Source organism: Saccopteryx bilineata, chromosome 4 (assembly GCF_036850765.1).
Source record: "Saccopteryx bilineata isolate mSacBil1 chromosome 4, mSacBil1_pri_phased_curated, whole genome shotgun sequence".
NCBI lineage: Eukaryota > Metazoa > Chordata > Mammalia > Chiroptera > Emballonuridae > Saccopteryx > Saccopteryx bilineata.
Window position 1 is genome coordinate 201,386,763 of NC_089493.1, and position 144,179 is coordinate 201,530,941.

The window sequence follows — 144,179 nt, forward strand, 5'->3', positions numbered from 1 at the left end:
CCTCACCTAGCCATTCGAGCTAACAATCAAGCGTTGGGCAAGGGGCGCGTAGGCAGCCTGAAATACTCTCTGGAGCACAGCTGCGGATCCAATCACTGAAATTAGCTTAACCCACGAAATCTATGCACCCACGGGGCTCTAATTGATAAGATCTCTCCCAGTTCAGTGATCCAAGACAAGAGGCATAATATTTTTCAGTGCCTTTCGCTAAAGGGGCGGGGGCAATATCTGATTGACAGAGCCTCCATATTCAGGGATATACCTAACAAGAGGGACTTGGCAGATATTAAGATCTATATAGCAAGCAGCGAATAGTGCATCTTCTTTCCAGCCAAAACAGGCTACAAAGTGTGGAAAGCCTGGGTTGAGTGGTCCAACTGAATGGTAGGCGCTGAACAGTCACCTTGACAACAATTGACTCCCAGCCCCACCTGATTACGCTGGAGGCTCTGACTGCCAGAGCCTTACCCAGAGCCTTGGGCTGAGTGAGGATAGAGTGGGGATTTCCCAGCTCTTTGAGCCTCTTACTCCCCAGACAGAAGCAGTGGCAGCCTTATAGCTGGATCACCAGGCTGCTATTTCAGAAAGGGGAGACTAGGGGAGAAACTCCAGGAAAGCAAACTCTCTCTCATTGTTGGACTCTACAAACGCCAACAAGCCTTGACTACCAGCGAGACTAAAGCCAATTATATGACATTGCCATAGAATCCCATCAACTGCAAATCCCTACCTAAGCGTGACACAGGGGCAGAACCTGGGGTACAGAGTCATCGACCAGGAAGAGGGAGAGAAAAGAAAAAGGAAGAAGTTAACCTCTCAATATCAAGAAAAATCCACAGACTTTATAACTTGTTCCACTAATTTTTTGTTATTGTTGTTTCTCTCTTCTTTCTTATTGCCTTTATTTGTATTTCCTCCATCTCGGTCCTTTTATTCTCTGCCCATCTTATGCTACCCTTTTCTTGAACTACACTACCCATGAGTGTTACATTTTATTTCTTTTCTTCATCCTTACTCTCCCTTAGGGTTACACTCCAAAACCCTTAACTCTCACTCTCTCCCCTTTTGATTTCTTTTTGTTCTTTTTTGTTTTTTTCCCCTTTCCTTTTTTCCTTCCTTCGTTTCTCTCTTTTTCTTATTTTTTTCCTTTCTATTCGTTCCTTCTTTTCTCCTTTTACTTTTCCTCTCATTTAATCCTCAATCACGAACAAATTATTTAATTTGGGACTCAAGTTTTTTTTTGTTTTTCTTGCTTGTTCTTTTTTTTTTTATTTTCTGCTTTTGTTTTTGGTTTTCCATTGTTTGTTTGTTTTGTGGCATTTTGGGTACTTTTTACATTGCTTTTTAACTCACTAGCATTCCTCCCAACCCAAAGTCTCCATTGTATTTAGTCTTCACTCCACTTAATACAACAGATTTTTACTTATTATTTTTATTTTTTTTCTTCTTTAAATATTATTTTTTCTCTCCTTTTTTCAGTTTCCCTCTTATCCCTCTCACTATATCTCTTAGTCGACCATCACTTACAAGCAAATCATTTTATGCTTGTCTAAGATATCCTCCTTTTTTTTTTTTTTTTGCATTTAGTAGGTCCCTACTACCTTTTTTGCCCCTTGAACTCTTCACCCCAAATCAGGCCCTCTGTTATAGGCAGTTTTTGTTCCATTTAGCATAATATAATTCACAGGTCATCACAATATTTACCTAAAGAGGTGAGAGGAGGGGAGGAGAAGAAAGGAAAAAGGGGAAAATAATAAATCATTACTTTTTTTGAGTGTGGAGTGTTTTTCTTTTTTCCCCCCCCCTTTTTATTCTTTATTAATTCTAATTAACAATATCAACAAGACCACCTTCAGATGCCAATAAGAAAAAGGAAATCGAATATTATGGATACAAAAGATAGAGAGGTAACACAAATAGATGTGGAAAGATCTATGGAGAAAAGATTTAACATACTGGAAGCCTTGGAGCCAAATAACAGAGAATTTAAAATAGAAATCTTAAAAATACTCAGAGATATACAAGAAAACACAGAAAGGCAATTTAGGGAAATCAGAAAACAACTCAACGATCACAAAGAATATATTACCAAGGAAATTGAAACTATAAAAACAAATCAAACAGAAATGAAAAACTCAATTCACGAACTGAAAAACGAGATAACAAGCTTAGCTAATAGAACAGCCCAGATAGAAGATAGGATTAGTGAAATAGAAGACAAGCAACTTGAGGCACAACAGAGAGAAGAAGAAAGAGACTCAAAAATAATAAAAAACGAGAAAGCCCTACAGGAATTGTCTGACTCCATCAGAAAGAATAACATAGGAATAATAGGTATATCAGAGGGAGAAGAGAAAGAAAATGGAATGGAGAATATACTCAAACAAATAATAGATGAGAACTTCCCAAGCCTGTGGAAAGAACTAAAGCCTCAAATTCAAGAAGCAAACAGAACACCGAGTTTTCTTAACCCCAACAAACCCACTCCAAGGCACATCATAATGAAGATGACACAAAACAATGACAAAGAAAAAATTCTCAAGGCAGCCAGGGAAAAGAAGAATACAACATATAAAGGAAGACCTATTAGATTATCATCAGACTTCTCAGCAGAAACTCTACAAGCTAGAAGAGAGTGGACCCCAATATTCAAAGCCCTGAAAGAGAGAAACTTTCAGCCAAGAATACTATACCCATCAAAGCTATCCTTCAAGTACGAAGGAGATATAAAAATATTCACAAATACAGAAAAGATGAGAGAATTTAACATCAGAAAGCCCCCACTCCAGGAAATACTAAAGGGGGTTTTCCAACCAGATTCAAAGAACAAAAGAAAACAAAACCACAAGTAACAGCTCCACCAAGAAAACAATAAAACCAAACTTAAACTGTGACAACAAAAGAAAAAAAGGGGGAGAAAGGATGAAGATTAACAGTAGCAAAGGACGATGAAGCGCAGAAATACTCATAAGAAAGGGTACTACAATGAATATGGTAGGTACCCTTTTCATTACTTAATGGTAACCACCCTTGAAAAAACCACCACAAAAACACTTGACTTAAAAAAGGTAGCAACAGAAGAAAGAAGTATGGAATACAAACAAACAAAAACAAATGATAGAAAAACAAAAGAGAAGAATCAAACTAGGTACAAAACTAACAGAAAGCAATTTATAAAATGGCAACAGGGAACCCACAAGTGTCAATAATTACACTAAATGTAAATGGATTAAACTTACCAATAAAAAGACACAGAGTAGCAGAATGGATTAAAAAAGAAAATCCAACTGTATGCTGCCTACAAGAAACTCATCTAAGTAACAAGGATAAAAACAAATTCAAAGTGAAAGGCTGGAAAACAATACTCCAAGCAAACAACACCCAAAAAAAAGCAGGTGTAGCAATACTCATATCTGATAATGCTGACTATAAGACAAAAAAAGTACTCAGAGACAAAAATGGTCATTTCATAATGATTAAGGGGACACTGAATCAAGAAGACATAACAATCCTTAATATATATGCACCAAACCAAGGAGCACCAAAATATATAAGACAGCTACTTATTGACCTTAAAACAAAAACTGACAAAAATACAATCATACTTGGAGACCTCAATACACCGCTGACGGCTCTAGATCGGTCATCCAAACAGAGAATCAATAAAGATATAGTGGCCTTAAACGAAATACTACAACACCTGGATATGATAGACATCTACAGGACACTTCATCCCAAAGCAACAGAGTATACATTTTTCTCTAGTGTACATGGAACATTCTCAAGAATTGACCATATGTTGGGCCACAAAGACAATATCAGCAAATTTAGAAAAATTGAAATTGTACCAAGCATATTTTCTGATCATAAAGCCTTGAAACTAGAATTCAACTGTAAAAAAGAGGAGGAAAACCCCACAAAATTATGGAAACTAAACAACATACTTCTAAAAAATGAATGGGTCAAAGAAGAAATAAGTGCAGAGATCAAAAGATATATACAGACAAATGAAAATGAAAATACGACATATCAGAATTTCTGGGATGCCCCAAAAGCAGTAATAAGAGGAAAGTTCATATCACTTCAGGCCTATATGAACAAACAAGAGAGAGCCGAAGTAAACCACTTAACTTCATACCTTAAGGAGCTAGAAAAAGAAGAACAAAGACAACCCAAAACCAGCCGAAGAAAGGAGATAATAAAAATCAGAGCAGAAATAAACAAAATAGAGAACAGAAAGACTATAGAAAAAATCAATAAAACAAGGAGCTGGTTCTTTGAAAAGATCAACAAAATCGACAAACCCTTGGCAAGACTCACCAAGGAAAAAAGACACAGGACTCAAATAAATAAAATCCAAAATGAAAGAGGAGAAATCACCACAGACATCATAGATATACAAAGAATTATTGTAGAATACTATGAAAAACTATATGCCACCAAATACAACAATCTAGAAGAAATGGATAAATTCCTAGAAGAATACAACCTTCCTAAACTGAGTCATGAAGAAGCAGAAAACCTAAACAGACCAATCAGCAGGGAGGAAATAGAAAAAACTATTAAAAACCTCCCCAAAAATAAAAGTCCAGGCCCAGACGGTTATACTAGTGAATTCTATCAAACATTCAAAGAAGACTTGGTTCCTATTCTACTCAAAGTCTTCCAAAAAATTGAAGAAGAAGCAATACTTCCAAACACATTTTATGAGGCCAACATAACCCTCATACCAAGATCAGGCAAGGATGGCACAAAGAAAGAAAACTACAGACCAATATCTCTAATGAATACAGATGCTAAAATACTAAACAAAATACTGGCAAATCGAATACAACAACATATTAAAAAAATAATACATCATGATCAAGTGGGATTCATCCCAGAATCTCAAGGATGGTTCAACATACGCAAAACGGTTAACGTAATACACCATATCAACAAAACAAAGAACAAAAACCACATGATCTTATCAATAGACGCAGAAAAGGCTTTCGATAAAATACAACACAATTTTATGTTTAAGACTCTCAACAAAATGGGTATAGAAGGAAAATATCTCAACATGATAAAGGCCATATATGATAAACCATCAGCCAACATCATATTAAATGGCGTAAAACTGAGGACTTTCCACCTTAAATCAGGAACAAGACAAGGTTGTCCACTCTCTCCACTCTTATTTAACGTGGTGCTAGAAGTTCTGGCCAGAGCAATCAGACAAGACAAAGAAATAAAAGGCATCCATATCGGAAAAGAAGAAGTAAAGCTATCACTTTTTGCTGATGATATGATCCTATACATCGAAAACCCAAAGGACTCCACAAAAAAATTACTAGAAACAATAAACCAATACAGTAAGGTCGCAGGATACAAAATCAACATACAAAAGTCCATAGCCTTTCTATATGCCAACAATGAAATATTAGAAAACGAACTCAAAAAAATAATCCCCTTCACGATTGCAACAAAAAAAATAAAATACCTAGGAATAAACATAACAAAGAATGTAAAGGACCTATATAACGAAAACTACAAGACATTGCTAAGAGAAATAGAAAAAGACACAATGAGATGGAAAAATATTCCTTGTTCTTGGATAGGAAGAATAAATATAATTAAAATGGCCATATTCCTGACCTGTGGTGGCGCAGTGGATAAAGCGTCGACCTGGAAATGCTGAGGTCGCCGGTTCGAAACCCTGGGCTTGCCTGGTCAAGGCACATATGGGAGTTGATGCTTCCAGCTCCTCCCCCCTGTCTCTCTCCTCTCTCTCTCTCTCTCTCCCCCTCTCTCTCTCTCTCCTCTCTAAAATGAATAAATAAAATAAAAAAAAAAAAAAAAAAATTAAAATGGCCATATTACCCAAAGTAATATATAAATTTAATGCAATTCCCATCAAAATTCCTATGACATTTTTTAAAGAAATGAAACAAAAAATCATAAGATTTATATGGAACTATAAAAAACCCCGAATAGCTAAAGCAATCCTAAGGAAAAAGAATGAAGCTGGGGGCATTACAATACCTGACTTTAAACTATATTATAGGGCCACAATAATCAAAACTGTATGGTACTGGTGGAAAAATAGACACTCAGACCAATGGAACAGAATAGAAAGCCCAGAAATAAAACCACATATATATGGTCAAATAATCTTTGATAAGGGGGCCAACAACGCAAAATGGAGAAAAGAAAGCCTCTTCAACAAATGGTGTTGGGAAAACTGGAAAGCCACATGCAAAAGAATGAAACTCGACTACAGCCTGTCCCCGTGTACTAAAATTAATTCAAAATGGATCAAAGACCTAAATATAAGATCTGAAACAATAAAGTACATAGAAGAAGACATAGGTACTAAACTCATGGACCTGGGTTTTAAAGAACATTTTATGAACTTGACTCCAATGGCAAGAGAAGTGAAGGCAAAGATAAATGAATGGGACTACATCAGAATAAAAAGTTTTTGCTCAGCAAGAGAAACCGATACCAAAATAAACAGACAGCCAACTAAATGGGAACTGATATTTTCAAACAATAGCTCAGATAAGGGCCTAATATCCAAAATTTACAAAGAACTTATAAAACTCAACAACAAACAAACAAACAATCCAATAAAAAAATGGGAAGAGGACCTGAACAGACACTTCTCCCAGGAAGAAATACAAATGGCCAACAGATATATGAAAAGATGCTCAGCTTCATTAGTTATTAGAGAAATGCAAATCAAAACTACAATGAGATACCACCTCACTCCTGTTAGATTAGCTATTATCAACAAGACGGGTAATAGCAAATGTTGGAGAGGCTGCGGAGAAAAAGGAACCCTCATACACTGTTGGTGGGAATGTAAAGTAGTACAACCATTATGGAGGAAAGTATGGTGGTTCCTCAAAAAACTGCAAATAGAACTACCTTATGACCCAGCAATCCCTCTACTGGGTATATACCCCAAAACCTCAGAATCATTGATACGTAAAGACACATGTAGCCCTATGTTCATTGCAGCACTGTTCACAGTGGCCAAGACATGGAAACAACCAAAAAGCCCTTCAATAGAAGACTGGATAAAGAAGATGTGGCACATATACACTATGGAATACTACTCAGCCATAAGAAATGATGACATCAGGTCATTTACAGCAAAATGGTGGGATATTGATAACATCATACGGAGTGAAATAAGTAAATCAGAAAAAAACAAGAACTACCTGATTCCATACATTGGTGGAATATAAAAACGAGACTGAGAGACATGGACAAGAGAGTGGTGGTTACCAGGGGTGGGGGGAGGGAGGACGCAGGAGGGAGGGAGGGAGAGAGTTAGGGGGAGGCGGAGGGGCACAGAGAAAACTAGACAGAGGGTGACGGAGGACAATCTGACTCTGGGTGAGGGGTATGCAACATAATTTAATGACAAGATAACCTAGACATGTTTTCTTTGAATATATGTACCCTGAAATATTAATGTCATCCCATTAACATTAATAAAAATTTATTTAAAAAAAATAAAAAAAATAAAAAAAAATAAAAAATGGAACTGCCTTTTGACCCAGCCATCCCACTTTTAGGAATATATCCCAGAACACTACATCAATGATTCAAAAGGAGAAATGCACCACCATGTTTATGGCAGCATTGTTTACAATAGCCAATATCTGGAAACAGCCCAAGCGTCCATCAGTGGACGAGTGGATTAAAAAGTAATGGTACATATACACAATGGAATACTACGGGGCCATGAAAAAGAAGGAAATCTTACTTTTTGTGACAACATGGATGGACCTGTAAACTATTATGTTAAGTGAAATAAGCTAGGCAGAGAAAGAAAAATACCATATGAGTTCACCCATTTGAGGAATCCAATGAACATTGTGAACTGAGGAACGGAATAGATGGGATCAAAAGGTCCAGAGGGAAAGCGGACAGAGGGAAAGGGGAAGATAGGATGGAATGAAAGCAGAAAAGCAAAACCGGGTGAGGGCGTGTGAAGAGGGCAAGGGCGATGTGGTGGGGAACTTTGGGAGGGGGAAGGTTTGGGGGGACACTAGAATCTATGTACACCCAATAAATTAATATAAAATTTAAAAAAAGGAATTGATGCTTCTCATCTCTCTCCTTTTCTGTCTGTCTGTATCTGTGCCCCTCTCTTTTTCTCTCTGACACACACACACACACACACACACACACACACACACACACACACACACTCCAAAGCTCCAAACCTGGAGGGCCTTTCAGGGATGAATACCTCCCAGCTTCTATATAGAAGTAGCCAATGAGTTTTATGTAAACAAAGAGGCTAAATGCAGAAGGAAAGAGGATGCCGAAAAAAGGCTGACTTCATAGCTGCAACCCTCAACCAGGGAAGCCAAGAAATGCCCGGCCCCTTCCAACAAGGGCAAAGAAGCAGGCAAGGTTAATGAAAAGCAGTCAGACAAGTCCCCCTAGCGGTGGGACCAGTATGATATTTGTTGGAAACCAGCCATTAGAAGAATTAGGGTCTAAACCAGAAGAAGAGGGAGGCAGCCTTGCCAGCTACCCCCAAGGGGGAATGCACCCTGTTCAACATAGTGGGGGAGTCTCCGTTTGACTGAAGACAATTGAATTCAAAAGCCTCCAATAAGTCCATGGTCCGCATGAGAAGAGGGGGCCAGCAAATAGACTTCCCAATTAATATGGAGGCAGGGCACTCAGTGGTGACTTGTCCAGTGGCACTGCTCTCCCCCAGTAAGGCCGACCTCATAGGGGCTACTGGAGCACAGACCGGACAAGCGTTCTTCATGCCTCTCAAGTGCTCCATAGGAGGTCACAAAGTAATGCATCAGTTCCTGTATATGTCTCACTGCCCACTAGGCCATGACTTGCTCAGAAAATTAAGGGCTACTATCTTTTCCTGACAATGGCCAGCTAGACTTACGGGTGCCAGAGCCTAGGCTTGTTTTAACGCTAGCCATTCCCAGAGAGGAGGAATGGGGGATTTTTGACATTGAACTTGGGAAAATGCCTAGCCAAAAAATGACACAGAAGTGGCTCAGAGTCTGGTCTGAGGACAATCTACCTGGGTTGGAAATAAACCAAGCACCAGTGCGAATAAGAGTTAAAGCCTGGGGCCTTGCCTATTAGCCAGAAACAGTAACCAATTCCTTGAAAGGCGTTGGAAGGAATACAGGTACATTTGCAGAGACTCAAGGAGCATGGCATTATCATCCTGTGCCAGTCAAAATACCCCAGTCCCCACCACCAGGAGACAAGTCAGAGAGTTCCTGGGTGCAGCAGGATTCTACCATTTATGGATCCTCAACTTTGCAGTACTGGCAAAGCCCCTCCATGAGGCCACAGAGGGGGCAGAAAAGGAACCCATAAAATGGGGACCTGATCAGGACTCTGCTTTTCAGACTGAGGAGCCACTGAGCCATTTCACCCGCAGGTGTTGTAAAGTACCAAAGGCTACAGTATTAATATTAATATTTGAGGAGGCTTGGAGAACATTTTATTAATTTGGGTTAAGGTGTTCAGAGAAACTGTGAGAATAATCTCTGTACTGTGTGATTGGCATAACCAGGATGGCCCTTGGCATTGTATTGTAAATGCAAGGGGAGAAAAACATGGATTCCCAGACATTCCACCACACCTGTGGGGAAAGGGGTGAATGGCTAGCCAGGTGCAGGAAGAGAAAAGCCAAAATAAACCTTTTCTTATAGCAATGAGTCATTTGCGGGCATTTGTCCCCACAAAACTACCTCTCCTATGTAAATGCGTATGTGACTCTGAACAGAGAGATAGCAGATAAACACTAGATAATATAGGAAAGCCTTTAATATGTAAAGAGACATCTTTCTACCATTGTGTTGACTTGTAAATTTTGTTTTCTCCAAAATGATGTATGGTTTGCAAATTGAACGTGGTCCTATCATGTTAAAGGACATATGACTATAACCAATAGCGGTAAGGGGCTCCTAATTGCAATTTTTGCTTCTGTACTTCCCACTTACAAAACTATAAAAACTAAGTAGAACAAAAGGCCGGCGCACTCTCCGTCAGATTTCTGTCGGAGTTCCCGCCGCTGGGCCAAGCTAGACAATAAAGCTTTGATGTGTAAACGATGGACCTTATTCCTGTCTTCCATATTTCGGGTCCCTCCGAATTTGGATTAACAAGACTCTCAAAAAGAAATTGCAGGTTGCCCCAGCGCTGGGCCTTCCTAATCTAGCAAAATCTTTTGTCTGGCTGGACTTGCTAGACCAGCCTCTCAGGGACCCAGTCTGGGATCTATATGTAGATGGAAGCAGCTCTATCAACTCAAGGAGAGAAAGGCAGGCAGAATACACAGTGGTAACTCTACCAGAGACTATGAAGTTGCAGCCTCTACCCCAAGGCACCTCTGCTCAATGAGCAGAACGTATTGCCCTGACTCGAGCCTTGGAGCTCAGTGAAGGAAAAAGAGTAAATATCTTTACTAATTCCCATTTTGCCTTTCTCACTCTCCTAATACCTGGGGCAATATACAAGATGAGAGAATATAAGAGGAAACAATAAAAGCCCGGGGAAATGCCCCCTGGTATCCACTCCTAGAGGACAGCCCCCTTCAAGAGTGTACAGTTGGATTTCACCAAGATGCCTAAAAGCCAAGGCTACCACTACTTGCTAGTGCTGGTATGCACCTACTCAGGATGGGTAGAAGCCTACCCCCCCTGGACTGAAAAGAACAAAAAAGTAACAAATGCACTGCTCAGAGAAGTTATTCCAAGGTTTGAAATGCCTCTTCAAATAGGCTTTGACAATGACCCTGATTTTGTGGCTAAGGTAGTACAGAAGACGTCTCAAGCTTTAGGTATCATGTGGAAATTTCACATGGCATATAGACCACCACAAAGTTTGGGAAACTTGGAATGCATGAATAGGACTCTAAGGTCAGGGCTTAGCAAATTATGTCAGGAAACAGGTCTTAAATGGGTGCAAGCCTTATCTTTAATATGGTTTAAGATCTGATGCACCCCATCCAAAACCACCAGATATTCACTTTATGAGGGATTACACAACAGGCCTCATCCAGTATTACACAGTTTTCCAGCGACTCTCCAAGAGCTAGGAAAGACAGAACTGCACAGGCAATTAGAGACTCTAGGGAGGTTGGCTGCCACCATCTCAGGCTGGAGGTTAGAAAGGGCTCTGATCAGTTTATTTGCCCTTGTTCATTCTTTTTCCCCAGACCAGGTGTGGGTCGAGGTTTGGAATCCAGCCCTGCTCCAGCCCAAGTGAAAAGGACCCTACACTATGATCCTAACCACTCCTATGGCTGCCAAGACAGAAGGCATACTGGCCTGGATTCACCACAACCAGCTGAAGCCTGCGGCCCCTACAAAGACAACTCCATGGACAGCAGAGACAGACCCTGTCAACCCTTGTAAATTGACATTAGGAAAGACGACATGCCCTGCTCCAGCCACAAACCAGGAGCTGGCTGGTTGACACATGCCCAAAACCTGAGGATCCTTGCCATGGGGCTTTTTATAACTGGACTATAGGAAGGGAGAGAAACTGGGGCAGAGAACTATAAATTATGTGTCCATGTCACTAAAGGTCAAAAATGTCTACCACCCTGCTGTTTTACAGTTTCTATAAATATAAAAAAACTCAGAAAGGGACCTGTACATATAATCAGAATCCAGATGAGGAAAGAATCTCCAACATAAAGTAGATTACTTTCCTGGAGTCTCAAAGGAGGGAATGAGGAGGGACAAAGCTTGCAGGAATGACAGTCAACCAGCTTAATTACAGTTCCCTTATTGGCTTCTTGGAACAACTTGCAGCATAAAGCAAGAATAATGGGATTTGTAAATATTTTAGACAAATGGTCCAAAACTCCCCTCACATCCCCTCCCCTCCTGAGACACGAGAGTTACATATGCTTACAGACAAAGGAATCACGCACCCTGTGCATGAACACTGAAAAGGTCTGTAAGATGTAAGGTCTGACTTCAAACAGCTCATGTTTTGAAGTTTATTAGGCCACATTGTTTGGACAGCTAAATAAATCTATTTTCCTTCAGCACTTGTCTGAGCATCTTTTGTCCTCCAGGAGTCACTTCCTGCATTCCTGCAACACTAGTTCTATTAGTTTCTGTTTTTTAAGTTTCAGATGGGCTTCTGGAATGCTGATTACTCACTGAACATCTGTAATGGATGCCCTGTAGGTACTGCATACACAATATTATCAACAAAGTAAAAACTAAAGCATGTTTTCCTTCCCCATGTAACTCTCTTTCAATAGTTCCTACCTCTTTTGTCCAAGTTAGAAATGTATCCATTACTTGGACTTTTCTTTCTCTGTTAATTATACCTGAAAATATTACTTTATTCACAAGAGGACAATAGAGTGCCCAGGAAATAAACTTAGAAAGAATGCCCAAGGCATTTTTCAGAAAAAGTATTAGAACTCTATTGGTGTGGCTGTGACTTCATGATGACAAAGCAAAATGCTTCACCGTGATTGGCTGTTACTGGTTCTTTGTTCTGCTTTTACTGATTTCACCTTTTTAGCTTCTGTAAACTCACTTATGCATTCCGCATACCTTGTAGCCCCACCCAATTGTGTGACCTTAAAACCCCAAAGATCCTGTCATTTGGGGCTCAGACTTCTGGAGAATTAACCTCCTCTGAGCCTGCTGGCATAATAAACCGGTTCTCCTACTCTCCAAGTGTTGTTTGGCTTTTTGCATTCCATTCTGGCACAGCATGTTAAAGTACAAAAAAGAATGAATAAATGGAACAACAACAACAAAAAGAATATATGTGGATGGGATATCTTAACATAGTAAAGTTTTATGTTAATTCTTTCCAAGTAAATCAATAAAATTTTAATAAAAATTCCACTGGATTGTTTGAGGAACTCCACAATCTTATTCCAACATTTATATGGAAAAAGAGGTTCATGAATAAGTGAATTTTGAAAAATAACAGCAGAGTGGGAACTTGCCTTACCAGATATTAAGACATACTGCAAAATCAAAGTGATAAAAATAGAATGTTTCTACATAGGAACACACTAATATACAAACAAAACAGAATAGGGAACTCAGAAATCAACCCACACATATATGAGAACTTGATAGAGATAAAGGTGACACTACAAAGGAATGTAAAGAAAATGGTCTTCAGAAAACTAGGACATTATGTGGAAAAATACAATCAAATCCCTCCAGTTGGAGTGAAGAAGTAAATGTGAACATTAAAATTTTAAACTTATAGAAGAAAATAGGACCTGAGATGGGAAAAGATTTCATGAATACGATTCAAAGGTCCGTATCATAAAGAATGTAAAATAAAATGAAGTTAAATAAAATACTGATTTAATTACATAAAATTAAGATTTTTTGTTCAATAAAAATACCATAGACAAGATTCACAGATATGTGACAGACGGTGAGAAGATATCTGAAAATCCAGAACTGATAAAAGATTGCCAAATTCGGAGGGACCCAAATCATTGAAGAGAGAAACAAGGTCCGTCGTTTACACATTAAAGCTTTATTGTCCATCTTGGCCAAGCAGTGGCAGCTCCGACAGAAATCTGAGGGAGAGCGCGCCAGCCCTTTGTTCTACCTAGTTTTTATAGTTTTGTAAGTGGGAAGTACAGAAGCAAAAATTGTAATTAGGAGCCCTTTACCGCTATTGGTTATAGTCATATGTCCTTTAACATGATAGGACCATGTTCAATTTGCAAGCTATACATCATTTTGGAGAAAACAAAATTTACAAGTCAACACAATGGTAGAAAGATGTCTCTTTACATATTAAAGGCATTCCTATATTTTCTAATGTTTATCTGCCATCTCTCTGTCCAGAGTCACACGTGTTAACCACACGCATTTACATAGGAGAGGTACTTTTGGTGGGGGCAAATGCCTGCAAATGGCTCATTGCTATAAGAAAAGGTTTATTTTGGCTTTTCTCTCCCTGTACCTGGCTAGCCATTCACTCTTTTCTCCACAGGCGTGGTGGAATGTCTGGGAATCCATGTTTTTCCTCTCCTGCATTTACAATACAATGCCAAGGGCCATCCTGGTTATGCCAATCACACAGTACAGAGACTATTCTCACAATTTCTCTGCACACCTTAACCCAAATTAATAAAATGTTCTCCAAGCCTCTTAAAATATTAATATTAATTCTGTAGTTTTTGGTACCTTACAACTCCTGCTGGTGAAGTGGCTCAGTGGCTCCTCACAAACAAAAAATAAGTACTAGGCAAGAAGGTATGAATAGGCAGTTCATAGAAAAGAAAGTTCAAATAGCCATTTCAACAAATATATGAAATCCTCTGGTAATCAGAGAAGTGTAAATTTAACAACAATGAAATACCTCATTACATTCATAAAAATGGCAAAAAAAATACAGGAGTGACTAGCATTATGTATTAGAGAGGATGTAGAGGACCGAACTCCTGTGCACTGTTGGTGAGAGTGTAAGACAGTGGTTTTCAAAGTGTGCGCCAGGACGCACTGATGCGCCCTAGAAGATTTCCAGGTACACCCTATGGGATTCCAGAGAAATATGTGCCTATTGGGGACCAAAAAGCCAACAGGGTTTTTGGAGTTTAGATTTTTGGGGGACAGAGGTGTGGGAAATTGGCTGTAAGCTGACAGTCTGCCCAACCCCCCACCTCACTTGCCTGATTAGGTTGCAAAAGGCTGTTAAGCTGTGGTGCTGGATTGTTTACACTACCCTTCATGTTCCCCGGAAAGACTGGAGGCAAGTTTCTTTTATCCTTTGTTTGGTGTAAAGTTAAGATGATATGTATGGTGGGGGTTTTCTGCACTCAGCATAATTAAAAGAGAGGAACTCTTCAATGTATTGATGAGGAAATACATTGATGACAGTTTGTCTTTCAAATATACGCCCAAACATTAAAGAAATCGCTAGGACACGTCAGGCTCATGTTTATCATAAACACAAGAATAAAAAAACTTAACACATTCGAGCTGGGACCTGCTGAATTTACTAAATCTTACTAAGCATGTATCTCTCTCTATAAAAAGATAGCTTTTTTGTCTTTATTTATTTTTAACCTCTTTTTTATTAATTCTAAAAAGCATAACTCAGAAAATGTAACATAAAAAGGTTTTTTAATGTCAGAATAAATTTAATTTTCTCGTATTTATTTTGTTTAATTTCCATAAAAGCACGCTTGGACTTTGTATTTTTTTCTTTAATTTTTGACTTAATTATTATAACATATTTCTCAGAAATTTGTATATAGTGTGCCTACAATTATTTGTAGGATTTTAAATGTGCCCCAACTTCAAAAAGTTTGAGAACCACTGGGGTAAGGTTATGCAGCCATTCTGGAAAGCAATCTACTGGAACACAGTAAAATTAAATGTTTGACCTATGAATCAGAAATCACATTCCAAGCCCTGGCCGGTTGGCTCAGTGGTAGAGCGTCGGCCTGGCGTGCAGAAGTCCCGGGTTCGATTCCCGGCCAGGGCACACAGGAGAAGCGCCTATCTGCTTCTCCACCCCTCCCCCTATCCTTCCTCTCTGTCTCTCTCTTCCCCTCCCACAGCTGAGGCTCCATTGGAGCAAAGATGGCCCGGGCGCTGGGGATGGCTCCTTGGCCTCTGCCCCAGGCGCTAGAGTGGCTCTGGTCGCAACAGAGCGATGCCCCGGAGGGGCAGAGCATCGCCCCCTGGTGGGCAGAGCGTCGCCCCCTGGTGGGCGTGCCGGGTGGATCCCAGTCGGGCGCATGCGGGAGTCTGTCTGTCCCCATTTCTAGCTTCAGAAAAATACAAAAAAAAAAAAGAAAGAAATCACATTCCTCACTACATATCCTAAAGAAATAAGTGCACAAGTCAACAAAACTGCACGAACAAGGATTTTCATTGTGTTATTGATTGTATTAATAGAGAATTGGAGATAACTTAGATGTTGACAAGCAGTGGAATGGATAAATAAAATGTGGTATGCATATATCTTGGGATACTACCCAGCACTTAGATTTTTTTTTTTTGGTGTCAGGAGTGGGATTCAGTACTTAGATTTTTATATATTAAGATACATGCCTTTTAAAAATACCTTTTAACCAAATTCTATTTATGTAAAAGAAATACATATGAAACATTTTATAAGGACAGATGTGTATTTACAGATATAAATCTCACACATGAGAGTAGGAGCTTATATGGACAGAAAGGCGGTAATAGGACTGAGGAATGGGGATGTAAGGTCAGTGGCCACCCTCGTCATGGCCATTCACATGCAGGTTCTCAGTGAATTGAGACAGATGGTAAAGAAAACAGTAGAGCCAAAAAATGGTGGGCCATTTCTTTATTAAAGTCTTACACCAGCCCTGGCTGGTTGGCTCAGTGGTAGAGCGTCAGCTTGGTGTGCGGGGAACCCGGATTCGATTCCCGGCCAGGGCACACAGGAGAAGCGCCCATCTGCTTCTCCCCCCTCCCCCCTTCCTCTCTGTCTCTCTCTTCCCCTCCCGCAGCCAAGGCTCCATTGGAGCAAAGATGGCCCGGGCGCTGGGGATGGCTCCTTGGCCTTTGCCCCAGGTGCCAGAGTGGCTCTGGTCGCGGCAGAGTGACGCCCCGGAGGGGCAGAGCATCACCCCCTGGTGGGCAGAGCGTCGCCCCTGGTGGGCGTGCCGGGTGGATCCTGGTCAGGCACATGCGGGAGTCTGTCTGACTGTCTCTCCTCGTTTCCAGCTTCAGAAAAAAATAAAAAAAGTCTTACACCAACCGATGAGCAGGGAAAATACTTCTCTTTTACTCATTCAGCGCTCACAAAGCTCTGACACGACCAGGAGAATCTTCTTTGGTTTCTCCTAGAATCAAAGGCCTCACCAGTCTCAGTGGAGCTCACAAAGCCCCTCAGCTCTTGTTCCCCATCTGCACACCATCTCTCTGCAAAACTGGCTTCTTCAGTACTCTGTATTCTCTCTGCTCTCCCTGAAAACATGGCTTCTTTATGCCTCTTCTCCTTCTCTTTTCAAAACTTTCTGGCTTGAAAATCTCTCCTCCAGCAAACATTAGCAAAACAACAGCCTTTCCCAAGCAGGAAGGTAATTTGCAGTATCACAGACAACATATACCTGGCGCTACCCAGCGTCCAATGCAAACTATAAGTGTAAAGCCAGAAGCCACAGCTACCATCACAACTGCCTGGCCCAATGCAGGTTCGCATTTGATTCGGACAGTTGGTAATGAAGCAACGGACCAAAGAACTGGTGGGCCATTATCTTTAATCCTAGCGTGCATGTGACGGGCAAGTAAAATCACACACTGGGCTACAAAACCCACTCATTCAGTGCTCACAAAGCCACTGACTTATCCGAGTTTCCTAGAATCAAAGATTTCTAGCTCACTAACTTTATTCACCTCTGTTTCCCATCTCCTTCCTTCTCTCTGCACAAACTCTGCACAAACTGGCTCCTCCTTCAGCACTCTGTCATCTTGGCTGCTCTCTTCTCCTCCTAGAACATAATCCCTTTTCTCCCTGAACGTGATATCTCTTCCTTTTAAAACCTTTTGGCACGAAAGCCCTCCCCCAACACACATTAATATAATCATGCCCATCCCAAGCAAGAAGGACAATTAATATTATCACCTGAGCGATGGGCTTCCATGTGGACAGCGCCATCTTTAACAAAGTGAGCATAATATATTTTATCTGCCCAACAATCCACCCCTATGCTCACTTTACTACCCACAATCTATACCACCAGCATCCCTGTGCAAGGAAATTTGGCACATTACACAAATTACAACATGACAAATCATACAATTTCAACAATTACAAAGGTACATTTCACCAGTCTCTGAGCACTTTGCCAAAAGTGCAAAATGTCCTCGGCCTTCTTTCTAGGCACGAGAAAAACTTCCCGGGGCAGTGGATAGCCTCCAGCTAAGCCACCCCCCCACCCCCATCAGGGTATTTCACATTGTCCAAAATCCGTAAGTCCAGCCCACAAAGGAGCCAGTGCTCACTCCGGTCGTAGTCCAGGAATCTGTCCAAGTACATGGGGCCTCAGCCACCCGCCTCATCCCTGCCATCCTGGCAGGTCTTACACTGTCCCAAAGAGGAGCACGTGGTAATGGCAGTCAGCATTTCCATCTCGGCTCCGGAGAGGTTGATAGCATCTACCCCTATGTCTCAAAATTGCAGACCTACCAGAGGCGTAGTAGGTACTCCTTGCTGCTGGGTGCTCATCTTCTGGAGACTGCGGATTGCAACTCTAGACTGATTCTCCTCATCCTCCAAGGAGGAACTGGAAACACCAGCTCCTGCTGCTGGAATTGAGCCCTAGGCCACCGCTGCCTTCTGCTCAGCAGGTCTTGCAGCCCCAGCTCCGGTCTCAGCCCCGGCCTCCCACAGCTGCTGGCTCTCCACAATGTCCGGGGCATGCCGCAACTCACAAACCTGTGATTCCTTCTCCAGCGGCTGCTCTATTTCCAAGCGAATCTCACGAACCTGGTTGGACTCCCCCAGTGCTTGCTTCAGCTCCAGGGTCGGCATCTCTCCCGCGTTTTCTCCAGCTCCTTCCACTGCTCGGTTTGCAGGTCCCGGGCAGCCTCTTCCACAGAACTCTCGGTTTCCTCACACATGGCTGTAAAAGTCAGCCTGCCTACGGCCCCCAAAAGGACAGACATGGGGAACCATAACAGCAGCCAGTCCTCTCTATTCCACTGCTTAAAGGTGGTGGTGGCTCCTTGCTGATCTGTATCAAATCCTGCCACAGACTACGCCAAATGTAAGGCTAGTATAGTAGCCAAGGCCACCATCACAGCCACTTGGCCCATGCAGGTTCATACTTGATTTGGATAGTTGGTAATGAAACAACGGAGCCAAGAACTGGTGGGCCATTACCTTTAATTCTAGCTTGCACCTGGCGGGGAAGTGAAAACACACACTGGGCTCCAAAACCCACTTATTAAGTGCTCACAAAGCTACTGACTTATCTGAGTTTCCTAGAATCAAAGGTTCACAAGCCTTATTCACCTCTGTTCCCCATCTCCTTCTCTCTGCACAAACTCTGCAAAAACTGGCTTCAGCACTCTGCCATCTTGGCTGCTTCTCTTCTCCTCCACGGGGCCTTTCTCTACTCTCCTCTCAGCATGGGCTCCTCCTAGAACATAATCACTCCTCTCCTGGAACAACGTGATCTCTCTTCCTTTTAAAACCTTTTAACACAAAAGTCTTCCCCCAACACACATTAATATAATTACGCCCATCCCAAGCAAGAAGGACAACTAATATTATCACCTGGGCTACAGGCTTCCACCTGTAAAGGCAGTGCCTTTAGCAAAGTGAGCATACTATCAATATATTTTATCTGCCCAACAATGGGCCACTGTTGATGCTCTCCTATGAACTAAGGCACATGATTACAATCTGAGGTACAAAATAATAACAAAAAAAATTACAAAATGAAAAATATATCAACCAGTATGCTTCACAAAGACAAAAGGCTGAGACCTTCTCCGTCACTTCAGCCCTTCATCAGCCACTTCCCCAGACCTTTACAAACTGCCCCGCCCCCAGCAGCCCACGGGAAGTGCGCATGTGCGGTGTGGGGCCCTTCCAGCTTCCCGTCACTTCCCTTTCTGGATCGGCCCCGCCCACCACGGCGCCGTCGTTTCCGGTTTAGGTTAGGCACCGTTTGCGCGCTTTTGGCCCTTTTTATTCTGGCTCTCCCACTTCTCTAGCTCTCCTGGGGCTTTACCGGTCCCTGGCGAAGGTATTTACCAGTAAAGCTTTCCCGTTTCAGAGCCCGGTGGACTGGGTGGGTTCCGCCGCGCTCCCCTTGGTCGGTGCCCGCAGTTCCTCTCAGACACGGGCTGGGAGCGTTGGGCGTCATGGCCGGGGGCCGCCGCCGGGCGGGTGCGAGGCCGCTGTTCTCTGCTCGCGCGCCCGCGTGGCTTCCGGGGCCGCCGGCGTCCACTTCAGTCTGAGTGCCTCGCCTTCGTGCCCACGGCCGCCTCCCGTGGACCCCATGGCCTCCGAGGCGCTTTCTCCGTCACCACCCGTCTCTCCGGAGCCTGAGCTGGCCCAGCTGAGGCGGAAGGTGGAAAAGCTGGAGCGCGAGCTGCGGAGCTGCAGGCGGCAGGTGCGGGAGGTCGAGAAGCTGCTGCATCAGACCGAGCGGCTGTACCGGAGCGCCGAGAGCAACAACCAGGAGCTCCGCACGCAGGTGCGCGCCGCCCCCAACCCGAGACGGGGCCTCCGGGGCCGCTCAGTCCGAGGGGGCCTCCTGGGCGGGCCCACACTCCTTAAGAGAAACGGAAGTTCAGTGCGATTACGATCACAAGTGTGTTTGGAGCCAAAGAGTTCGGGTTACTCGATTTAGATAAGTGCGTGAGCAGAAGTTAGGCTAATGTGAACTGAACTTCTGTCCTTTCAGATTGTCTTCATTCTCACTTGTTGATACTGCCCATTGGCAATAGGCACATTTGTAATAGTTTATTTTAGATCACTTTTGGGTTTGTTAAGGCGCTAGACTTGAATCAGAATCCCATCTGTCACTAAATGTGTGAACCGATACAGACCTCGGTTCCCCATGAAATGAGAGTGGTAGTACCACACAGGTGAAGGTTAAATCAAATTAAACGTGAACAGATTATGTACAAACTGTTGGACACTGTAAGTTTGTCATTTGGGGCATTTTGTCATTTTGTGTTTTCTAGTGGACGGGAAGATAAACTTTCTTTGTTAGAGACTAAGTGGCTAACTTCCATTTTTATAAAATATAGTAAGGACAAATATTTAAACTCACACTTAAAAGGAAAACATCTAATCAGGAGCGTAATACCTTTCCCAACCTCATTTGTTTGGCAGTGGCACTATTCTGAGAAGTTATTTTCACATAATTATTCATTTCAATTACTCTTGTCTAGTCCTTTGTAACATACTGGTACTTTTCCTGAAACTACATATGTAGTTTGAACCCTAAAACGTCATCAAACTTTGTTATGCTTTATTCTCAAATGATCTGTGAAAATAACTGCAATGACTTGGTGTGCCCATTGCATAGAGTTATTGACATTACAGAGAAAGTTTAAATTTATTTACTCAACAGCTAGTTCTTGAACACCTGCAATGTATAAGGACTGTGCTAGGAAACTACAAATATTAAATATTTTGAGGGAAAAGGAGCAAATTATGACGCCTTTAAAAAGCCCTTTTATACTGTACTTCCCAGTTCAAGTTCTGATTGCTATAGAGATCCTAAAAGAAAACATTTTTGCTAATCTTTGGAAAACTCAAATGCATAGAAAGGCTTGACTGTACTAGTGATAGTAATAACTCCTTACTCTTCCTAGTGAGCCTCCCCTGGTGGTGGTGCTGGTTGGTTGTTAACTGTCACCTCTGATTACTAGGTATTTTCTCTAGAACAGTAAAAGGTGGGTTGAGAATTGAGGGTGAGCTGTTAGAAAACTATAGTATGTACAGACTTAGGAGGCACACACACAAAAAAACTTGTGAAAATTACTTTGTCTCTTCAGATTTCTTATATGTAAAATGAGGATTAGGGGAACTAATTTGTAAGGTGCTTGTCAGAATTAATAAAGATGTTATCTGGGCAGGCTAAACATTCACTATATTAAGACCATGCATGTGTCCCCAGACCTAGTCTTTTTCCTAGGTCTGGCTTTGTAAATGCTGGTGATAAACCAAGTCTGATTTATATGATGCATCTTAGGTGGGAAATGTCTGACTCTAGGTGACTTTGATCATCAACCTCAGGAAATATGAGAACTGTTAGTACAATAACTTGAAGATAACCACTGCTAATTTCATGGTTACCATTTGCCATTAAATGATTTGTAAAATTATTGTTTTATTTTTCAGAAAAAAAAAAAAGATGTTATCCAAAGTACCAAATATAGTATATATAGTGCCTAGCATGTACAAAATTACCTAGTTCACCATAATAGTGGTAGTGGCAGATCCAAGACTAGCGCAAAACAATCTGTAGTCAGGGGAAACATTGAAGGAGGCACTGTTCTCAGGTGTAGACCCTGTACTTGCAGGAAGCTGATACTGAGTCCTCCTTCCTTTGTTCTCTAGGTACCTTGCTTGCTTCACCCTAGTTCTAGTCCTGGTTGTACCAGCAGACCTGATAATTTGTGAAGTGCCTAGATCTGTATATAATCAGTTTTATCATTTTCCTTCTATTAAGCTTTATGTACCGTTAAAGAAGTATTTAGAAGCTTGGTTTTTAGTTTCATGTTTGTAATAGACATCTCATTCTTAGATCTTATCTGAAGAGTATTGTGGAGTCAGCACCTCATCTGCTTAGGGGTGTTTCTGCACTCTTGTTCTCTCTGGCTTTGGTAGTCAGTGAGGCACAGGGAGAACAGATGCCCCTTTGAGGCAGTCACTTCTGTTTTTTTCTGCTGTAGATTTTTTTTGGTCATAAGACTACTATTTAAAGAAGAAAAAAATACATTAAAGTTTTTTTTTAAAGATTTTATTTATTGATTTTAGAGCGAGGAGAGGGGAGAGGGGAGGAGCGGGAAGCATCACGTTATGGTTGCTTCTCATACGTGCCTTGACCAGGCAAGCCTGGGGTTTTGAGCTGGCAACCCCAGCATCCCAGGTCATCGCTTTATCCACTGCATCCACCACAGGTCAGGCATACATTAAAGTATTTTTAATCTGATCTTTAAAGGGGATACTTTGAGGTTTAAGAAGAGAGTATAAGTGTTAAAAACATCTGCAATTGTAAAAGATGAAAGAAAGTTAGTGATAGTATTTTTTGTTTTTCTGTTGGTACTTATCTAAAACTTTTACTAAGAAAAAATAATCACAATAATTTCAGGAGAAGGACATGTATATTATTAGATGGGTATATGATTTATATTTTCCTAAAGCCTTGTCTTCTTTCAGGTAGAAGAACTTAGTAAAATACTCTATTGCGGAAGAAATGAAGATAATAAGTCTGATGTAGAAGTACAAACAGAGAACCACCCTCCTTGGTCAAGCTCAGGTATTCAGTTGATAGTTGATATCCTAACACTATCACATTCAAAACATGCTAACCTGAAGTTTTCTTTAAATTTAAAATAGACAAATAATCTATTTGCTCTTCTGAAGCAAAAGTAAACCTATATTATTATTCCTATGAATACATAGTATTGGTGTGGTGTTTTCAGTGGCTGCTCTTCCATGTGACCAGGGACATGTTTCCTTTTTGATGTATTCCACTTAGCATTGTTTTCAGTGCCAGCCTCTTAGGCCTTTGGGCGAATGGTGAGCCCACAGCATGACCTCATCAGTGGCATTATGTTATGAGGCAAAATATCTGAGCGAACTGAGTTTTAATAAATAGGGATCACAAGCAGTGATTTTTCCTATTGTTTTGCCTTGTTTTATTCCATATATAATTTAGCAAAATGCTAAATACAGCAATAATATTAATATTACATGTCTGTATGGTAATTTTTTAATTTATTTTTTTGTATTTTTCCAAAGTTAGAAGTGGGGAACCAGACAGACTCCCACATGCGCCTGACCGGGATCCACCTGGCATGCCCACCAGGGGGCGATGCTCCATAGCAATTGGAGCCATTCTAGCACTTGAGGCGGAGGCCATGGAGAGGTTCTCAGCGCCTGGGCCAACTTTGCTCCAGTGGAGCCTTGGCTGCGGGAGGGGAAGAGAGAGACAGAGAGGAAGGAGAGGGGGAGGGGTGGAGAAGCAGATGGGTGCTTCTCCTGTGTGCCCTGACCAGGAATTGAACCCGGGACTTCCACATGCTGGGCCGATGCTCTACCACTGAGCCAACCAGCTAGGGTCAGTAATATATATTTTTTTAAGTCAGAATCTTGAGAGTAATTTGACAGAGAAATCAACCTTTGACATATTGTCTTTATTTCATTGTTATTTAATAAGCAATAATATTAAAGTATGTGGTTAAAGATTGCTTAGAGTTGCTGTTCTTTTTAGTGTGTGTGACAGAGAGAGGGACAGATAGGGACAGACAGGAAGGGAGAGAGATGATAAGCATCAATTCTTTGTTGCGGCACCTTAGTTCTTCATCGATTGCTTTCTCATATGTGCCGTGACTGGGGTGAGGGGGCTACAGCCGAGCAAGTGACCCCTTGCTCATGCCAACAACCTTGGGCTCAAGCCAGCAACCATGGGGTCCTGTCTATGATCCCACACTCAGGCTGGTGAGCCTGCACTCAAGCCAGCGACCTCAGGGTTGTGTTTTCTTTTTCTCATTGAAAGTGTTTTACTTCTGTTAGAAGTGAGCAAGGTCACTACAATATTGACCTTTTTTCTAGAATAGTGTAAATAACAATGTATACACAAATTTGGTAAGTCATTTTTTGATGCAACAGAAAAATAAATAAAAATTAAATACTTGAACCTAGGGGTCCCCAAACTTTTTACACAGGGGGCCAGTTCACTGTCCCTCAGACCGTTGGAGGGCCAGACTATAAAAAAAACTAAGAACAAATCCCTATGCACACTGCACATCTTATTTTAAAGTAAAAAAAAAACCAAAACGGGAACAAATACAATATTTAAAATAAAGAACAAGAAAAAAAGAGAAAGAAAAAATAAAATAAAGAACAAGTAAATTTAAATCAACAAACTGACCAGTATTTCAGTGGGAACTATGCTCCTCCAATGAAAGAGGTGCCCCTTCCAGGAGTGCGGCCAAGGGTGGATAAATGGCCTCAGGGGATCGCATGCAGCCCGCAGGCCATAGTTTGGGGACCCCTGCTTTAACCTAACATTTGGTATTGACAGATCAGTAGTATCAACTTCACATATTAAGGACAGCACACTTTTTTGTAAAAAAAATCCTTAGTGTCATGATATTTGGGCTAAAAAATATTTAGAATATTAAATGTTTGCTTTTTGCTTAACCAAATACAGTACAATCACCATCAAGTAGCTATCATAATGCATTTTCAGCTTTTGAACTTGGTCCTCTGCGTCCCAGTCCAACGCTCAATCTACTGTGCCACCACCTGGTCAGGCTAGAGTTGCTATTCTTTTTTTTTTTTTTTTTTTAATTCATTTTTTTAGAGAGGAGAGAAAGAGAGAGAAGGGGGAGGAACTGGAAGCATCAACTCCCATACGTGCCTTGACCAGGCAAGCCCAGGGTTTCAAACCGGCAACCTCAGCATTTCTAGGTCAACGCTTTATCCACTGTGCCACCACAGGTCAGGCTGCTATTCTTTTTGACACAATACAACTTATATACCTCTTTTTTTAGTCTTGCTATGGAAAATCCAAATCTGCTTAACATTTTTGTTTTTTTAGCTTGACAGCCAAGGTACTTAAAGTGATATTAGAATCAAAGATAGAAGCATCTGCAGATTTATCTGCATTATCAATTTTAATCCTTTAAGATGTGTACAGTTAAAAAATATGGTTTATTTGCAGTGTGTGCCATTTGTGTTCAGTGCCAATGTTTTAGAATTAAGTCCTTTTTATATACACTATTCTAATATGTATCACAATTTTTTTTGCTATAGATTATTATTATGAGACATACTATAAGGATATTAATCTTCCAAATAAAAAGACAGAACTATCAGTTCAGCAAGATCAGGATATAGAAGCTTCTGCTTATAACTCTAAAGACCAGTCACAAATAGAAAATGATGCTTATGCAGGTACTGATGTAACGGAAAACATTGAATGTGGACAACAGAAGAATTTTGCCTCAAATTCACAGGTAATAAAATGCTTAACTGTTGATACCCAAGAATTTATCCTTCATTATTATGCAAATTTGCTTCTTTGGTCAAAACAAACTCAAGGGTTGTAAATACTCTGTTTATAATTATGCAGAATATACTTTTAGATAAACAATAATTAGAATGACTGGTTTATATATGTTTCCTACTTTATGTTCTAAAAACTTGTGATATACATAAACTAAAACAAAAAAAATTTGTTAATATAATTTGACTCAATCAAAAATTTTTGTGTAATCGCCATAATAACCTGTTCATAGCAAAATTTTTTTCTTTTTAAAGATTTTATTAATTTTACAGAGAGAGGAGAGACATGGGAAGAGGAACAAAAAGTATCAACTCATAGTTGCTTCACTTTAGTTGTTCATTGATTACTTGTATGTGCCTTGACTGGGTAAGCCCAGGGTTTTAAACAGGCAACCTCAACGTTCCAGGTTGAGGCTGTATCCACTGTGCCACCACAAGCCAGGCCAAAATCTTTTTAAAGCTTCCTTTATGTCTTATATTCTGCCGCTGTTCAAATTTCTCTGAGTGTTATATAAAATTTTTCTATAGTGTGTTTGAATCAGGATCCCAGAATGTTTTATATTGGGTTGGGGAATAAATTCGTAGCATTTTAACTGAAGACTTTTATTTAAACAAAAAACAATAATTATATCAATAAGTTAATCAATTATATATTCGCCGTTGCTGTTTACAACCTCTTCCCACCTCTCGACCAATTTGTTGATGCCGTTCCGCCAAAAATCACCTGGTCTGGTGTCAAAGAAGTTGTTCAGCCAGTTTTTAAGGACCTCTTTGTTATCGAAGGTAACACCCTTCATATGGTTTGACAGGGAGTGGAAAAGATGGTAATCGGTCAGTGCAAGGTCCGGAGAATATGGCGGATGCTGAAGGACCTCCCATTCGAGCTCTTGGAGTGCGGCTTTGACGACTTGTGCAACATGGGGCCTGGCATTGTCATGAAGGAGTATGGTTTGACCATGTCGATCAGGTCTTTTCAGTCGAATAGCCTCATTCACGCGGTGTAGTTGGGCAATGTAAAGCTCCTTGTTGACTGAGGCATTCTTTTCGAGCATTCCCAATTCTTCATCGAATTCAGAAGGCCTTCCGCTGCGGCACGTGTCATCAACGTCAAAGTCGCCATTTTTGAACTTTGCAAACCATTTCCATGCTGTAGACTCGCCTATCACACCTTCTCCATACACGTCGCAAATGTCCCGGGCTGCTTCGGCAGCTTTTTGACCTCGATGAAAAGCAAAGAAGAGCAGGTGTCGAAAATGTTGATTTTTGCCTCCTGGGTATTCCATTTCTAAGCCTCAAAACTAATAAAAAATTAAATAACTCAAAAATACAATTAACATAGTTTTGTAAAGCAGAAAGAGTTTTTTCGAATGAATACTTACCCTTTGCCAAACAGCAAACAAATCGTTGTAAAATAAAAGAAAATATTAAAACACTACGAACTTATTCCCCAACCCAATACAAGTGCAACTGCTGAAGCTGTAATAAGTCTCACATAATCCATAGCTTTGTCCTCCATCTCTCTTCTGAACTTTTCTTTCCTTTGAACCTGTGATTATGGAAGAATCTAGATCCTTTGTCTTAAAGAATACTTTGGGCTCTGGCTGGTTGGCTCAGTGGATAGGACATTGGCCCAGCATATGGATGTCCTGGGTTTGATTCCTGGTCGGAGCTCACAAGAGAAGCAACCATCTGCTTCTCTTCCCTTCTCCCTCCCCCTTCTCTCCCTTTTCCCTTCCTGAAGCCAGTACCTTGATTGATTTGAGCATTGGCCCTGAGCATTGAGGGTAGCTTGACTGGTCCAGTTATCAGCCTCAGGTGCTAAAAATAGTTCGGTTGACTCTAGCATTGGCCCTGGGTGGATCCCACTTGGCATATGCAGGAGAGTCTGTCTCACTACACTATTACTCCTAAGAAAAAAGCAAAATTCAGAGTACATATTTGTTATTTTGTGGATTACTTCCCTGTGGTATCAGGAATTCATTTTTGAGTAATGCTTACTCACTCTCTTTCAGTGTCTTCACAACAGGTCAAAATTGAATTAACTGATATACTAGTAATGTGTGTGTTTCGTTTTTTTTGTATTTTTCTGAAGTGAGAAGCAGAGTTAAAGAGACTCCCGCATGTGCCTGACCGGGATCCACCCGGCATGTCTACCGGGAAGCAATGCTCTGCCCAGCTCATCTGGACCATTGCTCCCCTGCAACCAGAGCCATTCTAGTGCCTGAGGCGGAGGCCATGGAGTCATCCTCAGTGCCTGGGCCAACTTTGCTCTAATGGAGCCTTGGCTGGGGGAGGGGAAGAGAGAGACAGAGAGGAAGGAGAGGGGGAGGGGTAGAGAAGCAGATAGGCGCTTCTCCTGTGTGCCCTGGCTGGATATTGAGCCTGGGACATCTATACGTGGGCTGAAGCTCTACCGCTGAGCCAAGTAAATATTTTTTAAAGTGGATCAAATTGTAATTGATAGCCATCCTTTTTATTGTAGAAATTGGTCTTATTAAAATAGCTTTTAGTCTATTGTTTCAAATTTTGCTAACTTTTAAGTTGATATAAGGACATTTTTGTCTTGACATGAATATATCTTACCTAGGAGCCAGAATCCGCGTTAGCAACAGAAGATATATCCTTAGAAGGTTCATCATTAGCTGAAAGTTTGAGAGCTGCAGCAGAAGCTGCTGTATCACAGACTGGATTTAGTTATGATGAGAATACTGGACTTTATTTTGACCACAGCACTGGTTTCTATTATGATTCTGTAAGTGTCTCAGATCTTTTAATACTGCAATTGTATACTTAGATGCTTGATACAAAATATTAAACCCCAAGCTGAACTAAGAAAAGCAAGAAGCTGCATTTAAAAAGTATGCTTGATTCAGAGGTATTTGACAAGAGAAAAGAATTATAAAATAGCTTCTGATGCTATACTTCTAGGTTTATAATTAAATGAATTGTGATTATTATAAATTAATATTTTAGAGAAGTCTGATAACCTTTCATGTATAAAGGAATATACAGAAATGTTGGAGCATTTATAAATAAAAGCAGACAATTAACTACATTGTTGAAAAATTTTAAGAACCTAAACTAAAATTTTTAAATAGAATTTATAAGGAAGTGACATTGTTAATTCTAGGCTTGGGGTGAGATTTTTGTTTATTTCAAATATTAATACTTAGGAACTATTCGAGGCCACAGAGGGAGTCTTTATTATTTTTCCAAGGGTGTGTTTATTTTTAGTGTTCTATATTCTGTGACTTTTAAGCATTTTAATTTTTAAAGATCAACCTGTTAACAGAGCTAGAAAGTTAGTGTGGAATCAGAATATAATGGACCACTGACTAGGACAGAACCAGAAAATTAAGTTCTTGATTTATAATACAGTCTGATGGCTGTTGAAGTCTGGTACTTAATTGGATTTTTAATCAGGATTTGATGGTGATGATGGAACTTACGTACCCATGTACTTCAACCTTGATGGTCTAGGCATGTGATCTGATCCTCAGGAATTACAGAATGTAGTTTACTAATCTAGGGAGCATAATGATAATGCTGAATGTCTTAGTTAGATAGGGATGTCATTGGCTTGTCAGTTTGCATTTGGTCTATGTACTTTTTAAATTCTTTGTAAGGAGATGATTTTCTTTCTCAAGAATATGCTAATTGACAATGCTAGTTAATACCCAGAAAATTAATGTTTCAACTCTTATTGCTAAAGAGAGTAGCTATTATTTGGTTTCTAGGAAAATACAATTTCTAAGTAGTATATAACATTAGTCTTTGTCATTCTTCCTTTCTTTCTCTTTCCTTCAGACATCTAGTTTGTAAATGGTTAGTTGCATCTGCAGGTTATATGTCTCAGTAAATTAGGGACTTCATTGTTTCTCCATTTTTATTGTGCTAGTTTTCATTTAATTTCAATTAAATAAAAATTTCAAAATATTTTTGAAAATGTCAATATTTTGGACTGAAAGAAAACCGATTAGAACATTTGAGTTATAAACATTCTATTATTACTAGAAATAAAGGTTAGAATGCGTCCATTTGGCTTTTTAGTTAAGAAAAGTATAGAAATAAAAATATTTATGTAAGAGATTTGCAAAATGGATTAAAGACAATAAATTGCTATAGTATCAACAGTTAGAAAAATAAATTATGCTTTTTCAGGAAATTTTAGTTCTCAGTAGAAAAGAGGGGAAGAGAGAGATAGAGAGAAAGTAGAGGGGGAGGGGTGGAGAAGCAGATGGTGTGTGCCCTGGCGGGGAATCAAACCTGGGACTTCCACATGCTGAGCCAACGCTCTACCACTGAGCCAACTGGCCAGGGCTTTTTTAAGGACTTATAATCATGAATATTAAAAGGCAAATCTTTGTTTTATGACATTGAGAGAAGGGTTGGGGGTTTATATTACCAAACCATTATTGTGTAATCTTAAGGATAGTGAGTCTGGAATTGCTCTTGTGCTCAGCTTTTCTGATGCATACCTTAGTTTTCATAATTTCTAAAAGGATTCTTATTATAATTTTTTGTTGCTGGCTCTGTAACTTATGAAATGGTCAAATGTTGGCAATTTCATGACTTAATATTTGAATGTACTCATTGTTCACCATAAGAAAATTAGAGCAGATATTGAATGGTAAAGTATTTTGAAAAATTACAAGGATTTTTTATTCTGGTATTTTTATTTATTCAGAAAATACTATAGTTCTTTAACATTTATTATACTTGAATGTTTGACATTCTGTTTATTTGTACTTTATCTTACATAAATAGTACTTATTTTCTTGATTTTAAAAGGAAAATCAACTTTATTATGATCCTTCCACTGGAATTTATTACTATTGTGATGTGGAAAGTGGTCGGTATCAGTTTCATTCTCGAATAGATTTGCAACCTTATCAGACTTCTGGCACAAAACAAAATAAAGATAAAAAGTGGAAGAAGAAAAGAAAGGATCCAGATTTTTCTACAACAAATGAGGAAAAGGTATTTTCTTTCTAATTTTCAAAATTTACATAATGGTTATATAATTAAAGCAAAATTTTTGGTGAAACTGAAAATCATTCAGTAACTCTGTATTTCAGACATATCCATTAAGATAACAAGGTATCAGAATCTGTTAACCAAGGAGCTATCACATGGGTCTGTTTCACAAAATCTGTCACCAAAAATAGAAGGAAATTTTTAAAAGTTTGAAGGAGGGTGATTTAGAGCAGACCTTGTGTTACATGATTTGGAAGAACTTTCAGACCCTTAGTTGATAAGTTGATGTCAGTGCACAATTCACAATAAAACAAAAACATAATTTGTAAGTAGATGTACATAAAAGTTCAACTTTCTTACGTTGAGCAATTTCTTACCTGTTATTAACATTTGCTAACGTTTAAAGATTCCATTTCTGGCAAATAAGAGTAGGTACATATTTATTAGAAGTGTAGCTTTTTGGAAAATATGTAGATTGGCTGTATCAGCTGTAAAAATGTTGATACTTTTTGATTAGAAAATCTTGTTTGTGGCAATTAATATTTTTTAAATCCAAAGAGAAGAAAATGCCTTTGTATAATTATATAGCAATATTTATAAGAACAGAAAAAAATTAGAAGTTCAAATAGACCACAAGATATTGGTTAAGAAAATGATAGTACATTTAATTGAAAAAGCGTACCTTAAAATGGTAGTTATAATAAAGAGTGAGGGGAATTTTAAAAACAGTTATGATACTATGTTAAATTGAAAGTAAAGAAAATATTTAAAAAGTTAATGCTCTTATTTCTGCTCTCTCTACAGATAAGATTGATGGTTTGTAGGTAGGAAAGGAAGCCTGTTATATTGGCGTTTTGTGAATTGTGGCAACTATTTGATACTTTACTCTTGAAATTTTATCTCATCTTTTTTCTTTCTTAACTAAAGAAAAATATTTTTACATGCATAATACTAAAATATTTCATGCAAATATGAAATTGGGATTCTGTTGAATTTATTTTCTGTTCTCTATCTGATTTATTTCTGTTTCTCTACTTTTTTCACTGCCAATACCTAAGAATAGAAGAGTATGTGACTAAAATACTAAAAATGATTTTTTTCTTTGCTTTCAAGAACTGTGTTTTTATGACTCCCACCTGTTACTAGTGGTTGAACTGTTGGAGAGGATAGGTTGTAAAAGTACTCATCCCTAGCAATAAGAAGAACTTATAGGGTTTAGCAAAAGGCCTTTCTTGACAAACTAGAGAATGAAATTTGAAAACATTCAGTGAAATTTTGGTTCAGTTTAGCTGTCATAGCTGCTTATCCATATACTCCTTCAGAAGTATATGAACTCCAGGATAGGGACTTAAGGAAAAAGTCCTGATTATTTTGAAAATTCCTTGAGGACTCTAAAAGATAGTTGTGAAGCATGGGAGATCAATTAAGACATCCTCACCTTTATGTTTTAAGATACTCTTGAGCCTCATTTTTTATAGGTGTATTTATATGTGAAAATAATACAGTAGAGTGAGAAGATTGGAGTAAATAACTTGAAATATGCACGTATGCCTCAATGCCCACATGTAGGCCCCCTTTCTTACGTGTTTTGAATTATTTATCTAACATTCTGGCAAAGTTTTTAAAAAGTCACAACCTCTGGCAATTTCACTTTTTCCTTTGCACATATGCAGTAATAATAAAATAACGCAAGATTGGAACTTTTTTTAAAAGTATATGTAGATAGGGGAAATTTCTGCTATAATTTACAGTGGCTTTTAAAGTTCATAGTTGTTCAGCTTTTGGCTCTTGTTCTTGTCCTTGGTTAGTTTGTATTGCTGAAAGAGTATATAGTTTATCACATTGTGAGTGTTTAGCCAGTCTTCATACTGAATTTATGCTGCTGTTAAAAATATGTTTTTAACATGCTCTTATATTTTATAAAATAACAAAAGAATGTATGAATTCTTTATCATGTGGTTCAAGGTAGAAAGAAAATTCAGTATGTTACAAACCAAAGAAAAAACAGGAAAATAACTCCGCTTCTTCTGTGGTTAAAATTTGTTCATGTATCAAAAAACCTGCCCGATACAGTTGTATAATAAATAATAAAAGGCTTATGCTGGATAATTTGGAATTTTGGAATAAAAGATGAAACTGATTCATCTATACTTGAAACTCTTGTGTATTATCATACTATATAAACTGCTAAATTTTAGCAAAACTGTTTTGTTACGTTAAGTATATTTGGATCTTTAAATTTCTGCTGTAATAAAAGCCAGTTCTGTATTTTATGTTCTGACTTGATAACTGGTTAAAAGTTTAAAAGAAAATTTAGGGTAGATGTAGTCTCTAGGCCTTCACTGTCCAGTGCAGTAGCCACTAGCTACATGTGGCTACAGCACTGGAAATGTAGCTGGCCCCAATTAAGTATAAACTACACTCAACTTTGAGAATAGTACAAAAATCCATGTAGAATATTTCATTGGTAGTTTTTATATTGATTCAATATTAGTATATTTTTAAATGCTATGTTAGATTAAATAATAAATGAAGTTCACTTCGTTTTGTCTTTTTAGTGTGGGTACTGGACATTTTAAAATTCTAAATATGGCTTACATTATTTTTTTATTGGACAGCATTGGACTAGACTGTCTCCTAGTCCAAGCAGTGTATGATGAGGGCCTGGACTGAGACAATCAGCACATTGTAAATGGATAGGAGAGAGAATTAGGATAAATTGTAAACACAGTCTGTATTGCTTGGTAATTGATTTCATGTAGTGGTTAAGAAGATGTCAAAGATAATTTAGATTTTTGATGTGGATGCTAAGTGAATGGTAATGTCTTTAACCAAGAAAGGGAACATGAGCAGAAGAGGGGTTACAGATAATAGCTATTGTTATTTCACTGTGCATATATCTTCACTAATTCATTGTAGCATTTACCTCATTATAAGATGGTCATTTTTAAGATTATCCTCCCCCTCCACCTTTTTTTAGGATTTGAATTCAGAAGATCAAAAAGCGTTCATTGTTGAACATATAAACTGCAGTGAGGGAGAAGATTGTGCAAATGTGAAAAAGAAGGCCAAAATAGACATTTGTTACAAAAATAGTTCCCACAAATTCACTGCTCCAGTTAGCAGAAAGTCTATAGTATCTCCTCTTAATGAAAACATCTATAATTTGACTTCATTTAAAGATGAGAAAATCATAGAGACTGATAGTGAGCCAGAAGAAGGTGAAATTACAGACTCTCAGACTGAAGACAGTTACGATGACATTACCAGTGAAGACAATGTAACTGCAGAAGATACTGAGGATGAAGGTGAGTAAATGACCATTACTTAGTTTTACATAAGTAACCCAGTCCATTGTAAATAGAGCAACACAGTTAAAAATGTTAGTATAATCTGCCAAAAAAGAAACTGATTGTTTTAAATCGCTTATTTTAATGACATTGAAAGTTATTTGGGCTACCACTGATTATTCATATATTATATATATTAATTGGGGTATATAAGCTTATTTTGTTTGTACTGGAATTTCATATATATTTGAAAAGGTTAGACTCAGTTTTTCTAGCTTAATATAAAAATGCTTGTTTGCGATATTTTCAAAATCCAAGACTTTATAAAAGAGAGAGTTGATCATTTTATAATCGTGATATATGCTGACTTTGCTGAATACTGTTAGGTTGATCTCTTTAAATTGGTAACAGTAGTAAACCTTTAGCTTATGTCATATAGCAGGATTTAAGAAGTTTGTTTAAAACCAAATTAAGACTTTTGATCAATACGTTTTTATTTTATGGGTGCCTCCTACTATCTGTAGACATTTCTAATTTTTTTTTCTGTAGCATTTGAATTAATATTTACTCACTTGTCTCTTTGGCAGATGAAGAAAAAATTTGGCCCCCTTGTATTAGAATAATTGTTATTAGATCACCAGTGTTACAGACAGGATCACTTTTTATCATTACAGCTGTAAACTCTGCTACAATTGGAAGGTATAATATTTAATATTATTACATTTGTATATTTGTCTTATTCTAGTGGATTGTATGTCCCTTAAGCAGTTATCATGAAATGTGCATGGCAGTTGTTACTCAGGTACTACTTGTTTGATGTACTCAAGCAACTTGTTTGTTGCTTGCTTTTGTAAATCAGTCCCCAAAAGGGACTGTCTGTATAAAGAGATAAAATCTTTTTATTAAGTGAGAGGCGGGAGGCAGAGAGACAGACTCCCACATGTGCCCTGAATGGAATCCACCCAGCAAGCCCTCTGTGGAGCGATGCTCTGCCCATCTGCTCCTTTGCTCAGCAACTGAACTATTTTATATTTTAGCGCCTGAGGTGTGGCCATGGTGCCATCCTTGGTGCCTGGGACCAACTTGCTAGAATGAGCTGTGGCTTCAGGGAAAGGGAAGAGAGAGGCAGAAAGAGAAGGGGAAGGGTAGAGAAGCAGACGGTCACTTCTCCTGTGTGCCCTGACTGGGAATGGAACCCGGGACTTCCACACCCCAGGCCAATGCTCTACTGCTGAGCCAACCGGCCAGGGCCAAGAGATGAAATCTTGGTGATACCTTTCACAGATATTTTGTCATTTTCTTACCTTTTGTACTGCCTTTTTTTTTAGGTTTAAATTACTTACCTAAACCCAGTATTGGCCTCCTTCTCTGCTTCTTTTCCTTTACCTCTTTGTAGCTCACAACCAGCTTGCTAGAGAGGTAGGTTTTAATCATGACTAGGATAATTTCCTTTCTTCCTAACTGGAAAGATAATCTTTCCTTAATTCAGATTCTGTGCAATATCTTAATTTTAAATTCTTGGAGAATAGTGTGCTCCTTTTATATGTAGTAATTGAAATGGGAATATAGTCAACATATTTGGAGTAAATAATTGACATTAGTTCATAGGATATTTTGTTCCACAGGATGTTAATTAGCGTGGGATAGATGTACCAAAGAATAATTCTGGGACCTCCTTTTAAGTAAGAAAGAGTAAATTAAGGAAGCTGGATTTAATGTGATAGACTTGCATTTTAACATATATTTTTTTTAACATTATCTTTTAAAACAAAAATAATGTTAAAAAAATTGATTCGTGTCTCTTAAGTGCTGCATTTATAGATGCTTTAGAAATTATTGGCCTGACCTGTGATGGCGCAGTGGATAAAGCGTCGACATGGAAATGCTGAGGTCGCCGGTTCGAAACCCTGGGCTTGCCTGGTCAAGGCACATATGGGAGTCGATGCTTCCAGCTCCTCCCCCCTTCTCTTTCTCTGTCTCTCTCTCCTCTCTCTCTCCTCTTTAAAAATGAATAAATAAAATTTAAAAAAAAATTAAAAAAAAAAGAAATTATTAAAATAATTTTTCCTAACTGCAGAGAAAAAGATATGGAGCATACTGTTCGAATCCCTGAAGTTGGTGTCAGTAAGGTAAGCTCTTTGATTTAAAAAAAATACATCTTGATGGAATTTTATATATCACCATATGGCAGAAAGCTTAAGGTTTTTCCCATTTAATAGAAAGGTTAATAGTCAGTGTAGTAATGCTAATGAAATCAATGCAGACTTGAAAAAATAAAGATTCTTTATTACAATTTGAGTTATAATAGTCTGGAGCAGGAGTAGAAAATGTGTATTAATTTTGGTATTAAAGTAATACCTATTTAACATATACATGTATATAACATGTATTTATTGAGTGAAATAAATACGCTATTACAGCAGTTCAAAAATGAATCAGACCTGGATTCAGGCTACTTTTAGCTGATGGTTACTTTGAGTCCACAGTGTTTTACAGCCCAAGGACAAGCGCTTCTCTCCTACCCAAGGCTCTTCGTTCACAGTTGTTCCTTAGTTGAGTCTCTAATAGGTTTATTTGGGGAAAAAGAACAGTTAAGTTTTCAAAACAATAGAGACAGAGTTGCAACTTAAATCATAGGTTAAAAAAACCCAAAGGTTTAGCTACTGAGAATCTATACTTCATATTTATCTTTTTTTTACTCTATTTTTTGTAGTTTTCCCCCTCCCTTTTAAGATTATCTTTCCTTCTTTTTGTTCTTTCTTTTCTTTTTTTGACCTTTGATCATTCCCATTTTATTTCTATTTAATGGGACTATAATATGGATCTAAAGTATGTATTTTATATGATTTTTGTCTTTTTGGAATGAAATTTGTTTCTCATTATTAGTTTGAAGTTCTAGTTATTTTTACTGTGTTTGGACTCATTCAGAGAGGAGTAAATCCTCATAATTTTAACTTTCCTATGACCCTTTCTTCTTTTGCCCCCAAAGAAAGCCCAATGTATAACTTAAATAGCAAAGAAGACCTTCCCCTCTCCAATCTAAAAATATAGGTAGTTTTCTCATGGCATTTTTGCCTTTTCTTTCTCTCTTTTAAAATAACATGCATGTCCACTGGTGGGGTAAATAATTTATTAGCTATGTGGAGTCAGTTTAACAGTATATATTATATCACACATATTCAGGTAGATGAAAAAATTGAATTATCCCCCCCACATACATATTTTATATTAATAATGTTAGGGGAAAAAACAGAAACAAGTATTTTACCACTGGGTGGGAGAAGACTTTCCAAGTTAAAAAGAAAAAAAATCATAGAGGACAATTTTAAGTAATCTAAATTTAAAGTTCTTTAAATGTTAAATAAATTTAAAAGGCAGTAGGCTAGACAAATATGACAAAATATGTATTATATCCTTTACATTTTAAAAACTCATCCAGATTCACTTTTTCAAACCCACTGTGATACCAATAGGTAAATCAGTAAAGTACATAACCAGTTCACAGTAGAAGAAATAATCATGGTCAACATATGAAAGCCATTAAATCTTTTTAGTAATTTAAGAAATACAAAGAAGCCAAGATGTTAGTTTTCATTTACCACATTTATTAAATATCACTCCTGTTGGGAGCACTTTTTAGAATAACTCTTTGGAATAAAGTTTCAAGTCAAAAGACTTGAAAATATTTAAAGCCTTTAATACAGGGGTCCCCAAACTACGGCCCGGCCCGTGGGCCACATGCGGCCCCCTGAGGCCATTTATCCGGCCCCCGCCGCACTTCCGGAAGGGGCACCTCTTTCATTGGTGGTCAGTGAGAGGAGCATAGTTCCCATTGAAATACTGTCAGTTTGTTGATTTAAATGTACTTGTTCTTTATTTTAAATATTGTATTTGTTCCCATTTTGTTTTTTTCTTTAAAATAAGATATGTGCAGTGTGCATAGGGATTTGTTCATAGTTTTTTTTTATAGTCCGGCCCTCCAATGGTCTGAGGGACAGTGAACTGGCCCCCTGTGTAAAAAGTTTGGGGACCCCTGCTTTAATATATACTGCTCACAAAAATTAGGGGATATCTCAAAATGAATATGAAGTGATCAAATATTCCTTAAGTTTTGTGAGCAGCATAGTTATTATTATTCTAAACAACCCAATTGAATAAAATGTACCAAAGAACATGAAAAGAATATTTACAAAACAGGAAACCCAAATGGCTAATAAATGTAAGAAAAGGTGTCAGTCTTAGTAGTAATCAGGGAAATGCAAATTAAAATCACAATGGTGATATTTAATTTCATACCTATTATATTTGCAAAAACAAAATTCTGACAACACGAAGTGTTAGTTAAGGCTATATAGAGCAACACGATTTCTTTGCTGTTAAGAATATAAATTGGTATAACCACTTTGTAAAACTGGCAGTATTTAATAAAGTTTAAGATTTGCATACACTATAGGTTAGCAGTTTCATTCCTAAGTATATACCCCAGAGAAACCCTTGTATTGTTCACAAGAAAGTTGCATGTACAAGGACATAAATTTATAGAAACATTTTAAAACATGATAAAACCTTGGGAAAAACCTGGGTGTCCATTATTAGAAGAGTATAGATTATGGTACATCTATACATCAGATTACCATTCATCAAAATGGTACAACTGCACAACTTGTGGTCGGACATACTTGTGGTCGGCAAGACTCGCAAGCCACATGCGGCTCTTTGGCCCCTTGAGTGAGGCTCTTCCACAGAATACCATGTGGGGGTGCTACCTCGATAAATGTACCTACCTATTAGTTTAAGTTTTAAAATTTTGGCTCTCAAAAGAAATTTCAATTGTTGTACTGTTGATATTTGGCTCTGTTGACTAATGAGTTTGCTGACCACTGCTGTACAGTATTAAGCCAAAGATGCAAAATAAAAGAAACCTATACATTTGAGGCCTATGAATTTTCTATATATAAATTGTAACTCAATAAAAAATTCATACAGTCCAACTCATTTATATCAAGTTCCAAACCAGGCAAAATATTGTTTATGGCTACATACATATGTGGTAAAAGTATAAAGAGATGTATCATGATTAAACATCACACCTCTGGAAATGGCTAGGGATGGACAGAATGAGGTACACATCGATGGATAATTTATTTTAAATATGTGAGGCAAGTATGGCAAGATATATTAAAGCTGGGTCACGGTAGATAGGTTCATTTATTTTTTTGTGTATTTGAAACATAACATGTTTATGAAATTTTTAAAAAACAACCTTATTATATACTATATGTAGTTTGCCCCCCTCCCTTTTTTTTGTATTTTTCTGAAGCTGGAAACGGGGAGAGACAGTCAGAAAGACTCCCGCATGAACCCGACCGGGATCCACCCGGCACGCCCACCAGGGGCTACGCTCTGCCCACCAGGGGGCGATGCTCTGCCCCTCCAGGGCGTTGCTCTGTTGCGACCAGAGCCACTCTAGGACCTGAGGCAGAGGCCAAGGAGCCATCCCCAGTGCCCGGGCCATCTTTGCTCCAGTGGAGCCTCGCTGCGGGAGGGGAAGAGAGAGACAGAGAGGAAGGAGAGGGGGAGGGGTGGAGAAGCAGATGGGCGCTTCTCCTGTGTGCCCTGCCCGGGAATCGAACCTGGGATTTCTGCATGCCAGGCCAACACTCTACCACTGAGCCAACTGGCCAGGGCCACAGTTTGCCCTTTTTTAAGTGTATAATTCAAAGGTTTTTAGTGTATTTACAGAATTCTGTAAATATCACATCAATTTGAGAACATTTTCATCACCATAAAGAGAAACAGACTCAATAGTAGTCACTTCTCATTTTCTTCCAACTCCCATAGCCCTAGGCAACCACTAGTCTTTCTATCTATGGATTTGCCTGTTTTATACAGTTTATAGAAATGAAATTGTATAGCATGTAATTTTGTAACTATCTTTTTAACTTAACATGTTTTGAAGATTCCTCCATGTTGTAGCATGTCAGTACTTCATTTCTTTTTATTGCCGAATAATATTCCATTGTATGGATATATATTACATTTTGTTATTTATCCATTGATGCGCATTTGAATTGTTTCCACTCTGGCTATTAAGAATAATATTTCTATGAACATTCATGTACAAGTTTTTGTTTCAATATATGTTTTCATTTTTTTTTTTTAAATTTAGACAATTAATTTTAATGGGGTGACATTGATCAATTAGAGTACATAGACTCAGAGAAAACATATCCAGGTCATTTTGACATTCAGTTATGTTACATAACCATCACCCAAAGTCAAATTGTCCTCTGTCACCTTCTATTTGGTTTTCTTTGTTCCCCTCTCCTCCCTCCAACCCCTCCCTCTCCTCCCTTCCCCTTCCCCCCTGGTAACCACATCACTCTTGTCCATGTCCATGAGTCTCAATTTTGTGTTCCACCTATGTATGGAATCACACAGTTCTTAGTTCTTTCTGGCTTACTTGATATATACCTAGGAGTAGAGTTGTTGGGTTATATGGGAACTCCGTTTAACCTTTTGAGGAACTGCTAGACCCCTCCAAAGCAGCTGCATCATTTTACATTTTTACCCTATAGTATTGTATATGAAAATTTATTTTTATTTTTAAAAAATTTCCCATTGATTTGAGAGAGAGGAAAGGAGAGAGAGGCATGGGGAAGGTGGGAGTGAGAGAGAGAGAGAGAGAGAGAGAGAGAAGCATCAACTTGTTCCATTTAGTTATTCCATTTTGTTGTGCACTCATTGGTTGCTTCTCGTGTATGCCCTGACTACGGATTGAACCCCCAACCTCAGTGCACTGGGACCATGCTCTATCCAGTGAGTCACGGGCCAGAGCCTGAAATTTTAAATGTTTCTGCAGCTTTTTATTCAGTTAAAGAGATATGTATTGAGTACATGTCTAGTATATGTGAGGCACTGTGTTATGTACTGAGAGATAAGCAAAAATGTAAGCAATGATTGTAAGCAGTACAATGACATTCACATATGTGATAACTTCATATAATGTGTTATATAAACAAAGTACTATGGAGGAAGGAGAGAGTGACTAGTCCTGGGTATTGAAAACCTGGAAAACTCTGAAAAGTTGACTTTGAATAGACAAATGCTTATATTAGGTGAAAAAGTAATTTTAAATTGTTTATGTAGTAGTCTCAACTGAATTATAAAAGCAAGAAAGGTAGACACTAAATTGCCAGTGGTAGTCATAGGTGGAATTACAGGTGACTTTTTCTTGGTAGTCGCCACATTTCTATTAGAAGCTTTATAATACTTTTGTAATCAGAAGAAGTATTAAAACTAGTAAAAGTTAAATTATGGTTTAAAAAAAGAAGTATGCTAGCTTATACTTATCTGGTTTCTTTTTTAAGTTTCATGCAGAAATTTATTTTGACCGTGACTTACAAAGTTACGTTCTTGTGGATCAAGGCAGTCAGAATGGTACAGTTGTTAACGGTAAACAGATTCTTCAGGTGAGTGTACATGTATTAATTACTTGCACATTATGTTTTATTTTTATTTTTTTGTATTTTTCTGAAGTTGGAAATGGGGAGGCAGTCAGACAGACTCCCGCATGCGCCCGACCGGGATCCACCCGGCATGCCCACCAGGGGGCGATGCTCTGCCCATCTGGGGTGTCGCTCTGTTGCAACCAGAGCCATTCTAGCACCTGAGGCAGAGGCCATAGAGCCATCCTCAGTGCCCAGGCTAACTTTGTTCCAATGGAGCCTTGGCTGGGGGAGGGGAAGAGAGAGACAGAGGAAGGAGAGGGGGAGGGGTGGAGAAGCAGATGGGCGCTTCTCCTGTGTGCCCTGGCCGGGAATCGAACCCGGGACTCCTGCACGCCATGCTGACGCTCTACCACTGAGCCAACCAGCCAGGGCCTACTTGCACATTATTTTAAAAAATTGAACTGAAATTTTTTATTTCTGAAAGCCATGGTTATTATGCATATCATTTGGTTAGGTCATTATTGAATGCCAAATGTATTACATGAAAGGGAATTCCCAGAAAGGGTTGAAGAAGTATATAATAAGTGGATACTTTACTACTGAGTTTAGACTTCTAATTATATATCCATGCCTTCTTTTTAGGGATAAATACATTTTGAAGCTATTCAGAATAAATATTTTAACAGCGACGTTAGAGGCCCTTCTTTTTGGATTTTTTTTTTTTTTTTTTGACAGATTGAGAGTCAGAGAGAGGGACTGATAGGGACAGACAAGAAGAGAGGGATGAGAAGCATCAATTCTGCATTGTGGCACCTCAGGTGTTCATTGATTGCTTTCTCATATGTGCCTTGACTGGGAGTGGGGAGGCTACAGCAGAGCAAGTGACCCCTTGCTCAAGCTAGCGACCTTGGGCTTCAAGCCAGTGACCTTTGGGCTCAAGCTAGCAACCATGGGGTCATGTCTTTGATCCCGTGCTCAAACTGGCAACCCTGCACTCAAGCTGGTGAGACTATGCTCAAGCTGGATGAGCTCGCGCTCGAGCTGGTGACCTTGGAATTTCGAACCTGGGTCCTCCACGTCCCAGTCCAACACTATCCACTGAGCCACTTCCTGGTCAGGCTTTTTTGAGTTTTTAAAAAATTTGTTTTAATGTAAATGTTGCTAAACTATAATTAAACTCCCTGAAGGCAGGAGCTGTGTTTATCCAATTTACTCTTCTATCTTCAGCATATAGCAAAGTGCTTGGCACTGGAAGGAAGGCCATATTCTTAGTCTGTAAGAATCAAAAATGAAATAAAACTGATTTTTAAAGAGAAAAGAAGAGGAAAAAGAATAATGATGTACTTATCCTCCTTACCTTTTATCTTTTTTACTGTGATTATTCATTTTGGTAATAGATTGTTTGAAATTTGGGTTGGGCATTTCTCTGATAGGATTAGTAATGAAGATAGGAGATTGTGGTGTTTGATAATATAAAAATTAGAAGTTTGTCAGCTCAGTCATTTTCTCCACTAGTAGAACATATGGATCATCCTCAAGTTGTGAAAATGTGTGTGCCTATGTGTATCTATCTTATTGAGACTCATCTCAAAATTTTTGATATAATCAGACAGACATTACTTCTATTTAACATAAAATAATCATGTGCAACTCTTTTGGATTTGTTTTGTAATTTTCCCCTTCAGCCTAAAACTAAGTGTGACCCTTACATACTTGAGCACGGAGATGAAGTGAAAATTGGAGAGACTGTGCTGTCCTTTCACATTCACCCGGGCAGTGACACCTGTGACGGCTGTGAGCCAGGGCAGGTTAGAGCTCACCTGCGTCTTGATAAGAAAGATGAATCTTTTGGTATGTGAAACATATTGTTATATGTTGGCATGAAAACTTAATTCACTGGAGTGTTCTAAAAATGTATCACTTGGCTATAAGTTTCATATCGATATAATGCATTTTGATATAATACTGTATTGAGATAATTTATATTTCAGTGAATAGTATCAAAAGAGACTAAGAAATTACATGTATTTCAAATTTGAGACCTAGGCTAGTCAATTATGATTGTAGTTGATTTTTCTATGTAATAATTAGCTGTGCTTTTATAGCATTAGGTCACTTTCTGACCTAATCATTAGCTCTGTTTTTGCTAATCTAGTTTAATAGGCTTTTGAAGCGCAGCACTGCAATATTAGCTAAATCTTCTTCAAAAGAGTAATTGTGACATAACTATAATAAAGATTGTTTTATTTTAACATCTATTTACTGATATGAAAAAGTTATCCACAGTTAAACTCTGTCATATAATAATAATATAGAAAATATTAGCCAAGATATTAAGAGTTATTGATACATTTGCTTTCCTACTTGCAGTTTATGTTGATATATCATCTGTGTATATACTATTATTTTCTATAGTAAATAACATTGTAGAAAGTTGCCATCTTGCTTTAAATCCACTCATCTAAGCTTTTAAAATTTAAATACTTTGAACTAGTAAAAATTAATTTTTCACCTCAGCTTTCCCCCAAATAGATACTAATTTTACATGGTCATTGTATATTTTGTTTTCTGATTGTAGATTATGAAAATAAGGATGACACATTATAAAATAATGTGAATCTTGGGTTCTGTAATTTTTCTTTTGCACATGTCTACATTTCTTTGGAAGATTCACAGTATTTCTACATTTGGATGCTCTTATAATAATAACAAAAAATTGAAATGTGTGGTGTTTCTTTTGTTATCTATACTGTAACATTCCTATAATCTTTGAGTTTTGGTGTACTTTCCAAGTAGGTTTAATTACCCAAATGCTGAAAGGACATCATCACAACCCAAGATGCCTTTACATTAATGTTTATTTGCACTTTTGATTAATCTATAGATGGGATGCTAATATTATTAATTAGTTTTTGTTTTTTGTTTTGTGACAAAGAGAGGGACAGATAGGGACAGACAGACAGGAAGGGAAAGAGATGAGAAGCATCAATTCTTTGTTGTGGCACCTTAGTTATTCATTGATTGCTTTCTCATATGTGCCTTGACTGGGGGCTACAGCAGAGCGAGTAATCCCTTGTTCAAGCCAGTGACCTTGGGCTCAAGCCGGTGACCCTGCACTCAAGCTGGTGAGCCTGCACTCAAACTGGATGAGCCCATGCTCAAGCTGGTGACCTTGGGGTTTCAAACCTGAGTCCTCTGCATCCCAGTCCGTTACTCTTTCCACTGCGCCACCGTCTGATCAGGCTTAAATTAGTTTTTTTATTATTAAATAAGAGTATTAATTTATATAAAATCTATTAGATTTATTGAGATTTTCTTTTTAAACCAAACTCACTTTTTCCTTTTAGTTGGTCCAACACTAAGCAAGGAGGAAAAAGAGTTGGAAAGGAGAAAAGAATTAAAGAAAATACGAGTAAAATATGGTTTGCGGGTAAGGATGTTAAATATTGTTGTATGTGTTCAAAATTATATACCTGGTTTTGAGTAAAAATGCCTTTAGATATGCATAGTCCATTTTAAATATAAAAATGTTACCGGTATTTAAAATGATTTTCAGGTTGATGTAATTGTTTTGGTTGTTTACTGTTGCCCTAACAACTGTTAAGGTTGAAGTAGAAAAATGATAATAGTACTCTACATTTGAGTAGCTATTTCTGGGTTTTAAAAACTTGCATTAAAATGTTACCATTGAAGAACATAGTTGAAAGACTAACCCTGCCTGATTTCAAGACTTACTGTAAACTACAGAATTAAGATAGTATAGTATGGCATAAAAATAAACAAATAGGTTAGGGGAACAGAATAATGAATTTGGAAATAGATCCATATAAACAGATGTGTATGTGTGTGTGCACACGTGTGTATATGTGTGTGATTTCTACAAAGGTGTGAAGGCAATTTGGTGGAGAAAGGATGATCTTTTTCAACAAACATACTGGAACAATTGGATTGCCAAGTGCAAAAACAGCAACAAAAAGAACTTTGATTCACATTATATAATACACAAATTGATTATAGATAAGAATTTAAAACCAAAAACTATAAAACTTGTAGAAACAAACCTTAAAAAAATGGTTAGGTGGCCCTGGCTGAGTAGCTCAGTTGATTAGAGCATCGTCCTGATTACACGAACATGGGTTCAATCCCCAGTGAGCGCATTTATAGGAACAGATTGATGTTTCTGTTTCTCATTCTCTTAAAAGAAAAAAATCAGTAAATAAAAATTTTTTTAAAAAGGGCCGATTATTTTAGATATCTAACACTGAAAGCACAGTCCATAAAAGAACATATTAATAGGCCTGACCTGTGGTGGCGCAGTGGATAAAGTGTCGACCTGGAACACTGAGGTCGCCGGTTAGAAACCCTGGCCTTACCTGGTCAAGGCACATATAGGGGTTGATGCTTCCTGCTCCTCCCTTCTTCTCTCTCTCTCTCCCCCTCTTTTCCTTTCTCTCTCTCTCTCCCCTCTCTGAAAATTGAATAAAATCTTTAAAAAAAATAAAAAACATTAATAAATTGCACTTCCTCTAATACTTCTGTTTCTTCAGAGATACCGTTAAGAGAATGAAAAGGTAAACCACAGACTGGAAAAAATATTTGCAAATCATTAACTGATAAAAATCATATCTTTTTTTTTTTGTTTTTTAATGAGAGGAGGAGAGATAGACTCCTGCATGTGCCCCGACCTGGATCCACACCCGGCAGCCCCTGTTTGGGGCCAATGCCCAGATCAGCCAAGCTATCCTTAGCACCTGAGGCTGATGCTCATACCAACTGAGCTATTCTCAGTGCGTGGAGCTGACGCTCGAACCAGTCGAGCCACTGGCTACGAGAGGAGGAGAGAGAGAAGGGGTAGAGGAAGAGAAAGAGAAGCAGATGGTCAGTTCTCATGTGTGCCCTGATTGGGGATCAAACCCAGGATGTCTGCATGCTAGGTTGATGCTCTTATATGCTGAGCCAGCCGGCCAGGGCCCTTTTTTTTAAAGAGTATATTTGTTGCCTGACCAGTGGTGGTGCAGTGGATAGAATGTTGACCATGGATGCTGAGGTCCCAGACACTAAGGTCCCTGGCTAGAGCATGAGATCATTGGCATGATCCCATAGTCACTGGTTTGAGCCCAAAGGTCACTGGCTTGAAGCCCAAGGTTGCTGGCTTGAGAAAGGAGTCACTGGCTCAGCTAGAGCCCCCTGGTCAAGCCACATATAAAAAGCAATCAACAACTATTGGGCCGCACTACGATTTGATGCTTCTCATCTCTGTCCCTTCCTGTCAGTCTGCCTGTCTGTCGCTGTTTCTCTCTCTCTTGCTTTAAAAAAAAGATTTATTTCAGAGAGAGGAGAGAGAGAGAGAAAGGCAGGGAGAGAATTAGGAACTTGTAGTAGTTGCTTCTCATATGTATCTTGACCAGGCAAGCCTAGGGTTTTGAACTGTCTACCTCAGTCAGCATTTTAGGTCAACACTTAATGCTCAGGCTAAAAATCATATCTTATATCTAGAATATATAATGAACTCTTAAACTCAGTAAAAACAAGTCAATTAAAAAAAGAGCAAAAGATTTGAAAGGACACTTCAAGCTGATGTACAGATGGCAAATAAACACATGATAAGATGTTGAGGGAAATGCAAATTAAAATCAGTTAAAAAGACTAACTACCAAGTGTTGGTGGTTATTGGACGAACTGAAACACACACTGCTGGTGAGAACATAAAATGGTGTGATTACTTTGGAAAACAGTTTAGTGGTTTCTTTAAAAGTTAAATACATATATGATTCACCTATGATACAATTCTATTCTACTCCAAGAATAGTAATAAATATATATAAGAGAAATGATAGCATATGTTCATACAAAGACTAGTAAATAAATGTTCATAGCAGATTTTTTTCTAATAGCCAAAACTGGAAAAAACTTATATGTTTATCCCATGAATGGAAAATAAAGTTGTTATAGCTATATGGTCAAATAGTATTTAGCAAAGAAGAAGCGTGAACTATTGATACAGGCTGCAATATGGATGAATCTCAGTCATGCTGAGTGAAAGAAGCCAGGCAACAAGAGTACATAGTACATATTTCTACTTATATAACCGTCTAGGAAAGCAAGTATGTAAGCAACAGAAAGGTCTGGTTGCCTGAATGCAAGAGAAGGAGGATGCACAGGGAGGATCTGAGGGATAGAGTACAAAAAATGACATGGATACTTTTGTGGGAGATGGATATGTTTATTATCTTGATTGTGGTGATGGTTTCTTAGGTGTAAACACCTCAAATGTGTCTAATTGTACACTTTATGTGTAATTTATTATATGTTTATATACCTCAATCAGGCTGTAAGGAAATGTTGCCATTTAATCCCAAGAAGGTAATTAATATTTCTTAGTGTAGATTTGAGAAACTAAAGCTAAGGGTCAACCAACTACTATACTACTAAATGACAGAACTAGCTAGATATATAGAATGTAAGTCTTAAGTGTGTTTGTCTAGTACTTTTTTCACACATGAAGATGTGGGAAAAGATGCTGCCAAAATAATACATATTTTGCAAAATATGTATTTGTTGTTACTTTTGTACTGAGAGATAAATCATAACAGAAAAAAATGTCAAGGGGCTAATTTGGGAGGAAAATGGAAAATATTTAAGGAGAGAATAAACTATTTTCCTAAAAATTTTAACTCAGTTTCTCTGTCGTCTTTTGGAGGAAAAAGACTCATTAGGATCAGTTTTTCTTCTCTGATTAAAAGCAGAATTAAGTAAAAACTTCTGTGGTACTTTCCTTGAATTGCTCTAGCAGCCCCTAGCATTTCTGTGGGTGAATGTCAGACTTTATAGTTTCTATAAAGATCAGCAAGGAATAATGAATAGTGGAGGGAAACTTTCTTTGAAGCCCCAAGCTGAATTGACTTCCTCCTCCTTTGTGTATTGTGCATACCTTTATTGTTGAACCAATCATACTGTAGCTTGTTAGAGACTGTGTGTGTCTGTCTTCTGGAATTAGAAATTTCTTTCCATTCCATCATCTAGCATGGAGCACACACTCCTTACCAGTAAATATTTGTTGAGTGATAGATGAATTATATGTGTAGATAGAGCTGTATTGAAGCAAAAAGGTACAATTATAGTCAGGGTTAAAAAGTTTGCTTTTTTATCCAATTTTTAAACGACTGCCTACATTTTCCTTTCTAGGAAATAGTGATCAAATTCTTTTAGGTCCTTTGTTTTCAATTCCTAGAGGAAAGGAGGGATGGGTTTTTTTGTTTTTTTTTTAAGTACTACATATTTTTTTGAATACTAGTAGTTAATATGAGAATATGAGTATACAACATTAAGTCAAAATATACTTTGTTTCACTATATCTTATGATTACCTATTATAATTTACATATAATTTATACTCTCTATAATTTGTTTAAGTACTACTTCAGATAAACACTTTAAAGGGTGTAGAATAAAAACAGCATATTCAGTAACATAATTGTCTTCATTTACATCATGGTTTGTTTTAATACATTGTTTATTAGAGACCATATTGAACCATATTTGCTAAGTAAGGCAAATATACAGATGTTACATTTTCATCAGCTTATTTTAAATGAATATTCTGCATTTATAAAGAATACAGACTATGAAGATGAAAAGGCCTTGAAGAATCCAAAATATAAAGACAGAGCAGGAAAACGTAGGAAGCATATTGGAAGTGAAGGAACTTTCCAAAGAGATGATGCTCCTGCATCTGTTCATTTGTAAGTTTTAACTTTTCCAAAGTAGTTTTCTAAAGTAGTAGTGCCAACTGTTTTTAATTTATTCATTCATTATAAATGTGATCAAAATAGTCTTTTAGAAATCAACTATCTTAATTTTTTTAAAGTGAAATTACTGATAGCAACAAAGGTCGGAAGATGTTGGAGAAGATGGGTTGGAAAAAAGGAGAGGGCCTAGGGAAGGATGGTGGAGGAATGAAAACTCCGGTAAGACTTGTGTTTTCTTTAACTGTTTATTTTTATAGTGGATATATTTACTATGTATCTAATATGTGTCAGCCATTGCCTTAACTAGTAGTATAATAGCAAGAGAAAACAGACATGACTTCTGCCTTTGTGACATTATGATTACCAAATACATATGCATGCATTATTTTATTTTTAATGTTTTTCAGGAAGCCTCTTAGAGTTTTTTCCTTCAGAGGAGCTGGTAAATGTTATTTCCTGAGCTATATGTTTTTCTGTATTTTTTAGTTGTTTTTTATGATTTCCTGGTATTAAGCTTTGCAGGAGCAGCTACAGTGTTTCTTTACAAATAGGCAGATTCTGTATTTACTGGACAATTTGTTGGCTTCCGGAATCAGAGCATGTAACAAGCAATAGAATAGTGTTTGAAAAACAATACAGTGATTTAATCCTGCAGTCCCATGGTTCATCAGGGTTCGAATTCTCTTTCACAAAAACTTTACAAAGTAATATGACTAAAGAACTTTCTTTGTAATTAGTTAATACTTAAATAAATAATGAATGGGTCACTGTGAATGTAATGTAAGTTTTCTCACTTCCTTAAGTTACAATGGGAAAAACATGGGTTTTAGTCAGACCTGGTTAGAATATGTGCTCTATCACTTAACTATCTGTAGGACTCAGGGCAAATTTAGACTTCAGTTTTCATGTGTAAAAATGGAGATGATTAGAACTGTTTTTCAGTGCTGTCATGAAGATAAAGCCCCTAGCATGGTACCTGACATACATTAGGTACTCAGTAACTGGTAGCTTTAATCTCAGAATAATAACTATTTTCCTCCTTTACTGAAAATAAGCAGTCAAGTTCTTTTTATGACTTCATGTTTAACTTACTTGTTCACTTACTTAGGTGAGGCTAGGACAGTAGATTTAAATACCTCTATTGCCGCATGACCAGGCAGTGGCGCAGTGGGTAGAGCATTGGACTGGGATACGGAGGACCCAGGTTCGAGACCCTGAGGTCGCCAGCTTGAGCGCGGGCTCATCTGGTTTGAGCAAAGCTCACCAGCTTGGACCCAAGGTCGCTGGCTCGAGCAAGGGGTTACTTAGTCTGCTGAAGGCCCGCGGTCAAGGCACATATGAGAAAGCAATCAATGAACAACTGAGGTGCTGCAACAAAAAACTGATGATGCTTCTCATCTCTCCGTTCCTGTCTGTCTGTCCCTATCCCTCTCTCTGACTCTCTCTCTGTTGCTGTAAAAAAAAAAAAACCTCTATTGCCTTACTTTTGGTTACAGTGGGATGACAGATTCTGCAGTATTTCAGTGAAATTCAGTGCTATTTAAGGAGCATTTTATTTTTTTTGTAGAGCCAGCTGTCCTTATTGTTAGGCAAGGCAATGTAGAAAATGAGTTTACTTTCCATGTATAAGTTTCATGTATGTATTCCTGTAGTATCTGATGCTTTTGACAGGTTTTTTTTTTTAACATCAATCTTTTCTAAGTCAAAGCATTATAGTTAAGATACCATGTTGGACACAGCAGATTTCAATATGCTCTGACTGTACAGTAGTAAGTCCTCTGCTCCACTCTCGGTAACAGATCCAGCTTCAGCTTCGGCGAACACATGCAGGCTTGGGAACCAGCAAACCATCCTTAATTGAAGATGTTCACCTTCTCCAAAACAAGAACAAAAAGAACTGGGAGAAAGCACGAGAGAGGTTTGCAGAAAACTTCCCGGAAACTAAACCTCAGAAAAATGCACCAGGGACCGTGCCTTGGGTCAAAGGAACTGTAGAGTGAAGGTCAGTCATAGAACACAATTCAAGCTTTTTAAACTAAGAGTCTGGAAACTCTTATTTCATTGCTGAACTTTTTCGTCCAAAAGAGTGAGTGGCATGAGGGAGCTGTATCACAATTTACTCCCTCTTGATTCAGAAATGTATAATAAAGTATGGTGTGCAGCTTTAAAAAAATTTTAAAACTAACAAATAGTGACTGAATCAAGTTATTTGATGAGTGCATTAAAGTTCATAGGGCATGGATGAACTTATTGAACTTTGTTATTTTATCTTGTCATGTATAAGCCATAGAGGCAAAATTCACTAATGATTTAAATGTACATTTGTCCTTTTCTCCATATATTCATTAATATAAGATATGCAACAACAAAAAATCGAAAGTTTATAAAAACAATTCTGACTTATACTTCCTTGTTTATATCCCTTAGAACTTAGATAAATAATGTTGAGAAAACATGTAATGGTGCATAAATTTTATTATTTTTGAAATAATGTAATATTGAAGAACTAACGAACAGGTGACTTTTAGAGAATTAGTCTTTCATTGTTTTCTTCTGTGAAGAATCTTGATTTGTATTATATATTAAGCACTTACATTGGTTTGTTTCATAGCTGAAATATTTAGATATGAACAGTTGAGAACAGTATTGAAATATTCAGTGTGCTGACATTTGTAGTTTTGATGGAGTCCATTGCTGGCGATGGAGTTTTAGCCAGAGAAGTCTGATTTCTGCTACAAACAGATTACCTAGCCAAGGCCTCAAACTCAAGTATTTATTGAAAATGTTCTCAAATGAAATAAAAACATTATAACATCAAAAAGAGCGATTCATTGAACCAATGATTTAAACATACTGGATCTGCTTTGAACTCAGTACCAGCCAGAACTTTCCTTTCTAAATTGGCAGAACAGAAACAAAAGGATGAACTCAGACCTGGGGACTGCAGTACAGCCTTCTGAGTGCAGGTGTCACTGCTCTGCCACTTACCACTCTGCTGTTCTGTTCACACTTCTCTTAGCTCTTTGCTGGGAAATTAATGCTGGAATTGACCCTTTTCTGCCAGTGAATATAAGCTATAGCTCCCTCATCTACTGTAAAGAAATGCCTTTAAGATTTAGAATAGGAAAGGAAAATTCTGAAAATTGTTCTGTAGTAGAGAAGAAAATTCAGAAAGAAAAGCTACCTGTATGCCTGGCCTGTGGTGCACGCAGTGAATAGAGTGCCAACCTGGACGCCAAGGTTGCTGGTTTGAAACCCTGGGCTTACCCAGTCAAGGCACATATGACAAGCAACCAGTGAACAGCTAGAGTGAAGCAATTACTTCTTGTTCATACTGCCCCGTCTCTGTAAAATAAATAAAGTATATATTTAAAAAATTATTAAAAAGCTACTTGTTGGAATTTCTAGTCTAAGTGATACTTAGAAAAAAAAGGGAGTGGGGAAAGAAAAATAAATTTATTACTGAAGATGAGACATGTGACCAAATTGTCAGGTTCCTTTTGGCCTAAGCTGGGGTAATCAGAGGCCCTAGAACTCGAGATCTGGATAAAGTATTTTTCTGTATCCTTCCTCCTGGCTACCTATACACCCTAACACATATGTCTGTACATTATACTTGGAGGCAACAAGAGTTTCCTGCATTATTTTTTCGAAAATAAAAAAATTACTCATCTAAATGTGGTTTTGGTACTGGTGCTCTGTATATTAGATAACTATAGAATTCCCAAAGTAGACTTAGCTTCTGGTAGGCCTTACTCATTGGGTTAGTATACTGTCTATATATTTCACATTTTTATTATTGGATTGCAGAAAACTTTTTTATTTTCTTTTGTTAAGAAAATGGAAACTTTAAAATGGTGATAAAACTCCGAGATATATGTGATATTTGCATTATTAACACCTTTTGTAGATCACACTCTCAGAGCTACACTATAGTGATTAAAGCACTGAAAAATGTCTGGGTCAATTTCCAACTTTGAAATAAGAATATTTATCGTATGTGTCTGTCTTGAATAGAAAATAAGAAATATATATGAAAGCACTTTGTAAACTGTAAAAGTAGTACAAATGTGAGCTTCTGTTTGTTTAGACGCATAGATGTAAACTGTGTTTTAGATTACACATTTTTTTGTGTCTAATTTTTTTTTTATAAATAAATTTTTATTTTAATGGGGTGACATCAATAAATCAGGGTACATACATTCAAAGAAAACATTTTCAGGTTATCTTGTCATTTAGTTCTGTGGCATACCCATCACCGAAGATAGATCGTCCTCCGCCACCCTCCATCCAGTTCTCTCTGTACTGTGTCTAATATTTTTAATTATAATTTACTCATGATATAAATTTACTAATTTAATAGCCTTTGAGTTTATTTAAGTGGAGCTATATGTTGCTAAACTTCAGAAATCTAACATCTTACATTTTTTGCTAGAATATGAGAAGCTGGTAAAATTGAGAACAGAAGAAACCATCGACTTTAGAGTAAAATAATAGAAATTGTTTTCTAGAATTAAATAGCTAGGAAACACTTTTTTTCAAAAAGAATTTTTTTTTGCTTTTAGTTTTTTTGAGTTTCATTTTTATTCTAGTTATGAATTTAAGAAAAGTAATTATTTACCCAAATCAGATACCTTCCAGCTTTTGTGTAAAAGATTATTTCTTAATCTGATACATTTTCAAATTGCAGGCAAAAGAAGATAGAAATCTCAAACAAGGTAATTCAAGCGGTATGAGAGATTGTGCACGCAGGCTATCCTGTCAAGTTGCAGGACAGAGGATATGCTTGGCAGGGAACCAGAAAGGCATTTCTGGACCCAACATGTAAAGATGTTCTCAGTAACAGTTGAAAGTATTATCTCTAATACGTTGTTCTAAATGTGTTTCTTATTTTTGTAGAGCATCACTTAATGTCTCTGAATCTTTGATTCAAAACATTTTATTTTACTTTTTTAGACTTTTAAGCTGGAAATACATTTGGATTCTTTAAAATGAGTTGGTGCTCATGTGTGTGTATTTTTACCACCCCAGGCTTTCTCTCTGCCTTTCTGCTTATTCTTAGTGTTAGTTTATGGTTTTGTAGTTGCAAAGGGCTTTTTGGAACTTCTATGTACAAAACAGGAAGAAAAGGTAGAGAGAGTAGTATTTGTGTGAGTTCTTTATCAAGAAAGCAAAAGCTTACTCAGGAACTCTCATAGTGGACCTTTTAGAGTCATTAGCCAGAACCTGATAACATGGCTACCTGTAGCTGCAAGGGAAGTTGACAAGGTGGGCAACAGAATGGCCTCAGTTGACTTAACGCCAATCATGAACCATCACCTAAGTCTGACCACGTTACTGTTGGAACAGAATTACGGTTTGCTGAGCAAGGCAGAAGTGGGGTAGAAGTGGGATCAGGTAACTGTCTGCCAGGGGTTGGTTAAATTGTGATACAGTCCTACCATACAATACTTTGTAGCCCTCCAGGTGAGTAAAATAGATCTATACCTTGCTATAGAAGAATATTCTCACTATATTGCTGATTAAGAAATAAAATAGGTTATGGAAAACTGGGGTTTAGTAATCCCATCAAAATATATAAGGGTGCATATTGAGTTATTAATATTAATTACACAAGGAGTGAACAGATTTTACTTTTTATTTTATTATTTCTATATTTGAACTTTAAAGTAGGTAGGCTTGTGTAGTTAACTATGTGTAATCATACAGAAGTAGGAATATAACACCTGGAAATGGAGAGGTCTTTAAAAGGGCTTAACTCCAGACATTTTCCTCACTCTCGTATGCCCACTTTCATGTACCGTCTGCAAACCCCTGACACCAGATTCTTTTAGTCAGGATACATACCTAACTCAAAGTCACTGTAAATGTAACATCTAAGAACGAACCCACAGTCTTCTCCAAACCTGGCAGCACCATCCAACCAGTTTTGCAAGCCAGAGGTCATCAGCCTGTATTCAGTACCACTGCCTTCTCTTCCCCTACCCCTAATTTTTCATATATTAAAGCAAGTTCACTGTCACTGGATTATTCCCTAGGCTTGTAACTAGTCCCTGTAATCACTTCTTCCAGTCATAGTGTCTTTACAACTCCTATTGCATCATCACCTGTTTAAATCTTCCAGTGGCTTCCTGTTACTCCAAGGACAGAAAACAAAATCCTAGTCCTTAAGACCCTACCGGGGTCACTGCTCACTTTTCCAGATCTGTTTGGTATCTCTCTCCCACTTGGTTTTTGGGCTCCGGCATGCTTCCCTTTCTCATGGTGGCTTATATTCTGTTATGTCTGGAATGCTCCCCCCCCCCCCAATTACCTAGTTAACTGACATACTCTTTAGATCTCTGCTAATTGATTATTTAGAGATGCTTCCTTTGTCTCCCTAGACTAATTGCCTTTGATTAATGTTTTTGAAAACCCATATTTGTTTCACTTAGATTGCTTATTTTGGTTCACATTATATATTAAACCAAGTTCACTGTCACTGGATTATTCCCTAGGCTTGTAACTAGTCCCTGTAATCACTTATTATATTTGTATGACTAGTATTATATTTGTATGTCTAGATTCTTAAATGCCATGTGGACAAGACCTTAGTTTTTCTCACACTTACATTACTAATATAGCACCAGGCCTAGCTTACACACTTTGCAGGCATAGAAGTGAAAGAGCTAGATGAGTTTGGAGGACTGCAAGTGGCTTGATATGGAGGGAGTTTTATATGACCGGAAACATGGGAAGAATTAAGGCTACATAGATGATATAAAGCAATGGCTTTCAAATCATTTTGACCATAATCCACAATAAGAAATACAATTTAGCCTGACCAGGCGGTGGCGCAGTGGATAGAGCGTCAGACTGGGATGCGGGAGACCCAGGTTCGAGACCCCGAGGTTGCCAGTTTGAGCATGGGCTTATCTGGCTTGAGCAAAAAGCTTGCCAGCTTGGATCCAAGGTCGCTGGCTCGAGCAAGGGGTTATTCGGTCTGCTGAAGGCCTGCGGTCAAGGCACATATGAGAAAGCAATCAATGAACAACTAAGGTGTCGCAACATGCAACGAAAAACTAATGATTGATGCTTCTCATCTCTCCGTTCCTGTCTGTCTGTCTCTGTCTATCCCTCACTCTGACTCTCTCTGTCTCTGTAAAAAAAAAAAAAAAAAATTATATCACAGTTTAGCGTGTGTTTGTTTACGTATGTGACAGGTTTTATATACCAATACCTAGACATTAATTTATGTAGTGCACTCTTATTTGTGTTTTCCAAATCACTGATTCCAGCTACTAAATTGATTTCATAATCCATTAATGGGACTGTGCCCTGCAGTTAGAGCAGCAGTTCTCAACCTGTGGGTCGCGACCCACAGGTTGAGAACTGCTGAGTTAGAGGAACATTGATCTAATGCTTGGTTTTCACACAGTTTGACAACTCATGGCATTGCCTTAGAAGCTGCAGCAGTGTGTGTGTGCACACGCACTTGATGAGGGTGGAAAGGGCTTAGGATGCCAAACTGGTGACTCCAGTTCTTTTGCCTGTTACCAGAGTAGGTTTATATTTTGATCTGGTTTTTAATTCAGCCTTCCAAATAGATGATACATGAAGAAGGATTTTCACTGCTTAAAGAAAAGGGGGTAGAGTGGGGTGGGATGACGAGGGGAATTGAGCCACTTTAACCTACAGCCATTCTAGCATATTGTGTTAAGAAATTTGGATTTTGTCTTTTTGATGAAGGATTTTAAGCAGCAAAGATCCCTCATTAGATTGCTATATAGCAGGATAACTAGCAGATTGATGAAAGGCAAGTGGAGGCTGGCAGACTTCCTCGAAGGCTTGTTTTATCTATCAGATGTTGAGCACACACATCAGATGCTTGCAGACCTGTGAAGGCAGGACCTGGTTTGTTCACCCACTGCTGTTTTCAGTATCTACCACAGGTGAGTGCTTAGGAGGGGCTCAGTAAGTGCTTGTTGGTAGGATGGATGGAACACTCTTGTGGCATGTCAGGCACTTAGCTTATATCATCTTCTTTATTCCTATTTTATGAATTAGAAAACGGAGGCCTAGAGAGATTTTAAGTTTGCTCAAGGTCATAAAGCCCATGTGGCAGAGCTAGGGTTTAAATCTGATTCTTTTCATCCCAGTGGGATGGTTAAGAACAGACTAAATGGTCTGACTGACCTGGGTTCAAATTACAGATCCACTACTCCTGAGCTGAGTATTTAAAATTTTATTTCAACCTGTGTACCTCAATGTCTTCACAGGGTTGTTAAAAATTTAAATGAGATAATAAGGTCTTTGTGGCACCAAGCACAATGTCCAGTGCATAATAAACCCTTAAATGATAGAAATTATTAGTAGTATTATGCCATGCTACTGTTACCACAGGCACAGTTGTAGAAGAATCCTGGAGTGCAGATGGTGGTTATTGAAGCCAGGGATTGAGGTTAGTGGATGGTCCATCTTTATTCCTCGAGGTCATAATAGGAGAAAGGTGTGGACAAGAATGAGTCAGGAGCTGGATTTCTTAATAAATATTGGAGAATGAGCAGGAGATTGGTACTGAGAAAGAAAAGGTAGAAGCTATTGTGATAACCTTTATCCTCAAAGAAGGGACGGATTCTGCATGACTTTGGAAAAGGAGCTATCTGGACAATGATAGGGAGATCTAGCAGGCCCAGCCTTACTCAATACCATGGGGGAGCAGGGAGAACTCCAAGAACTAGATTTATATGACGATCTTTTGACAACATGCATTTGTTCAGCAGACACATCTATGAGGTGCTTTGCACAGGCTAGACACAGTTCTAGGTACTCCAGACACAGCAGTGTAAACAGACTGGTAAGACTTTCTGCATTCTTGGAACTTAAATCCTTCCTTTTCCTTTTCCCTTTTCCTTTCCTTTCCTCCCTTCCGAAATTAAATTTAATGGGGTGACATAAGAGTAGATATAGGTTTCAGGTAAACATCTCTATAGCATTTGAACTGTTGATTGTGTTGTGTACCTATCACCCAAAATCAAATGATTTTTCATCACTGTATATTTGTCCCTCTCAACTCCCCCTAGCCTTCCTCTGGTAACACTTCACTTTTGTCTGCATTTGGAAAATGTAAAGGCCCAAGTAGTCACACAAAGGTCTTCATAGATTCCCAAAGAGTATTAATCAAAATAGTTTTTGTTCATTTGAAAGTTTTTTCACAAGCCAAAACAAAGTTCTTAGGTTGGAAGAGGGAAGGGGACATTTGGCTTGTTTTTTCATTGTTTATTGTTTTCAGATCTGTCTCCAAATGAGACCTTTTTAGGGTAATCTTATAAATTCTGCCTTCAAGATTTTAGTCATGTTTTTGAGGGATTTGGATTATGTGCACAACAGTAAAAACTTACTGATGCTGCAGCCCCTCATTTAATTATGTATTTGTTCTAATCACCTGAGAATAATAGTATCTCTGCCTGCTCAGACATTTGGGTTTTGGGGCTCTAAAGCTAAACAATAAATTATTAAGTACAAAAAATGCAATATGGTTCAGGTCACTGGAACTGGAGTTGATGGAGAACATAAATCAAAAGGTCAGAGGATAAGGAGCAGACACACTTGGGGCAGCTAATGTGAATGGAGGCAAACAGTATCTTCTTCCTGCTGTGTAAGAATAACTTTCCAGAAATTCTTCCAGCAAAAAAGCTAGCTTTCCTCATCTATGTCAAAATGCCTTGGTATTTCATTGCCCAGAAAGCAAGACAGGGAGAAGTTGGTAGATTGTTATTAAATTATTTTAACATGTGACAATGTGTTACTTAGCTTCCAATTTCTAGTAGACTTCAGAGGCCAGGAAGGTTGCCAGCTCATTCATCTGATCATTACTTGTCTTGACCAAACGCCCAGGAGAATATATACTGAAATAATAGAGCTTTCATTAGTATTTAATGCTTTCCTTTAAAACCTTCCTTTTAGCACTATGAAATCAGATTTCAGAGAATGTCACAATTAATATTTTCATAAAAAGAAACATTCAATGCTCTTTAAATATGTAATGACTCCCAGTGCTGTCTGAATTCATTCACATCATAAAGTCACTAAAATGGGCTTTAATCTTGACTTATGACTATGCTGTCTTTACTTAACCTTAATATATAACACTATCAAGTTCAACTTATGAGCCACACAAAAATCATTATCATTGATTTGATATAATCACATTGTATTGTCCAGAAAAGATAATTTGGTTAATCATCTACCACATTCATCAGAATGGGCTCTGAATAATTGTCAGCTCTTATAAAAAAAAAAATCAAATCTTTCCTGGAAAGGTGAATATTTACCAACTTATGGATGTTTTTTAGAGTGTACCAGCAACTGCGAGAACTAACAGGAGTTTCAAAAATATTTAAAGCATGGAAACATTTTTGGAATAGCTATCTTCCCAGGTGACTACCTTGGAAGGGAAAGTACTTAGATGGGTAGGTTTAGATATATTTACTTGTAAGATTTGACTAATTAGCACATTTGGCAAATCAGGTTTGAAATTTATGTTTAGGTTGAAAAGTAGATCTATTGTGAAGGAAAATGACTTTGGCAAACCTTGGTGACTTGTATGCATATTCTCTCAGGAATCATCTCAGAGAACCTGTTCTTTCTGAGGTTCTTAGAATTGGTTTTGAGCTCCCATTAAGATTCTTGCAGGACATTGGGTTCCTACCAAAAGGTCCTTGATATTTGGTCCTATACCAGAACATCCATGAGACATTTGGTACTTACTTCCATGAGCTATGTCTGCCAGCTAGGCTACTGAGGCAAGAAGGGTTATTGGCAATATAGCCACCACAAAATTACTGAGCCAATAAAACATGGTACTGTATCCTTATGTATTCTGTAAACCAAAAGTATAAATAAACATTCATGAGATATTTGAACACAGGAACTTTTTCTAAACATGAATATATTTTACAGGACCAAGTTTTAAGGACCTTTTGGCATGAATCAATGTCTCCATGGGCATTTTGGACAGACCAAATGTCCACTAATCATTTAGGTGAGAGAGATAGAAGTCATAGTTACTAAGTTTAACTGTATGTCAGAATTTGCCAGAATAATAGGCTTAATCCTCATAATATCCCTGTTACTATTATCCTCAGCTACCTAATGAGAAAACTGGATTTCAGAGAGTTCAAGGTGGTTGTCAAGGTGACACTTCACATATGTAGTTGGAAGCTTGTATTTTAATTCACATCTGATTCCCAAGCACCTGGCCTTTCTGATCAATAGGATCCCTGTTAGTGTACATTTACAAATGTTCTCAGAACTGGGAGGCCTCTGATTTCCCCCAGAGGCATCCTTCACACCCACCTTCCAGGTATCTGTCTCAGAAACATAGGAGTATTCCCTGCACTGGGCAGATAGACAGATATAGGAGTTCAGAGTAGGAACCCCACTAAAGAATTGATTTCTGGGGAAGAGGGACTTGCAGGCAAATGGTGTATAAAACAAAGTAAAATGCCTTCCCTTAACTCCTACAACTGGCACTCAGTCAGCAGCCAGGCTAACTGTTCTCCCTGCCCTGAACTGCTATCCGGGCTCTCATTAGCAATCTTTCTTGAAGGAGTGGTTTGGATTCTAAAAGTTAATCTTTGCTTATTTTAATGGTTCTGATTGTGAAATAGAAGAGTCACACTTATAAAGGATTTTTTTCCTTCTAAAAAGTCCAAATTCATATCTTACAGCTTAATTTATAAATCCACATAAAGCAGTTAAATGTTGGTGCTTAAGAGAAATAACATACTATTATTAGAGTAATGTAAAAATTGCAAAAGAAGACAAAAATACATTAACACGTTACAAGCAATTTTAGTAAGGTGACTGGACTGTGTTGCATTGTTTTTCTGCAGTTCTTCCCAGATTGCAGCATTGCATTTGTATTACTTGTGTAATGAAAAAAGTTTTAAGAAAAACATTCCTAATAATAACATGCTAAAATAGTTTATTGGATTCAAACTGAACAGCCCAGTAACTGATACTTAACAAATTTTTATTGACTAGACAGCTTTAAAAAATCATTACTACAGTTTCACTTTAGGCTATTTTTTTTTGTTATGAATTCTACTTAGAATTAAGATAAATGAAAAGTTATGTTAATAATTTTGAGAAAACCTGTAAAATCTTAAACACATTGAGTGGATTTGATCCTCAAATATTTATTAAGCAGCTATTTTATGCAAGGCGTTTTGGCAGTAGAAGGATGCATTAACTCCAAGGGCTCAGGGTCTGGCAAGAGAAATAAGAACCCATATAGCCAAATGCTAGGTGGCCTCTTTTAAGGGCTGTGAGATACAAAATGTTATGAGTCCAGAGAAGTAAGGAATCATCTCTAAATGAGGAAGCCAGGAAAGCTTTATGCACGCAGTCAAATTTGGACTTGGGGTTAGAAAAATGGATTTTTTCATACTTGGAGATTAAAGGGGCTTTTTAAGTGGAGGGAAGGTGAACAGAGGCATAGAGGCCCCAAGACCAGGGTATGTCAGGAAGAACAAGGAATCCAGTTTGGCTGGAGAATATGGAGGTGAGGGGACAACTAAGACTTGGCCAGGGTGGGTGGATTTGGATGTCAGGCCACAAAGTTGAAGCTTGTAGAAAACAGGTGATCTTGTGGGCTTTTGAGGAGGGAAAGTGTTATCAGTGTTGGCTTAGTACAATTCTTTTGGCCAAGTTGAGTGTCAGGAGGAGACATTGGGGGAAGACAAGGATGGAAAGATGAACCCCAGATGAGGAATGGGGCCTGTGCTTGACAGGTGGCATCTTAAGGAAGACAGGCATGATACTTTGTAAAATAGACTCAGTCGATCAGGGGCCTAAGGAGTCAGTGAAATTGTGATTCAGGTCCCACTGTTTCTTAGTAGTTGTGTGACTGGAGACATTACTTACCTCCCTTGGATCTGTCTCTTCCTCTGCAAAATGGTTGTAAGAGCACTATGCCATGGGGTTACTGTGGTATAGGCCATTATTCTTGTAATGCATTTAGCATGGCCCTGGGGCATGGTTAATGCTTAGTGCACACTAATATCACTGATGGTGCTGGGATTGGAGTTAGGAAGGAAACGGGTGTCTGCCAGGTGACTGAATAACAAGGACAGTACAGCAGCTAGAAGCCTGGCATCTGGAGATATAGACTAGATTTGTATCTCAGCTCCACTATTTAACAGCTGTGTTCTTATACAAGCTACTTAACTCCTCTCTGTCAGTTTCCTTAGCTGTAAAGCACGCATAGTATGACTACCTCCCCATGGAACTGCTGTGAGAAGAGAATCAGAGAATACATGTACTGTATGTACCTGGTACATTTTGAGTCCAGTAAAGGTGAGGATTGGGAATGTGGAGTTGAGTAGATTTGCACTTTCCATGTAGTGGCAGTTATGCAAGTAGAAATGGGAACATGCAGGGCCAGGGGAGAACACTGAAGGCTGGAAGTGTTCAGGAGTCGTTGGCACAGTGGTGATTACTGCAGTTCTTACAGTTAGATGAGCTAAGAGTGAGTGCAGAAACAATTAGATAAATCCAGATACAGGACATTTTACAAGACAGTTGGCTAGGACTCTTCAAAAAGTGTCATGGGGAAAAAAATGTAAGGGGGATATTCTAGACTAAAAGAGACTATAAAAGGGTTATAATCAAAAGTACTATATTAACTTTGGACCCTGTTTTTTAAAAAAGATAAAAATACATTCTTGGGACAATTGGGAATTTTGATTAAGGACTCTATATAAGAGGCTATTAGGGAATTGTTTCTTAGGTATGGTAATTGCATTGTAATCATGTAGAACCATGTTTTTATTCTTAGGAGATACATACTGAAATACTTTAGGATGAAATGCCATGGATGTATGGAGCAAAGGGAAGAAAAAGTTAATATGGCAAAATATTAATTGTTCAGTCTAGATAGAGGGTATAGAGCGGTATTCATTGTACTAGCCTTGCAACCTTTTCTGGATGCTTGAAATTTTTTGGTCTATAAAAAATAAAAAAAATAGACCTAAGAAAATTTTGGGGGGAGCCAGTCTGTATCGGGAAAAGGAATTCTCTGGAGGAAAAGCAGTTTCCACCTATCAAAGGAGAAATTTCAAGAAGAGAGATTAAGCAAAATGAAGGATGAATAAGTAATCATCTTGAGTCACTGGGGAGATTGTGGTGGCTTTTTTTTTTTTTTTTTTTTGTACTTTTCTGAAGCTGGAAACGGGGAGAGACAGTCAGACAGACTCCCGCATGCGCCGGATCGGGATCCACCCGGCACGCCCACCAGGGGCGACGCTCTGCTGCGACCAGAGCCACTCTAGTGCCTGGGGCAGAGGCCAAGGAGCCATCCCCAGGGCCCGGGCCATCCTTGCTCCAATGGAGCCTCGGCTGCGGGAGGGGAAGAGAGAGACAGAGAGGAAGGAGAGGGGGAGGGGTGGAGAAGCAGATGGGCGCTTCTCCTGTGTGCCCTGGCCGGGAATCGAACCCGGGACTTCTGCACACCAGGCCGACGCTCTACCACTGAGCCAACTGGCCAGGGCCTGTGGTGGCTTTTTAAGAGTCCAGTGTCACATGGAAAATTGACCATGAAAATTGAGCAGGGGTCCCCAAACTTTTTACACAGGGGGTCAGTTCACTGTCCCTCAGACCTTTGGAGGGCCAGACTATAAAAAAAACTATGAACAAATCCCTATGCACACGGCACATATCTTATTTTAAAGTAAAAAACAAAACGGGAACATACAATATTTAAAATAAAGAATAAGTAAATTTAAATCAACAAACTGGCCGATATTTCAATGGGAACTATATTGCTCTCACTGACCACCAATGAAAGAGGTGCCCCTTCTGGAAGTGCGGCGGGGGCTGGATAAATGGCCTCAGGGGGCTGTAGTTGGCCCACGGCCATAGTTTGGGGACCCCTGAAGTAGAGGAATAAAGAATGGGGAAGTATAGGCAGCAAGGACTATTTCACCATCCTTGAATGGTGGTTCAGTTGAGAGCGTCCTGGCTGGGTAAGTCTTTCTTTTCAGTTGGAGGGAGACTGGGCAATTCTGAGGAAGAGGAAGTCTGGGGAATAGGAGCAAATAAGACAGAGGAAAAGAGGAACACTAATGGAGCAAAGAGCCAGTGAAAGTGGAGAAGGAATGGATGTAAACATGAGAAAAGGGTGCCTCAAGTGGCAACCTTTCTTTGACCTAGCAGTGAGCATTGTAAAAACAGCTGGGGAAAGAAGCGCCCTTACCAGCAATGAAAAGTGAGGTCATGTTTTGCTAGTAAGGAGGCAGCTGTGAAGCATGAAGTGAGGAGGGTGACCACAGCTGCCAGTGGGTCTGAAATGGGAAAGAAGGCAGCTGAGGAGAGAAAGACCAAAGTGCACCTGGTATTGTGGTGCAAACTGGGGAGGAGAGTAATCAGAGGGTTCTCAGGATTGTCCTGCTGGGGCCTAAGAGATGATGAGGGTAGAGAGCAGTCGTGGAAACTAAATGGCCCCTTTTTCAGAACGTGGAACTGCAGCAGACAGCTCATCAAAGTTTTACTCATTAAAAAAGGAGCAAACACTTTTTGTTTTTTGCATTTTTCTGAAGCTGGAAACAGGGACAGACTGTCAGACAGACTCCGCATGCGCCCCCCCGGCACGCCCACCATGGGGCGGAGCTCTGCCCACCAGGGGGCGATGCTCTGCCCATCCTGGGCGTCGCCATGTTGGGAGCAGAGCCACTCTAGCGCCTGAGGCAGAGGCCACAGAGCCACCCCCAGCGCCGGGGCCATCTTTGCTCCAATGGAGCCTTGGCTGCGGGAGGGGAAGAGAGAGACAGAGAGTAAGGCGTGGCAGAGGAGTGGAGAAGCAAATGGGCGCTTCTCCTGTGTGCCCTGGCCGGGAATAGAACACGGGTCCTCCGCACGCTAGGCCGACGCTCTACCTCTGAGCCAACCGGCCAGGGCGAGCAAACACCTTTTTGGGGGGGATAAAAAGCTCTAACCCAGTTTCCATGGAATCTCCAGCCTGGGTTGTCCTGGCTGGTATGTAGGAACTTTGGTTTGTAAGGAACTTCTGTCCTTGCAGTCATAAGGTATAAGATCTTGGGTGCTTTAGGTTCAAGGGGCTGCTGGAGCCATCATTTCCAAAGGCATTTGGAGGAAAACCGCCCCCTGCACATATGCCCACGAAATGCCACCAGCAAAAGACACTGGAGCTTGCGCTCCTCGACACCTCGACTGCTGAGTGGAAATGAATTTTGGATCTGCTCAGGCTTCTGCAGGGCTTTTCAAGGCCTTCGTTTGGAGGTTTCCATTCATCAGGAGGCAGTGGGTGCCTGCTGAGGCTGAAAACGCAGGTCCGCGGAGGTGGCAGGAGCGGCCAACCTACAGGAGAACTTTAGTGATGACGTAGCCATCCCTGTCCCCCTGGGGTTCCTCTTTGAGCGGGGTCTGCAGCGGGGCAGCGGCCCAGGCGCCTTCGCGCCGGCTCACTTCCCGCAGCCGCGCCTGCAGCGCCTCCCTCTCCGCCTGCAGCTCCCGCCGCGCCTGGGCCACCGCGCGCTCCTCTTCCTCCAGGGCTCTGCGCCGCCGCTCCAGGGCGCGTTCGCCCTGCTCCACAGCCGCCTCACGCCGCGCCAGCTCGCGCTCCCGCAGGCTCCCTCGCACGGCCAACGCGCCCATCTGCGCCAGCAGCTGTGCCCAGTCGCCCTCGGCAGTGGAGACAGGGGGCGGCGAGCGGCGGGCCGCGCTCTTCTCCAGCTCCCGCTTGTGAGCGCTCTTCAAGTGTCTCCACAGCGCCGGGGTGCCCGCGTGGAAACCTGGGCCTCGGCTCACCTGCTCCCCGCACAGCCGGCAGGTGGCCCAGTAGCCCGGCGGTTGTCCGGGGCGCGCCGGGGCCAAGTGAAAGTACCCCCAGGTCTCGGAATATGGCGCCCCCAGGCGGCCGGGAAGAGGGCCGCCCTGCGTCGCAGCATCGTCCTGCGCACTGCTCTCTTCCATGGTTACAGCCAGCTGGTCGCTCCTCATTCTCTCTGCAGTGTCCGCATAGGAGGGGAAAAGAGGTTAAGAACTACAGCAAAATTTCATATACATAAATATACATACACTCAAACAACTTCTACGATTACAGTTAACCTGTGAAGAAACCATGCCTTCCTATTATTACAGATAAAAATCCTATGGTTAGTTTTGGGTAGATACCTGGGTTTCTTTTTCAGTGTTATTATTTATTGCTCAGGAAAAGAATGTTAAAAATGTCCAGCCCTCTTTTTTTTTTTTTTTTTTTTAAACTAAGACTTCTCTTGGAAAGCAAGTGGGTCCCCAGCTTACAAGTACTTATACTAAGAATGGAAAGCCAAACTTCTTCTGTAAGTGCTGTATGTATACATTCGTTTTAAAATTTACTTTTTAATTACAGTTGACATGCGATGTTATATTAGTTTCAGGAGTGATTTCAACATAGTGATTAGACATTTTTATAACTTGGGAAGTGGTACCCTGTTAAGTCTAGTACCCATTTGACATCATACATAGTTATTACGATATTATTGACTATATTCCCCATGCGGTACCTTACATCCCATGACCGTTTTTTTAAACTGGCAATTTGCACATCTTAATCCCTTCCCTTTATTCGCCCACCCTTCCAACCCCACTTCCATCTGGCAACCGTCAAATTGTTCTCTGTGTCTATGAGTTTGTTTGTTCATTTATTTTGTTCTTTAGATTCCACATACAAGTGAAATCATATGGTATTTGTTTTTTGTTTGTCTGACATTTCACTTACCATAATACCCCCTAGGTCCATCCACATTGTCTCAAATATCAAAATTTCATTCTTTCTCCTGGCTGAGTAATATTCTATTGTAAATATATACCACTTTATTATCCATTCATCCATAGTGCTTAGGTTATGCTCCTATCTTGGTTATTGTAAATAATGCTGCAATCAACACAGGAATGTATATATATTTTCAAATCGGTGTTTTGGATTTCTTTTGATAAATACCCAGAAGTAGACTTGCTGGGTCATATATGGTAGTTCTATTTTTAACTTTTTGAGGAACCTCCGTATGTTTTCTGTATTGGCTGAACTAATTTACAATCCCACTAATAATGCAGTTTTCTTTTTCTCCACATCCTCACCAACACTTGTTTATTTATGATGATACCCATTTTGACAGATATGAGGATATCTCATTGTGCTTTGCATTTCCCTGATGATTAGTAATGTTGAGCATCTTTTCATATGTCTGTCACCTGTATGTTCTCTTTGGAGAAATGTCTGTTCAGGTCCTCTGTCCACTTTTCAGTTGGATTTTGTGTGTGTGTGTTAATTTGTATAAGTTTCTTATATATTTTAGGTATTAAGCCCTCATTAGATGTATCACTGGTGACTATTTTCTCCCATTCATTTTGTTGATGGCTTCTTTTGCTGTGCAAAAATTTTTTAGTTTAATGTAGTCCCATTTGTTAATTTTTCTTTCGTTTTCCTTGTCCAAGAAGATTATATATAAATAATTACTAAGAGTGAAAGAGTGATGTCAGAGAGTTTACTGCCTATGTTTTCTTCTAGGAGTTTAATGGTTTTGGGTCTTACATTTAAGTCTTTAATACAATTTGGTTTTATTCTTGTATATGGTATAAGAAAGTGATCCAGTTCCATTCTTTTTGCATGTATCTGTCCATTTTTCCCAACATTATTTATTGAATAGACTTTTTACCCCACTGTATATTCTTGCCTCCTTTGTCATATATTACTTGACCATATAGGTGTGGGTTTATTTCTGGGCTCTCTATTCTGTTCCATTGATCCATGTCTGTTTTTAAGCCAGTAACATGCTGTTTTGTTAATTATAGCCCTGAAGTGTAGCTTGATGTCTGGTCACATGATACCTCCAACTTTGTCCATTTTTTTCAAGATTGCTTTGGCTATTTGGGGTCTTTTGTGGTTCCGTGTAAAATTTAAAATTATTTGTTCTACCTCATACACTGTTGGTGGGAATGTAAAGTAGTACAACCATTATGGAAGAAAGTATGGTGGTTCCTCAAAAAACTGAAAATAGAACTACCTTATGACCCAGCAATCCCTCTACTGGGTATATATCCCCAAAACTCAGAAACATTGATACGTAAAGACACATGCAGCCCCATGTTTATTGCAGCATTGTTCACAGTGGCCAGGACATGGAAACAACCAAAAAGCCCATCAATAGATGACTGGATAAAGAAGATGTGGCACATATACACTATGGAATACTACTCAGCCATAAGAAAGGATGACATCGGAACATTTACAGCAAAATGGTGGGATCTTGATAACATGATACGAAGCGAAATAAGTAATTCAGAAAAAAACAGGAACTGTATTATTCCATACGTAGGTGGGACATAATAGTGAAACTAAGAGACATTGATAAGAGTGTGGTGGTTATGGGGGGGAGGGGGGAATGGGAGAGGGAAAGGGGGTGGGGAGGGGCACAAAGAAAACAAGATAGAAGGTGACAGAGGACAATCTGACTTTGGGTGGTGGGTATGCAACATAACTGAACGACAAGATAACCTGGACTTGTTATCTTTGAATATATGTATCCTGATTTATTGATGTCACCCCATTAAAAAAATAAAATTATTAAAAAAAAATTATTTGTTCTAGTTCTGTGAAAAATACCATTAGTATTTTGATAGAAATTGCATTGCATCTATAGATTGCTTTGGGCAGTATGGACATTTTAATGGTGTTAATCCATGAGCGCTGTGTATGCTTTCATTTATTTGTATCTTCTTCAGTTTCTTCAATGTTTTATAATTTTCCAATTACAGGTCTTTTACCGCTTGGTTAAATTTATTCCTAGATATTTTATAATTTTTGATGTAATTGTAAATGGGATTGCTTCCTTAATTTCTCTTTCTGATAATTTGTTATTGGTGTATAAAAATGCAATCAAATTTTGAATATTAATTTTGTATCCTGTTGCTTTATTGAATCCATTTATTTGTTTTAATATTCTTTTGGTAGAATCTTTAGGGTTCTTTGTATATAGTATCATGTCATCTACAAATAATGACAGTGTTACATGATCCTTTCCAATTTGGGTGCCTTTTATTTCTTTTTGTTTGATTGCTGTGGCTAGGAGTTCCAATACTACCTTGATTAAAAGTGGTGAAAGTGGACATTCTTGTCATGTTCCCAATCTTAAGGAAAACATTTTTAGCTTTTTACTGTTGAATATGATGTTAGCTGTAGGCTTGTCATATATGGCCTTTATTATGTTAGGGTATTTTCCCTCTATTCCCACTTTGCTGAGAATTTTGATCAGAGTGGATGTTGGATTTTATCAAATGCTTTTTCTGTATCTATTGATATGATCATATAACTTTTATCCTTCACTTTCTTTATGTGGTATATCACATTAATCGATTTGTAGATATCAAACCAACCTTGCACTCTGGGAATAAATCCCACTTGATGATAGTTGTAGGACATGGTTCTTCCTTCTCCCTAGTCCCTGGCCATGAGTTATGGTATAGGGGGTAATAAAACTTAACTGAGGTTTTACTAAGGACAAAGGAACTGAGTCACCAGATATCAAGAAGAAACAGCATAGAATGGCACTTATGTGTACCTCCTACCCCCTGCTTACCCACCTGTATACAAAGAGTTTCACTTGAGCAATTGCCCAGGGCTTAATTATGAAAACCACACTCCCCCCTAATGGGGTACAGAGCTTTCACTGATCTGCTTCCATCAGTGCTGCCCCTGTATGTAAGTGATAAAGGCTATGTTTGCTCCATCTGGTCTCCTTCATGGTTTCTTTGGGATCCTGCAACAATAACAGATCACTGTTGAGGGTTTTTGCATCTATGTTAATCAGGGATACTGGCTTATAATCTTTTTTATAGTGTCTTTGTCTGGTTTTGGTATCCGGGTTATGCTGGTCTCATAAAATGAAATTGGAATCCTTTCCTCTTCAATTTGATGGAATAGTTTGGTGCTAGGTATTAATTTTCTTTGTTTGATAAAATTCATCTGTGAAGCTACCTGATCAAAGGCTTTTGTGTGTTGGGAGTTTTCAATTATTGATTTGATTTCATTAGTAGTTATCAGTCTCTTCAGATTTTGTTTTTTTTCCTGATTCAGCTGTAGAGGTTGTATGTTACTAGGAATTTATCCATTTCTTCTACATTGTCCAATTTGTTGACATATAATTGTTTGCAGTATATCCTAACGTGGTCTAATCTGGAAGGAAAGTTTCATGTGCACTTGAAAAGAATGTATGTTGTGCTGTTTTGGAGTGAACTGTCCTAAAAATATCAATAAAGTCCATCTGTGTCATTTAAGGCCACTGTTTCCTTGTTGATTTTTTGTTTGGATGACTCACTCATTGATATCAATGGGTGTTGAGTCCCCTACTATTACCATATTACTGTTGATCTCTCCCTGTATGTCCATCAACATTTGCTTTATATATTAAGTTGCTCCTGCACTGGGTGCATAGATGTTTAGGAGAGTTATGTTTTCTTGTTGGATTGATCATTTTATCGTTATGAAATGCCCTTCTTTATCCCTTGTCACAGCCTTGTTTTAAATGTATTTTGTCTATAAGTATAAAAATTTTAAAAAATGTATTTGCATGAAGTATCTTTTTTCATCTCTTTACTTTCAGTCTGTATTGTTGTGTATCTAAAGTGGGTCTCTTGTAGTGAGTATATGTACAGGTCTTTCTTTCTATCCATTTAGTTACTCTATGTCTTTTAACTATGTCATTTAGTCCAGTTATATTTACACTTATTATTGATAGGCCTTTAGTTATTGCTATTTTATTGTTTTCTAATTGTTTTTGTAGTTCTATGTTCCTTTCTTATTTCTTGCATGTTGATGACTCTCTATAGTGTTGTCTTTGAATTCCTTTCTTTTTCTTATAGATTTTTGGTCTGTGGTTACCATTGTGTTTACCATACACACACACACACACACACACACACACGTTTCGCTCCATAAGACGCACCTAACCATAAGACACACCTAAGCTTTTTTTTTTTTTTTTTTTGTATTTTTCTGAAGCTGGAAACAGGGAGGCAGTCAGACAGACTCCTGCATGCGCCCGACCGGGATCCACCCAGCGGGCCCACCAGGGGGCGATGCTCTGCCCATCCCGGGCGTCGCTCTGTCGTGACCAGAGCCACTCTAGCGCCTGAGGCAGAGGCCAAGGAGCCATCCCCAGCGCTCGGGCCATCTTTTGCTCCAATGGAGCCTCAGCTGCAGGAGGGGAAGAGAGACAGAGAGGAAGGAGAGGGGGAGGGGTGGAGAAGCAGGTGGGCGCCTCTCCTGTGTGCCCTGGCCGGGAATCGAACTCGGGACTTCCGCACGCCAGGCCGACACTCTACCACCGAGCCAACCGGCCAGAGCCAACACACCTAAGCTTTTAAGGAGGAAAATAAGAAAAAAAATATTTTGAACCAAATGGTGTGTTAAAATATTTAATAAAATACCATCTTTTTCGTTCTATAAGATGCATGAGCATTTTGCCCTCCACTTTTGGGAGGAAAAAAGTGCATCTTATGGAGCGAAAAATAGTGTATGTCTGTGTGTGTGTGGCTATGTTTATAGCAGTCTATTTTAAGTTGACAATTGCTTAAATTCAAGTGCATTTTTAAATCACCACAGTTTTTACTTATCCCCTCTACGTTTTTGTCATTATTTTTTACTACTTTTGTGTGTACATTTGTGTTTATCCCTTAATTTATTGTTGTAAATACATCTTCTTCCTACTTTGTACTAGCTTTTTTTTTTTTTTTTTTTTTTTTTCACTTTTCTGAAGCTGGAAACAGGGAGAGACAGTCAGACAGACTCCCGCATACGCCCAACCGGGATCCACCCGGCACGCCCACCAGGGGTGAAGCTCTGCCCACCAGGGGGCGATGCTCTGCCCATCCTGGGCGTCGCCATGTTGCAACCAGAGCCACTCTAGCGCCTGAGGAAGAGGCCACAGAGCCATCCCCAGCGCCCGGGCCATCTTTGCTCCAATGGAGCCTTGGCTGCGGGAGGGGAAGAGAGAGACAGAGAGAAAAGCGCGGCGGAGGGGTGGAGAAGCAAATGGGCGCTTCTCCTGTGTGCCCTGGCCGGGAATCGAACCTGGGTCCTCCACACGCTAGGCCGACGCTCTACCGCTGAGCCAACCGGCCAGGGCTGTACTAGCTTTTAACCTTTGCACTAGTTGGTTGATCCACTGCTTTTACTGTTTGCCTTTGCCAGTGAAAATATTTTCCTTTTTTATATTTTCTTATTCACATTGTTTATCTTTCCTTTTCTACTTAAATAATTCCCTTCAACATTTCTTATAATATTGGTTTAGTAATGATAAACTCCTTAACCTTTTTCTTATCTGGGAAGCTTTTTCTCTCTCCTTCAATTCTAAATGATAGTCTTGCTGGTTGAATAATCTTAGTGGTAGGTTTTTATTTTTCATCATTTTGAAAGTTTTGTGCCGATTCCACTGGCCTGCAAAATTTATGTTGAGAAATCAGTTGACAGTCTTATAGGTATTCCTTTATATGTAACTAACTGCTTATCTCTGGCTACTTTTAAGATTGTCTCTAACATCTGGCATTTTAGTCCTGGTATGGGCCTCTTTGGGTTCATCTTGTCTGGAACTCTTTGCACTTCCTGGACTTATAGCTCTATTTCCTTTACCAGGTTAGGGAAGTTTTCAGTCATTTTTTCAAGTAGGTTTTCAATCCCTTGTCTCTTTTCCTTCTGGTACCCCTTTGATGCAGATGTTAGTATGCTTGATGTTGTCCCAGAGGTCCTTTAAATTATCCTTATTTTTTCAAATTCTTTTTCTCTTTGTTGTTCTGATTGGGTGTTTTCTGCTACCCTGTCTTCCAGATTGCTTATTCGATCCTCTGCTTCACCTAACCTGCTCTTGATTTATCTAGTGTATTTTTAAAAATTTCTTTTAAAAGTATTTATTCATTGATTTTGGAGGGAGGATAGAGAGAAAGAAAGTTGAGGAGAGGAGTGGGAAGCATCAACTTGTAGTACATAGTTGCTTCTTGTATGTGCCTTAACTGGGCAAACCTGGGGTTTGAACTGGTGACCTCAGAGTTCCAGGTCAATGCTTTATTGGTGGCACCATCACAGATCAGGCTAGTGCCCTGGTTGGGAAACTGTGGCTTGCGAGCCACATGTGGCTCTTTGGTCCCTTGAGTGTGGCTCTTCCACAAAATACCACGTGCAGGTGTGACCTTGATAAATGTACCTACCTATATAGTTTAAGTTTAAAAGATTTGGCTCTCAAAAGAAATTTCATTTGTTGTACTGTTGATATTTGGCTCTGTTGACTAATGATTTTGCCGACCACTGGGCCAGTGTATTCTTTATTTCAGATATTGTATTCTTCATTTCTTTTTCTTTTCCAAGTGAGAGGTGGGGAGATAGACAGACTCCCACATGCACCCTGATCAGGATCCATCTGGCAACTCCCCTAGGGCCATACTCACAACCGAGCTGTTTTTTTTTTCTTTAGTGAGAAGTGGGAGGCAAAGAGATAGACTCCCACATGCACCTCGACTGCGATTTACCCAGCAAGCTCCCTAACCAGGGATGCTCTGCCCATCTGAGGCCATTGCTCTGCTCCTTGGCAACTGAGCTATTTTAGCACCTGAGGCAAGGCTATGGAGCCATGCTCAGCAACCAGGGCCAATTTGCTCCAGCTGAACCATGGCTGCAGGAGGGGAAGAGAGAAATTAAGAGAAGAGAGAGGGCGAGGCGTAGAGAAGCAGATGGTCACTTCTCCTGTGTGCCCTGACCGGGAATCGAACCCAGGACTTCCCACATGCCAGGCTGATGCTCTACTGATGAGCCAACTGGCCAGGGCCGCAGCTGAGTTATTTTTAGTGCCTGAGGCAGAGGCTCCATGGAGCCATCCTAAGTGCTTGGGGCCAACACACTCAAACCAATCAAGCCATGGCTACAGGAAGGGAAGAGAGGGGGGAGGAGGTGGGGGAGGGGAGGAGTGGAGAAGCAGATAGGCACTTCTCCTGTGTACCCTGACTGGGAATCAAACCTGGGACATCCACATGCCGGGCCGATGCTATACCACTGAGCCAACCAGCCAGGGCCATATTCTTTATTTATGACTAGTTCTTTTTTTATGGTTTTCATATCTTTGTTGAAGTTCTCATTGAGTTCATCTATTCTTCCCCCAAGTTCACTGAGCATCCTTATAACCCATGTTTTGAATCTGTATGTGGTAGATTTCTTGTTTCCATTCTGTTTAGTTCTTCTTCTGAAGTTTTGCTCTGTGCTTTCTCATCTGGAACATGTTTATTTGTCTCTTCATTTTGGCTGACTATGTGTGTTTGTTCCTATATATTGGATAGATCTGCTACATCTCCCAGTCTTATCATAATGGCCTTATGTAGTAGGTGTTCTTTAGGGACCAGTGGTACAATCTCCTTGGTCACCTGAGCTAGCACTCCAGGAGTATCTCTTGTGTGGGTTGTGTGTGCCCTCCTGTTATAGTTGAGACTTGGTTACTGTTGGCATATCAGTGGGTGGAACTGACCCTTAGGTTGACTGGCTATGAGGGCTGGCATGACCACAGTAGACAATCTCTTGTGCAGTGGCTTACCCCACAGAATGGGAGTCACTTTAGAGTGGCTTTGGTACCAGCCAAGTCTGCCCTTTGGGTGTGTCATTTGTAGAGCTGTTTGGGTGTTTCTTTGGTGTGGTCTGAAGCTGGCCACTATGTGTATTGGTTCTGGAGCTTCTTGTGAGAGACTCTGGTGTAGGCCAAGATCAGCTGCCATTTATTCCAGGCTTGGGGTTGCCTGCTGGGAGCTACAAAGTGATCTGCGGTTGGTTGCTCCTTGGGCTTGGCTTGAACGTGCTTTGGAGAAGCTATGCTGTGAATTGAGTACAGCTGCCACTAGTGCTGGGCTTGGGACTATTTGGTGGGCACTACAATGTGTGCGAAGTCAGCCACCACTTGTCCCAGGCTTCTGGCCACGTAGCTGAAGCTACATTCCAAGCCAACACTCACCACAGCTTTTTCCAGGATTGGGATCACCTGATGGGAGTTACAATGCAAGCTGAGACTAGTCCCTGCTTATGCCAGGCTTGAGGCCACTTATCAAGAAGTACAGGGCATGCTAAGGCCACTTGCTGCTTGTTTGGGTTTGTAGCTTTTCAGGAAGTTTTAAGAAAGTCTGCAGCATAAGCCAAGGCAGTCCACTTGCACAGAAAAACAAGCTGATGTGGCTCCAGTGGCTTCGGTGGGGCAGTATCTCTGGGAGTCACTAGGACCAGGCAGTATTAGCCAGGTTAATGGAGAGTACAGATTTAGGGCTTCCCTATACTTGCAGGCTCTGTGGGAGGAGTGCTCAACAAAGGAACAGTGGTTCCTGCCAGCACTTCCATCCTGGAGAGAACTGCTCTGACCCCTGACACTCCAGCCCTTGTTCTAAATCTAGTCAATTTAGTTTCTCCCTCTGTCCCTGGTGCTTTTTGATATGCTGCCCCTGCACGACATCCCAGAACAAGTGAGTTTGTGAATGAGCAAATCTATGCACATGCCCTGGAGAGGATGCCTGAATCTCCTGCAGCTCTTCTCACCCCCCCATCCCTGGTTTCATTTGGATACAATCCCCACTGGTTTTAGCAGACAGATGTTATGAGGTTTCCCCTTCCTGGGACTGATACCCTTACCTGGGGAGCCTGATATGGCTTGGACTTCTCGCTCCTCAGAGGAGACCTCTGTAGCTGAGATATTCCTCCAGATTCTTAATTGTTGCATCATTTGTGTGGGACCTGCTCGTTCTATGTCTGTGCCAATCTCATTGTGGGTTCTTCTTTATATCTTTATGATAGGACTTCTGTTCAGCTGGTTTCCAGATGGTTTCCAGTGATGGTTTTTCTGTCATTTAGTTGTAATTCTGCTGTAGTCAGAAGAGCGAGCAAGCACAGCACTTACCTACACCATCTTCACAGGAAGTCTCTATATAAATGAGTTTGTCTCCTCTGCTTTCCTACACAAATAGTCATTGTCTTTTCACAATAAGGAAATAAGAGCAAAGTTCCCTTTTGTATTCTTCTCTCAGTATTGCAGAATAAACTTCAGAAACAAGCAGAAAATAAAGCTTTAGGAGTGAAAAGTTAATCTCTTAAACTTCAGGAGTAAAAGTACAGTAGTGAGCAGCCTTTTAAAATGGTTTCAATAGGGTACTTTCTTAAAGATAAAAGTATCTTCAGTCTGACCAGGTGGTGGCGCAGTGGATAGAGCATTGGACTGGGACATGGAAGACCCAGGTTCAAAACCACGAGATCCCCAGCCTGAGCGCGGGCTCACCAGCTTGAGCATGGGGTCGCTGGCTTGAGTGTGGGATCATAGACGTGACCACATGATCACTGGCTTGAGCAAGGGGTCACTCACTCTGCTGTCCTGCCCTCCCTCCCAAGGCTCTTAATGAGAAAGCAATCACTGAACAACTAAGGTGCTGCAACAAAGAATTGCTGCTTTTCATCTCTTTCCCTTCCTGTCTGTCCCTATCTGTCCCTCTCTCTGACTCTCTCTCTGTCTCGGTCAAGAAAGTGGGGAAAAAAGTATTTTCATTTTTGATTTTTAAAAAAGAACTTTAAATTTTATATTTAAATTACAGTTTACATTCAATATAATTTTGTATTGGTTTCAGTTGTATCACTGTGATTTTGAAAACAATGTTTATGAAAAAATTGACAGTACTAAAAACCATTAAAATATTTTTAAAATTTGCACACTTAGGAAACAGCAATATACAAAGCAGCTTTCTAAACCTTTACCTTTAAATTAGATGGCGGGTCATGTCCTGAGAATTTTGAGGTCCCTGTCATTGCCTCAGGGTTTCCAACCAACCCAAGTTCTCAGGTAGAACGACTGCAGCATTAGCCCTGAGTTGTGAGAGCCAACAGCAGTGCTAGGAGTAAATTCAGAGGACAAGCAGCTGGGTAGAAAAGAGTCAAACAGAATTAAAAACAGATAGAAATACTGGTTAACACCATGTCCTGGTGGTCATTTTTTCAGACTCTAATAGCTGCTTGAGTCATAAAACAAATAAAATTAATTTTCTATATAGCTCATCCCAACTAAATGGCCCCCTCTATATATTTGCATATATAGTTTGGTCAGTACTTTTAATTAAGGAAGCTTCTTGCTTTGTCCAACAAAATATGTGTTAAAGAGATCCAAACACAACACAGTGACTGTCATTGCAATATCTTTCCTATTAGGAAAACAATTTACCACTGCAGTAACCTATCACACAAGGGAGCTAGAAAAGGTGAAGTTCATTCTTTAGGAAATAACCTCACAAAGGACCAAACAGGTGAGTCTAGACTTGCTTTGAAAGTTTAAAGATAATAAGAGAACACACAAGAGACCCTTGAAACTCATCTGAGAACTCATTTCAGGGGGGAATACCAAGGCCAAGGTGGGATAATTATGCACAGTGAGATAATTAATGCCCACACATACTGTCAAGTTTTGAACCAGCAGCTGTGAGATGATAAAGTTCCAGAATCTTTCTTATTAAATGCAGCTAGGAATGACTGAAGACAAGGAAGAGAACAGGAAAAATAAGTTGCTATCTTAATAGAATTTAAGATTTTAATTCAATTGCTAATAGTCTTGTTACAGATGAATTACCACTTTCTAAACCTCATTATTCCTTTTCCCATCAAGCAAGTCCACTTTGGATCAGGCATGACATTTAATATATCTTGCATTTTGAAAAAAGATAATGAATTTACAAGAATCAGCAGAAAAGATAAGTACCAGGCCTCTTCTAACAAAGGAAATAGCCAGTTACATATCTTCTGATACATTAGGCACTGATTTGAATATGGTTATTCAAGATGACCAATTAGTATAAAAGCTCTTTAGAAATTAAGAGCCAGATTTTTCCCAAGAGATTTATTTAATTACTGAAGTTACCAAAGTGGGAATGGGGAATGGGAGGATGAGAGAGAGTTACAGATCATCTTTAAAGATATTTTTTTATGGTTAGTAAGCATTATGGTTAGTAAAAAGAAGCAGATTTTAGTCTTAAAAATGTTTATGTAAACCATCTGTACCTTAATTTTTTTTACACTTTTTTCTTTTTTTTAAACAATTTCCTTCTACATTTGAATTTTATCTTTATACACCTCCTTTAAAAAAAAGCTATTGGATATACACAAAAGTGGGCTAAATAGTAGAGTGAATTCCTATTTTTATTTTATGTATGAAAAGATTAAAATTTTTTCTATAATAACAAGACTATCACATTGCACTCTGATATGCTATCTTGAGCTGGGGGTTGAAAATTGTACATAACCTGCAGACTATCTTACCGATGCCAAAGTTTTAGGGTAATCATCCCTGATGTAACCCTAAAAGTGCCAGAGGTCACTAGTTACTGCCATGCTTTTACCTCCTTGCAAGATATCTCTGGGTTTCTTCCAAATCTGAGATGCCTAGAGGAGTGCCACTGACAAGAATGGCATCTGTTATCAGAGCTAAGGTGGAAAGAAGGGTGAGCAGCACTGCTTTTGATGTCTTAATCCTTTAGAATTTATGGAACACCTCACCTGAGCCACAGACAAGCAGTGCCACAAATGTCAGCCAGCTCAGTGCTGCCCCTCCAAGGGTGACAGAGGGACATCCTCTACCTTGGTAGGCCTTTGCTCTTGGAGGTCTTAACCAGTGGAAGGCAGCACGGTACAAAACTGCCTCACCTTCTCAGTCCTCCGCATACAGCTACATTCTGGCTCAATACAATCTGCTGTTCAGTAGTTAAAGAGTGACCAGCACTCTGTGACTGTCAGTCATTACAGCCTGCCCAGCTCTGCTGAGCAACCCCTGAGTTCATTTCAACTGCCCCTGTAAGCCAATTTGCCTTGGAAGTGAAGCCTTCAAGTCTTTAGCCACAACCCTAATACATAGAGAACTCATACAAACTTACAAGAGACAAACAACCCAATAAAAAATAGGCAAGAAATGTAAGTAAGCAAAGGGCCTAAGCACAAAAGCAAATGGCCAAAATACTTGTGAAAAGATGAATATCACTTATATTCAGGGAAGTGCTATTAAAGTAACAATAAGGTTTCATTTTAGATCCATCACAGTAACAAAAATGAAGAGGTCTGTCAGCTGAAGCTGGAAGGGAGGCAGCAAAAAGGGTACCCTCATGCATTACTAGTGGAGATGTGAAAGCTTTCAGGAAAGCAGTCTGGAAATTTTTACTAATAATAGATGTAATCAGGAATTCCACTCATGGGAATCAATTCTGCAGAACTAAAAGTACTAATATGTAAAGTCATATGTATTAGGATGTTTTTAGTACAGTATTCTTTAGTATGGCAAAAAGCTGTAAACAAGGAAATACCTATCAGAGGAGAGTGACCTGGTAAATACCGTATTTCCCCATGTATAAGATGTTCCCATGTATACGATGCACCTTAATTTGGGGGCCTGAAATTTGAAAAGAAATATATAAAGTTACTGAACTCAAGTTTTATTCATCATAAAATTCACGCAACTCCTCATCATTGTTAAAACTCCTATCCATAGCTTGTCCTCCTCTGTGTCTGATGACAAATCACTGTCTTCGTATATTGCCTCGTCCTCAGTTCCATCTATGGCATTTTTTTTTCTGAAGCTGGAAACGGGGAGAGACAGTCAGACAGACTCCCGCATGCGCCCGACCGGGATCCACCCGGCATGCCCACCAGGGGGCGATGCTCTGCCCACCAGGGGGCGATGCTCTGCCCATCCTGGGTGTTGCTCTGTTGCGACCAGAGCCACTCTAGCGCCTGGGGCAGAGGCCAAGGAGCCATCCCCAGTGCCCGGGCCATCTTTGCTCCAATGAAGCCTCAGCTGCGGGAGGGGAAGAGAGAGACAGAGAAGAAGGAGAGGGGGAGGGGTGGAGAAGCAGATGAGCGCTTCTCCTGTGTGCCCTGGCCGGGAATCGAACCCGGGACTTCTGCACAACAGGCCAACGCTCTACCACTGAGCCAACCGGCCAGGGCCCATCTATGGCATTTGAAATGCCACAACCACTGTATGAGATGCACCCAGGTTTTAGACCCTAAATTTTTCAGAAAAGAGTTCATCTTATACATGGGGAAATATGGTAATATATGGCCTCTTCAGGGAGTATCATGCAGCCCTTAAAAAGGATGGATTGAGCCCTGGCCTGTTGGCTCAGTGGTAGAACATCGGCCTGGCGTGTGGAAGTCCCGGGTTTGATTCTCGGTCAGGGCACACAGGAGAAGCACCCATCTGCTTCTCCACCCTTCCCACTTTCCTTTCTCTCTATCTCTCTCTTCTCCTCCCACAGCCAAGGCTCCATTGGAGCAAAGTTGGCCCGGGCACTGAGGATGGCTCCATGGCTTCCGCCTCAGATGGTAGAATGGCTCTGGTTGCAACAGAGCAACAACCTAGATAGGCAGAGCATTGCCCCCTGGTGGGCGTGCCAGGTGAATCCTGGCCAGGCACATGTGGGAGTCTGTCTCTGCTTCCCCGCTTCTCACTTCAGAAAAAAATATTAAAAATATTAAAAAAAATAAAACTATAAAGGACAGATGATCTAGAGGGATTTCTGGAGGAACTGTTTGGTTTCTTTGGAGAAAAGCAAATTTCAGAAAAGTGTGTATGATCTCATTATTATTTAAAAAAAAATTTATTCACTGATTTTAATGAGAGTAAGGGGGAAAGAGAGACAGGAACATCCATCTGCTCCTGTCTGTGCCCTGACCTGGAATCCAAGCAGCACCCTCTGTGCTGTGGAATGATGCTCTACCTAGTCAGGGCCTTGTTATTAAATAATATACAGATCTGTATAGGATATGTAGTTATAAAGAAAAATGAGGAAGGAACAAATTATGGGTTGAGGGGGTGACAGCTGATGTGAAAGGAGGGAAAAGGGAAAACACAAAAGGAAAGGGAAAAGTACTAAGCATGCACGTGAACATCTGTTTATATTTAAGTAGTGTATATATACAGCCGGACCCATACATAAAGTAAAAATATTTATAAAACATTACTCATGTATGTGAGTACAGGGTGAGGCAGCCTTACCTATGTAGGTGCGAGGAAACAGTCCTGTGGGTGGAGTGCTGTCTGGCCCTAGAGGGGACCCAGTGCGTGGGGTTGTTCCGTTTGCAGTGGTTTGCTGTGCCCTGCCCAAGCAGAAAGAGATTCTGTATCCACAGAACATGGAGGATGCCATGGGTGAGCAGCCTACCTCACTCATCTATCTCCTTGGCACAGGAAAGGCACTTAAGGCACACTGCAGTAAATGCAATGAACCCCACTCTTACGTTTCCTAGACCCAACTCATCAGAGCCTCCATATCCCCATCTGTCAAGAGACATGATAAGATGATCTGCTGCAAGCTGGTGGATGAAATCAGATAATGCAAATTACTCACTGTTGGACTCTCCAGTGCTATATAAATTCAAGAGATTAACAAAAAGAAATGATCAATATTTACTGCACAGACATGCCCACATTAAGATCTTAGTGGCTAAAAGGCAGTGTTTTTATTTTTGACATCCTATTATTCAATACAGGTAGTTTAAATTAGAAGAATTCTCATGAGGATTTTTAAATACAAAAGCAAATTAAAAAACCATCACAGATCCACTTACTCTCCCCAGCCAAATTTATTTTGTTTCCTAAATTGACTTTCATGCAAAATAGGTTACTCATCACTTAAGTAGGAAGATGGCAGGGAGGTCTGGTTAGCTGGAGCACTATAATATGCATTTCTTTCTTACCCAATACCCAACAAAAACGCACATACATGAACTAGATGGTTAGTTAATAAGAAGAAAATGAGAGAAAAATTCCTAGGGATAAACAAAAGTTGCTAGAGACTTCTAAACCATATTCTAAGATGGCAATGGAGTAGGCAAACATTCCAACTACCACCTCCCAGGACCAAATTGGATTACAACTTAAGAAAAATCATCTTGAAAAATCAACTTTGGACTAAACAAAGAGGAGTCTATAACCAAGGATCACAGAAGAAGCTACACCGAGACTAGCAGGAAGGGCAGAGATGTGGAGAGGGCTGCCCCACTCCCAGGAGCGAGGGGCGGATAAGGGACTGGAGGGACTCTCACTGTAGGGAGGGTCATGCTGAGAGGTGTGGATGCTCAGTCCCAGACCCGGAGCCCTAGCCTAGAACCCCAGCACCTAGAAGAGGCACCCACACAGCACTTGGAGGTGAAAAAAGCCAGGTTTCTGTCCGCGAGAAAGAGAAGAAGCTCTCAGAGATACAGGCTCAGTCTTAAAGGGCCTGCACAGAAAATCTTCTCCACAACCACTTACCTGGGGCTCCAGTGGAGGGAGAGCTGAGAGGAATAGAGTTGTGTGAGGCGAGTGTAAATCTGGAGGCCTAGGGAGAGACATGATGGGGGGCTGAGGCAGGAGGGGCAGGCCCCCTCTTCTCTGAGAAGGAAGAAATGAAAATAATACAAGGGCAGGGAGCCAGTGGGGGTAACCGAGTCAGCCAGTGATAAATTATCTGTATCCCATAGTTAAAATACAAAGCAAGAATAGCAGGGTCTGTATGTAAGTACGGCCAGTGATCTGGAAACTCCTTCCCCCTTGCTGACCCCATCAAAGTTTTCCCTCCCCTCTCCTTGAGTCCTGGGAACTTTAAAGAATTCACATGCCCGTTGCTTAGATCAGTGGTTCTCAAAGTGTGTGCTAGGGTGCACTGGTGCGCCCTAGAAAATTTCCAGGTGTATCCTATGATATTCCAGAGAAATATGTGCCTGTTGGGGACCAAAAAACCAATAGGGCTTTTGGAGTTTAGATTTTTGGGGGACAGAGGTGTGGGGAATTGGCTGTAAGCTGACAGTCTGCCCAACCCCCCACCTCACTTGCCTGATTAGGTTGCAAAAGGCTGTTAAGCTGTGGTGCTGGATTGTTTACACTACCCCCCATGTTCCCCGGAAAGACTGGAGGCAAGTTTCTTCTATCCTTTGTTTGGTGTAAAGTTAAGATGATATGTATGAGTGAAAAAACTGAACACATTCACACTGGGACCTGCCGAATTTACTAAATCTTACTAAGAATGTATCTATATACATAAAAAGACACCTTTTTTGTCGTTTTCTTTTAATGTTTTAATCCCTCTTCTTTACAAATTCTAAAAAGCATAAAAAAATTTTAACATAAAAATGTTTTTTAAAGTCAGAATAAATTTAATTTTGTCATATTTATTTCATTTAATTACCATAAAAGCACACTTGGACTTTATATTTTTTCTTTAATATTTGACTTAATTATTATAACATATGGCTCAGAATTTGTATATAGTGCGTCTACAATTATTTGTAGGATTTTAAATGCACTCCAACTTCAAAAAGTTTGAGAACCACTGGCTTAGATATTGTAAAGGTATATAGCCTGTAAGAAAGTCAACTTCGGGGACCCCGTGTTTTGGAGCTACAAACCCCAAGTGCTCTGCCAGCTTTAATAGATTCTACTTCCTTCATCAAGTTGGGCGATTTTGTCCTCCTTTGATTTCTGCAGTAGGACGGCCACCAGAACCCCTGTGTTGAGTTATTCTCCAATACTGCAGTCCTCATTTTTCCTGGGTGGATTAGTCCCCTCTGAGTGGAATCAGCCTGGTGAAAAGCAACTGCTCGGCCCTGGCTGGTTGGCTCAGTGGTAGAGCATCGGCCTGGCGTGCAGAAGTCCCGGGTTCGATTCCCGGTCAGGGCACACAGAAGAAGCGCCCATCTGCTTCTCCACCCCTCCCCCTCTCCTTCCTCTCTGTCTCTCTTCCCCTCCCGCAGCCAAGGCTCCATTGGAGCAAAGATGGCCTGGGCGCTGGGGATGGCTCCTTGGCCTCTGCCCCAGGCGCTAGAGTGGCTCTGGTTGCAACAGAGTGACACCCTGGAGGGGCAGAGCATCGCCCCCTGGTGGGTACAGCATCGCCCCTGGTGGGCGTGCCGGGTGGATCCTGGTCAGGTGCATGCGGGAGTCTGTCTGACTGTCTCTCCCCATTTCCAGCTTCAGAAAAATACAAAAAAAAAAAAAAAAAAAGGAAAAGCAACTGCTCCTCCCTTGGGAGACTCTCCTACCCCAGTCACAGAGACAGGGTTGTTCTGAGAGGCCAGAAAGCAGGGGGCACCTCAGTGACGCTGTCTTTTTATTTTGAGGCGGAAGCCACCCCGCCTCCCCTCCCCGCATGCTCCTCAATCTAAAACTGATGCTTCTGCCTCACAGGAGATTCAGTAAAAACTGTCCGCAGTGCAGGCAGACCACACCTCTGGGTCTCAGAGGCCACATCCTACTGAAGCTTGTGGGGGAGGGGGGGTGTCTGTACAGACTGATACCTGAAGCCAAGGGGCGGAGCCACACCCACCACTCTTCCTAATCCCTGAATTGCCACAGGCTCTAGACCAGCGGTTCTCAACCTGTGGGTCACGACCCTGGCCCCGAATGGTTGCCTAAAGCCATCGGAAAATACGTATTTTATTTTTGGCTTTAGGCGACCCCTGTGTTTTGGTCGTTCGACCCCTGCCGGGGTCGCGACCCACAGGTTGAGAACTGCTGCTCTAGACTCTAGCAGAGGTTTTTTTCAGTGGCTGCGCCCAACAAGCAGCCAGCAGACAAAGGCTGCAAGAGGCAGGACTCAGGGAACCTTAGCCTTTTAAGTGGAACTTTCCCCAAACCTAGTGTGGGTAAAAGCCAGCCTTGGTGTGCAGCTGGTAGTTCCATGTGCACCTGGGCCCAGCAGCGGCAACCACAAACTCTGGATTGCTTGTATCTCCAAAAAGGTTGCTGAGGGCAGTCACAGACAGTGTCTCTGTTGGGCAAATAAGTTTGTAAAATGTGTTTTTTAGGTTTGCTCACTTACATTTTGCTTATATTGGCCTTGGCAGCGCTATGTGTATGTAGTCTATGGAATGCTGTGTGGTGTTTGCCCTCAGGGTGGCAGATTGCAAATTGCAGATTACCTTCCTGCTTTGGAAGGGGCTGTTGTTTTGCTAATGTATGCTGGAGAAGGAATTTTTGTTGCCCCAGCATGTTTTCTGCAGGGAGAGAAGGAGTGCAGATGTGGAACTGGAGCTGAGGGGCTTTGGGAGCTCTGCTGAGGCTGGTGGGGGCCTTTGATTCCAGGAGGAACCAGAGAAGATTTTTCGGGTTGTGGAACTGGACAATGCATCAGGGCTTTTGGAGCTCTGAATGAAAGGTAAGTGGTCTTCCCTGCCTGTTTGCTCATCTGCTGGTATGAGACTTCAATAAACAAAATGGTCTACAATTTTTGGCTCCACTGTTTCTTTACTCTCTGCCCAAATTCAAAGAGAACTGCATGACCATGATGATGGTGACCACTGGCCATACAGTCGCCCACTGGTATGTGCCAGGTTCCTGCCAGGGACACCCAGGGCTGGCACATCCAGGGACCAGCAGTGGAGAGCATTGGTTCAGGACCTAACAAACCTTGCTACAGTAGTATTCTAAGGAAAGGCTCCTCAAACCTGGCCCAGCTGAGGCGAGTTCCACTCTCTGTGATCAGCGCCAGCACAGTGGCTCATGTGCATTGGATAGGGTAGAGCTTAACAGTTAGCCAGACTGCATGCTGGATATCCTGTCCTGCAGTGCTAGATTCCACTGGGGGAAGATAGAGAGGCTTGAAGCATTTAATGTGTGGGTCCCTGTGAGCTTATTGTTGGATCTGGTCAAAGGGCTTAGCCACTTTCTAGGGGGCACACAGTCAGCCCCAGGAGAGGACTCTCTCAGTCTTCCTCCCTGAGACCAGGGTCTCACCAGCTGTAAGAACTTCTGCAAAAGGAACTGTCGGCCACACTCGATCTGAACCTGCTGCTCACCTTGTTGGGGAGAAATAAAATTTAAGTATTCAGCAGTGGCTGAGGGAATAGACTCTGAAGTAGGGGCCATTTTCCCCATACTGAGCTCCTGACAGACCCCTGAAGTAGGGGGTTTCACTAACATTGTATTTCCAACCTCAGCTGCCCTAATCTACCAAGCTTGCAACCTGTAGAGGGGTTGGTTGAGTGAGGCCAGTCTAGGCCCACACTACAGTCTTTCTACAGAAGACTCTGTGGGAAGACTAGATAGCTGTAAGAGAAGGTGAAGCAGCAGAAAAGCAGAGACTAATCTTATGGAGCTTAGGACTTTTACAGAGATGCTCTCATCTCTAAGCAGGAGGAATGATCCTTATACAGAGGTTGGCCCCTCCCACACTGCCCAGGCACAGAAAACACAGACACAAACAGCAAAAAGAGCAGTATCTGCAGACAGGTAGACCACAGCAAATTACAAACAACAGCTAACAGCAACCCAAGAAAATCTAAAGACAACACAGCTGGTAGTGGGTGGCACACAGCACCAACCCTAGACTCAGCAAGCTACACAAACAGCATGCCCAAAGGAGGAGTCTAGCAGGCACCAGACACTATGCAGAATAAATAAGTCCAACAGGACTGATATTGCACAATGTATAATACACGTGAACAAGGCTGCCCCTTAGAGTCAGCCAGCTGGAAGGGATAACCATACCAACTGCATTCAATATTCACATACAAGAAGAGAGAAAATAGTACCCTCAAGAAACATTCCTAGAACAAGGAAAACAAGTAGCCTGAACGACAGTACCACCGAGCCCATCTTATTCATAAACACCCCACAAAAATTTCAAAGTCAGACAGCACTACCTAATACACAGACAAAATGGGCAGGTAGAGAAATGTGACCCAAATGAATCATCAAGAGAAATCCCTACAAAAAGAACTAAATTAAATGGAAGTAACCAAACTACCAGACACAGAGTATGAAACAATGATTTTTAGGATGCTCAAGGATCTTAGAGTAACAATGGATGGACATAATGAGCACCTAAATAAAGAGATAGCAAGCATCAAGAAGGACACTGAAATCATAAAGAACAACCAGACAGAAATGACAAACACAATATCAGAAATAAAGACTATACTAGAAGGAATTAAAAGCAGGCTGGAAGAAGCAAAGTATCAAATCAGCAACTTAAGAAGACAAGATAAGCGAAACCACAGAAGCAGAAAAGCAAAAAGAAAAGAGTCTCAAAAGACTGAGGAAACTCTAAGAGAGCTCTGTGACAACATGAAGAGAAACAACATCTGCATCATAGGGATTCCTGAAGAAGAAGAGAAAGAACAAGGGATAGAGAACCTGTTTGAAGAAATCATAGCTGGAAATTTCCCTAAATTGATGAAGGAAAAAGTCACACAAGTTCAAGAAATACAGAGAGTCCCACTAAAGAGGAACCCAAGGAGGCCTACACCAAAACACATCATAATTAAAGTGCCAAAGTTAAGAGACAAAGGAAGAATACTAAAAGCTGCAAGAAAAAAGCATTTGACTACCTACAGAGGAGCCCCCATTAGGATGACATCTGACTTCTCAACAAAAACACTTGAGGCCAGAAGGGAATGGCTAGAAATATCCAACGTGATGCAAAACAAGAACCTACAACCAAGACTTCCTTATCCAGCAAGTGTATACATTTAAAATTGTAGGAGAATTAAAAAGCTTCCCAGACAAAAAACAAAACAAAACAAAAAAACAAAACACTCAAGGAATTCATTAAAACCAAACCAGAACAGCAATAAATGTTAAGAGGCCTGCTGTAAAAAGATCAAAGGAAAAAAAAAAGAAACCAAGAAAATGAGGATTATAGATTTAAAGAATAAAATGTCAATAAATAAGTACATATCAATAATAGCCTTGAACACTGAAGAAGCCACACTGAGACTAGTAGGAAAAGCGGAAATGCAGAGGGAGCTGCCCAGCTCCCGAGTGCGAACGGCAGCCCAGAGGGACTCGCGTGGTGGGAAGTGAGTGTAGCAGAGAGGGGAAGAGTCCTGAGTCCCAGGAACAAAGCCCCAGCCTGCAGCCCGAGAGTCTAGAAGAAGCGTATGGACAGTATTTAGCTACAAAACAAGTCAGGATACTGTTTGTGAGAAAGAGAGAGATTTTTCAGATCTACGATTCTTCTTAAAGGAACCGCACAGAAAACCTCTTCTACAACCACTCACCCGGGACTCTGGAAGATTGGGAGAGTTGAGAGGACCGGAGTATAAGGAAGAGAGTGTAATCTAGGAGGCACAAGAGGAAACAAAGTTGACAGCCAACCTAACCCCTGGGCTGAGTCACCTCCCAAATCTAAAGTGAGTATTTCCCCTGAAAACAGCACTACCAGCAAAGGGAAGCAGGACACCAGTCAAACAAGCTCTCCCGTGGCACTCAGAGCAGAGTCGCTTAGAAGGAGGGAGCCTTCAGGAATACAGTATTGAGTGCTTAGGTCTGAGCTACAGCACCCCTACACACTCTGCTGAGGACTCGCCATAGGGCAGTCGGTGGCTGGAACCTGGAAGCGTGGTCCCGTGGGTGCAGGCGGAAGCCAGGCTGGGCAAGACTGAAGTCCAAAAACAACTCAGTCTCACGTTCCCCATAGGGTGGGGGCGGAAGGGGATTACGAAAGTGGTCCAACCAGGATGCGGGCCAGGTGAGAGAGAGTGATCCTGCCTGCAATCCCGCCCACAGGGGAAAGGCAAAAGCCAGGGAACTGCAGAGACACATGGCTGAGCATGGGCACACAGCCCCGTGGAGCAGGGACTTGTGGCTGGAGCATGAGTGCAGCTTTGCCCATGAGGGCAGGGCAAAAGCTGAGGAACAGGCAGATACCCGCAACTGATGATAGGTTCGCAGCCCCACCTGTGGTGCCGAGGCATGCGGCCCCATTGCGGTGTGCAGCACCACCCAAAGGGCAAGGCAAAAGCTGAGGCAGGCCGAGGCTTGTAAACCCAGGTACATGAAAACATCCCCGCCTGTGGAGGAGAGGCAGAAACCACAGTGACTGCAGAAGTGGGCCAGCACTGGCAACGCCCATACCTGAATGCCCGAGGCAGTGGCAGAGGGAGTGATGGGCCTGCACACAGACCACACCTAGGGAACACAGAGGCCATACCATTGGATTCCAGTGCCACACCCTTCTTATACACAGACAAAATGGGAAGGCAGAGAAATGCAACTCAAATGAATCAAGAGAAATCCCCAGAAAAGGACTTGAATGAGTCAGATATAATCAAATTACCAGATGCAGAGTTAAAAATAATGATTGTTAGGATGCTCAAAGATCTTAGAAAAACAATAGATGGACATAACAAACACCTAAATAAAGAGATAGCAGGCATAAAAAAAGACATTGAAATAATAAAGAAGAATCAGTCAGAAATGACAAATACAGTATCAGAAATGAAGACCACAATGGAAGAAATTAAAAGCAGGATGGATGAAGCTGAGGACCAAATCAGCAAGTTAGAGAACAAGATAAAGGAAGGCATGGAAGCAGAGCAGCAAAAAGAAAAGAGGCTCAAAAAGTCTGAGGAAACCCTTGAGAGCTCTGTGACAAGATGAAGAGAAATAACATCAGCATCATAGAGGTTCTTCAAGAAGAAGAGAAAGAACAAGGGATAGAAACTTTGTTCAATCAAATCATAGCTGAAAACTTCCCTAAATTGATGCACGTAAAGTCAAACAAATTCAAGAAGCACAGAGAATTCCATTAAAAAGAAATCCACACCAAAAATACCAAAGCTGAGAGATAAAGAGAAAATATTAAAGGCTGCTACAGAAAAATGGCTATAACCTACAAAGAGACCCCATAAGGATGACATCTGACTTCTCAACAGAAACACTTGGGGCCAGAAGGGAAAGGCAAGAAATATTCAAAGTAATGCAGAATAAGAGCCTATAACCAAGACTACTATATACAGCAAGGCTATCGTTTAAAATTGAAGGAGAAATAAAAAGTTTCCCAGACAAAAAAAACTCAAGAACTTCATTACAACCAAACCAATGCTACAAGAAATGTTGGAAGATGACATCAGAGTAATGGCGGGGTAGGAAGCGATACCGATAAATCTCCCCCAAAACTCAACAAGATCTTCAACCAGAAACAGAAAAACCTATACTTGGAGCCTCCAGATGCTTCGCAATACACCCAAAGGTATGGTTGAGTGAAAAATTGGCTAAATATATAACCAAACCCCGAAGGAAATAGGGAGTAAGAAATGCTCCACCTTCCTCACTAACCTAAACAGGGCGGCTTTCTCTGGTAACTGTGAATATAGAAACTGAGGTGGGCAAAGGGGGTGAATAAATCCAGGCCGCGGCACAAATGGCCGAACCAGGCTGTGGCACGGAGATCCAAGCCGAGGAAAAAACATCCTGTGGCAACCCGGGCAATATAAGCTAACACTCGCGCCAAACCCAAACAAAGAAAGACAAGCAAAGCGGCCATTTTACCCGGTCTCCTGGTCAGCGTGCGCACAGTTAGTGGGCGAGAGATTTCTTCCTAGGCCCCGGGAGTGGGTGCCCGTGTTGCCCCACGGAGAGGCAGGGTCAGAGGCCTTTCTGTGGGCCGAGGGCAGAGTCGCTGGGCAGCCCCAGCACCCTGGGAAAGCCGCACACGGGAGGGAGCGATAACTAATTCCAACGGTGGAAATTTTCCGTGCTGGAGGGCATTTCACTCAGAGGGAAACGCGGCCTCATATCCTGGTCTGTGCGCGCAGATAGTGAATGAGAGATTCCTCCGAGTGCCTCAGCAGTGCGCACCCGTGTTATCGCACAGAGGGGCAGAGTCAGGGGCCTTTGTGTGGGCCAAAGCGGAATCTTGGGCTGGCCCAGCGCCTTGCAAAAGCCACGCACGGGGACGGAGCGAGACTCAATTCCAACGCTGCAACTTTTCCCTGCGGTTGGGGGTTTCACTCAGAGCGTGAGACTGCTGGCCGGATATCCTGGTCGCAGTGAGTGAGAGTTTCCTTCAAGCGCCCCGGAAGTGGGCGCCCACCTGTGTTACTGGACAGAGTGGCAGAGCCAGAGGTCTTTGAGTGGGCGGAAAGCCCGCCTGATTATGCTAGCAGCTCTGACTGACTGAGCCTTACCCAGAGCCCTGTGTTGAGTGGAAATAGAGTGGGGAGTTGCCAGCTCTTTGAGCCTCTTACTATCCAGGCAGAGGCAGCAGCAACCCCATAGCTGGATTATCAGGCTACTAATTGAGGAAGGAAAGACTAGGAGAAAGGCTCCAGGAACACGGACTCTCTCACTGTCAGAGCCTATAAATGCTAATGAGCCTCGACTGCCAACGAGACTAAAGCACAATACATGACATTGCCATAGAGACTTATCAACTGCAAACCTCTACCTGAGCGTGCCAAAGGGGCAGAACCCGGGGTACAGAGTCACCGACCAGGAAGAGGGAGAGAAAAAAAAAAGCAAGAAGATAACCTCTCAAAATCAAGAATAATCTGCAGACTTTATAACCTATCCCATTTTATTATATTTGTTCATTTGTTTCTCTTATCTTCATTCTTGATACTTTTTTTCCTCCTCCAATTTGGCCGATTAACTCTCTGCCAGTCTTACTCTCTCCTCTCCTTGAACTACATTATCTGTAAGTGTTACATCTCCCATTATCTTTTCTCTTCTCTTCCTTTCTCTCTATGAGGGTTGCACTCCAAAACCCTTAACCTTCTATCTCTCTCTCTCCTTTCTTTTTTCTTCTTTTAGTGGTTCCCTCTTTTTTTCTCTCTCTCTCTTTCTTTTCTCCCTCTTTCTCCTTTACATCTCCTTTCATTCAAACCTCAATAACAAACAAATTATCTTATCTGGGACTCAAACTTATGTTTGTGGCATTTTGGGGGGGTTATACTACATCTTTTTAACTCACTAGCAGTGCTCCCATGCCTGGCTCTCCATATTATCTAGTTCTTGTTCCACTAAATACAATAGTAATTTTTTAATTTGTCCCCCTTTTTTCTGTTTTCCTCTTATTCCTCTCATCATAACTCTTAGACAACCAACACCTAAAAGCAAATCATCTTATTCTTGACCCAAATTTTTTCCTTATTTGCTTTTTGTGGGTCCATACGCTCTTTTTTTTCTTTTTTTTTCTTTTTTCTTTCTTTCTTTCTTTTTTTTTTTTTGCCCCTTTATTACTTTTCCCCGATTCAGGCCCTCCATCACAGGCATTGTTTGTTATAATTCACAGTTCACCACAAGATTTTCTCAAGAAAGAGGGGAGAGGAGAGGAGAGGAAACAAGGAGGGGGGGAATAATTTCCTTTTTTTTAATTTTTATTTTATTTTAATTTTCTTTATTTCATTATTAATTTTTTTAAAAAAACAACTCTTTTTTATTTTTTATTTTTTTATTTTTTTTAACTTTTTATTCTTTATTAAATCTCATTAATACTATCAACAAAACCACCCTCAGATTCCATTAAGGAAGAGAAAATCGAATATCATGGATACAAAAGAAAGAGAGGTAACACAGCTAGATGAGGAAAAATCTATGAGGAAAAAATTTAATATATTGGAAACCTTGGAGCTAAATGACAGAGAATTCAAGATACAAATCCTAAAAATCCTCCTAGATATACAAGAAAACACAGAAAGGCAATTTAGGGAGCTCAGAAAACAACTCAATGAACACAAAGAATATATGTCCAAGGAAATTGACACTATAAAAACAAATCAAACACAGATGAAATACTCAATTCATGAGCTGAAAAATGAGGTAATAAGCTTAGCTAATAGAACAGGTCAGATAGAAGAGAGGATTAGTGAAATAGAAGACAAGCAACTTGAGGCACAACAGAGAGAAGAAGAGAAAGACTCAAAAATTAAAATAAATGAGATACCCCTACAAGAATTATCTGACTCCATCAAAAAGAATAACATAAGAATAATAGGTATATCAGAGGGAGAAGAAAGAGAAAATGGAATGGAGAACATACTCAAACAAATAATAGATGAGAACTTCCCAAGCCTGTGGAAAGAACTAAAGCCTCAAGTTCAAGAAGCAAACAGAACTCCGAGTTTTCTTAACCCCAACAAACCTACTCCAAGGCATATCATAATGAAATTGACACAAACCAACAGCAAAGAAAAAATTCTCAAGGCAGCCAGGGAAAAGAACAATACAACATATTAAGGAAGGCCCAGTCAATTATCATCAGATTTCTCAGCAGAAACTCTACAAGCTAGAAGAGAGTGGACCCCAATATTTAAAGTCCTGAAAGAGAGGAACTTTCAGCCACGAATACTATACCCATCAAAGCTATCCTTCAAATATGAAGGAGAAATAAAAACATTCACAGATACAGAAAAGATGAGGGAATTTATCATCAGAAAACCCCCACTCCAGGAATTACTAAAGGGGGTTCTCCAATCAGATACAAAGAACAAAAAAAAAACAGAGCCACAAGTAAAAGCTCCAAGAAGAACACAATAAAACCAAATTTAAACTGTGACAACAAAAAAAAGAAAGAGGGGGAGAAGATGGAGATTAACAGTAGCAAAGGAAAATGGAGTGCAAAAGTACTCACAAAATAGTTCGCTAAAATGAACAGGGTAGGGACCCTTTTCATTACTCAAAGGTAATCACCATTGAAAAAACCACCACAGAAGCACATGAGATAAAAAAGATAGCAACAGAGGAAAGATGTATGGAATACAACCAAATAAAAACAAAAGATAGAAAAACGAAAGAGAAGGATCAAACAAGACACAAAACTAACAGAAAGCAAGATATAAAATGGCAATAGGGAACTCACAAGTATCAATAATTACACTAAGTGTAAACGGATTAAACTCACTAATAAAAAGGCACAGAGTAGCAGAATGGATTAAAAAAGAAAATCCAACTGTATGCTCCCTACAGAAAACTCATCTAAGTAACAAGGATAAAAACAAATTCAAAGTGAAAGGCTGGAAAACAATACTCCAAGCAAATAACATCCAAAAAAAAGCAGGTGTAGCAATACTCATATCGGATAATGCTGACTACAAGACAGGAAAAGTACTCAGAGACAAAAATGGCCATTTCATAATGGCTAAGGGGACACTGAATCAAGAAGACATAACAATTCTTAATATATATGCACCAAACCAAGGAGTACCAAAATATATAAGACAGCTACTTATTGATCTTAAAACAAAAACTGACAAAAACACAATCATACTTGGAGACCTCAATACACCGCTGATGGATCTAGATCGGTCATCCAAACAGAGAATCAATAAAGACATAGTGGCCTTAAACAAAACACTAGAGCACCTGGATATGATAGACATCTACAGGACATTTCATCCCAAAGTGACTGAGTATACATTTTTCTCCAGCGTACATGGATCATTCTCAAGAATTGACCATATGTTGGGCCACAAAAACATCAGCAAATTCAGAAAAATTAAAGTTGTACCAAGCATATTTTCTGATCATAAAGCCTTGAAACTAGAATTCAACTGCAAAAAAGAGGAAAAACATCCCACAAAAATGTGGAAACTAAACAACATACTTTTAAAAAATGAATGGGTCAAAGAAGAAATAAGAGCAGAGATCAAAAGATATATACAGACTAATGAAAATGACAATATGACATATCAGAATCTATGGGATGCAGCAAAAGCAGTGATAAGAGGGAAGTTCATATCACTTCAGGTATATATGAACAAACAAGAGAGAGCCCAAGTGAACCACTTAACTTCCCACCTTAAGGAACTAGAAAAAGAAGAACAAAGACAACCCAAAACCAGCCGAAGAAAGGAGATAATAAAAATCAGAGCAGAAATAAATGAATTAAGAGAACAGAAAAACTATAGAAAAAATTAATAGAACAAGGAGCTGGTTCTTTGAAAAGATCAACAAAATTGACAAACCCTTGGCAAGACTTACCAAGGAAAAAAGAGAAAGAACTCATATAAACAAAATCCAAAATGAAAGAGGAGAAATCACCACGGACACCGTAGATATACAAAAAATTATTGTAGAATACTATGAAAAACTTTATGCCACTAAATTCAACAACCTAGAAGAAATGGATAAATTCCTAGAAAAATACAACCTTCCTAGACTGAGTCAAGAAGAAGCAGAAAGCCTAAACAGACCTAGCAGTAGAAAAGAAATAGAAAAAACCATTAAAAACCTCCCCAAAAATAAAAGTCCAGGCCCTGACGGCTATACCAGCGAATTTTATCAAACATTCAAAGAAGACTTGGTTCTTATTCTACTCAAAGTCTTCCAAAAAATTGAAGAAGAAGCAATACTTCCAAACACATTTTATGAGGCCAACATAACCCTCATACCAAAACCAGGCAAGGATGGCACAAAAAAGAAAACTACAGACCAATATCTCTAATGAATACAGATGCTAAAATACTAAACAAAATACTAGCAAATAGAATACAACAACATATTAAAAAAATAATACATCATGATCAAGTGGGATTCATCCCAGAATCTCAAGGATGGTTCAACATACGTAAAACGGTTAATGTAATACACCATATCAACAAAACAAAGAACAAAAACCACATGATCTTATCAATAGACGCAGAAAAGGCTTTCGATAAAATACAACACAATTTTATGTTTAAGACTCTCAACAAAATGGGTATAGAAGGAAAATATTTCAACATGATAAAGGCCATATATGATAAACCATCAGCTAACATCATATTAAATGGCACTAAACTGAAGGCTTTCCCCCTTAAATCAGGAACAAGACAGGGTTGTCCACTCTCTCCACTCTTATTTAATGTGGTACTAGAGGTTCTAGCCAGAGCAATCAGACAAGACAAAGAAATAAAAGGCATCCATTTTGGAAAAGAAGAAGTAAAGGTATCACTTTTTGCAGATGATATGATCCTATACATCGAAAACCCCAAAGAATCCACAAAAAGACTACTAGAAACAATAAGCCAATACAGTAAGGTCGCAGGATACAAAATTAACATACAGAAGTCAATAGCCTTTCTATATGCCAACAATGAAACAACTGAGAAGGAACTCAAAAGAATAATCCCCTTCACGATTGCAACAAAAAAAATAAAATACTTAGGAATAAACATAACAAAGAATGTAAAGGACTTGTATAATGAAAACTATAAACCATTGTTAAGGGAAATCGAAAAAGATATAATGAGATGGAAGAATATACCTTGTTCTTGGCTAGGAAGAATAAATATAATCAAGATGGCTATATTACCCAAAGCAATATACAAATTTAATGCAATTCCCATTAAACTTCCAAAGACGTTTTTTAAAGAAATAGAGCAAAAAATCATCAGATTTATATGGAAGTATAAAAAACCCCGAATAGCCAAAGGAATCCTAAAGAAAAAGAATGAAGCTGGGGGCATTACAATACCTGACTTCAAACTATATTATAGGGCCACGACAATCAAAACAGCATGGTATTGGCAGAAAAATAGACACTCAGACCAATGGAACAGAATAGAAAATCCAGAAATAAAACCACATATATATAGTCAAATAATTTTTGATAAAAAGGCCAACAACACACAATGGAGAAAAGAAAGCCTCTTCAATAAATGGTGCTGGGAAAACTGGAAAGCCATATGCAAAAGAATGAAACTGGACTACAGTCTCTCCCCGTGTACAAAAATTAACTCAAAATGGATCAAAGATCTAAACATAAGACCTGAAACAATTAAGTACATAGAAAAAGACATAGGTACTCAACTCATGGACCTGGGTTTTAAAGAGCATTTTATGAATTTGACTCCACAGGCAAGAGAAGTAAAGGCAAAAATTAATGAATGGGACTTCATTAGACTAAAAAGTTTTTGCTCAGCAAGAGAAACTGATAACAAAATAAACAGAAAGCCAACTAAATGGGAAATGATATTTTCAAACTACAGCTCAGATAAGGGCCTAATATCCAAAATATACAAAGAACTCATAAAACTCAACAACAAACAAATAAACAATCCAATAAAAAAATGGGAAGAGAATATAAATAGACACTTCTCCCAGGAAGAAATACAAATGGCCAACAGATATATGAAAAGATGCTCATCTTCTTTAGCTATTAGAGAAATGCAAATCAAAACGGCAATGAGATACCACCTCACACCTGTTCGATTAGCTGTTATTAGCAAGTCAGGTAATAGCAAATGTTGGAGAGGCTGTGGAGAAAAAGAAACCCTCATACACTGTTGGTGGGAATGTAAAGTAGTACAACCATTATGGAAGAAAGTATGGTGGTTCCTCAAAAAACTGAAAATAGAACTACCTTATGACCCAGCAATCCCTCTACTGGGTATATATCCCAAAAACTCAGAAACATTGATACGTAAAGACACATGCAGCCCCTTGTTTATTGCAACATTGTTCACAGTGGCCAGGACATGGAAACAACCAAAAAGCCCATCAATAGATGACTGGATAAAGAAGATGTGGCACATATACACTATGGAATACTACTCAGCCATAAGAAAGGATGACATCGGAACATTTACAGCAAAATGGTGGGATCTTGATAACATGATACGAAGCGAAATAAGTAAATCAGAAAAAACCAGGAACTGTATTATTCCATACGTAGGTGGGACATAATAGTGAAACTAAGAGACATTGATAAGAGTGTGGTGGTTACGGGGGGGAGGGGGGAATGGGAGAGGGAAAGGGGGTGGGGAGGGGCACAAAGAAAACAAGATAGAAGGTGACGGAGGACAATCTGACTTTGGGTGGTGGGTATGCAACATAATTGAACGACAAGATAACCTGGACTTGTTATCTTTGAATATATGTATCCTGATTTATTGATGTCACCCCATTAAAAAAAATAAAATTATTAAAAAAAAAAAGAAATGTTAAGAGGCCTGTTGTAAACAGATCAAAGAGGAAAAGAATATAGTAAAAGGAGAATATCTTTAAAGAAAAAAGTGGCAATAAACAACTACATATCAATAATAACCTTAAATGTAAATGGACAAAAGACATAGGGTAGCTGTGTGGATAAGAAAACAGGACCAATACATGTACTGTCTACAGGAGACACACCTCAAAACAAAAGATGCATATAGACTAAAGGTAAAAGGATGGAAAAAAAATATTTCATACAAAAGGAAATAATAAAAAAAAGCTGGGGTAGCAATACTTATACCTGACAAAATGGACTTTAAAACAACAGCTATAGTAAGAGATAAAGAAGGCCACTATATAATGATAAATGGAGCAATCCAACAGGAAGATATAACCATTATAAATATCTACACATCTAATATAGGACTACCTAAAGTAGACTTTGATGGATATAAAGGGCGAGATCAACAGCAATACTATAATAGTAGGGGATTTCAATACCCTACGAACATCACTAGATAGATCCTCAAGAAAGAAAATTGACAAAAAACCAGCATATTTAAGGACAGACTAGATCAACTGGATTTAATAGATATCTTCAGAGCCTTTCACCCTAAAGTAGCAGAATATATAGTGTGTCTATAAAGTCATGGTGCACATTTGACTGGTCACAGGAAAGCAAAAAAGGATGATAGAAAAGTGAAATCTGCAACAAAAATAAGAAAACCCTCCCAGTTTCTGTAGGATGATGTGGCAGCATCTGCGCATGCGCAGATGATGAAGTAACACCATGTATACAGCGGAGCAGCCCACGGCCATGCCAGTCAAGATGTGAACAGTACAGAGGAAAGTTCAGTGTGTTCTGTGGCTTGCTAAATTCAAATCCCTGACCAAAGTGCAAAGTGAATATCGGAGCGTTTATAACGAAGCACCATCACATAGGAATAACATTACTAAGTGGGATAAGCAGTTGAAGGAAACCAGCAGTTTGGTGAAGAAACCCCGTTCTGGTAGGCCATCAGTCAGTGACGAGTCTGTAGACACTATACGGAATAGCTAACTAAGAAGCCCTAAAAAATCTTTGCATGAGCCTACTTTGAACTGCACTAAATAGGTATGAAACTGGGACAGTTTTTCTTTTATTTGGTGCAGATTTCACATTTCTATTGTCTTTTGTTGTTTTCCTGTAACCGGTCATAAGTGCACCATGACTTTACGGACACACTGTACATTCTTTTTATGTGCTCATGGTACATTCTCTAGGATAGACCACATGTTAGGGCACAAAAGCAGTCTCAACAAATTTAAAAAGATTAAAATCATATCAAGCATTTTCTCTGATCACAAAGGCATGAAATAGAAATCAACCACAACAGAAAAACTGAAAAATACTCACACACTTGGAAACTAAATAGCATGTTATAAAAAATGAATGGGTTAACAATGAGATCAAAGAATAAATGAAAAAATTCCTAGAAATGAATGATAATGAGCATACAACAACTCAAAATTTATGGGAAACAGCAAAAGCAGGACTGAGAACAGAGAGGGAAGTTCTTAGCATTACAGGCATACCGTAAGAAGCTAGAAAAAGCTCAAATAAACAAATTAACCCTGCATCTAAAAGAACTAGAAAAAGAACAGCAAGTAAAGCCCAGTGGAAGTAAAAGGAAAGAAATAATAAAGATCAGAGCAGAAATAAATGACATAGAGGCTAAAGAAACAATACAGAGGAACAATGAAACAAGGAGCTAATTCTTTGAAAGGGTAAACAAAATCGATGAACCTTTAACAAGATTCACCAAGAAAAGAAGAGAGAAGACTCAAAAATAAAATTAGAAATGAGAGTGGTGAAATAAAAACAGACACAACAGAATATAAAGGATTGTAAAAAAATACTATGAAGAATTATATGCCAAAAAATTAGACAACCTAGATGAAATGGACAAATTCCTTGAAACATATAATCTTTCAAAACTCAATCAGGAAGAATCAGAAAACCTAAACAGACTGATTACAACAAATGAGATTGAAACAGTTGTCAAAAAACTTCCAACAAACAAAATCCCTGGGCCAGATGGCTTCACAAGTGAATTCTACCAAATATTCAAAGAACTAAATCCAATCCTTCTCAAGCTACAGGTATTTCAAAAAACTCAAGAAGAGGGAAGACTGCCAAGCTCCTTTTATGAAGCGAGCGTAATTATGATTTCAAAACTAGGCAAAGACAAGACAAAGAAAGAAAATTATAGGCCAATATCCCTGCTGAATTTAGATGCTAAAATTCTCATAAAATATTAGTAAACCAGATCCAGCAATATATAAAAAAATCATACACCCTGATTAAGTGGAATTTATTCTGCAGAGGCAAGGCTGGTACAATATTCGCAAATCAATCAATGTGATTCATCACATAAACAAAAGGAAGGAGAAAAACCAAATAATTTCAATAGCTGCAGAAATAGCATTTGATAAAATCCAGAACCCATTTATGATCAAAACTCTCAGCAATGTGGGAATACAGGGAACATACCTCAATATGATAAAGGCCATCTATGACACACCTGCAGCCAACATCATACTCAATGGTCAAAAATTAAATGCAATCCCCTTAAGATCAGGAACAAGGCAGGGGTGTCCCTTTCACCACTCTTATTCAACATAGTCCTGGAAGTCCTAGCCACAGCAATCAAACAAGAAAAAATAAAAGGCATCCAAATTGGAAAAGAAGAAGTAAAACTATCATTATTTGCAGATGATATGGTATTGTATATAGAAAACCCTAAAGTCTCAATCAAAAAACTACTAGACTTGATAAATGAATTCAGCAATGTGGCAGGATATAAAATTAATACTCAGAAATCAGAGGCATTTTTATATGTACAGGTCCTGTTTTCTTATCCATGCAGCTGCCCTATGTCTTTTAATTGGGTCATTTAATCCATTTATATTTAAGGTTATTATTCATATATAGTTGTTTATTGCCATTTTATTCTTTAAAGCTGTATTCCTTTTCTTCTATATTCTTTTCCCACTTTGATCTGTTTACAACAGGCCTCTTAACATTTCCTGCAGCATTGGTTTGGTTATAATGAATTTCTTGAGGTTTCATTTTTTTGTTTGTTTGTTTGTTTTTATCTGGGAAGCTTTTTATTTCTCCTTCAATTCTAAATGATAGCCTTGCTGGATAAAGTAGTCTTGGTTGTAGGTTCTTGTTTGCATTACTTTGAATATTTCTTGCCATTCCCTTCTGGCCTCAAATGTTTCTGTTGAGAAGTCTGATGTCATCTGTATAGGGGCTCCTTTGTAGGTGATAGCCTTTTTTTCTGTAGCAGCTTTTAATATTTTCTCTTTATCGCTTAGCTTTGGTATTTTAATTATGATGTGTCTTGGTGTAGGTTTCTTTGGGTTTCTCTTTAATGGAGTTCTCTGTGCTTCTTGAACAGGTGAGAGTTTCTCCTTCATTAATTTAGGGAAGTTTTTAGCTATGATTGATTGAACAAGTCTCTATTCCTTGTTCTTTCTCCTCTCCTTCAGGAACCCCTATGATGCAGATATTTCTCTTCATGATGTCACAGATCTCTCTAAGAGTTTCTTAAGACTTTTGAGTCTCTTCTCTTTTTTCTTCTCTGCTTTCATGCCTTCATTCCACTTGTCCTCCAACTCGCTGATTCGATCCTCAGCTCCATCCATCCTGTTTTTAATTCCTTCCATTGTGGTCTTCATTTCTGATGTTGTATTTGCCATCTCCAACTGATTCTTTTTTAATATTTCAATACCTTTTTTATACTTGCTATTTATTTAGGTGTTTGTAATGACCATCCATTGTTGTTCTAAGATCCCTAAGCATCCTTACAATCATAATTTTGAACTCCGCATCTGAAAGTTTGGTTATTTTCATATCACTCAGTTCATTTCCTGGAGGTTTCTCTTGTGGTTTCATTTGGATTGCACTTCTCTGTCTTCTCATTATGTCTGTGCGTTTAGGTGTTTTGTTTGTAGAGCTGGTTGATTCTAGGCTTGGTATTGTCTGCCTCCAGTTTTCAATTGTGTTATTTCTAGGTCTTCTTGGGTTGGCATCAGCTATTATTTGTAATCCATTTTCAGATTTGGGCCGCTTTGAAGTCTTGATTTGTTTGTTTTCTTAACAGGTGATAGTCTTGTTTACTGATCTCTGCAGGGGGCTTATTTGAAACTGTATCCAGGAATGTGGTTGGAGTAACCTGAAACTCTGAAGGCCTCTTCTGCCAGTTTGTCTCTCTGGGGGCAGGGTGTTTTCTCAGCTTCAGTAGGTGGAGGTATATCTCAGATCTCCATGGAGACCTGAGTTACTGCCCCTCCTCCTCACTTCTTGTTTTCAGCTGTGTCTTGTTGAGCTAATTGCAGCTGGAGAGATTTCTGGAGATCTGTGACCTGGGAGCACTTTATTCTTTTGTTTTGTGGAAGAATCAGCCCCTCCTCCAGCTATGGCCACCTCCAGCACTAGATGAGTCAGCTTCTCAGGTCATCCCCTGCATTCCTCTGCCCCTCACTGTCTGTCTCTCTCTCTCCCCTTTCTCTTTGGAAGGCAAGCCAGCCCTTTCAACACACATTATTCCCTGAATTCCAGGCAAGTGGCTGTGAGCAGTATTTTCTACTCTTTTCCTTGGAATCAGAGCCCTTTTGGGTTCTCAGCCTCACACCCCCACCCTGTTCCTATAAGCAGGGGAGATTCAGGCTCTCCCTACCACATTTGTTGTGGCTTCTGTTCTTGTAGTCCAGAGTTGGTTTTTCACGCTGATTGTTCCTATTAGTTTGTAATCCAGTTCAGTGGTGTGAGCTGGAAGTCTGTGCATCTGCCTACTCTGCTGCCATCTTCAGGTTTCCAGAGGCATTTTTATACACCAACAATAAACTGTCAGAAAGAGAAATTAAGGAAACAGTTCCCTTTATTATTGCAACCAAAAAAATAAAGTACTTAGGAGTAAATTTAACCAAGGAGATTAAAGACTTGTACTCAAAAAATTATAAAACATTGATAAAAGAAATCAGGGAAGATATAAACAAGTGGTAGCATATACCATGTTCATGGATAGGAAGAATAAACATCATTAAAATGTCTATGTTACCCAAAGTGATTTATAAATTCAATGCAATACTAATTAAAATACCAATGACATACTTCAAAGATATAGAACACATATTCCAAAAATTTATATGGAACCAAAAAAACATGAATAGCCTCAGCAATCTTGAAAAGGAAGAATAGAATAAAGTGGGAGGTATCACACTTCCTGTTATCAAGTTATAAAACAAGGCCATTGTACTCAAAACAGCTTGGTACTGGCATAAAAACAGGCATATAAATCAATGGAACAGAACAGAGAACCCAGAAATAAACCCACACCTTTATGGACAACTGATATTTGATAAAGGAGGTAAGAACATACAATGGAGTAAAGACAGTCTCTTCAACAAATGGTGTTGGGAAAATTGGACAGCTACCTGCAAAAACAAATGAAACTAGACCATCAGCTTACACCATTCACAAAAATAAAATGTATAAAAGACATAAATGTAAGCCATGAAACCATAAGCATCTTAGAAGAGAATATAGGCAGTAAGCTCTCCAACATCTCTCGCAGCAATATATTTGCTGATTTATCTCCACGGGCAAGTGAAATAAAAGACAGGATAAACAGATGGGACTATAGGCCCTGGCCAGTTGGCTCAGTGGTAGAGCATCGGCCTGGTGTGCTGGAGTCCTGGGTTTGATCCCCGGCCAGGGCACACAGGAGAAGCGCCCATCTGCTTCTCCATCCCTCCCCCTCTCCTTCCTCTCTGTCTCTCTTCCCCTCCCGCAGCCAAGGCTCCATTGGAGCAAAGTTGGCCCAGGCACTGAGGATGGCTCTGTGGCCTCTGCCTCAGGTGCTAGAATGGCTCTGGTTGCAACAGAGCGACACCTCAGATGGGCAGAGCATCTCCCCCTGGTGGGTGTGCCGGGTGGATCCCGGTTGGGCGCATGCGGGAGTCTGTCTGACTGCCTCCTCATTTCCAACTCCAGAAAAATACAGCCCCCCCCCAAAAATGGGAATATATCAAACTAAAAAGCTTTTGCACATCTAAAGACAATATGAACAGAAAAAAAAGACAAATCATACAATGGAAGAACATATTCAACAATACGTCTAAAAAAGAATTAATAACCAAAATTTATTACAACTTGTAAAACTGAACACCAGGAAGATAAACAATTAATAAATTTTGCCCAATTAAAAAATGGGCAAAAGAACTGAATAGACACTTCTCCAAAGAGGACATACAGATGGCCAACAGGCATATGAAAAACTGCTCAACATCACTAATCATTAGAGAAATGCAAATTAAAACCAGAATGAGATATCATCTCACACCAGTCAGAATGGCACTCATTAACAAAACAACACCTAATAAGTGCTGGCGAGGATGTGGAGAAAGGGAATCCTCCTGCACTGCTGGTGGGAATGCAGACTGGTGCAGCCACTGTAGAGAACAGTATGGAGATTCCTCAAAAAATTAAAAATCGAACTGCTTTTTGACCCAGCCATCCCACTTTTAGAAATATATCCCAAGACCACCATAGCAGTGTTTCAAAAGAAGAAATGCACCCCTATGTTTATAGCAGTTTACAATAGCCAAGATCTGGAAACAGCCCAAGTGTTCGTCAGTGGATGAGTGGATTACAAATCTATTGTACATATATACAATGGAATACTATGGGGCCATTAAAAAGAAGGAAATCTTACCTTTTGCGACAACATGGATGGACCTGGAAATTATTATGTTAAGCCAGGCAGAAAGAGAAAAATATCATATGACCTCACCCATTTGAGGAATCCAATGAACAATGTGAACCGAGGAACGGAATTGAGACAGAGGTGGGATCAAGGGAACCAGACGAAGGGAGGACAGAGGGAAAGGAGATGATAGGATGGGATAAACCTGAAGGGAAGGGAGGAGGGCGCTATGGGGAGGGGGGCAAGGGAGATGCTGAGGGAAATATGGGGTGGGGGGGATGCCTTTGGGGCAACACTAGAATCTATGTAAATACAATAAATTAAAATCAATTAAAAAACAAATAAATAAATAATAAAGGCAAGCCTGACCAGGCGTTGGAACAGTGGATAGAGCATCGGACTGGTACACAGAGGACCCAGGTTTGAAACCTCGAGGTTGCCAGCTTGAGCCATTTGACTGCAAGCTTACCGGGTCTGAGAGCAGAGTCACTGGTTTGAGCGTGGGATCATAGACATGACCCCATGGTTGCTGGCTTGAGCCCAGAAATCGCTGGCTTGAAGCCCAAGGTTGGTGTATTAAACAAGGGGTCACTCGCTCTGCTGTAGCCTCCCCTCCTCTCAGTCAAGGTACATACAAGAAAGCAATCAATGAACAACTAAGTAGCTCCACTAAAGAATTGATGCTTCTAATATCTCTCCCTTCCTGTCTGTCATCCCTGTCTGCTCCTCTCTTTGTCTCTGTAAAATAATAATAATATATAAAAGCAAAAACAAGAATTTCTTATTACAGAAAGTTTCGGCTTTAAACTAAAATAGAGTGATCTAAAGAACCACCATGATCCACTACTCAGACTTAACAGGGTCAACAGATTGATAATATTTATTCATCCATTTCACAGTAACTCCTTTCCACCACCCTTTCCATGGAGTATTTTAAAGTGAAACCCAGAAATTATGTCAATTATTAATACTCATGTGTATTTCTAATAGCAGTTCTCAAATGTGAGCCAGAAACCTCTGAGAGTTTCCAACACTGTCAGGATATCAGCCAGGTCAACACTATTTTTTTTATAATAATAGTAGCATTTTGCTTGTCTTTTTCACTTTCATTCTCTTATGAAAACACAGTGGAGTTTTTCAACACATACTGAATGCTACAGCAGATCTGAGAGTCCAGCTATCTCCAACTAAACCAGATTTGAGAGAGCTGCCAATTTTTTACAATCTGTTTACAAAGTGTTAAACAATGTCACTGTTCTCTATTTTTTGTCTGGAAAAATAAAGTTTTTTTTTACATAAAAAAAGAAAAATGCTCAATATCACTAATCTCCAGAGAAGTGCAAATTAAAAGCACAAGGAGATATTACCTCACATCTATCAGAAGGGCTATCACCAATAAATCAACACACAAGTGCTGATGAGGATGTTGAGAAACGAGAAACCTCGTGCGCTGTTGGCTGACTGGTACAGCCATTGTAGAAAGCACTATATCATTACCTGAAAATTTTTATTAAAATAATAATAGCCTTAAATGTAAATGGATTAAATGCCCCAATCAAAAGACATAGGGTAGCTTCATAGATAAGAAAACAGGACCCATATATATGCTGTCTAAAAGAGATCCACCTCAAAACAAAAACTGAAAGTAAAGGGATGGAAAAAAGTATTTCATGGAAGTGGAAATGAAAAAGAAGCTGGGATACTAATACTTATATCTGACAAAATAGACTTTAAAACATAGGCATAAAGAAGGTCACTACATAATGATAAAGGGAGCAATTCAACAGCAGGAATAACTATTGTAAATATTTATGCACCTAATACAGGAGCACCTAAATATATAAAGCAGATTTTGATGGATATAAAAGGAGAGATCAACAGCAATACTCGTAAGGGATTTTAGTACCCCACAAACATCAATGGATAGATCCTCCAGACTGTAAACTAACAAAGAAACAGAGGTCTTAAATGACATACTAAATCAACTAGATTTAATTGATATCTTCAGAACCTTTCACCCTGAAGAGCAGAATATACATTCTTTTCAAGTGCTCCTGGTACATTCTCTAGAATAGACCATCTGTTAGGACACAAAACAAGTCTCAATAAATTTAAGAAGATTGAAATCATATCAAGCATCTTCTCTGATCAAAATAGAATGAAACTAGAAATCAACTACATTATAAAAACTGAGAAATATTCAAACACTTGGAGGCTAAATAGCATGATATTAAATAATGAATGGGTTAACAACAAGATCAAGGAAGAAATCAAAAATTTCCTTGAAACAAATAAAAATGAACATACAACAATTCAAAATTGATGAAACACAGCAAAAGCAGTCCTGAGAGGGAAGTTCATAGCATAAAAGGCATACCTTAAAGAAGCAAGAAAAAGTTCAAATAAAACAACTTAGCCCTGCATCTAAAAGAACTAGAAAAAGAACAACAAATAAAGCCCAGTGGAAGTAGAAGAAAGGAAATAATAAAAAATCAGAGTGGAAATAAATGACATAGAGGCTAAAAAAACAATACAAAAGATTAATGAAACCAAGAGCTGGTTTTTTGAAAAGGTAAACAAGAATGATGAACCTTTAACCAAACTCATCAAAAAAAGAAAAAAAGACTCAAATACATAAAATCAGAAATGAAAGTAGAGAAGTAACAACTGACACCACAGAAATACAAGAGATTGTAAAAAAATGTTATGAAGATCTATATGCCAAAGAATTGGACAACCTAGGCAAAATGGATAAATTCCTAAGACATACAATCTTCCAAAACTCAATCTGGAAGAATCAGAAAACCGAAACAGACTGATTACAACAAGTGAAATTGAAACAGTTATCAAAAAACTCCCAGCAAACAAATGTCTTGGATCGGATGGCTTCACAAGGGAATTTGACCAAAATTCAAAGAACTAACTCCTATCCTTCTCAAGCTATTTCAAAAAATTCAAGAGGATGGAAGACTTCCAAGCCCCTTTTATGAAGCAAGCATTATCCTCATTCCAAACCAGGGAAAGATATGACAAAGAAGGAAATAATAGGCCAATATCTCCAAGGAACATAGATGCTAAAATTTTCAACATATATTAGCAAACCGGATCCAGCAATACATTTAAAAAGCCATCCATCATAATCGAATGGGATTTATTCTGAGGAGGCAAGGTTGGTACAATATTTGCAAATCTATCAACGTGATTCATCACATAAACAAAAGGAAGGATAAAAACCACATCATAATATCAATAAATGCAGAAAAAACATCTGATAAAATCCAGCATCCATTTATGATCAAAACTCAGCAAAGTGAAAATACAGAAATCATACCTCAACATAATAAAGGCCATCTATGACACACCTGCAGCCAACATCATACTCAATAGGCAAAAATTAAAAGCAATCCCCTTAAGGTTAGGAACAAGGCAGGGGTGTCCATTTTCATCATTCTTATTCAAAAGAGTTCTGGAAGTCCTAGCCACAGCAATCAGACAAAAAGAAGAAATAAAAGGCATCCAAATTGGAAAAGAACAAGTAAAACTATCATTATTTGCTGATGACATGATACTGTACATAGAAAATCCCATTGGCAAGGTGGCAGGATATAAAATTAATATTCAGAAATTAGTGGCATTTTTATACACCAATAATAAACTGTCTGAAAGAGAAATTAAGAAAACAATCCCCTTCATTATTGCAACCAAAAAAATAAAGTACTTAGGAGTAAATTTAACAAAGGAAATTAAAGACTTGTATTCAGAAAATTATGACATTGGTAGAAGAAATCAAGGAAGATATAAATAAGTGGAAGCATATTCCGTGTTCATGGATAAGAAGAATAAACATCATTAAAATGTCTATGTTACCCAAAGTGATTTATAAATTCAATGCAATACTAATTAAAATACCACTGACATACTTCAAAGACATAGAGCAAATATTCCAAAAATTTATATGGAACCAAAAAAGGACACGAATAGCCTCAGCAATCTTGAAAAGGAAGAATAAAGTGGGAGGTATCACACTTCCTGATATCAAGTTATACTACAAAGCCATTGTACTCAAAACAGCTTGGTACTGGCATAAGAACAGGCATATAGATCAATGGAACAGAACTGAGAACCCAGAAATAAACCCACACCTTTATGGACAACTGATATTTGACAAAGGAGGTAAGAGCATACAATGGAGTAAAGAGAGTCTCTTTAATAAATGTTGTTGGGAAAATTGGACAGGTATATGCACAAATATCAAACGAGACCACCAACTTACACCATTCACAAAAATAAACTCAAAATGTATAAAAGACTTAAATGTAAGTTGTGAAACCCTAAACATCTTGGAAGAAAACATAGGCAGTAAATACTCCAATATCTCTCAGCAATATTTTTGCTGATTTATCTCCACGGGCAAGTGAAATAAAGGACAGGATGAACAAATCAGACTATATCAAAATATATAAAAAGATTTTGCACAGAAAAAGCCACCATGAACAAAATAAAAAGACAACTCACACAATGGGAGAACATATTCACCAATACGTCTGATAAAGAGTTAATAACCGAAATTTATAAAGAACTTCTAAAATTCAACACCAGGAAGGTAATCCAATTAAAAAATGGGCAAAAGAACTGAATAGACACTTCTCCAAAGAGGCCACACAGATGCGAACCCTCCTGCACTGCTGAAGGGAATGCAGACTGGTGCAGTCACTGTAGAGAACTCTATGGGGTTTCCTCAAAAAATTAGAAATGGGCCCTGGCCGGTTGGCTCAGTGGTAGAGCATCGGCCTGGCGTGTGGAAGTCCCGGGTTCGATTCCCAGCCAGGGCACACAGGAGAGGCGCCCATCTGCTTCTCCACCCCTCCTCCTCTCCTTCCTCTCTGTCTCTCTCTTCCCCTCCGCAGCCGAAGCTCCATTGGAGCAAAAGATGGCCCGGGTGCTGGGGATGGCTCCTTCGCCTCTGCCCCAGGCGCAAGAGTGGCTCTGGTCGCGACAGAGCGACAGCCCGGATGGGCAGAGCATCGCCCCCTGGTGGGCGTGCCAGGTGGATCCCGGTCGGGCGCATGCAGGGAGTCTGTCTGACTGCCTCCCCGTTTCAAGCTTCAGAAAAATACAAAAAAAAAAAAAAATTAGAAATGGAACTGCCTTTTGACCCAGCTATCCCACTTTTAGGAATATATTCTAAAAATACCAAATCACTGATTCAAAGGAAGAAATGCACCCCCGTGCTTATTGCAGCATTGTTTACAATAGCCAAGATCTGGAAACAGTCCAAGTGTCCGTTAGTGGACAAATGGATTAAAAATCTTTGGCAACAATGGAATACTATGCGGCCGTGAAAAAGAAGGAAATCTTACCTTTTTTCAACGGCATGGATGAACCTGGTGATTATTATGCTAAGTGAAATAAGCAGGCAAAGAAGGACAAATATCACATGATCTCAATTATATGTTGAATCTAATGAACAAAGTGAACTGAGGAACGGAATAGAGGCAGAGGCAGGGTCACAAAGAGCAGAGGGAACAGCTGTTAGAGGGAAGGGGGATGAGGGGATGGGATCAGAGAAGGTGAAGGGATTAGTGAAACTATATATACATAACACAGAGATACAGATAGCAGGACAGCAAATCCCAGAAGGAAGGGTGGAGGGGGGGGGAATAAAAGGAATGTAATAGGGGACACAGGGGTGGGAGGTGAGGGTTTTATATTGAGTGGGACACTTGAATCCATGTTAACACAATAAATTAAAATCAATAAAAATTTTAAAAAAGAAAATGAAAAATTAAAAGTCCCTTTCTTGAATAGTTTATAAATGACCAGAAAGGTGCCAATGAACATGGTTATTTTCCTTCCATCTGTTCACTCCATCCACTTTTTCTTTCAAGCGCTCACTGTGTAGGTGCTCGCTCATTGTGCACCAGCTCACGTGCTCACTCATTGCCCAGAATGCCAAGAGGAAACCATATAATTAGTTCCTTCCTTCTGGAAGCTCACCATCTGGTAGTGAGAGATGCTTCCAGCAATAATTCCCACACCCATGGTAAAGGTTCACTCAGGAGGGTGAATTCCATCACAGGGTGTCCACAGTGGGAGAGGGGTGGGCCTCGAGGGCCCTAACACAGATGTTCTGCAGACACTACCTGTGTAAGCATCTCTTCCCTTCCCCTTCCCCCAGGGTACAAAATTCAAAAAAACACATTACCACTAGTGCTGACTCATAAAGTTCCAATTATTTAGTCATACAACTAGGCTTCCAAGCTCATGTTTTAAAATAAAATTTCTTAAAACCAAACAAGAGAACTGCTAGTAAGAAATTAACAGTGGGATATTTTCAGTCCAGTTTTGGGGGAAAGAAGCTGGGGAAAAAAGAAGATTTTAGTTATGCCATGGAAGGGGAGAGAACAGTATTGTTGGTACCACGACTCGGAATTCTCCTATGAGTGAGTTCATTAAGTATCCATTACCTGATAAGAAGTCTGAGCCACCTGACCAGGCAGTGGCGCAGTGGATAGAGCGTTGGACTGGGATGCGAAGACCCAGGTTCGAAAATCTGAGGTCGCCAGCTTGAGCATGGGACCATAGACATGACCTCATGGTTGCTGGCTTTAGCCCGAAGGTTGCTGGCTTCAGCATAAGTCACTGGCTTGAGCAAGGGGTCACTTACTCTCCTGTAGCTCAAGGCACATATGAGAAAGCAATCAATGAACAACTAAGGAGTTGCAACAAAGAATTGATGCTTCTCATCTCTCTCCCTTCCTCCTTCCTGTCTGTCTTTCCCTATCTGTCCCTTTTCAGTCTCTCTGTCACCAAAAAAAAAAAAAAAAGAAGTTTAAGCCTGTGGAAGATAATAAATTTACATTAATTATTAATACATCTGCATTTGAAGTTCGATTTGGTTCTTTGAAAAAGTTCTTCTCTTCTATTAACTTGTAAGATTAAAACCCAGATTCCTCAGTATGATCTCTCTGAATACTAATATAGAGAATAAGGGAAGAGACCAAAACCTGGATGAATAGTTTTTGTAAGAATGACAATACTTACACAGTGTATGACTATCATAATGAGAACCATCCTATAATCCACTCATAAAAGTTAATTTTATTATTTTATACTTAATACTTGTTCATAGACAAAAATATTGTACAGGCTAAAGGCCAAAGAACCAGGTATTGTTCTCAAAAGGAAGTAACAAATGGACTGCAGCTTTATTTGTTCTTCCATAGTAAAGGCTAATAATCACTTCAGTTGGATTAATCCACCACATTTTTAAACAATTATGTGTGGGTTGAATCTAGATCTTAGCTAAGAAATTTACTAATGTAAAATCTAAACAGACTTCTGTAAAAACACTAAAAATATTGTCATTCACTTCATCCACTAGTAACTTAAATCAAAGCAGAATATAATAGTTAAAACAAATAATTAGCTTTGACAAAGGAAGAATCAAGGAAACCACAATTCATTCGTTAGCTGCCGGTCTCTGCTAAAATATTAGTTTACTGCCATGTATTGGAAAAATTAGTTTGGAATCACCAGGCTGAACGCTTAAATAAAGAGCAAGTAAAAATGCCACCAAACTGTAAAGTGTGGATATCTGGGTCAGGCAGTAAAGGGTCAAGTGTGACAATGTTTAGAAAATGGTTAAAAATGGACTGTAAAACATTTACTCGACACACAATTTATCTGGTGAATCAGAGATGTTCTCTAAATGTTGTAAGCCAAACTCTTTGATACCTCTACCATTAGCTAAAAGGTTCAGAAGTATCTTCTCTCTATTAATGTGTTTTTTTAAATGAAAATTATAAAAAGTGTTCTCTCCTAAAGTGGATTTTTATTTCAGTCCTACATTATTTACTGAACAGATACATTCCTAAATAGAAGGGTATTGATCCATTTTATCTTGTTAAATACATAATTTAACATGAATTAGAGAGATTTTAAGCTGCACTTTGAAGGCCTTTTTGTGATTGAGGATTATATGGGAGGAAAGTAAAATGAGAAAAGAAAAAACGAATAGAAAGGAAAAAATAAGAAAAAGAGAAAAACGAAGGAAGAAATAAAATAGGAAGAGAAAAAAACAAAATAAAGCAAGACAAAAGAAAACAAAAGAGGAGAGAGTGAGAGTTAAGTGTTTTGGAGTATAACCTTAAAGGAGGGTGAGGATGAAGAAGAAAAATAAAATGCAACACTCATGGGTAGTGTAGTTCAAGAAAGGGGAAGCATAAGATGGGCAGAGAATAGAAGGACCGAGGTGGAGGAAATAAAGGCAAAAAGATAGAAGAAACAAACAACAACAACAACAACAAAAAAAAATTAGTGGATCAAGTTGTAAAGTCTGTGGGTTTTTCTTGATTTTGAGAGGTTAACTTCTTCCTTTTTCTTTTCTCTCCCTCTTCCTAGTCGGTGACTCTGTACCCCAGGCTCTGCCCCTGTGTCACTCTTAGGTAGGGATTTGCAGTTGATGGGATTCTATGGCAATGTCATATAATTGGCTTTAGTCTTGCTGGAAGTAAAGGCTTGTTGGCGTTTGCAGGGTCCAACGATGAGAGAGTTTGCTTTCCTGGATTCTCTCTCCTAGTCCCCCCTTTCTGAATTAGCAGCCTGGTGATCCAGCTATAAGGCTGCAACTGCTTCTGCCTGGGGAGTAAGAGGCTCAAAGAGCTGGGAAATCCCCACTCTATCCCTACTCAGTGCAAGGCTTTGGGAAAGGCTCTGACAGTCAGGGCCTCCAGTGTAATCAGGCGGGGGTGGGAGTCAATTGTTGTCAAGGTGACTGTTCAGCGCCTATCATTTAGTTGGACCTCTCAACCCAGGCTTTCCACACTTTGTAGCCTGTTTTTGCAGGGAAGAAGAGGCACTAGTCTCTGCTTACGACTAGTGTAGTATAGACCTTATTATCTGCCAAGTCCTTCTTGTTAGCGTTTATCCCTGAATATGGAGGCTCTATCAATCAGAAGTTGCCCCCGCCCCTTTAGCGAGAGGCACTAAAAAATATCACGCCTCTTGTCTTGGATCGCTGAACTGAGAGAGATCTTATCAATTAGAACCGAGGGTGCGCAGATTTTATGGGTTAAGCTAATTTCAGTGATTGGGTCGCAGCTGTGTTTCCGAAGGTATTTTAGGCTGCCTGCGCGCGCCCCTCCCCCAACGCTTGATTGTTAGCTTGAATGGCTGGGTGAGGTGCCCCGCCCACGGAGAGAATCTCCCAAGCCTCTCCCACTCGCCCCGCCGCTGGCGGCTGGACCGCACCAGGCGCAGGATAATGGAGCCCCCTGGGTGTGCGGGCCAGCAGGGTGCCCTGGGCGCGTGGAATGCCCAAGGCACGCGCGCGAATGGGGCGCTCCGGGCACCGGTGGCCGGCGACCCCCACTCGCAGTGTGCGGGCCGCTGGGAACGTCAGCGGTGCTCAAGCGGACCAGGCGCGCGCGCGGCGGCTCGTGGCGGCCGCTCACGGTGGCGGTTCGCAGGGGCTCGCGGCGGCTTGCGGTTCCCAAGTATATGGGCTGACTCACCGCAGGCGCACTCCCTGGCGGCTTGAATGAGCGTTGCTGCGGTAGCTTCCTCCACACCCTCGTCTCTCAGATTCAAGTGATAACAGTCCTTTTGCTTTCAGTTTGTGTGGAACTCCGGAATGCTCCGAGGATAAATTTTTCTGTTTCTAGTTGATAAATTTGTTGTGATTTAGGGGAGAGCTGTTGGATGCGCTTCTCACGGCGCCATTTCCGTGATGTCCGAAGGCCTTTTTAAAACCAAGATTTTTACATTGAAAATTACCTGGTTTGGACTCTTGGCCTTTTTGGGCATTGTTGAATATTATTTATTTTGGATTGCCTCAAGCTATTTTTGGCCAAAAGGGGTGTACAAATAACACATTAATGAAAAGTGCAGAAAATAATTACCCTAATCATGTCAATTTATTAAGCTATTTTCACAACACTTTCTATCAAACACACAGTCTTTGTAGTCTGGGCTAATTAGAAGTTTAGAAAGTAGCAGGTACTTATTTTTTTCTTCATGGAGGGAAAAATAAGTTTGCTTGGTAAGCTTCAAGCACTTGATTAGTGTAAGTAGTTACAGAAAACTGGTTCTGTATTATCTGAAAGGATCAGAAAGTTCTTTTGTTTGAACAACGGGGATACCGGGTAGGGTCTCTTGTTTGAGTATCGGGCTTGCATTGGGTTTCTCTTCTCTAAGAAGGGAACATTAGAGAGAGGGTCCCCAACCACTGGCCCACTGTTAAAAAGTCTGACTGCAATAAGGCAATTTTAATAAAAGGAGAGCAGATGATTTTCAGTTTTCCCAAATAGCTTTTTCTCAGGAGATACTGTAGAGAAGGGATACTGAGGTCCTGAAAGAAATTAAATGGTGCCTTTCTGCAGAGTAAGAGCCCGACCCTCCGCCAGAAGGCGAGGACGCCTCCCGCACAGCAGCCTTTGTTACTCAGGGCTGCGGGGTCGCCCGCGCTCGTCCCACAGCCTACCCTGCCGTCCCCTCCCCCAGCGACACCCCGAATGGACCGCGGGAACCCCTCCGCCCCAGCCTTGCCCTGGGTACCTGCTACTCTAGCCTCGAGGCTCACACTCGCTCTATTATCCCCGGCGCGAGGAAGGGAGGCTGGCTGGGAAGGTTGGATCTCTGGTCCCCTCCATGATTCTCGCAGACATTTTGTCTTGTATGGAAACGTCCGCTCGTCCCCCTTAAAGACACAGCTCTCCGTTTCCGCGTCTGGGGGGGGAATGGGGGAGAGGGCGGGGGACGGCAACTTGTGAACTGTAGTTGAAGGGACTGGGCAGTCACTCCTAAGCCATCTAGGTCCACGAGTGATAGATTCATGTTTGCCAAGGTTTAGGAATTAAACAATTGTTTAGTGATTTTCTAAAAATGTAAGTTCTGTACCTTTACATTAACCTTCCAAGACCTGGATTCCTGTCTTGAGTCTCTGAATGCAGTTTTATCCTCTTAGGTTCAAGGTGCAGGATGGTACAAGTTGTTAGAACAAATCCCGCGAACCAGGCTCTGGACAGATAAAGGGAGCTAGGGCTCACTGGTGTTCTCTAAAACTTAGTAACACCAGCAAGGTGTTAGCAGTCAGCTTTTGATAATTGTTTTCAGTTATTACAGCAAGGATTTATTTTTCAAGGAAATTCCCTCCACTGCTGGCAGGTTTGGCTGTTCTCTACTAGTTTCCTTTATTCTAGCTCCAAGGTGAAAGATCCACTTTTTGGGACATGCTCACTGCGTGCTGGCACCAACTGTGAGGGAAGAGTAGTTTGATTTGTAGTATTTGCTATTTCCGTGATGTAAGTACTCCTCCCACCGTGACTGATTTCAAGCAGCTGACAGTTTAACAAGTGTCTTGCCAAGTTTTTGGAAATGTGACAATCAGCTTTTACAAACCACTATCAGGTGCTGCTCTTAAAATAGCTCATATTCTGCGTACCTCAATTTTGCTCACGTTCTATTGGCCAAAGTAAGTCACATGACAAAACCTGCTGGCAATGGGGCTTGGAAGTATACTCCTCTAGTAAGGAAGCCTTGTAAATCATACATATGACAATGTGCAGAGATTTGAATAATCCTTTTAAAAGAGAACAGGAAATACTGGTTACAGTTACACTATCCATTTTACATGTTTTGGTTAGGAGAATTTTTTTTTAACCTCATCCTTCCTAGAAAATAGAGTTTCAAAGTCCGTTAATGGAGTTTCACCTTACCATTCTGAGAATGGTTTTAGAAGAAGAAACTGGTTGGATGTCTTCAAAGGGATAATTTGTAACATGCGGGTTAACTATTAGGTTAATATTTTCCTTCTCATCCAAGGGACCATTTATGCTGTGGACCTCCGCTTGAAGAAAAGCAGCTAATATAAATGAATCAGGTTAAAGCCATCTTATTCATGGTTTAATTCATAAACAAATGTTTGAAGTCTACTATATCTGGTAATTCTTTTAACAAGAGACTTATTACTTGAGTACCTTAAAAATCCATTTGGCTTTAAACTGACCATTTAATGAGATACATAACATTTTTATTAGTTCATAAAAAAAGTGTTTAGTAAGTGCTGGTTATGGACAAAGCATTATCCTAAACCAGAATAAGAATGGAGATTCAAGAGATCATTCCTGACCTCACAAAGATTACACTTCAGTGAGACAGTAAAACAAATGCAACTCCAAGAAGTGAAAAATTATGTAACAGACAACAACGAAGTGCCACACCATATTGAGAACAGCTTACGTATTCTTGAAATTGGCAGCATTTAACTAAGATCTAAAAAGGGGTAGGATTTGGACTCCTGGAATTATATGTTTACTAATCCAAACAGGGTATGTTTTGAATTTATTTTTAAAATCCACAGTAAAGGAGGCTGTTCTGTGCTTGATTCAATGCTTTCTTATAACCCCAAGACTGCTTTCTTGTTATTTTAAATTAAGTTTTAAACAAAATTGTAAAATACCAAATATCTAATTACTCTTTTTCCTTGCCCAACATTTTTGTTCAATTTTCAGCAAGAAAAATACTATTCAGTTTTTGTTTTAGTAGTGGCAGTTCCCTTTTCATCATGCTTTTAACCATAAAGGAATAACATTTAATTTTCATAAGAAGACCTCATTTCTGTCCCATGCCCTGGAAGTTGGCAAAGCATTAGGACATACATTTTATTGTGCAAAATATTTACTCTCCAGATTCTTGCCAAAAATTATAGCCTTGAAATCTGCTATCTATTTCTTACAAAACAACCCCAAAACCCAGTTTGAGAAAACTATTTAAGGAAACTACCTCAAAAACATGAAATTACAGAGTTGTTTACTTGGACCACACTCTTTTGTTATGTCCTATATATGCTTTTGGTCTGTAGTTTTCTTGTGATGTTTTTGTCTAGTTTGGGGGTCAGAGTAATACTGGCTTCATAAAATGACTTGACAAGTATTCTTTCCTCTACTGTTTTTGGGAAGAGTTTGTGAAAATTGGTATTAATTCTTCCTTAAATGTTTAGTAGAATTTAACAGTGAAGCCACCCTGTTCTAGGCTTTTCTTTATGAGTAGTTTTTTTAAAATTACTAATTCTTTAATAAAGATTAATTAATAAATCTCTTTATTTGTTATAGTTCTGTTAAAATTGCCTATTCCTTCTTGACTCTAAACCTGACTTTAGGTTTGGTAGTTTGTAGCTTTCCAGAAATTTGTTCATTTCATCCAAGTTATCTAATGTATTAATAAACCATTGTGCAAGCATTCCTTTATAATCTTTTTTATTTCTGTAAGGTTGGTAGTAATATCTCCACTTTTATTTCTGTGTTTTATTATTTTTAAAATTTTATTGTTTTTTTAACAAATTTCAATATTGGTTTTTATTTTTAAAAATTTATTGGATTTTCATAGCTGGATCATCGGGCTGTTAATTCAGGAAGGAGAGACTAGGTGAGAGGCTCCGGGAAAATGGACTCTCCCATAGTTGGAGCCTGAAAAAGCCCTGACTACCAACGAGACTGAGGCCTAGTATATGACATCACCATAGAGACTCATAAACTGCAAATCTCTACCTCAGTGTGCCACAGGGGCAGAGACTAGGGTACAGAGTAACCGACCAGGAAGAGGGAGAAGAAGGAAAAAGGAAGAAGATAACCTTTCAAAATCAAGAAAAAGCCACAGACTTTATAACTTTTTCCACTTTTTTTTGTTTCGTTTATCTTCTTGTCTTTATTATTTTTTTCTTACACTTTGGTCCTTTTATTCTCTGCCCGTCTTATTCTTTTCTCTTCATTTTGAACTACATTACTCACAATTGTTACATTTTCAATTTTTTTTCTTCTTCCTTTCTCTCTATGAGGGTTACACTCCAAAACCCTTAACTCTCTCTCTTCTTTTTTGTTTTCTTTTCTTTTTTCTTATTTTCTTTTTGCCCTTTATGTTTTTTCTCCCTACCTCTTAGTTTCTTCTTTTCTCCCTTACTTTTTCTCTCATTCAATCCTCACTCACGAACAAATTATTTTATTTAAGACTCAAATTTTTTCTTTGTGGCATTTTGGGTGCTTTTTACTTCACTTTTTAACTCATTAGCATTCCCCACAAACCCAACTCTCCATTCTATTTAGTTTTAGTTCCACTTAATTCAATAATAATTTTTTTCCTGTTTTCCTCTTATTCCTTTCATTATATCTCTCAGTCGACCATCATTTACAAGCAACTAATTTTATTCTTAATCTAAATTTTTTCTTTTTTCATTTTGTGGGTCCCTACCTCCTTTTTTTGCTCCTTTATCACTTCTCCCCAACTCAGAACCTCCAATATAGGTAGTTTTTGTTTTATTTAGCACAGTATGATTCACAGTATTTCATGGTATTTTCTCAAGGAGGAAGGGAAAGAAGAAAAAAAGAGAAGTAATAAAAAATTTTTTTTACCTTTTTTTCCTTTTTTGCTTTTTATTCTTTATTAATTCTCATTAGTGCTATTAACAAAATCACCCTCAGATGCCATTAAGGAAAAGAAAATCTAATATCATGGATACAAAAAACAGAGATGTAGCAAAGATAGATGAGGAAAAATCTATGGTAAAAAAAATTTAATAGATTGGAAACCTTGGAGTAAATGACAGAGAATTTAAAATAGAAATTCTAAAAATACTCAGAGATATACAAGAAAACACAGAAAGGCAATTTAGGGAGCTCAAAAAAGAACGAACACAAAGAATATATTACCAAGGAAATTGAAACTATAAAAACAAATCAAACAGAGATGAAAAACTCAATTCATGAACTGAAAAACAAGGTAACAAGCTTAACTAATAGAACAGGCCAGATAGAAGATAGGATTAGTGATATAGAAGACAAGCAACTTGAAGCACAACAGAGAGAAGAAGAGAAAGACTCAAAAATTTAAAAAAATGAGAAAGCCCTACAGGAACTGTCTGACTCCATCAAAAAGACTAACATAAGAATAATAAGTATATCAGAAGGAAAAGAGAGAGAAAATGGAATGGAGAGCATATTCAAACAAATAATAGAAGAGAACTTCCCAAGCCTGTGGAAAGAACTAAAGCCTCAAATTCAAGAAGCAAACAGAACACTGAGTTTTCTTAACACCAACAAACCTAATCCAAGGCATATCATAATGAAATTGGCACAAACCAATGACAAAGGAAAAATTATCAAGGCAGCCACGGAAAAGAAGAATACAACATATAAAGGAAGGTCTATTAGACTATCATCGGATTTCTCAGCAGAAATGCTACAAGCTAGAAGAGAGTGGACCTCAATATTTAAAGTTCTGAAAGAGAGGAACTTCCAGCCAAGAATACTATACCCATCAAAGCTATTCTTCAAATATGAAGGAGAAATAAAAACATTCACAAATACAGAAAATGTGAGAAAATTTATTAAAAGAAAACCCCCACTTCAGGAAATACTAAAGGGAGTTTTCCAACCAGATACAAAAAACAAAACAAAACAAAACCACAAGTAAAAGGTTTACCAAGAACACAATAAAACCAAATTTAAACTGTGACAACAAAAACAAAAAAAAAGGGGAGAGTAGCAAAGAAAAATGGAGTGCAGAAGCACTCATAAGATAGTATACTACAATGAACATGGTAGGTACACTTTTCATTACTAAATGGTAACCACCCCTGAAAAACCACCACAGAGGCACATGGCTTAAAAAAGGTAGTAACAGAGGAAAGAAGTATGGATTACAACCAAACAAAAACAAATGATAGAAAAACAAAAGAGAAGAATCAAACAAGATATAAAACTAACAGAAAGCAATTTATAAAATGGCAACAGGGAACCCACAAGTGTCAATAATACACTAAACGTAAATGGATTAAATACACCAATAAAAAGACACAGAGTAGCGGAATGGATTTAAAAAAATCCAACTGTATGCTGCCTAAAAGAAACACATCTAAGCAACAAGGATAAAAATAAATTCAAAGTGAAAGCTTAGAAAACAATACTCCAAGCAAATAACATCCAAAAAAAAAAAAAAAAAAAAAAAGCAGGTGTAGCAATACTCATATCTAATAATGCTGACTACAAGACAGCAAAAGTAATCAGAGACAAAAATGATCATTTCATAATGATTAAGGGAACATTGAATCAAGAAGACATAATAATTCTTAATATATATGCACCAAACCAAGGAGCACCAAAATATATAAGACAGCTACTGATTAGCCTAAAAACAAAAACTGACAAAATACAATCATACTTGGAAACCTCAATATACTGCTGAAAGTTCTAGATTGTTCATCCAAACAAAAAATCAGTAAAGATATATTGGCCTTAAATGAAACACTAGAGCAATTGGATAAGATAAACATCTACAGGACATTTCAGCCCGAAGAGACAGAGTATACATTTTTCTCCAGTGTACATGGATCATTCTCAAGAATTGAACATATGTTGGGCCACAAAAATAATATCAGCAAATTCAGAAAAATTGAAATGATACCAAGCATATTTTCTGATCTTAAAGCTTTGAAACTAGAATTCAACTGTATATAAAGGAAAGAAACCCCACAAAAATGTGGAAACTAAACAACATACTTTTAAAAAATAAGTAGGTCAAAGAAGAAATAAGTGCAGAGATCAAAAGATACATAATGACAAATGAAAATAACAATACGACATATCAGAATCTCTGGGACACAGCAAAAGCAGTAATAAAGGGGAAGTTCATATCACTTCAGGCCTATATGAACAAACAAGAAAGAGCCCAAGTAAACCACTTAAATTTACACCTTAAGGAACTAGAAAAATAAGAACAAAGAACCCAAAACTAACTGAAGAAAGAAAATAATAAAAATCAGAGCAGAAATAAATGAAATAGAGAACAGAAAAACTATTGAAAAAAATCAATAAAACAAGGCGCTGGTTCTTTGAAAAGATCAACAAAATTGACAAACCCCTGGCAAGACTCACCAAGGAAAAAAGAGAAAGGACTCATATAAACAAAATCCAAAATGAGAGGAGAAATCACCATAGACATTATAGATATACAAAGAATTATTGTAGAATACTATGAAAAACTATATGCCACCAAATTCAACAATCTAGAAGAAATGGATAAATTCCTAGAACAATACAACCTTCCTAGACTGAGTCAAAAAGAAGCAGAAAGCCTAAACAGACCAATTAGCAGAAAGGAAATAGAAAAAACTACTAAGAAACTCCCCCAAAATAAAAGTTCAGGCCCAGATGGTTATACTATGAATTCTATCAAACATTCAAAGAAGACTTAGTTTTTATTCTACTCAAAGTCTTCCAAAAAATTGAAGAAGAAGTAATACTTCCAAACACATGTTATGAGGCCAACATAACCCTCATCCTGAAACCTGGCAAGGATGGCACAAAAAAAGAAAACTACAGATCAATATCTCTAATGAATACAGATGCTAAAATACTAAACAAAATACTAGCAAATTGAATACAACAACATATTAAAAAAATAATACATCATGATCAAGTGGGATTCATCCCAGAATCTCAAGGATGGTTCAACATACGCAAAACGGTTAACGTAATACCCCATATCAACAAAACAAAGAACAAAAACCACATGATCTTATCAATAGATGAAGAAAAGGCTTTTGATAAAATACAACACAATTTTATGTTTAAGACTCTCAACAAAATGGGTATAGAAGGAAAATATCTCAACATGATAAAGGCCATATATGATAAACCATCAGCCAACATCATATTAAATGGCATAAAACTGAGGACTTTCTACCTTAAATCAGGAACAAGACAGGGTTGTCCACTCTCTCCACTCTTATTCAACGTGGTGCTAGAAGTTCTGGCCAGAGCAATCAGACAAGACAAAGAAATAAAAGGCATCCATATCGGAAAAGAAGAAGTAAAGCTATCACTTTTTGCTGATGATATAATCCTATACATCGAAAACCCGAAGGACTCCACAAAAAGATTATTAGAAACAATAAACCAATACAGTAAGGTCGCAGGATACAAAATTAACATACAAAAGTCCATAGCCTTTCTATATGCCAACAATGAAATATTAGAAAACGAACTCAAAAAAATAATCCCCTTCACGATTGCAACAAAAAAAATAAAATACCTAGGAATAAACATAACAAAGAACGTAAAGGACCTATATAATGAAAATTACAAAGCATTGTTAAGGGAAATCGAAAAAGATACAATGAGATGGAAAAATATTCCTTGTTCTTGGATAGGAAGAATAAATATAATCAAAATGACCATATTACCCAAAGCAATATACAAATTTTATGCAATTCCCATCAAAATTCCTATGACATTTTTTTAAAAAATGGAACAAAAAATCATCAGATTTATATGGAACTATAAAAAAAACCCTGAATAGCCAAAGCAATCCTAAGGGAAAAAAAATGAAGCTGGGGGCATTACAATACCTGACTTCAAACTATATTATAGGGCCACGACAATCAAAACAGCATGGTATTGGCAGAAAAATAGACACTCAGACCAATGGAACAGAATAGAAAGTCCAGAAATAAAACCACATATATATATATATGGTTAAATAATTTTCAATAAAGAAGCCAACAACATACAATGGAGAAAAGAAAGCCTCTTCAACAAATGGTGCTGGGAAAACTGGAAAGCCACATGCAAAAGAATGAAACTCAACTACAGTTTGTCCCCTTGTACTAAAATTAATTCAAAATGGATCAAAGACCTAAATATAAGACCTGAAACAATAAAGTACATAGAAGAAAACATAGGTACTAAACCAGGGGTCCCCAAACTTTTTACACAGGGGGCCAGTTCACTGTCCCTCAGACCGTTGGAGGGCCGGACTATAAAAAAAAAAAACTATGAACAAATCCCTATGCACACTGCACATATCTTATTTTAAAGTAAAAAAACAAAACAGGAACAAATACAATATTTAAAATAAAGAACAAGTAAATTTAAATCAACAAACTGACCAGTATTTCAATGGGAAATATGTTCCTCTCACTGACCACCAATGAAAGAGGTGCCCCTTCCAGAAGTGCAGCAGGGGCCAGATAAATGGCCTCAGGGGGCTGCATGTGGCCCACGGGCCATAGTTTGGGGACCCCTGTACTAAACTCATGGACCTTGGTTTTAAAGAGCATTTTATGAATTTGACTCCAAAGGCAAGAGAAGTGAAGGCAAAGATAAATGAATGAGACTACATCAGACTTAGAAGCTTTTGCTCAGCAAGAGAAACTGACAACAAAATAAACAGACAACCAACTAAATGGGAAATAATATTTTCAAACAACAGCTCAGATTAAGGGCCTTATATCCAAAATATACAAAGAACTCATAAAACTCAACAAACAAACAAACAAACGATCCAATAAAAAAAATGGGAAGAGGACATGAACAAACACTTCTCCCAGGAAGAAATACAAATGGCCAACAGATATATAAAAAGATGCCCATCTTCATTAGTTATTAGAGAAATGCAAATCAAAACTACAATGAGATACCACCTCACACCTGTTAGATTAGCTATTACAAGACAGGTAATAGCAAGTGTTGGAGAGGCTGTGGAGAAAAAGGAACCCTCATCCACTGTTGGTGGGAATGTAAAGTAGTACAACCATTATGGAAGAAAGTATGGTGGTTCCTCAAAAGACTGAAAATAGAACTACCTTATGACCCAGCAATCCCTCTACTGAGTATATACCCCAAAACCTCAGAAACATTGATACGTAAAGACACATGTAGCCCCATGTTCATTGCAGCATTGTTCACAGTGGCCAAGACATGAAAACAACCAAAAAGCCCATCAATAGATGACTGGATAAAGAAGATGTGGCACATATACACTATGGAATACTACTCAGCCATAAGAAATGATCACATCGGATCATTTACAACAAAATGGATGGACCTTGATAACATTATATGGAGTGAAATAAGTAAATCAGAAAAAACTAAGAACTGCATGATTCCATACATAGGTGGAACATAAAAAAGGAGACTAAGAGTCATGGACAAGAGTGTGGCAGTTATGGGGGGGTGAAGGAGAAGGAGGGAGAAGGGAATGGGGAGGGAGAGAGGCACAAAGAAAACCAGATAGAAGGTGAGGGAGGACAATCTGACTTTGGGTGATGGGTATGCAACGTAATTGAATGACAAGATAACCTGGAGATGTTTTCTTTGAAAGTATGTACCCTGATTTATTGATATCACCCCATTAAAATTAATAAAATTTTATAATAAAAAAATTTATTGGGGTTTTTTAAATTTATTTTTAAGTTTATTGGGTTGATATAGTTCACCAAACTATACAGATTTCAAGTGTACAACTCAGCACACCATCTACATACCACATCATGCTAAATTTTATTTTTTAATTAAATTTGTTTGGGTGACATTACTAAGATTATATAGGTTACACATGTACATTTTCATGATACTATATATGGCACCCCACTTTACCCTGTACTACCCCCATCCCTCTTTCCTCTAATAACATGAATGAAATCATATGGTTCTTATCATTTTCTGACTGAATGATTTCAGTTAGCATAGTATTTTCAAGGTCTATCTATGTTTCAAATGGCAGTATTTTATCTTTTTTTTCTTTTATGGCTGAGTAGTATTCTATTGTATATATGAACCACATCTTCTTTATCCAATCCTCCATGGAGGGACACTTCAGTTGTTTCCATATCTTGGCCACCATGGATAGTGCTGCAGTGAACATGGGGGTACATATACCTCTGTGAATATATGCTTTTAGATTTTTTGGAAATAGATATTCAGAAGAGGGGTTGCTGGTCATAAGGTAACTATAGTCTTAATTTTTTGAGGGACCTCCATACTGTTTTCCACAGTGGCTGTACCAGTTTACATTCCCACCAGCAGTGAATGAGGGTTCCTTTTCCTCCACAACATCTCCAACAGTTGTTATTACTAGTCTTGTTGTTAATAGCTATTTCTGGGTTATAGATGTACTTTTAATGAACTGTCTATTGGAGGTCATACCACTTACCTTCAGTGAAGCACCTTGTAGGAAATAGCTGCATAAAATTCATTACTAGAGTTTGTGTCACAATGTCATCCACTATAGTTGTCCACCAAGTCACAGTGTTTTTTTCTGACTTGGGGGAAACCATTTCTAGATATGTTAGGAGATGAAAAAATCTGCATCCTCTGAACAAATGGGATGGCTTAATCCTGTGGGCACTGTGGCTTATGTAACAGATTACTATTTCCTTGCTTTAGCTGCTAGAGAGGCTGAGAGTCAAATATGGCCTGCCTCCTCTGTTAGTTCCTTAGGGCTCCTATAATAACGTACCACAAACTAGGAGGTTTAAAACAACAGAAATTTATTCTTTCACAGTTCTGGAGGTTAGAAGTTAAAAATCAAGGTATCAGCAGAGCCACACTCCCTCAGAAACTTGTAGGGAAAACCCTTCCTTGCGTCTTTCTGGCTTCTGATCGTGGCCAGCAGTCCTTCCCTTGGAGTTGTGTTATTTCATCCTCTGCCTCAGTTGTCACACAGCATTCTCCATGTGTGTAGGGGCCTACATTTCCCTCTTCTTATACAGACACCAGTCATATTAGATGAAGCCCCACCCTGATGACCTCATCTTAACTTGATTACTGTAAGAATGAGACAGCACTCGAACTCCAGGTGTGCAGGCTTTATTAGAGGAGAAAGACCTGCCAGGGCACTTCTCTGAAAGATGAGCCCCAAAAACAGACTGAGGCAAAATTTTATACGGTTGGGGATAGCCTCGAGCAAAGGTGTGCTGGTATGTTCGGCTTTCTAGAATACTCTTCCTTGGGGTGATTGACCAGCTTCCTGGAACCCCTCTTCCCAGGGGCAATTGTTTGGTAATTAAGGGTGGGATCAGGCAGCCAAGTGGAACAATTCATGTATGTATCATTTCTCAACTCTGTGGTTACATATAAAAGAAAGGTAATTATTAATTTTATAATATATGGTGAGGGGTGATGAGGACAAAGAGGAGAAAAAAAATGGAAAATTATTGTTTTTTTCTGGAGAGAACTCAAGAAGAAAACCTTGCCAAACCAAGTTCCTCATCCAGTTAAGGAGGTCATCAATTTCCATGCTGTAAGGTCTGAACCAGGCAATTTCTTCGAAAACCTGAGTGAGGAAGTAAAAAAATTTTGCGAGGTAATAATTGTTAGTTTCTTGCTGCATGTGCCAATTGAACAGGGTGACATGGTGATACATGGTCTCCTGGATGAGCCTCATGAGACATGCTGGTCTGGTTCCTCTCGAATGGGAGGACATGTGGAGATTTTTAGAGACAAGGAACTTGTTAGTGTAAGTTTTAGAAGGACTAAGTATGTGTGGTTTAAAAGGAAGGGGGTTTGGAGAACATTCAGGAGGAAACTTCTTGGGCTGAGGGGCGGCTTCTTTCTGCTGTCATCCCTACCTATTTGATATTTCCCTCATGAAGTTCTCCTTGGAGTATTGGGGAATAGAAGTGTAGGAACATTTGATTGTAGGTAATCCTAGAGATTTCTCTCATCTGGGCCTGTAAGAACTTGATAAAGAAGGGGGCAAGTATTAAAATTAGACACAGAATTAGTTGGTCCTATAATTGGTGCTAGCATGGAGAATAAGGGGTTTTTCCATCATTGTTCAGAGTAGGGGTCAGTACAGGCCTGGCCATTGCGGATTTGTTCTTCAAGTTTTTGGAAAGAGTTGATATTCTCCTCGACCAGGCCAGACTCGTTAATGTAGTAGCAACACTATTCCTGTAAAAAGAAGCAAGTACCACCCTTCTCTGCTGTTAGTAGATCTAAAGCCCTCCAGTTTTGTAGGGCGACCTGAGCTAGAGAGGTCAGTTGTCTCTGGAGGGAGGCTAAAGAGGTGGCTGAATTATCAAGGGCCTGTTCTAGGTCTGCCTTCAGTTGGTTAGTAGTCCATATATATAATATGGCCTAAGCCAGCCCCGCCTATCCCTATAGCCACTATAGAGGTGGCAAGGGTAAGGCCAAGGAGGACCGGGAGGAAGGTAGCCTGTTTATTCCTGCTTGTTCTCAACTTGTTTGAAAATTCTTCCTCTCCATAATATGTTAGTTTTGGTGCAACTATTACCGGGACACAAGGGAGGAGGGAAGAGGTGTTTAAGTTTTTTAGAATGGTTCCATTGCACCAGAAATGAGTTCCATTAGGGCTGGTTAGAGAAGTTGTTTGTTTGTTTGTTTTTCATTTTTCTGAAGCTGGAAACAGGGAGAGACAGACAGACTCCCTCATGCGCCCAACCGGGATCCACCCGGCACGCCCACCATGGGGTGACGCTTTGCCCACCAGGGGGCGATGCTCTGCCCATCCTGGGCGTCACCATGTTGCGACCAGAGCCACTCTAGCACCTGGGGCAGAGGCCACAGAGCCATCCCCAGCGCCCGGGCCATCTTTGCTCCAATGGAGCCTTGGCTGCGGGAGGGGAAGAGAGAGACAGAGAGGAAAGTGTGGCGGAGGGGTGGAGAAGCAAATGGGCGCTTCTCCTGTGTGCCCTGGCCGGGAATCAAACCCGGGTCCTCCGCACGCTAGGCCGACGCTCTACCGCTGAGCCAACCGGCCAGGGCAGAGAAGTTTTGATTGGGATAGTGTTATTACATAATGGGGTAGGCTGATAGGTGTAGCAAATTGAGAAGGTTGATGTGGGGTCTTCTTGGAAGAGAGGAACTCCAGAAAGAGAAAAAGGGTCTGGATTTTTGGTGATGTTGAGTGGGTATGGTAAAGGAACCGCCATGATGGGAGGCTTGTTTAAAAAGGCACAGAGAAAGCAGTGAGAAGTGTTGTATACAGAAGTGAGGTTGAGAACTTGGATGCTCTGCTTGATGTGTCCTAGTCATGAGAAAGGTCGGGAGTAGGGGTGTATTTATAGGGTTTTAGATTTTTCTGTTTTGCAAGGGCAGGTTTCAGGGTTGGTGTGTAGGGTTAGGTAGATTTTTCCAATTTTATGATTGGTGAAGGTCTGCATGCAGTTCTGTAAGAAACTAGTGAACAAACATAAGAGGCAGGGTCCAAAAGTTAGAAAAATAAATAGGAGAGTGAGTGGACCAATGAAAAGCAGTAGTCAAGACACCCAGTTTGTGTGAAACAACTGATTTTAGGACTCGGTTTGGTTTTTACAAATTCACTGGGATTCAGAGTGGGGGGGGATAAGATAGGGCAGTGGCCAGTCCCCCTGCCCCTAGACCTATTTTTATAGAAAAATTTTAAGCAACAAGAAGAGGAATTACCTGTATAGCCTGTTCAGTTCTTAGATTGACAGGTAGTGTATTAAGAACTGGAAGAGGCTCATGGGGTGGGATTAGGTTGATATTTGGGGTGAGATAGATTAGGGTACAGGTTTCTGTCCAATTTGTAGGGAGACACATATAGGTGTTGGTCCTACACAAGTAGAAAGCCTTTGATTGGGTGAGGTAGGTTGAGAGGTGAATAGAGAATAGAAGGACAAAGGGTTGGTTTCATTTCTTTGTTTCTGAAGTCAGGGTGGAGGAAAGAGTGGGGAGAGTAAAGGATTGTTAGTTAGGGTGTCTAATTAAACATTCTTTGAAAACCAGTTTTCTAACTGTTCAAATTCTTTTTTCTCAGTACAAACCTCCTACAACCTGCACAAACCTTCTACAACTTACATAAACCTTCAACTTTCATAAACTTTCTTATCCAGAAATAACTGGCCTTCATAACAACTTGCTTTTTCTTTTTCTTTCAAAAGTATTTTCATACCTTATAGTTTCTATTATCAAAACCATACAATTCCTTTCTAGTCAGAACTTTTGATTTAAAATTTTTTAACCTTTAGTGATAGTTAAGTTGATTTTCTTTTTACCCTAGTTTTCCTTTTCCCAAAGTCTGATAAAAAAGAAGTCTTTAGTGAGTTTTTTATACATTTGCCGTACATAGACCAACCAGCTTCTGGTTTGTGGTTGGAATAAGGCATGCTGTTTTTCTATTTTAGCAGTAGTGGGAGTTGTCAGGATCACAGTGTGTGGACCTGTCCATGTGAAAGTCAGTCCTTGGGTGAAGTAATGCTGGAAGCGCCTTTTGCACAGTCTTTGAACAGTTTGCTGAGTGACCTGTAAATTTTGCAAGTACTTGGGTAAAGGGGGGTATCATTTTTACACTTTGCAGTTAGAGTTTAAGTCTTAGTGACCACTGCTTCTAGCTGGAATTCACAGCAGGTCCCAGGCTCTAATAGGCATGGGGCATTGAGACAAGAGGAATAACAGAGATATTATACATTAAATAAGGTAACAAATTCAGACTGTCAATACCCACAGTAGAGATCTTTGAGGGATAAATAAAATTCAAATATTCAAGCAAGTCTAGTAGATGGCCCTTGTGTTTATAAGAAATGAGATCAGCTTATCTGCTACTTGGAAGACATACTTTAGGCTCGTGAACGGTGTCCTTGGGCCTTCAGTGGCAATTCCCAGCATGCTGGGCAAGGTCAGGTCACAGGTAGCTGGAGCAGGGCTAGAAGAGACTGAACCCTCCCTTCATGGAGCAAGGGGGCAGCTTACCTTCTCGTGTCCCTTCTCCACAGCACAGACATGTCAACCGGTGGGGCCAGGAAGCCTGACAGGCTTAGGTTCAATGACTTTCTTTCCACTGTGGAGCAGGGCTCTGATGGAATCCTATAAGCCCTTTAGGGCGCTGGAGCCTTTAAGAGTGTATGCCAGGCCTGACCTGTGGTGGTGCAGTGGATAAAGCGTCGACCTGGACTGCTGAGGTCGCCGGTTTGAAACCCTGGGCTTGCCCAGTCAAGGCACATACGGGAGTTGATGCTTCCTGCTCCTCCCCCCTTCTCTCTCTCTCTCTCTCCTCTTTCTCTCTCTCTACTCTAAAATGAATAAATAAAATAATTTAAACCTATAAATAAAAAAAAGTGTATGCCAAAAGCTGGTATTTTCTGACTTCTTTTGGGCCTAATTTGCCTTTTCTGTTACTTTCTTGGCCATTATAGACCTTAAAAGCCATGCTCAAAAGATCTCACTGTGGGGCTTGACTAAGGCTAAAATTGGGAATTCAATTCTGTAGTGTCTAAAGAAGCCTATTAGACTGAGGAAAGAAAGAATTTGATTTGCGGTGGTAGGTGGTTGGAGACTGCGGAGGAACTAATTTCGATTTACGGTGAGACCTTAGGTGGTGGGGGTTAAGGCGATGCCTAGATAGACTATGGACTAAAAGTGAAGTTGAGCCTTAGCAGAGAAGACATGATATTTCTTCATGGTGAGGAAGTTAAGAAAGGTGGCAGTGTGTCTCCTTGAGGCAGGCAGAGACGGGCTTCAGAGGAGTAGGTTATTTATATATTGTAAGAGAGTACTAGTTTTGAGATTGCATGCTGTTAAATCTTGAGCTAGTGCCTGACCCAAACAGGTGTGGGCTGTTTCTGATCCCCTGGGGTAAGACAGTCCATGTAAGTTGCTGGGCTGCATTAGTGTCCGGGTCAGTTTAAATAAAGGTAAACAGAAAGTAAGGGTCAGGGTGTAGAGGAATGATAAAGAAGGCATTTTTGAGGTCTAGGACCATGACATGAGTGGTGTTTGAGGGAATGTGTGACAGTAACTTGTAGAGATTAGCGACACTGGATGGAGGGGAATTACCTCATCATTGATTAGATGTAAGTCTTGTACAAAGTGATAAGCTCCTGAAGGTTTTCGAACAGGAAGGGTGGGGGTATTGCAGGGAGAGTCCGTGGGGATGAGTAAGCCTTGATTTAAGAGGTGGGTCATTATTGATTTAAGGCCTTAGACACAGACACAGTTATAAATTAAACAAAGATTTTATATACAAATTATGAATTAAGGAATTTAAATGAGTGTGCTTTACTTGTTTCAATTAAAATTATATTAGAGATGTTTTCTGACAAACGAAGAGACAAGACAATTACTTACTCATACAGCTCAATAGACAACTCTGCTTTTTTAAGTTTTTTGAGATGGCAGGGAGTTGCCAGCATAGAGGGGAGGAAGAGAGAAAGCAGACGGTTGGACAGTATGAGCAGCTGGATGGAAAGAAGGAGGGTCAGAATCTGCAGGAGGAGGGGATTAAATTGCTGGTGGTGGCACCACATGGTCAGAGGAGTCTAAAAGATTTGGAGCTCTGAGGAGAGGGGAGAGGACCAGAGGTAGTGGAAGGCACAGTCAGTCTCTGAGGAGCGAGAAGGATGGGTCAAAGAAGAAAAAGAGACAGCCGAAGCCAGTAGGGTGGAAGGATGAGTCAAAGATGAAAAAGAGACAGATTCGCCCTTGTGTAAGGAGGGAGGAGGGGTTTAAGAACACAGTGGAGAAGGGAGGGGTCCCTGGCCAGCAGGGGAGGAGAAAGAGAGACTGGTATTTGCAAGTGAATGAGAAACAGGATTTTGCAAAGGGAGGGGGCTTTCTGGAGAGAAAAGACTCAAATGGAAGACATTTGCAGAGAGACCAGAGAGGGGTGCCCCCAGGGGTCAGGCAGGTGGGGAAGAGAGTTGGGAGTCTGCGGAGAAGGAAAGATTAGGAGCGGAGGCTTTAGGTGAGGTTTCTCTGGCCAAAAACGGCTTGCATGTAGAACAGGTGGCATAGAGATTAAGGACAGGAGAGAAGGGAGAAGAAAGGCCTGCACACATAAGGAATCTCTGATGTCCTCCCCATTGGTGGCAAAAGTTGTCAAGATCTTTTAGGATATTGTAATGGTAGTAGAAAGCAACCTAGCTAGGCACCTAGACTTTCAAGAAAGTCCATAGAAGCAGGCTGCTTGGAGTAGAAACCTCCCAAAATGTGAACCTCAGAGAGTAGAGTGAGTCCCAAAGGAGTAGTCCTGAAGGAGTAGAGGAGTAGTAGTCTCTGAGGCCTGAGATTGGGAGGAGTCTATGTTCCGAGGGGAGTCTGGTGGGACAGTTTGGACTGAGAAGAACCCACAGTAGAGGAGACCGGTGAGAGTAGGGGGTGTCCCGCCTTCAGTCACAGTCCCAGGAGGAGAAAATCTCAGTAGAAAGAGAGTCTGAGACAAGAGGTTGTCACCCCAAGGCCAAGTTCTCAGGACATAGAACATAGGAGAGTGGCCTGGCTAGGCGCACCTAGACTTTCGTAGAAGTCCAGTAAAGGAGTAGAGCGGTGTTTCCCAACGTGGGGCCCACGCCCCACAGGGGGGCAATTCGATAGTTAAGGGGGGCAATTTGAAAATGGGCTCAACAGGACTTTAACTCTTTCGCCCCGGGCCATTTAAATGCAATGCTAGATATCAGTGCCAAATTTAACAAAAAATGCAATTCTTAAATAATTGCGGTAAATAATTATTAAGTATAATTTCATTTGATGAGACCAAAATATCAACTGGGTGACTGGCTTCGACAAGTAAACTTAGTCCTGGGTTCACCGTGGAGCGTGCCGTCTGCCGCGGGGAACCCCGGACATTTTAAAGACTCGCTAAACAATGCAGTTATTCTCACCTAATTGGCCCATCGCAACTTCTTTAGTGTTTCACATCATTCAGTTGGTGTTAATTTGAAATAAATGTCAGTCAGAACTGTTATAAAAGCTCGTTGATTTAATAAATATACATATATATATTGTATAGATATAATTGGTAAGTATTTGATTTTATTTTTATCAATATTAAACTCTTTATTAAGTACTTCTTGCATAGGGGCTAGAAAGCACTAATATTTTATAAATATTATTGGGGCTAATAATAGTGCATGCACGACAATTTTAATTTTAGAAGAATAACTTTCCAGAAAATTTTGTCAAGTGGAAAAAATATAGATACCTTTTGAATTGCGGTGGTAGTGTAGTAAATGTGTTATATACATTTAAATCAATATGAATTTTTAGTATACGTTTACTCTATGTCACATTGAATATATTTTAACACATATTTTAATATTAGTTTTTAATTGATCTTATTTTTATTTCTTATAGCCCATAGTAAAATGAATGGTGCAAGCAAGAAAAAAACTTGTCAATATTTGGAGGAATATTTAAAATTTGGGTTCATACCCGCTGTTCACGATGAGCGGATTCCTTTTTGTCTTTTATGCCAGCAATGCTTGACCAACGAATCAATGAAATGAGGTCGTCTTGAGGCGCATTTGAAGGCGAAACATAGTGCTCATATTAATTCAGATTTGAGTTACTTTAAAACTTTAAAGAAAATTTTTGAAAAAAGAACATTAAAGTCTCTATTACTGCTGCTCATACTTCAACTAATAATCGTGTTCTTGAGGCTAGTTATCAAATTTCTTTATTCATCGCTAAAACTGGAGAAAATTGCACTATAGGAGAGAATTTAATAAAACCGTCAATATCAGCATTTCTTAAAACGGTTCTTGAAAAAGATGACAAAGATGTAAAAGCTATGCCACTCAGTAACAATTCTGTTAGCAGAAGAATAGACGAAATGAGTGAGGATATTGAAAAACAACTTATTGAAAAGCTGAAAACAAGAAAATTCTCCTTGCAAATGGATGAATCAACTTTGAGAGACAGTGAGGCAGTATTGATAACTTACGTAAGATATTTTGATAAAGGACATTTTGCTGAAGAAATGTTGTTCTGTAAAAGATTAGAAAGCACCACTACCTCCAAAGATATATATAATAAGCTAAAAAACTACTTAGATGTCAATGATATACCAATGAAAAATAGAACATCTTGTGCTGCAGATGGTGCTCCCAATATGATGGGCAAGAAAAATGGCTGCTTAAAATTGATGAAAGATGCGAATCCAGAAATGATTCTTGTGCATTGTGTTATTCATAGGGAAAACTTGATAGCTAAAAACATCTCGCCTGTTCTGAATGAAGTATTACATACAGTAATAAAGTGTGTTAATGCTATTAAAGCTAGTGCCAAATGTGAGCGTCTTTTCAAGCTATTTTGTGAAGAACAAAATGAAGACCATGTGAGACTTTTACTTCATACTGAAGTCAGATGGCTATGTAAAGGAAACTGTTTGAAAAGATTTATGGAACTGTTTGATACTCTTAGTGATTTTTTAAGCAACAAACCTGAAATGAAGTATCTGTTAACAATAGATGGTAAAGCATTTGTGAGTTATTTAGCCAATATCTTTGAAAAACTAAATATATTAAATAAGCAACTTCAAGGAACAAATAAAATTCTTGTTGATGCAAAAGCAAAGATATTTGGTTTCATTACCAATATTGAGTTATGTCAGAAACATATTAACAACAAAAACTTGAAACAGTTTCATTGGCTCCAAAAATGTGAAGTAACTGATACCGCTTTACTTGTTATTGTCAATCATTTGAATATTCTATCGGCTGATTTAAAAGAAAGATTTTCTGATTTAAAACATTTCCCAACATGGATGATGCAGCCAACGTTAGTGGATTTGTCTGATATATCAAATATGCAGTATCAAGAAGAACTCACAGAATTGCAAAATGATGAGTCAGTTAAAGCTTTATTTAATATCAAAGGAGCAATGGCATGGCTTTGTGAGGAAACAGAAATCCAATACCCAAATTCAACCAAATGTGCAAGTAAACTATTGCTACCGTCTCCATCTTCATTTTTAGCTGAATGTGGATTTAGTGCTGTAAATGATTTACTGGTAAAACAAAGAAATCGGCTGGATATAACACAACGTGGAGACTTGAGACTAAAGCTAACCAAGTTGGAACCTAATATAAAATCTCTGTGCAGCAAGCATCAAGCGCAAGGATCACACTAAATTAAAATAAATTAATATAGAAAAATCTGTATTAAAATTATTTGGAATTTAAATTTGTTTTTCATTATATGTTTTGAAATTTTACTTAACTGTGTTTTGTTAACAGTTTCATAGTGATTTCTTCCTAGAACCTATCATTTATGTTTATTAAGTGAACAAATCAATTTTTTAATGTTAAAAATTATGTATGTTACATAGGGGGGGACATAAAAATTTTAGAAAGGTTAAGGTGGGGCATGGCACAAAAAAGGTTGGGAAACACTGGAGTAGAGGCAGACCACTCGTAGATATGGGGTCTTTTTTTTAAATTTTATTTATTTATTCATTTTAGAGAGGAGAGAGAGAGAGAGAGAGAGAGAGAGAGAGAGAGAGAAGGGGGTAGGAGCTGGAAGCATCAACTCCCATATGTGCCTTGACCAGGCAAGCCCAGGGTTTTGAACCGGCGACCTCAGCATTTCCAGGTCGACGCTTTATCCACTGTGCCACCACAGGTCAGGCGATATGGGGTCTTAAGTCAAAAATGTCCAACCAGGAAGGGGTGTTTTTAGAGAAAAATTTGGAGGCTAACTGGAGAATGGAAGGGAGAAACTCCTTACCTCCCTGGTCTGGCAGGGTTCAGGACAAGGTCGGACTGCGGGTCGCTCAACCACACTCACACAACTGAATAGAATCAGGGAGTTAACCCAGACTAGCTGCCGCTGTCCACAGCTTCCCTGGTTATAAGTTTGGCCAGGAAGGGGATCATCCCGGCAGCCAGTACTCTGTCCTGGGTTTTGGCACCAGATATAAGAATGAGACAGTACTCGAGCTCCAGGTGTGCAGGCTTTATTAGAGGAGAAAGACCTGCCTGGGCGCTTCTCTGAAAGACAGGCCCCAAAAACAGATTGAGGCAAAATTTTATAGGGTTGGGGATAGCCTCAAGCAAGGGTGTGCTGGTATGTTCGTCTTTCTGGAATACTCCTCTTTGGGGTGATTGATCAGCTTCCTGGAACCCCTCTGTCCCATGGGCGATTGTCTGGTAATTAAGGGTGGGTCAGGCAGCCAAGTGGAACAGCAAAAGGGCAGTTGTAATTCCTGGTCAATTCATGTATCTATAAATTACATCTGCAAAAACCCTATTTCCAAATAAGATCACATTCACAGGTACCTGGGGTTAGGACTCTAACATCCTTTTAGGGGTGTTGGACATGATTCATAACTTTTCTGTGTGCTAATTTTTATTTCTCTACCTGTATTTCCTTTTGTCCTGATCCCATGGCTTACTTTGATTTTCCTTAATTATATGCATTTTGGAAGGGCCTGAGGAAAGAAGGCAGAAAGGAAGGTGGGAGAAAAAGAAAAAAGAGGAAATATTTTCTTTGAATATATGTACCCTGATTTATTGATGTCACCCCATTAAAATAAAAATTTATTTATAAAAAAGAAAAAAGAGAGAAAGGGAGGAAGGAAAATTTGTTCCAAAAAATTGGACATGGAACTTGGGAATAGAGTTGCAGGAATGGGGAATGATGGTGGGGAAGATTGATGAAAAAGTGCTTTTGCTATATGGGATTCATTAGAACCTCAGACTTACTCTTTTTTGGGGGGGATGAGAACAGTGGTTAATAGCTGCCTACAATTTAGCTGATATAGAGAAAAGTTGGAAGGTAGTTTGACGAGCTGAGGATTAGAAGAAGGGTGTGATCTAGCAACTTTTAATATCCACATTAATAAGCACAATATGTATCCAGATTTTGTGTTGCTTGAAAGGTTATACAGCGTTGAGGACCCAGGTATTCTAAGTATTGGGGACACAGAGCCACAAGTCATTAATTTAATGCATACATTAAAAAAAGACCCATGTTGTCCCTGACTAGATGGGTCAGTGGATAGAGTGTCATCTCAGCACACCAAGGTTGTGGATCTGATCCTGTTATAAAGTACTGCACCCCAGATTCTGAAAGGCACTGTACCTCATTTCATCAAGTTCATGTAGAGACATCCAGTCCAGATAAGTTTTGAAGAGTTTTATTAAAGGAGGAAATTTATTAAATATGCCAGCCGCATATAGCTTACACGGGGCAGTGCAAATCATGTGTGTCTATAATATTCTAGGGGCTGGCTATATACTCTTAATTATACATGGGCGGGGAAAAAGCCTGACATCACAGCATAAGCTTATAACCTTTGTTTTCACCTGTATAGGTTTGGGAAAAGGATGAAGGGAGAGGGGATGGAACACAATTCATTAGCAAGTTTATAACATCTGTCTATAGGATTCATAAAAGACATTTCTTCACATTAAAACTTACAAGGTAACACAATGGTAAAAATGTCACTTTACATATTAAAAGACATTCCTATATTTTCTAGCGTTCATTTGCTATTCCTTTGTCTAGAGATACATACATTAACTACATGCTTTCAGGAGGGGAGAGGTAGTTTCCATGGGGACAAATACCTGTAAATGGCCCATTAATATAAGAAAAGGTTTAATTTATTATTTTTCTCCCTGCACCTGGCTAGCTATTCACTCGCTTCCTTATAGGTGTGGGGGGAAGGTCAGAGAATCCAAATGTCCTTTCCCTCTGCCTTTACAATATTATCCTATCAGCCATTTTAGTTTTGATGCTAATCACACAAGCATAGAAATTACACTTACAAAATCTTTCTGCATGCCTAGCTCAAATTAATAAAATGTTCTTTAAGCTTTCTAAAATATTAATATTAATTCTGTAAACTTTGATACCTTACAACAGTCCCTGGTCAGGGCATGAATGAGAAGCAATCAATGAGTACACAACTGAATGGAATAATTAAGTAGAACAAGGAGTTAATACTTTGCTTTCTCTTCTTTCTCCCCTCCCTTTCTCTCTCTTTCTCAAATCAGTGGGGAAAAACCCTCCACATATAACTGGACCCATGTCGTTTGGTTCCCATTCCTCACGCAGGGCACCACTTGTTGGGGAGACAGTGACTACTCGAAGATCACATGGAGTACACCAAGGGACCTAGGGGAGACAGCCTTACAATCCCCTATACATGTTTCATGAGACACCCCAACCCCCAGGCCTTACAGGTATTTATTGATACACACAAGTAGAAGCAGGAGGAGAATGAGGAAGTCAGGAAGCAGAGAAGAGAATGAGGAAGTCAGAAAGGGGAACTTCTTTAGAGCAGACAAAAGGGCAAGGGAGTAGCTCAAATGTCCCCACCTATTGATTAATCGGAATTGCTAATTCTATCCCTATTATGCTATGTTCAGCACAGTATTGTGTTCACTACTTTTGTCAGTGAAGCCACTGTGGCTTTTACCTCGGGGCACTGAACCCTGTTCCTGTTCTATGTTCCTATTCAGGGCCTCTACAGACTCACATAGCTCAAGCCTGTGTTATTCAAGTGTCAACTGTGTGTTTTTATACTATCAGCCAAAGCTACTGAATAAACCAATAGTTCCACTATCATTTGTTCCTTATCTTGATTCATCATATGTGAGAATCTTAATCCTACCATCATAACACATCACAGTTATCATCATTACTAACCACTAGAAATGGTATTCTTGTTACAATATAATGGGTAATAGGTTCAGAGATTCTAAGCTTCTACATTCTAGGGCCACTCTGATACCTATTTTGCTCCCCTTGCCTTTGGGGTCAAATTCATAAATTGTTCTCTATGGCCAAGGTCTATGAGCTTAGCACCTATTTTTTCTTCTATGAAATTTATTGTTTTGGATATTATGTATAGATCTTTGATCCATTTTGAATTAATTTTTGTGCAGGGCAATAAAGTATAGTCAAGTTTTGTGTGTGGCTTTTCAATTTTCCCAGTACTATTTATTGAAGAGGATTTCTTTACTCTATTGTGTGTTTTTGGCTCCTTTGTCAAAGATGATGTAAAGCCAGCAGCCATGGCTAGGGCCACCATCAGAGCAGCCCAGCCCATGCAGGTTCGCATTGGATTTGGATAGTCGGTAAAGAAACAACGGAGCCACAAACTGGTGGGCCATAGTCTTTAATCCTAGCTTGTACCTGGTGGGCAAGTAAAAACACACACTGGGCTCCAAAACCCACTCACATTCAGTGCTCACAAAGCCACTGATTTATCCGAGTTTCCTAGAATCAAAGGTTTCTAGCTCACCAGCCTTATTCTCCTTAGTTCCCCATCTCCTTCCTTGTCCCAGATACAAACTCTGCACAAACTGGCATCTTACTCAGCACTCCGCCATCTTGGCTCCTTCTCCTGGCCACATGGCCTTTTTCTGCTCTCTGCTCTGCTCTCTGTTCTCTCATGCTAATCATCCCAGGAACCAAGAGAGTAAGCTCCTGTTCTGCCCCTATTTTATAGTGTAGCTTCACAACCTTTAATCCAATATATAAAATAGGGAAGTCTCTAATACAAAGTCACTTCTCTGAGGCATGATTGGATTGTACCACCCCACATCAAAAAGGGTGGGAAAGGCTTAATCCCAAAACCAAGCCCCCGGCTACAAGTATTCTCAACACACATTAATATCACCTGGGCAACGGCCTCACGTGGGCAGCGCCATTTTTAACAAAGTGAGCATAATACATTTTATCTGCCCAACAGATGATTTGTCAATATATATGTGGACTGTTCGTGATTCTGTTCCATTGTTCTGTATGTCTGTTTTTTCTACCAATGCCATGCTGTTTTGATTATCATGGCTCTATAGTATAATTTGAAGTCAGGTACTGTGATACCTCTGGCTTCATTTATTTCCCCCAAGATTGCTTTGGTTATTTGTTGTTGTTGTTTTGTTTTTGTTTTTGTTTTTTTTGTGTGTGTGTGTGTGTGTTTTCTATGGTTCCATAAAAATCTGGTAAATTTTTTGTTCTATTTCTTTAAAAAAATGATATTAGGAGTTTGATGGGGATTGTATTAAATTTGTATATATATTGCTTTAGGTAATATTGTCATTTTAACTATGTTGATTCTTTCAATTCATGAACATGGAATATTTTTCCATTTCATTGTGTCTTTATTCAATTTCTTTCAATAATGTTTTGTAGTGTTCAGTATATAGGTTCTTCACATTCTTTGTTAAGTTTATTCCTAGGTACTTTATTTTTTTGTTGTTGCAATTGTAAAGGAATTGATATTTTGAGTTCATTTTTTGATGTTTTATTGTTGGCCTATAGGAAAGCAGTGGATTTTTGTGTATCAATTTAGTATCCTGTGACTTTACTGTATTGGCTTATTGTTTCTAAAAGTTTTTTTTTGTGAGCCTTTAGGGTTTTCTATATATCGGATCATGTCATCTGCAAAAAGTGATACCTTCACTTCTTTCCCAATACGGATACCTTTTATTTCTTTCTCTTACCTGATTGCTCTGGCTAGAACTTCCAGCACTACGTTGAATAAGAGTGGCAAGAGTGGGCAGCCTTGTCTTGTTCTTGATTTTAGAGGAAAAGCCTTCATTTCTTCAACATTTAGTATGATATTAGCTGATGGTTTGTCATATACGGCCTTTATTATGTTGAGGTATTTTCCTTTTATTCGTATTTTATTGAGTGTTTTAAACATAAAGCAATATTGTATCTTATCGAATGCTTTTTCTGCATTTATTGATTAGATCATATGATTTTTGTCTTTTGTTCTGTTGATATGCATTATATATTGATCGATTTCTGTATGTTAAACCATCCTTGTGCTTCTGGAATGAATCCTATTTAATTGTGATGTATTATTTTTTTAAATGTGTTGTTGTATTCAATTTGCTAGTATTTTGTTTAGGATTTTTGATCTGTATTCATTGAAGATATTGGTCTGTAGTTTTTCTTTTTTGTGTTGTCTTTGACAGGTTTTGCTATGAAGGTTATGTTGGCCTCATAAAATGTGTTGAGGAGTATTGCTTCTCTTTTCTTGGAAGGCTTTAAGAAGAATAGGTACTAAATCTTTGAATGTTTGATAGAATTCACTAGTATAGCCATGTGGTCCTGGGCTTTTGTTTTTTGGGAGGTTTTTGATAGTTGTTTATATTTCCTTCCTGCTTATAGGTCTATTTAGATTTTCTATTTCTTCATGATTCAGTCTAGGAAGGTTGTATTGTTCTAGGAATTTATCCATTTGTTCTAGAATGTTGAGTTTGGTGGAATATAGTTTTTCATAGTATTCTACAATAATTATTTGTATATCTATAATGTCTGTGGTGATTTCTCCTCTTTCATTTTGGATTTTGTTTATATGAGTCCTTTCTCTTTCTTCCTTGGTGAGTCTTGCCAAGGATTTGTCATTTTGTTGATCTTTTCAAAAAACCAGCTCCTTGTTTTATTGATTTTTTCAATAGTTTTTTGTTCTCCATTTCATTTATTTCTGCTCTGATTTTTATTATTTTCTTTCTTCAGTTAGTTTTGGGTTGTCTTTGTTCTTATTTTTCTAGTTCCTTAAGGTGTGAAGTTAAGTGGTTCACTTGGAATCTCTCTTGTTTGTTCATATAAGCCTGAAGTGATATGAACTTCCCTTTTATTATTGCTTTTGCTGCATCCCAGAGATTCTGATAGGTTGTATTTTCATTTTCATTTGTCTGTATATATCTTTTGATCTTTGCACTTATTTCTTCTTTGACCCATTTATTTTTTAAAAGTATGTTGTTTAGTTTCCATATTTTTGTGGGTTTTTTTTTTCTCTTTCTGGCAGTTGAATTCTAGTTTCAAGGTTTTATGATCAGAAAATATGCTTGGTACAATTTCAGTTTTTCTGAATTTGCTGATTTTATTTTTTTGGCCCAACATATGGTAAATTCTTGAAAATGTTCCATGTACACTAGAGAAAAATGTATACTCTGTTACTTTGGGATGAAATGTCCTGTAGATGTCTATCATATCCAATTGTTCTAGTGTTTTGTTGAAGGCCAATATATCTTTATTGATTTTCTGTTTGGATGAACGATCTAGAGCCATCAGCGGTGTATTGAGGTCTCCAAGTATGATTGTATTTTTGTTTTTAGGTCAATATGTAGCTGTCTTATATATTTTGGTGCTCCTTGGTTTGGTGCATATATATTAAGAATTGTTATGTCTTCTTGATTCAGTGTCTCCTTAATCATTATGAAATGACCATTTTTGACTCTGATTACTTTTGCTGTCTTGTAGTCAGCATTATTAGATATGAATATTGCTACACCTGCTTTTTTTTTTATGTTATTTGCTTGAAGTATTATTTTCCAGCCTTTCACTTTGAATTTGTTTTTATCCTTGTTGCTTAGATGTGTTTCTTTTAGGCAGCATACAGTTGGATTTTTTTTAATCCATTCTGCTACTCTGTATCTTTTTATTGGTGAGTTTAATCCATTTACATTTAGTGTAATTATTGACACTTGCGGGTTCCCTATTGCCATTTTATAAATTGCTTTCTGTTTAGTTTTGTATCTTGTTTGATTCTTCTCTTTTGTTTTTCTATCATTTGTTTTTGTTTGGTTGTAATCCATACTTCTTTCTTCTGTTACTACCTTTTTTAAGTCATGTGCTTTTGTGGTGGATTTTTCAGGGGTGGTTACAATGAAAAGTGTACCTACCAAGTTCATTGTAGTACACTATCTTATGAGTGCTTTTGCACTCCATTGTCCTTTGCTACTGTTAATCTCCGTCCTCTCCTCCTTTTTTTTTGTTTTTGTTGTCACTGTTTAAATTTGGTTTTATTGTGTTCTTGGTGGAGCTTTTACTTATGGTTTTGTTTTGTTTTTTGTATCTGGTTGGAAAACGTCCTTTAGTATTTTCTGGAGTGGGGGTTTTCTTATAATAAATTTCCTCATCTTTTCTGCATCTGTGAATGTTTTTATTTCTTCTTTGTATTTGAAGGATAGCCTTGATGGGTATAGTATTCTTGGCTGAAAGTTTGTTTCTTTCAGAACTTTAAATATTGAGGTCCACTCTCTTGTAACTTGTTGAGTTTCTGCTGAGTAATTCAATGATAATCTCATAGGCCTTCCTTTATATGTTGTATTCTTCTTTGCCCTGGCTGCCTTGAGAATTTTTCCTTTGTCATTGGTTTGTGCTAATTTCATTATGATATGCCCTGGAGTAGGTTTGTTGGTGTTAATAAAACTCGGTGTTCTGTTTGCTTCTTGAATTTGAGGCTTTAGTTCTTTCCACAGGCTTGAGAAGTTCTCTTCTATTATTTGTTTGAATATGTTCTCCATTCCATTTTCTCTCTCTTCTCCTTCTGATATACCTTTTATTTTAATGTTAGCCTTTTTGATGGAGTCAGATAGTTCCTGTAGGGCTTTCTCATTTTTTTCAATTTTTGAGTCTTTCTCTTCTTCTCTCTGTTGTGCCTCAAGTTGCTTGTCTTCTATTTCACTAATTCTATCTTCTATCTGGCCTATTCTATTAGTTAAGCTTGTTACCTTGTTTTTCAGTTCATGAATTGATTTTTTCATCTCTGTTTGATTTGTTTTTATAGATTCAATTTCCTTGGTAATATATTCTTTGTGTTCGTTGAGTTCTTTTTTGAGCTCCCTAAATTGCCTTTCTGTGTTTTCTTGTATATCTCTGAGTATTTTTAGGATTTCTATTTTAAATTCTCTGTCATTTAACTGCAAGGTTTCCAATCTATTAAATTTTTTTACCATAGATTTTTTCTCATCTATCTGTGCTACATCTCTGGTTTTGTATCCATGACATTTGATTTTCTTTTTCTTAATGGCATCTGAGGGTGATTTTGTTAATAGCACTAATGAGAATTAATAAAGAATAAAAAGTAAAAAAGAAAAATATGAAAAAAGATTAAAATATTATTATTTATTTATTTTTCTCCTATCCCTCCTCCTTGAGAAAATACCATGATAAACTGTGAATTATATTGTGCCAAATGGAACAAAAGCTATCTATAACAGAGGGCCTGAGTTGGGG

The 144,179-nt window shown here is 39.2% G+C and overlaps 2 protein-coding genes and 3 non-coding genes across 19 annotated transcripts; 2 read left to right on the top strand and 3 right to left on the bottom strand.

Moving 5' to 3' along the window:
- Window positions 1-16,267: 16,267 nt before the first annotated feature.
- On the top strand, window positions 16,268-56,377 carry AGGF1 (angiogenic factor with G-patch and FHA domains 1). 3 transcript variants are annotated; one of them, XM_066273601.1, is made up of 15 exons: window positions 16,278-20,194; window positions 22,894-22,993; window positions 25,498-25,700; window positions 28,337-28,501; window positions 30,541-30,729; window positions 33,707-34,034; window positions 34,604-34,715; window positions 36,094-36,145; window positions 41,387-41,488; window positions 43,153-43,318; window positions 44,815-44,897; window positions 49,081-49,208; window positions 49,334-49,433; window positions 51,014-51,216; window positions 53,905-56,377. In XM_066273601.1, exons 1-14 carry the CDS (start codon window positions 19,997-19,999, stop codon window positions 51,212-51,214), a joined length of 2,127 nt encoding a protein of 708 aa, XP_066129698.1. In that variant the 5' UTR covers window positions 16,278-19,996; the 3' UTR covers window positions 51,215-51,216; window positions 53,905-56,377. The 3 variants fall into 3 exon arrangements, with proteins under 3 accessions (XP_066129699.1, XP_066129698.1, XP_066129697.1); XM_066273602.1 differs by lacking the exon at window positions 53,905-56,377 and having other exon boundaries at window positions 16,268-20,194; window positions 25,639-25,700; window positions 51,014-51,674; XM_066273600.1 differs by lacking the exon at window positions 53,905-56,377 and having other exon boundaries at window positions 16,280-20,194; window positions 51,014-51,674.
- Window positions 21,565-21,675, top strand: LOC136337056 (small nucleolar RNA SNORA72). The gene has a single exon (XR_010731772.1). It is a non-coding gene; the product is annotated as a small nucleolar RNA SNORA72 (small nucleolar RNA).
- A 6,631-nt stretch (window positions 56,378-63,008) lies between the features above and the next one.
- ZBED3 (zinc finger BED-type containing 3) lies at window positions 63,009-115,352 on the bottom strand. 13 transcript variants are annotated; one of them, XM_066273605.1, is made up of 8 exons: window positions 115,219-115,352; window positions 83,321-83,369; window positions 82,544-82,610; window positions 81,287-81,387; window positions 79,593-79,678; window positions 77,011-77,171; window positions 75,901-76,130; window positions 63,009-66,220 (listed from the first exon to the last, which is right to left on the bottom strand). In XM_066273605.1, the coding sequence occupies exons 7-8, from the start codon at window positions 75,989-75,991 to the stop codon at window positions 65,574-65,576; spliced, it is 738 nt and encodes a 245-aa protein (XP_066129702.1). In that variant the 5' UTR covers window positions 75,992-76,130; window positions 77,011-77,171; window positions 79,593-79,678; window positions 81,287-81,387; window positions 82,544-82,610; window positions 83,321-83,369; window positions 115,219-115,352; the 3' UTR covers window positions 63,009-65,573. The 13 variants fall into 13 exon arrangements, 11 of the variants coding, with proteins under 11 accessions (XP_066129702.1, XP_066129703.1, XP_066129700.1 ...); XM_066273606.1 differs by lacking the exon at window positions 83,321-83,369; XM_066273603.1 differs by lacking the exons at window positions 82,544-82,610; window positions 83,321-83,369.
- LOC136336738 (small nucleolar RNA SNORA47) lies at window positions 78,820-78,957 on the bottom strand. The gene has a single exon (XR_010731560.1). It is a non-coding gene; the product is annotated as a small nucleolar RNA SNORA47 (small nucleolar RNA).
- TRNAN-GUU (transfer RNA asparagine (anticodon GUU)) lies at window positions 80,160-80,235 on the bottom strand. The gene has a single exon. It is a non-coding gene; the product is annotated as a tRNA-Asn (tRNA).
- Window positions 115,353-144,179: the final 28,827 nt, after the last annotated feature.

What these genes read in the sequence shown, in the direction of transcription:
- AGGF1 (XM_066273601.1), top strand. Translation starts at nt 19,997, where the DNA reads ATGGCCTCCGAGGCGCTTTCTCCGTCACCACCCGTCTCTCCGGAGCCT. An exon ending in CTACAACAAATGAGGAAAAG is followed by an intron (nt 30,730 to 33,706) that starts GTATTTTCTTTC and finishes ACCTTTTTTTAG; the next exon opens with GATTTGAATTCAGAAGATCA. An exon ending in GCTCCTGCATCTGTTCATTT is followed by an intron (nt 49,209 to 49,333) that starts GTAAGTTTTAAC and finishes ATTTTTTTAAAG; the next exon opens with TGAAATTACTGATAGCAACA.
- ZBED3 (XM_066273612.1), bottom strand. Translation starts at nt 75,991, where the DNA reads ATGATGCAACAATTAAGAATCTGGAGGAATATCTCAGCTACAGAGGTC. An exon ending in AGCCATATCAGGCTCCCCAG is followed by an intron (nt 66,221 to 75,900) that starts GTAAGGGTATCA and finishes CGGACACTGCAG; the next exon opens with AGAGAATGAGGAGCGACCAG.